A 144,179-nucleotide genomic window follows, 5' to 3' on the forward strand; every position below is an offset into this window, starting at 1 on the left:
AGAGATTTAAGTCAAGTCCTTAACCTTAAAGCAGTATATTGGGTCTAACCTTGACCCAATCCCAAACCCTAAATCTAACAACATCTTTCTAAAATCTGTACTCTTAATATCCTCATCCTCAGCCTTCTACTTATTTGTAATTTAGGGATTTGCCTCATAATTTCTTCTTCTCATTCTACTTGTTACTTTTGATTGGTACTTCCTCAAAAAGGAAAAATGTGAACTTTATACTACTGTCTTCAAATCTTTTTATTTATTTATTTATTTATTTATTTTGATTTTTAGAGCCACACCTGTGGCATATAGAGTTCCCAGGCAAGGGGTCCAATCAGAGCCCTCACCACAGCAACAGCAGCTCAGGATCCAAGCCAAGTCTGCAACCTACACCACAGCTCATGGCAACGCCGGATCCCTAACCCACTGAGTGAGGCCTGGGATCAAACCCACATCCTCAGGCATCCTAGTTGGGTTCGTTAACCACTGAGCCACAAAGGGAACTCCTGCTGTCTTCAAACCTTAAGTGCCTCTACATCCTTTGTGATAATTTCATTTTTGAAGATATAAGACACACTTTAAAAACAGTGTTTGGCAGCTTGTTTCCACTAACATTCAGTTACCCAGGTGCAACTCATTTTAGTTTAAAATATTTTCACAACACTTTAATTTTTTATGATGAAGTAAGAACTAGAGAAACAACCCCCAGCTGAAAGGGCAGCTACGTGAGCAGACTTGCTTGCCACATACCACCCTTCCTGTAATCATGTAGCAACTACAAGCCTTATGTCCTTGCTAACAGCCCTGCTATTGTGCTCCAGGCATTGCTTATCAGCTTCTTAGGCAGGAACTCTGCTCAGGGAAGGGGGAGGGCCGGGGCTGCTTGGCCAGGAAAACCTTAAGACCCAGAAGTCTGTATTGTATAAAAGTTACCCAGAACTGGAGTTCCCATGGTGGCGCAAAGGAAACGAATCTGACTAGGAACCATGAGGTTTCGGGTTCGATCCTTGGCCTTGCTCAGTGGGTTAAGAATCCAGCATTGCCGTGAGCTGTGGTGTAGGTGTCAGATGCAGCTCAGATCTGGCGTTGCTGTTGCTCTGGCATAGGCTGGCAGCTACAGCTCCGATTAGACCCCTAGCCTGGGAACCGCCATGTGCGAGTCTGCCCCTAAAAAGACAAAAAAAAAAAAAAAAAAAACAGAAAAGTTACCCAGAACAAAGACCTGGGGCTCAGACTCTGGAGGAGATTCCTCTGAGCCCACACTGTGCTGAATAAACCTGGCTATTCCGCATCTCCAAGCATCGCTTGTCTTTTTCCACTTGCACGGTTTCTGCAACAATGAGGTTACTATTTATGTGGCCTTATATCTTCAGTGTTTAAAAAAATGTTATCAAAGGCTTTGCAAGTGCTTTACCAAAGTAAAAGCATAATGATGAAAATAATAATATAATTATATAAAAATAATATAATAATATAAAGTTCAGAATGCAAAAACTGAACAGACCCTCCATTTTAGATAAAAAGCAAATGTGATAATTTCATAAAAAACAAGTGAAAAAATTATAAACAAATATGAGAATGGATATCTAAAAATTGTCAATTCTTGGAAGTTCTCGTCTTAGCTCAGTAGAAATGAATCTGACTAGTATCCATGAGGATACAGGTTCCATCTGTGGCCTCACTCAGTGGATTAAGTGCCGGAGTCCTGCTCCAGCTGCACCAGGGTTTCCCGAAGGATGGGCAGCGTTGGCGAAGGAGTAGACACAGGCCTGGCATTTATGCAGGACACAGGCTTAGCTTATATACAATTTTTGTTTCCTTATATCATGCATCATACATCCTTTGACATTTTTTAACTTTCCAATCCGTCGAATATTTCCCCATGATTTTACGTATTAGGGGGACATACACAATGTTCCTGTTTCTTGTACTTCCCTCTTGACTATTTAAAATCAGATGTATTCATGACTATGACCTAGTTATCATGGAGCAGAAAAGTGCAAACTTATCAACTACCTTACTATAGAATCTCTTTGTTAGGTCTTAACTACTTTCCATTAGCAAAGGTAAGCTATATTTATAAAGGTTATTTTGATTCTTATAGAACTAGAAACCATAGCATTGACACTCCTTAGGGTTGGGCCAATAGGCCTGACATATCAGTTCACAATTGGTTGGCCTTCCGAGGCAGCCCCCTATTTCCCTAACTTGTTTCCAGTTGCTAGGTACAAACCGGACCAACTTTCCTCGTCTCAATGCCCAGTAACAATTTGTAATTATCGACCATTCCCTGGCAAGGAAAATGAGATTCTCTTTGTAAATTGAATGGCGTATGCCCTGGCCTATTATTAAACTTCCATGAGTCATACAAATTGTACTCCAGGTCTGTAAGCATTCTATTAGGGACTTTTTTAGAAAAACAGGTGTGGGGGGTACTCAGAAATGGATGATGATCATAGAACAAGGGGACAGCAGGAATTTGTAGGTAAGTACTAGGCCCCAACGTGTACCCTCCCTGGGGTCTTTTTCCTGGGAAATTTTGACAGCAATTCCCCCAGCTCCCGCAGTTTTTATCAATAGCATAAGCAGGCAGAGAAGAAGCAGCAGGACCGTCGCTTTCCCAGACACACTGTGCAGTCTGGGGTCCTTAGTCTCCTGGACTTTGTCAGCAGGCAGACCTTCACAAACGGCTCCTGGCAGTTAAGGACCCAGTGTTGCTGTGAGCTGTGGTGTAGGTCACAGACAGAGCTCGGATCTGGAGTTGCTATGGCTGTGGTGTAGGCTGCCAGTTTTAGCTCCGATTTGACCCCTAGCCTGGGAACCTCCATATGACATGGGTGTGGCCCTAAAAAAAAAAAAAAAAAAGGCAATCCAGCTATTTTTTTCTCACTGTATCATCTTCTAAGAAATTTTGTTGTTTTGGTATGAAGTTAATACTTTCATTTCTATTTCTTTCTCTTTTTTTAATTTTTTTTTTCCTTGCACTCACAGCACATGGAAGTTCCCAGGCCTGGGATCAAATCCAAGCCACAGCAATGACAACACTGAATTGTTAACCATTAGGCCACCAGGGAATTCATTTCAGTTTGCAACAAAGGACTGTAGTCTATAATAACACATGAAATTATTCATTGCTTAAACAATTGTTCTTAAAATTTTGTAAAAATCAGCTGTACCAAATATAATAATTTTTTTTTGCTAAATTCAGAAAGAAGCCAAAACCACAGATATTTTATTCAAAGTCGTGTAATAGGGAAGAACAAATCTGACTTCATATTAGATCTGTTCCTTTTCCTTTAACTTTATTTTAACCTTTGTCATTTGTGCTTAATTATCTTGGTTCTGCACCTCCTGCAAAAGGATGCTGCTTATGGCCTGAAATATACAGGATAGCCAATTCTTAATGTTAAGACTTTTAAGAGTATTACATTTTTAGACGCAGAACAGAGAATAACATTTATATTTTTGGAGGTTTACAGTAACACTGTGACAGAGACCTGACAGCTACAAGAACAAAGAATTTCTGCGCCAAGAAGTTTGCAAAAACTAACCACTCTCCCCTTTCTTGTATAAAAGGAGACTGAATTTTTTTTTTTTTTTTTTTTTTTTTTCTTTTTAAGGCCTCGCCTGTGGCATATGGAACTTTTCAAGCTAGGGGTAGAATGAGAGTTTCAGCAGAGATCTATGCCACAGCCATAGCAACACTGGATTCAAGCTGCATCTGCAGCTTGCAGCAATGCCAGTCCTTAACCCACTGAGCCACAATGGGAACTCCAAAAAGATCCTGAAATCTGACTAGAGGGAGATGGTTCTTTCTTACATTTGAATCTGCCTTCTTCTCAGTCTGCTGGCTTTCCAAAAAAAGTTGTTGTTCCTTGCCCCAACAACAAGTCTCCCCATGTATTGGCCTGTTCTTTGGCTAGCAGAACAAACTCAGACTCGGTAACTGTTGCATTCCTTATGTACTAAAATAGGTTGTTCTCAGTGTTCTTAAAATTTTGTAAAAATCAGCTGCAATGTGATTGAAAGTAACCTCAGAGAGAAAACAAGAAACAAGCCACTGGCAAAATTCCATTGTGACTGTAACATCAGTGCCACTCAATGTGAAAGAGTAATTATGGTCCTGTGTGTATGCTAGCAAATACCCTGTCTAGAGTTGGATGAAGTCACTACTAATATGCAGAAATGAATCAGTTCTTGGCATATATATGGTAATATATGGTATATGAAGGAGAGGTGCTAAAGTACATTATGTTCTGCTCATACGAAAATCTAATGCTTCAGGAGAAAATTTTTTTTAGATAATCACTACTTTTAAGCCATAACACAGACTGCAAAGAGTATGCTGGATTCAGTTCTGATACTATTATCACCTAACTACACGTAACAATGAAGAGTGCATTTTAAAGCCAACACATGCATTGCTTTGTAAAGAATATGCCTCCTGATCTTATTTAAAGGAAATTGTAAAAAGAAAAAAGCGAATAAACCAAAAGTTGGTCACTAGTTTAACTCCCCAGTGTGTTATGTAAAGCCAATCAGGCTTTGACCTGCATCCCCTACCTTGTCAAAGTTGTCAAGCATCTTCATCTTGCCAAATCTAATGATTAATGCTTTCTTCACATCATTGTTGATGTCTTAGCAGTATTTGACTATTCCTTTCTCTTTGAAACGTTTTTCTCTCTATGCCACATTTTTTCTCTAAACCACATTTTCCCAAATTCTTCTTCACTGGCTGTTCCTTCACAGTCTCCTTTCTAGTATCTACCCCTTTCTCTGCTCATCTTCTAAATATTAGCACACTCTAGAGCTGCATCCATGATACTCTCATCTTCTTTGTCTATTTTCTTTCTCTATCTCAACCACTCCCGCAGCTTTATGACGACAAAATACTATATATTCCCAAATGTGTACCTTTAGCTCTGCTTCCCTTCCTAAACTCCAGATTCATTTATCCAATTGCCTTTTTGACTTCTCTACTTGGATGCTGAAAAAAAATAAATAAATAAAACACTCAAAATTAACATATGCTGAAGATAATTTATTTCTTCTCAGTTAATGGCACCACCATCCACTCTTGCTTCAGCCGAAAAACCCATGAGACAATCCAAATGGTGTTCCTGATTTGTCTCTTGTTCCACTACTAGTCGCCCTCCACACAGTGTCCAAGGCAATAATTTCCTAGCTATATCTTTAAATCTATGAAATTCAGTTCACATACGGAAGCATATATACAATATGTTATAAAATAAAGGTCTGTGTATCCACACACTGCTTTAGACATTGAACACTATATGCAAAAGAATTATCTAAGACCCTGCCTCACCCTGCACACAAAAATTAACTTAGAATGGACCAAAGATCTGAATGTATGAACTAATGTATAAAACTCTTTGAAGAAAATATAGGGATAAATCTTTGTGTCTGTGGATTTAGCAAGAAATTTTTTTTTTTTTTTTTTTTGGTCTTTTTGCCATTTCTTGGGCCGCTCCCGCAGCATATGGAGGTTCCCAGGCTAGGGGTCTAATTGCAGCTGCAGCCGCCGGCCTACACCAGAGCCACAGCAATGCGGGATCCAAGCCATGTCTGCAACCTACACTACAGCTCACGGCAACGCCGGATCCTTAACCCACTGAGCAAGGCCAGGGATCGAACCCGCAACCTCATTTTCTTAGTCGGATTCGTTAACCACTGCGCCACGACGGGAACCCCTAGCAAAAATTTTTAAAAGATGGCACAAAAAGTACAAGCAACCAAAGGAAAAAATATATATAAACTGAACTTCATCAAAATTTAAAACTTTTGTGTTTCATAGAAATGGAACACTTTCAGTACTTCATAAGGCTGCTTCCTGTTCACATCTCCTCCTTCCTGTTGAGATAACGACAATCCTTTTTCTTTTTTTAAACTATACTTTACTTCAGTTTTACTCTTGCTTTACTTCAATTTTATCGCATAGCTACATAAACAATATAGTTTAGTTTTATTGATCTTGAAATTATAAAAATGGAATCCAACCATATATATTCTTTTGTGACTAGCTTCTTTTTCTCAATATTATATTGGTGAACTCCATCCATCTTGACAGATATAGCTGTAGGTCTGTATAACATTTCATAACATAATATTCCATAATTAATACCATTAGACCACACGACTCAAGGGCTTTGGAATGTTGTCAGGGTTTTTCTTCCTTCTTTTGGTCATGCCTGTGGCACGTGGAAGCTCCCCAACCAGGGATCAAACCTGTGCCACAGCAACAAACTAAGCCACCACAGTGACAATGCCAAATTTTTATCCCACTGCGCCACGGGGAACTCTGGGATGTTCTCAGTTTTTACTAGTGCTGCAGTGAACATTCTGATACTCAATTCCTGCTACTTATGCGCAAGAGTTTTTTTAAGATAAATATCTACAAGACTGTGGATATTGGACTGTCTAGTAAACATGAAGCTGTGCACCCCAATTTTCTTTCCTTTTTTTTTTTTTTTTCTTTTGTCTTTTTAGGGCTGTACCTGTGGCATATGGAGGTTCCCAGACTAGGGGTCTAATTGGAGCTGTTGCCACTGGCCTACACTACAGCCACAGCAATGCCAGATCTGAGCCGTGTCTGCGACCTATACCACAGCTCATGGCAACGCCAGATCCCAATTTCCCAAAATAGTTATACCAATCTAACACCCCGACCACTGGAGGATGAGTTTGTATGGGTAGTGCTAAAGTTTGGGAAATGTCAATTTTTTTTCCTCCACTTTTACCAAGCTCGTGGCTTATATAGTTGTTTTATTGAGATTTTAACATGTACTTCCCTCTTTGATTAATGAGATTGAGCATTTTTCATATGTTTATTGACCATCTAGATTTCCAAAGAACTGCCTACTCAAATATTTTGCTAATTTTCTGATTGCATTCTTTGTCTTTTATCATATTGATTTGTAGGAGTACTTGTAATACTCTAGATAGTAGTTTTCTTTAGTTATTTGTTTTGCAGATATTTCCCCAAAGTTTGCGGCTCTAAATGGATCTGTTAAAAATGCCTATCAGGGAGTTCCTGCTGTCATGCAGTGGGTTAAGATCTGACATTGTCTCTGTGGTGGCATAGGTTCAATCCCTGGCCCGGCACAGTGGGTAAGGATCCAGTATTGCTGCAACTGTAGCATAGGTCATAGTTATGGCTTGGATTTGATCCTTGGCCCAGGAACTTCCAAATCCCTTGAGTGTAGACAAAAAAACAAAAGGCCTGTAAGATCTTGTCATGCCTTTGTTTAATGACCTCTAGTGGCTCCCAATTGCAATTACCTATGATAATATTTAGTTCATGATCTTAAAGACCCTGTATGATCTAGTCCCTGCCTACCTCTTTACCCTGATCTCTTTTCTCCCTAAGCTCCAGCAACACCAGCCTTCTTTTTGTTCCTTAATTATGTATATAAGATAAACTTGAGCTCCTTTCTTGCACAGCTTTGGACGAGTGCTAGTTCTTAGCAAAAGCTTGCTTGCACTCTGCCTCTGCAGGAAGTTAGAAAGACCCAGCTGCAAGGTGCATAACACTAGCTTTGACGAAATGCTTTCTTGCGCTTGGGCTGTGGGATGGAAATCCTGTGAAATCAGATTGTTATGATCATTATACAACTACAGATGTAATAAATTCATCTGAGTAATAAAAAAATGGAAAAAAAATGCCTTCTTGCAATTTTATAAGATGCGGGCGGGGGATAGCAAAATAATCTCAACTACAAAAGAGGAAAACAGACACTAACATGGGTAATGTCTATTGTTAAAGCTTGAATCAAACGGAAAATTATCAGCTTATGTAGTTTACCAAATGTCACTAATAAGGGGACTGTAGTAGCCCTTCAGATGAGGCACAGTCCCATCTACTACTGGCTGCAGGTCTTTTGGAGGCCATGCATGCTGAGTGGCTTGAAGCCTGCTTTCCTGGCAGGGAATATCCCACCTGAAAATATAGGGTATTTCTCTGCCTTTTATTAGAAGTTCTGAAATTGAGTTCCATACCCTTCATTAAGAGTTGAACTATGATTAAGGTCTGCTATGAGAATTCTCCACTCTATCTGACCCACTGAGTCAAAACAGTTCTTGTGACTTACACCAAATTCATCTAGTCTCAGGGAATTTGCATTTACTGTTCTTTTTTAAAATAACAGTTTTGAGATATTATTCATATATTGTATAATTCACCCATTTAAAGTATATAATATAAAAGATTTTAATATATTCAAAGTTGTGCAACCATTACCACAATCGACTTTAGAACATTTTCATCACCCCCAAAAGAAACCCTGTGCCCATAAGTAGTGCATTTGCTCTTTACACCTGAAGGGTAATCTCCAGGTTTCATAAGACTGACAACTTCTTGACAAGTCTCAAGTAAAATATTACCATCTCTAGGGAGACCACCTTACCACCCCCTTAATTATTCCCTCTCTGTGGATTACATGGTTTATTTTATTTTATTCATTTATTTTTTTGGCTGCACCTATGGCATGTAGAAACACCTGGGCCAGGGGTTGAATCCATGCCACAGCTGTAACCAGAGCCACAGTAGTGACAACACCAGATCCTTAACCTGCTGAGCCACCAGGGAGCTCCAATAGGATTTCTTGCTTACAGTAATTCTCTGCCCCCTCCTCTTCTCTTTTCACAGAAATTTAATTTTATTTGGGTATCAATTGGCTATATGCTATAGGGGCAGTCAGGTCCATGACCAGCCCCAAGAGATAAAGCATGACTGATTTCAGCCAAAGAAGTCTCCTTTATTTCCCTTGGCAATGATTGCTTTAGTCATGGTATGTGCTGTAATATTGAGGGTACTGCTGGGTGTCAGGCAAACATTTTGTGCTCTTAGAAAGGGAGAAGTGGAGTTCCCGTTGGGGCCCAGTGGGTTAAGAACCCGACTTAGTGTCTGTGAGGATGCAGGTTTGATCCCTGGCCTCACTCAGTGTGGTAAAGACCCCGAGTTTCTGCAAGCTGTGGCGTAGGTTGCAGATGTGGCTCAGATCCTGCATTGCTATGGCTGTGTTGTAGGCCAGCAGCTGCAGCTCCAATTTGATCCCTAGCCCAGGATCTTCAGTATGCTGCAGTTGAAGCCATAAAATATATGTGTGTATATATATATATACACATACATATACATATATTTAAATATATATATATGAAAATATATTTAATAAAAATATATGAAAAAATATATATGAAAGGCGTATGTGAGAAAAAAACAGGTCCATTTTCCCTGCCTCCAGACACCTTAGTGCAAGAATGCATTGCTTAGACCCACAAAGTCATCTTAAAAGCATGAGATGGAGTTCCCGTCGTGGCGCAGTGGTTAACGAATCCGACTAGGAACCATGAGGTCGCGGGTTCGGTCCCTGCCCTTGCTCAGTGGGTTAACGATCCGGCGTTGCCGTGAGCTGTGGTGTAGGTTGCAGACGCGGCTCGGATCCTGTCTTGCTGTGGCTGTGGTGTAGGCCAGCAGCTACAGCTCTAATTCGACCCCTAGCCTGAGAACCTCCATATGCCGCAGGAGCAGCCCAAAGAAATAGCAAAAAGACAAAAAAAAAAAAAAAAAAAAAAAGCATGAGATGATGGAGTTCCCGTCATGGTGCAGTGCTTATCGAATCTGAGGTTTCGGGTTCGGTCCCTGGCCTTGCTCAGTGGGTTAACGATCCGGCGTTGCCGTGAGCTGTGGTGTAGGTTGCAGACGCGGCTCGGATCCCGCGTTGCTGTGGCTCTGGCATAGGCTGGTGGCTACAGCTCCTATTGGACCCCTAGCCTGGGAACCTCCATATGCCACGGGGGCGGCCCAAGAAATGGCAAAAAGACAGGAAAAAAAAAAAAAAAAAGCATGGGATGAAAACTCGATAGAATCACAGAGATGCTGAGCTGAATTCACAATGTCATTGAGCCGCTGAGTACCCAGCCCTGGAATCATCCTACTCTGACTTTTCTTGTTAGTTAAAACCCTTAATGTTAAAGCCATTTTGAATTGGATTTTCAGAGGAATCTATCCTACCTAGTAATCTATTACATTACTCTCTTTTATTTTTCTCTTAGCATTAAGAGCTTCTGCAGTATTTTGTTTATTGTTGTCTCCATCAATTAGAATGTAAGTTCCTTGAGATCAGGGACCTTCTCTTGTTTGCCAATGTACCTGCACTGCCATCAGCATCCTAGGTAGTATATGTGGTATCTAGTCAATAACTAATAATTATCTAAAATGAATGAATGAATGAACAACACCTTGATTTCTCTCTTTACTTCCAGTCCTTCAGCAGATCTCTTGGTTCAGTCTTTAAAATATAACCTAGAGTTCCCATTGTGGCTCAGTGGTTTAAGAACCCAGCATAGAGTCCATGAGGATGCAGGTTCAATCGCAGCCGTGCTCAGTGAGTTAAGGATCTGGCACTGCCGCAAGCTGCAGTGTAGGTCGCAGATGCGGCTCAGATCTGGTGTTGCTGTGGCTGTGGCGTATGCCTCAATCAAAGGTCTGATTTGACCCCTAGCCCAGGAACTTCCACATGCTGCAAGTGAGGCTATAATTTATATATAAAATTTCCAACTCTGACTCCTCTGACTATCCCTGGAGCTATCATCAGTGCATGTCCTGGTCAGAAGTGCTGTCTCGCTCTCCTGTTCACCTGATAAACTCTTCACTCTCTCTATTTTCACTGACTCCATCTTTACCCAGGTACAAGAAGAGTGTTAGGCTGCCCATGGCCAGTCTAGTGGGGTAGGTGGGAGAGAGAGACTGATACGGAGCATTACTGTGTGAGAAATGGGGAATGCAGAGGTGGGTGTAGTGGTCTGGGCGGTGGAGACCTGGAGCCCTAGTCCAGTCACACAGGAATCTAGGCAAGAAGCAAGAAGGCCCTCCTCTGTGCTGAGGGAGCAGAGGTGGGGCTTGGGGTTAAGATCAGGAACATTTCCTTTGAGGCCAAGCAAACCCTTGCAACTGTTCTTTCCCCTCAAATAATATTTGAGAAAAAAATAATCTCTCAGTCCAAAGTGAGTATACATTGTCGTAACTGTCCTCTCATATACTTAGGTGGGGAGGACCAGCCAGCTCCATTTGGCAGGCAGAGAAACAGATTCAGCAAGTGTGGCCAAAACTCAGCCTCTGTCCACCAGTGCTGAATAGAAATGCAGAGACAAGAGGAGAAGAGAATACCTTTATTGCTTTGCCAGGCAAAGGATGGTCACAGCAGGCTAATGTCCTAAAGATTATGAAGAGAATGGGTGGTAGTTTTATAGTTTGAGAGTGAAAAATAGGGTCGCAGCTAAGGATCAGGGCAGATGCAAGCTTACATTGCTTTTCAAAGCTGATGATCCTTCTTTTTGGAATGAAGAAGGCTTCATTAACATCTTCCATTTGTTGAGGGTTTTAGTTCTGCAGAAGACCTCAAAGATATTGTTAATCATACTCCTCCAGAAGGAAACAGGACCATGCCCCAAAGAAGAAGGAAGACCACCAGGACCAGTCCTGGGGCCACTGAACACCAGCTTTGAAAGACAATGCAAGCTTGCCTCTACCCTAATCCTTATCTCCAGCCCATTTTCCACTCCCCTGACCATAAAAGGACCTCCTAGTCTCTCCCAAGGGGAGCACATTCTTTAAGGTATTAGGCTGCTGTGGCCCCCTTTGCTCAGCAAAGCAATAAAGCTATCTTTTTCTCTTTCACCCAAAACTCTGCCTCTGAGTTTGTATTTGGCACCAGCAGACAGAGGCTAAGTTTCAGCAACACTATCACTACCCTGGGAGCAACCCAGGATTGAAGGCTTCTGAGCCCCGGGTACTGAAATCCTGTAAATACACCTACTGTCTGCTGCTGCCACGGCCACCACCACTACCACTGCCACAACCATCACCACCTCCAGCAGCAACACCAGTACCACTGTTCTTGTTCCCTGATGGGACCTTCCACCTGTTCATAAAGGGGCTGAAGATGCTAGGTGGGGGCTCGGGAGAGGTATAACCTTTGGAGAAACCATCACTGGGCTCATCACTGTTCAAGCTATGCTATAATTCACTCCCTACAGCTTCTTCACACTATAGCCCTTATCCTTCTTTAAACCTTTGGTGGTTTCCATTTCATTTTGAATAACATTCAAATTCAGGCATTTGGCCATCAAGGTTTTACCTGGTCTGGCCTCTGACTTTTCCAATCTTATCTCCTACTATTCCCCCTCCATTTGGGCACTGACCTCCTTCAGTTCTTTAAATTTTAGTAAGCAGATTTTTTGCTTCAGAGTTCAACCCAAAAGTAATGCTGGGAGTTCTTACCATGGTACAGTGGGTTAAGAATCCAATTGCAGCAGCTGGAGTCACTGTACAAGCTCAGGTTTAACCTCTGGACTGGCACAGTGGGTTAAAGGATCTGGTGTTACTGCAGCTGTGGTGTGGCTCAGCTGCAGCTTGGATTAGATCCCTGGCCCAGGAATTTCCATATGCTGTGGGTGCAGCCATAAAATTTTTTAAAAAAGGTAAGTTCCCATTGTGGTTCAATGGTAATGAGCCAGACTATTATCCATGAGGATACAGGTTCAATCCCTGTCCTCGCACAGTGGGTTAAGGATCCGGCCTTTTCATGAGCTGTGGTGTAGGTCACAGACATAGCTTGGATCTGGCATTTCTGTGGCTGTGGCACAGGCCAGCAGTTGCAGGTCCAATTCGACCCCTAACATGGGAACTTCCATATGCTTTAGGTGCAGCGCTAAAAAGAAAAAGAAAAGAAACCGTTGGAGGCTGCAAATAAGAAAAGAGTTTAGGAGTTCCCATCGTGGCACAGCGGAAACAAATCCAACTAAGAACCATGAGTTTATGGGTTCGATCCCCGGCCTCACTCAGTGGGTTAAGGATTCAGCGTTGCCTTGAGCTGTGGTGTAGGTCGCATAGTTGGCTTGGATCTGGCGTGGCTGTGGCTCTGGTGTGGGCCGGCAGCAACAGCTCTGATTAGACGCCTAGCCTGGGAACCTCCATATGCCACAGGTGCAGCCCTAAAAAAAAGACAAAGACCGAAAAAAAAAAAAAAGAAAAGAGTTTATTTGGAGTCTTAAGAATTATAATTTGAGAGACACAGACTTCAGGTAACCCCAAAGGAGAGCTCCAAGGAAGAGAAAGTCAGGAGCTTATAGAGACAAAAAGCCACAAGGCTGTGAAAACATGCCTGGTAAGAATTGTGATTGACTCTGATGTGAGTCAGAAAATATTTGTCCTTAGGAATCACAGGTTATTTTAGGACAGGTGTCCAATAAGTAGATAGACTGTCATGAGTAATTTTAGGGTAAGGGTCTGATAAGTACCTTGAGTTTCTAGCAGGTATGCTGGATTACTTCATCAGGTCAAAGAGTCAGATTTCGTCCAAGCTGAGACATGCATAAGCCCCACTTCCTCAATGGCCTCCTGGCTCCATTTTAGAGAGTGCCCTTAGCAATACCAACTCCATTTTTATTTTCCTTTCACAAGTCTTTCTCTTCCCTCTGTTCCCAGATCTCTGCATGATTAGCTCATTTTTTACTTCTTTTTTTCCCCCTTTTAAAAAAATGTATGGTTGATTTACAGTGTTGTGCCAATTTCTGCTGTACAGTGAAGTGACCCGGTCATATATTTATATACATTCCCTTTCTTATCTTGTCTTCCATCATGTAGCTAGCTGCTTTTTATAATTTAAGCTGAAGTATAAAACAAGAAGGGAAACATTGGATTGAGGTTGACTCTAATGTCATGGCAGCCCATGTAGGCAAAAAAATCTAAGCCTATAAATGCCAAAAGGTTATGATATCACAACCCTAAAGATAATCAATCACGAATAGCCAAATAGGCTTTAAGCAATAGCCAATCAAATAATTTCCTTTTTCGCTTCTGTATTTTATATGTCTTTCCTCCCAAATCCTATCATCAGGGCTCTCCTAATGACTTCTGATTTTGCACTACCTGATTCTAATCAATTTTTGCTCAAATAAATTCTCAGAATGTCCAAAATGCTTCAATTTATCTTTTAATAAGTTTGAGCAAAAATATCACAGCCTCAGAGATGCCACCCTTTGACCACCCAAGCCAGAATAATCCCTCTCTCATTTCTCCCCATCTCTCCATATTCCTCTCTCTCTCTGATCCTATCCTGTTCTTTATAGTCCTTAGCTCCACATATTGTTGGTTTGTGTGCTGTTTTCTATCTCTCATCTGAAACTCTATATTCCAACATGCTTGTTTACTGATATATGCTGCCCGGTACACAGTAGATATTAGGTATTTCTTTGAACCAATGGAACTAATGGATTTTGAAAGTCTGTCTGATGGGAGTGCCAAGCATTTGATCCCATTGTAAACGGCCAGTAAATGTGAGTTAGGAATCATCTAGCTTTGTAAAAATAAAAATTAAAGGTGAAGCTCTTGGGTTGTGGGATGGAAATCCTGTGAAATTGGATAGTGATGATCATTATACAACTACAGATGTGATAAATTCATTGAGTAATCCAAAAAAAAAGTGACGTGAAGTAGAAAAAGGCTTAAGCTGTCACTGCAACAGCTCTTGGCATCCCGATGAAGGATAGCAATGGCCATCTTTCTATTATAAAATTATAATAATTTTTATTGGCTCTAGCAAACTATTATTCTTATTAATTTTAAAATGTTCATGATATTTAATTTACTTTATTTAAAAATCAGTGGTCTGTTTATGAATTGGGTATTTTCCATTCCATCCTTCTCTACTCTGGGCTCTAACAGGTGGGCATAAAATTTGCAGACTGTATAAACTGGGATCCCTTGCTCCCCAACTCCTGGCTGGGTTGAAGCCATGACAGCACCAGCAGGAGACCAAAAGGAGGTGGGGAGTGGGTTAGAGCATTTATTCTTCCAGCTCCCTCTTGGCTGCGTTGTCACAGGCTGAGTGTGGTCCCTTACTGATCCAAAGGCCATAGCTCCTTTTAGGTGGCCTCATCTGTGGCCATTCTTTCCACGTTTTGGTAACTGTTCCCTCCCTGTCCTTTCAGGACTAGGAGAGGTAAGGGCTTCCTGCCTTTACAAGTCCTAACCTATTAAACATCCTTACCCCTGTTTTCCCTTAACTGTGCCCAAACTTTGGAAACAGCTTATTAATATCTCCTTGTTTATCTTGTTTGAAATTTCCCAGCTATTTCCTGCCTTGAATCCTGAGTAATACATTGTATGCCTCAAACTCATGAGAATTTGAAAGATACTGATCTATAGCCTAAAAACAAATTAATTAAGTGTCAAGCTAATGGAAAATTTCAGCAATGCACAAGAATTCATAATCATGGGCATTATTGTTTACCATTTGGAATAAGATATAGATGAGATATAAAAAGGAATTAAATAAAAAGAGCACATGTTGGGAGTTTCCTCAAAGCTCAGCAGATTAAGGATTTGCCTTGTCAGTGCTATATGGCTCATCATTGCTGCTGTGGTAAAAGTTGAATCCCTGGCACAAGGACTTTCTTTCATATGCCATGGGCACAGCCAAAAAACACACTTTTTGTTTTCATATTGGCATGAATTAAGGACACACCTACTGGGAAATAACCTACAGATGGTAATATAATAAAGTAGTAGCTCATCTGCTTATCTTTATTGTTTTCCTTTAGCCCCCTTCAAAGTTATAACCCAAAGATAAGATTTAGAAAATGTATCAGACAAGATATTGGCTGTGTTCTAGTCCTGTCTTTGCTATTTTTCTGCTCAGAAATCTTGAGAAAGATGGCGGAGTAAGGAGACACTAAGCTCACCTCCTCTTATAAGCACACCAAAATTAAAACTATTTACAGAGCAGCTATCTATGAGAATGACCTGGAGACTAGGAGAAATGGTTTTCCACAACAAAAATATAACGAAGGACAGAGTGTCCGTTGTGGCTCAGCAGGATAAGAATCTGACTAATATCCATGAGGATGTGAGTTTGATCCCTGGCCTTGCTCAGTGAGTTAAGCATCTGGCATTGCTCTAAGCTGTGGTGTAGGATGCAGCTCGGATCTGGCTTTACTGTGGTGGTGGTGTAGGCTGGCACCTGCAGCTCTGATTTGACCCCTAGACTGGGAACTTCCATATGCCACAGACATGGCCCTAAAAAAAAAGGGGAAAAAAATGTATATATAAAGAAGGAACCACAGTGAGATGGGTAGGAAGAGTGGAGATGCTGGAGAGTCAAGACTCACACCTCACGATAAGCAACTCACAAATGGGAGGGTTATCACAGTTTCAGAGATTCTCCCCAAGGATTGAGGGGTCTGAGTCCCATGTCAGACTTCCCAGTGCAGGGGTCCTACACCAGGAAAATGAGCCCCCAGAACATCTTGCTTTGAAGGCCAGAGGGCTGTAGGAAGAGGCTACACTTTAAGGGGAGCTTTCAAAATCTCATAGGCTTCAAGACCCAGCACAGAGGCATTGATTTGAAAGGAACCGGGTCAGCCTCACTTGCTAACCGTGGAGAGCCTCCTGGAGAGTCAGGAGGCAACTGTGACTCCCACTGGAAACATAGACACTAGTAGAAGCCGTTTTTTGTAAGTTCCTCCTGCCATGAGGCCAATGGTGCTGAGAAGCACTATTTTAGAGTATTCTCTAGCTTATTAGGGCCAGGGGCTTATCTGCCCACCATTGGGCAGGCACCAGTTCTGGACACACACACACTCATACACCCAGGTCACAGCCCCTCTCACCAATAGGCCAAGGAAAATTCCGTAAGACTGTCAGCTGAGTTTTAAAGCAGAAACTTTACAAGCCAGAAAAGAGTGGCATGATACATTCAGAGTAATGAAAGGAAAAAACTTGCAACTAAAATACTTTACCTAACAAAGCTATCATTCAGATTTAAAGGAGATAAATAGTTTACGGACAAACAAAATCTAAGTTCTGTACCACTAAACTGGCTTTATGAGAAATGTTAAGGGACATCTCTAAGCAGAAAATACCACAGCTAGAAATATGAAAACTGTAAAAGGGAAAAATCTCATTGGCAAAGGCAAACATACAGTAAAGTTAATACATCAACCACTTATAAACTTAGTAGGAAGGGTAAAAAATAAAAGTAGCAAAAAGCATTTATACCCAATTATAGCTAAGGAATATAAAAAATGATGTAAAATACGATGTCAAAAAACATGAACATCAAGGTGGGAGGGTGAGTAAAAATTCAAGGTTAGAAGACATTCAAACTAAAGAGATTATCAATTTAAAATAATCACGTACATGAGCCTCATGTTAACAAAATAACTTATAATAGACATACACTTGGAAAAAAAAAAGAGAGAGAAAGAAAGGAATCCAAACATAACAGTAAAGATAGTCATCAAATCACAAGGGAAGAGGCCAAAAGAAGAAAGGCGGAAAAAAAGAACTATTTAAAAAAAGAACAACAGCAAAAAACAGTGAATAAAATGGCAATGAGTACACATCCATCAACAATTACTTTAAATGTAAATGGACCAAATGCTCCAATCTAAAGACATAGAGTGGCTGAATGTATACAAAGAACAAGACCCACATACATGCTGCCTTCAGGGGACTCATTTCAGATCTAACACACACAAACCGAAATTAAACTGATGGGAAAAATATTCCATGCAAATGGAAATGAAAAGAAGGCCCAAAAAACAAGATTTATATCGGAAAAAAAACTTTTAAAAAAGACTTAAACAAGAGACAAAGAAGGATATTACATAATGATAAAGGAATCATAGGAAGACATAATAATTGTAAATATATATGCACCCATACATAGGCATACATAAAGCAAATATTAACAAAGAAAGAAATTCACAGTAATACAATAGTAAAGGACTTCTTTCAATTTTATTGAGATATAGCACATATAAATTTAAGGTGTACAGCATGTTTTGACTTACATTCATGAAATGATTACCACAAAAAGTTCAGTGAACATCTGTCATCTCAGGAGATATAAAATCAAAGAAATTAAGAAATTTAAAAAAAATTGTTTTTCTTGTGATGAAAACCCTTAGAATTACTCTCTTAATGACTATCACATATAACATACAGCAGTGATAATTGTATTTGTCATGTTGTATATTATACCACTAGTACTTATTTATAAACTGGAAGTTTCTATCTTTTGACACCTTCATCCAATTCCCACCCCTGCCTCTGGTTAGCACAAATCTATCTCTTTTTCTATGAGTTTGTTTGTTTATAAAGTAAAATTGACCTAAAATACTGTTTAGTTCTTGTTACACAACATAGTGATTTGATACATTTATACATTTCAAAATGATTGCCATAATAAATATAGCTACCACTGGTCACCACACAAAGATATCACATACTTATTGACTATATTCCCCACAGTGTACATTTCATACCCATGACTCATTTATTTTGAATTTCTTAATCTCCCTCACCTATTTCTCTCTTCTCCTCCCAAGTCCTGCCCTCTGGAAATCACCTCTTTGTTCTCTATCTCTGTTTTGCTATGTTTGTTCATTTGTTTTATTATGTTTTTTCATTTGTTTTGTTATGTTTGTTCATTTGTTTTGTTTTTCTTTTAAAAAATTTTTATTATAGTTGACTTACAATGTTCTGTCAATTTCTGCTGTACAGCAATGTGACCCAGTTATACATATATATGTATATACACACACATTCTTTTTGTCATATTATCTTCTATTATGTTCTATCACAAGTGACTGGATATAGTTCCTTGTGCTACACTTCAGGTCTTCATTGATTTTCTATTCTAAATGTAAGTGTTTGTATCTACTAATGGTAAATTCCCAGTCCATTCCACTCCTGCCACCTCCCCTTGGCAACCACAAGTCTGCTCTCCATGTCTGTGAGTCTTTTTCTGCTTTGTAGATAGGTTAATCTGTGCCATATTTTAAATACCACATATAAGTGATATCATATGGTATTTGTTTCTTTCTGACTTACTTCATTTAGTATGAGAATCTCTAGTTCCATCCATGTTGCTGCAAATGGCATTATTTTGTTCTCTTTCGTGGCTGAGTAGTATTCCATTGTGTATATGTACCACATCTTCTTACTCCATTCATCTGTTGATGGACATTTGGGTTTTTTCCATGTTTTGGTTATTGTGAATAGTGTTGTAATGAACATAGGGCTGCATGTATCTTTTTGAATGAAAGTTTTGTCCATATATATACCCAGGGGTGGGACTGAGGGATAATATGGTGGTTATGTTTTTGTTTTTGTTTTTCAGGTGCCCAGTGGCATATGGAAGTTCGTGGGCCAGGGACTGAATCCAAGTTTGAGCTGTGATTTATGCCACAGCTGCAGCAGTGCCAGATCCTTACCCACTATGCCAGACGGGGGATCAAATCTGCAATGCCACAGAAACAAGCCATATGAACTCCCCTATTTTTTATTTTTTGCCAAATCTCCATACTATTTCCATAATGGCTACACCAATTTACATTCCTACCAACAAAGCACAAGGGTTCCCTTTTCTCAACCTCCTCACCAACACTTGTTATTTGTCTGTTTGATAATAACCATTCTGACAGGTATGAGGTGTTATCTCATTGTAGATTTGATTTGCATTTCCCTGATTAGTAATGTGGAGCATTTTTTCATGTGCCTGCTGGCCATCTGTGTGTCTTCTTTGGAAAAATATCTATTCAGGTCCTCTGCCCATTTTTTTTTTTTTTTTGGGTGTCTTTTTAGGGCCACACCCAAGGCATATGGAGGTTCCCAGGCCAGGGGTCAAATCGGAGCTGTAGTTGCTGGCCTTTGATCTGCTGGCCACACCAGATCTGAACCATGTCTGCAACCTACACCAGAGCCCACAGCAACACTGGATCCTTAACTCATTGGTAGAGGCCAGGGATCGAACCTGCAACCTCATGGTTCCTAGTCAGATTCGTTTCTGCTGCGCCATGACAGGAATTCCCCTCTGCCAATTTTTTAGTCAGGTTGGGTTATTATTTTTTGTTTTGTTTTGATGTTGAGTTATATATTTGTGTATTTTTTACATTAACCCTTTATCAGATATATCATTTGCAAATATCTTTACACTCAGTAGATGGCCTTTTCATTTTGTTAATAGTTTCCTTCACTGGGTAAAAGCTTTTTAATTTGATGTAGTCCCATTTATTTTTGCTTTGGTTTCCCTTGCCTGAGGAGGCATATTTCCTTCTCCCCCCAATTATTGCTTAGACCAATGTCAGGGAGCATATTGCCTATGTTTTCTTCTAGGGTTTTTATAGTTTCAGGTCTTATATTTAAGTCTTAACCCATCTGGAGTTATTTTGTATATGGTATGAGGAAATAGTCCAGTCTTATTCTTTTGTATGTAGCTCCTACATGCTTAAGAACCCAGCTCTATATTTTGATTGTTTGGCCTCAATTCCCAGCTTTACCACTGACAAGCCATGTGGATTTGGTCATGTTTCTTTCTTTTCTTTTCTTTTTTTTTTTTTTTTTATCTTTTCTAGGGCTGCTCCCATGGCATATGGAGGTTCCCAGGCTAAGGGTCTAATCCAAGCTGTAGCCACCGGCCTACGCCAAAGCCACAGCAACTCGGGATCTGAGCCGTGTCTGCAACCTACACCACAGCTCATGGCAACACCACCAGATCCTTAACCCACTGAGCAAGGCCAGGTATCGAACCCACAACCTCGTGGTTCCTAGTCAGATTCGTTAACCACTGAGCCACGACAGGAACTCCAATCTGGTCATGTTTCTTAATGTCTTTGGCCTCATCTGGAAAATGGGTGATAATGGTAACAATACCAACTAATCAGGATCACTTTGAGAATATATGAGTTAGAACTTGTAAAACACTGTATGCAAGGCATTATTCTAACAATTCAATAAACATTCACTATTGTCATTAATACAATTAAAAGAAAATTTTCCAGGGACAATTTACTGATCAAGTAGGCTTTTTTTTTTTTTTCTTCCTTTTCTCTTGGCCTAGATAGCAGCACATGAAAAGTTCCAGGGCCAGGGATTGAACCCACACCATAACAGCAACCTGAGCCACAGCAGTGACAATGCCAGATTTTTAACCTGCTGAGCCATAAGGGAACACCCACGGAGGCTTTTATTCAGCAGTTCATGAATGGGGCAGCATCTAATCTAGCAGATAGAAAGGAGCTCCCAAAAGCCATACAGAGCAAGAAATGTTTACAGACCAAAGCAAAGAGGAATAAGGAAGTTACACTGGGCATTTGCTGATTGGTTAAAGCAGGGTTACTTCCCTTATACAGAGCAAAGAGGAATCTTGGAGACAGGTCAATTAACCTGTACTAAGCAGGCAAGCATTGATGGGTTGGCCTATGTCTTCTTTTTCTGGAAGAGCAGAATATAAACTTAGTCAAGGAATTCCCACTGTGGCACAATTGGATCAGCAGTGTCTCTGGAGTGCTTGGACGCAGGTTTGATCTCCGGCCTGGCACCTTGGGTTAAGTATCTCTTGTTGCCACAGTTGGAGCATAGTCGGGACTGCAGCTCAGCTCTGATCCTTGGCCTGGGAACTCCATATGCCACAGGGCAACCAAAAAAAACCAAAAAAAACCAAAAAACAAAACACCTTCATCAAGCTCTGCTTTGCAGACCTGGGGCATGGGGCTTAGCGTAAATCACTCCATTTTGGGTGCAGTCTGGTCACTTTAACAACAGCCAACTAAAATGATTTATACTTAGTAATAGATGATGACATATATGTTACACTGAATTGAAAATTGATATTAGAAGAGTAATTGCTGTTTTGAATCGAAATTATCAGTAGTATGGCTTAAGAATGAAAAATCTAATTCATAGCCTAATCTTACATTTTGATATATGGCATGTAAAGATAATTTGAACTATTGTTTATTTATTTATTTATTTATCTTTTTAGGGCCATGCTCATGGCATATGGAGGTTCTCAGGCTAGGGGTTGAATTGGAGCTGTAGCCATTGACCTATGCCACAGCCACAGCAACACCAGATCCAAGCCCTGTCTGCAACCTACACCACAGCTCACGGCAATGCCAGATACTTGACCCATTGAGAGAGGCCAGGGATTGAACCTGCTTTCTCATAGATACTAGTGAGATTCATTTCCATTGAGCCACAATGGGAACTCCGATTTGAACAATTTATTGTGGTGTACTTGTGTACGTATATATTATTATTGACCCAAGATCCACTTGCATGAGAGATATACTTAATAATTATATATATACACTTTATATTTTTACATACACACTAGGAAAGAATAGTATGATTTAAAGAAAGTAATATTGTTTGTTATTCTTATATAACCTACCCAAGAGGAACAAACAATAATAAAGTTTTCTTTATGTGGCATCTAGGGAAGGAAATGAAGGTTTTGAACTAGAGGAAACTACAGTAAAGTGGACAGCACAAGCAAAGAGGTGAGAAAAGGAAAATGACATCTTGCCCTTTGCCTAGCCCTGTTCACAAACTCACTGACCATGCACCAGAAAAGACTTCCATTCCTAATAATCTTGCATTCCAAGATAAATCATGAATACCAGGAACCTTCTAAAAGCCTTGACTAACGGGAAATCCTATAAGCTTTGCCTCCCAAGATAAGCCACAAAAACAAGAACATCCTGTTTTCCTTACCAAAAGACAGGAACATCGTGTTCTTTCCAATTTGAATTGCCAGATGTGAAATATAAATATCTGCCATATCATCTGAGCTACAAATTCCTCTTATTCTATTTGATGAACCTGGTTCCCTTGCAATGATAGTAAAAATGCTTTCCTATATTCACATTTGTCTCTCAATTTTGAGTTTCTGAATAGTCAGTAGTTGAAACTGATATTCATGGGAAGTTTTGCCGTTAGATACACCCTGAGTCAGCTTCATGGGCTGGACACTTGTGTGGCTGCACAGGCCCCACCCCAGTTTACTGCTCTGCTACCACCATCTTGAAATTCTTTCAAAAAAAAATTTTTTTATTTTTAGGGCCACACCTGTGGCATACTCAAGTTACCAGGGTAGGGGTCAAATCGGAGCCACAGCCACAGCCACACCAGATCTGAGCCACATCTGTGACCTATACCATGGCTTGAGGCAATACCAGATCCTTAACCCACTGAGCAAGGCCAGGGACCAAACCCGCATCCTCATGGATACTAGTCAAGTTCTAAACCTGCTGAGCCACAATGGGAAGTCTCATCTTGAAATTCTTAATCACTTTTATATCGTTGGTTCTGGATGCACCAGAAAGCTCTCTTCTGAGTATCCAAACAAAGTAGAAAGAACATTGTCTTTGGAGTCTGACACAAGCTTTTATTTGGGAAAGCTCTCACCTTCATCCAAAAAACAGCACGATACTTCATTCTTATTTGATGACTATGTAAGTTATTTACTATGTTTGACATCTGGTAAGTAGGTCCATAAACTTCTAAGATAATTAGGTTCATAAATAATGTTTTTGAATTGTCTCACTTTACCTTCTTTGAAGTAGAGCTATATGAGAGTCTTATACAATCTACTTTTTTTTTTTTCAGCATGAGTCTAAACAGAAGCAGCAATTCATTTGTACAAGCATTTATTGTGAGAGTTGGGCCACTTATGTGTTTATTCCCTCACTTCCCATTCATTCCTGTTGTTACAATCAGGCTATATCCTCCACCACCATCTCAGTGACCTTTCCTTGTTGCTAAATCACTTTCAAGTGTTATCTTACTTGACCTCTCTGCAGCATGTGACAATTTTGATCATGTTTCTTTTCGGTAGCACCCTAGGTTTTTCCTCTTTCTCTTTGGCTGCCCCTTCTCAGTCAATTACCAGCCAATTGCTATTCCTCAGCTACCTCTCCAAGGACCTGCTGGAGAAATATGTACTTTATATACACCTTTTGGGTGAGCTCATCTATTCTTATAGCTTTTTTCTTTTTTTTTCTTTTTGCCTTTTCTAGGGCCGCTCCCACAGCATATGGAGGTTCCCAGGCTAGGGGTCTAATTGGAGCTGTAGCCGCCAGTCTACATCAGAGCCACAGCAACGCAGGATCTGAGCCTCGTCGGTGACCTACACCACAGCTCACAGCAACACCAGATCCTTAACCCACTGAGCAAGGCCAAGGATCAAACCCGCAAGCTCATGGTTCCTAGTTGGATTCATTAACCACTGAGCTGCAACGGGAACTCCTATTCCTATACCTTTAATTTCCATCTTTATGCTGGTGACTCCTACTATGAATATGCAACTGTTAGGTTGTCTGGGGCAGCAAGAAACAGAACACTCAAATCTAGTAATTTTACTAACAGCCAAGATTAACTGAATTATGTAACAGAAAGTAGTGTCAAAATAAATCTCTAGGCCCAAGATTGAGTTGCTCCTGCTCAGATATGCTAATCAGCAAACACAAACTTAGATATTTTCACATTCCTATCAATGCTTTATACTTCACCAGAAGCACAGTATATCCAACCAGCCTATCACCAACTGCCAAGAATTTGTAATGATTTCCTTATTCTCAGATATGCAAGTCAACGTAAGCCAAATTTATTTCCTTATTCCTTGATTGATCTGTTAATATTATATGGAAATTACTGACCTCCTAGTCAGTCATACCTTGTTTCCTCATTGCTGCTGCAGACACTTTGTAAAACACAGCCCTACCCAAACATCCCTTGGGAAGAGTGCTCCACTCCTTCAGAGGCACTCCACAGATTGTTTTCCCTTAAATAAAGGACATCAAACGCATTGCTAAATTGTTTATTTTTGTCATTTGACAGTAGGGAGGGGTGGTGTTCAAGCGTGGTTCAGTTAGGACTCTGGCTGTTCTCCTGTGATTTTCTTACTCTGTTTTGCTGTTTAACTTCATTCAACACTCTGAGACAACAGAGTGTTGCCTCATAAACATTGTAATACCTTTGAGGAAAATTCTTTCCCAGAAATCTTTTGAAAAATGTTTCCTGCTTCCTTTTGGCCCCAATAAGTCACATGCCCATTCTTTTTTTTTTTTTTTTTTTTGTCTTTGAGGGCTGCACCCGTGGCATATGGAGATTCCTGGGCTAGGGGTCTAATCGAAGCTGTTGCTGCCAGCCTACGCCAGAGCCACAGCATCTCAGGATCCAAGCCACGTCTACGACCTACACCACAGCTCATGTCAACACTGGATCCTTAACCCACTGAGTGAGGCCAGGGAACGAACCTGAAACTTCATGGTTCATAGCTGGATTCGTTTCCACTGAGCCACGACGGGAACTCCAACACATGCCCCTTCTTGAATCCATCTTTGTGGCTGAGGAAATACTGTGATTTCTTGATTAATCTAGGCCTGCTAACCTTTGAACCAATCACTACAGTAATCTGATTAGCATTCATCTAGACCAACTTTTGCAGGTGAGGTCAGTCCCCAAATCACATTAATGCTATAAAATAAGGGAGGAATGAGATGAGTATGTTATGGTAACCACAGACCTATCTGATTCAGTGGCAAGAGACTCCAGTTCTTGATATACTTATGCTAAGCATCTGAAAGCCTACTTTGTTTTGTTTTGATTGTTTGGTTTTTGTTTTTTAGGGCCATATGCGTAGTATATGGAAGTTCCCAGGCTAGGGGTCGAATCAGAGCTGCAGCTGCCGGCCACAGCAAAACAAAGCAGGATCTGAGCCGTGTCTGCAACCTGTGCTGCAGCTCATGGTAACTCTGGATCCTTAACCCACTGAGAAAGGCCAGGGATAGAACCTGAGCCCTCATGGATCCTAGTTGGGTTCACTACCACTGAGCCACAAAAGGAACTCCCTGAGAGGCTAGTCTTTAAATATTTCAGGTCCTAAAATCTGTAGCAAATCATTGTGAAAATACTTCTAAGAATTGTGATATTATTAGGGTTGTGTACATCTTGACCTTTAAAATCTGGCTACAAACAACTAGGGCAATGTGATCTTTTTATATAACTGACATTTTCTTAAAAGAACAAAAAGCAGCAGTAATATCTTCCTTTGACTAGAATCTAGAAGAATGCACGCATCCAAAGCTGAATACCTCATAAAAATGCAGTGACCTGCATTTTTCTAGTCTTGAAGAATCAAATAATCAATGGGAACACCTAGAGGGACAGCTGAGTAGCATTCAAGCTAGGGAGCACTCAGCAGATGGAAAAGACCATGAAGTCTTGCCCTCATCTGATCTGTCAAGGTCTTCCAAGGTCTAAATGACTCCCTAAACAGCAGAGGATTCTTCCTCAAAATTACTGAATTCATAAGTAAATACACAGAGTTCCTGTCGTGGCTCAGCGGTTAATGAACCTGACTAGCAACCGTGAGGATGCAGGTTCAATCCCTGGCCTTGCTCAGTGGATCAAGGATCTGGCGTTGCCGTGAGCTGTGGTGTAGGTCACAGACGTGGCTCGGATCCTGCGTTGCTGTGGCTGTGGCCTAGGCCAGCAGGCATAGCTCAGATTGGACCCTAGCCTGGGAATCTCCATATGCTGCAGGTGTGGCCCTGAAAAAAAAGACAAATAAATACACATACCATCATTGCTATTCAACCTCTACTTTTTTTTTTTTTTTTTTTTTTTTTGTCTTTTGTCTTTTTGTTGTTGTTGTTGTTGTTGCTATTTCTTGGGCCGCTCCCGCGGCATATGGAGGTCCCCAGGCTAGGGGTCGAATCGGAGCTGTAGCCACCGGCCTACGCCAGAGCCACAGCAACACGGGATCCGAGCTGCGTCTGCAACCTACACCACAGCTCACGGCAACGCCGGATCCTTAACCCACTGAGCAAGGGCAGGGACCGAACCCGAAACCTCACGGTACCTAGTAGGATTCATTAACCACTGCGCCACGATGGGAACTCCTCAACCTCTACTTTAAAAGCAAACCAGCATAACTTCCAGATCTATAGCTCTAAGTTTGTATTTTCCACAGCCACTTGAAAATTCTTATGTCCAGGAGTTCCTACTGTGGCCCAGTGGGTTAAGAACCTGACTAGTATCCATGAAGATGTGGGTTCAGTCTTTGGCCTCGCTCAGTGGGTTAAGGCTCCGGCATTGCCACAAGCTGCAGCACTGTTTGCAGATGTGGCTCAGATCTGGCATTGCTGTGGATGGGGAGAAGGCCAGCAGATACAGCTCCGATTCAACTCCTAGCCCGGGAACTTCCATATGCGGCAAGTGTGACCTTAAGTAAGAAAAAGATTAAATTCGTATGTCCAAAATGTAATCTTCTCCTCTCTTCAAAAAACGCCTCTAATCCTCATAGCTCATTAATTTAATGGCACCACTATATGCCACCAACTTCTCCAAACCCAAAGCCTACAAATTAGCCTTAACTCTTCTCTTTTCTCCACCCTCACTCCAAACCTTCTCGAAATCCTACTGGTTCTACCTCCATTACCTCTTGAATCTGTCCATCTTGTCTGCTGCTATTACTTTAGTTTAGGCTTTTATCAAAAGACTCCTATCTGGTCTCTAAGCCTCCACTTGTCACCTCAACAAATCATTTACCATCCAAGGGATCTTTTTAAAATTCATCCTTCTTATGCATGTTCTGTTATTGTCCTGACTCTGCACAAAGTGCTTCAGACAAATCCTAGGTTGTTTAACGTAACACAGACCATCATGTCCCATTTTAGCTTTCTAGATCAGAAACCAACCCACAACAGATACCCAAACCCTGCCAACTGCCTGTTTTTGAACAGTTTGCAAGACTTTTCAACCATATTTTTAAGTGGTTGAAAAAAATCAGAAGATGAATGATACTTCATGACACTGAAAAGTATATGAAATTGAAACTTCAGTATCCATAAATAAAGTTTTATTGGAACACAACCCCCACTCCCAATTTGCCTGTGTGGCTGCTTTTGAGGTAAAAGTTGAGTAGCTGTGGCCAAGCCAGTGTGACACTTAAACCAAGTTCCCCTGCCAAATTTATGATTAACCTCTCTTATTCAAAACTTTATTCCCTTTCTTGTCTCACCCCTGTTCCCCTCGGGACTGGGGAGTATCAAAGAAAAGTGGAGACTGAAACAAAGCAGGACCCTGCAGAGTCCATCTGGACATAATAAGCCCCTCCATGTCCCCTGCTTTTTGCTTGGCCTTCCAAGATTTTGAAAGAGCAGATTCAAATAGTTAATGACCAGCCACAGGATGTTAGTTCCTCCTGAAGGGATACAGATAATCTGATGCATATCTTCGAACTGTTCTGCAGAAACTAAGACTCCTTCCCGGTAGAGAATGTTGAATGCACACTGACCAGAAGCACATAGCCCCTTCTGGATAGAACCAGAAGGCTGGTGATTAAGATTCCCCAAACATCACTCTATTACCTCACCATCAACCAATCAGAAAAAAAAAAAATCCATGAGCTGATCATGCACCCTGCTACCCTCATCCCTAGGTTGCATATAAAAACTCGTCTGAAAGCCATGGGGAATTCCAATCTTTTGAGCAACAGCTGGCTGTTCTCCTTGCTTGGTGCCCTGTACTTTCCCTCACCACAACCCAGTGTCAGTAGATTGGCTTAGCCTCAGGTAGGGTAAGCAGACCCTAGTTCGGCTCAACAGGGATGTTCCACAAAACTTAAAATATTTACTCTATGGCTCTTTATAGAAAGCGTGCCATCTGCTGCTCTATACTCGCCTCTCATCACTCTCGCCACTGCAGCTATTCTGAACTCTTTGTGTAACAAATCTAACTCCAGGGAGTTCCCATCCTGGTGCAGTGGTTAACCAATCCGACTAGGAACCATGAGGTTACAGGTTCGGTCCCTGCCCTTGCTCAGTGGGTTGATGATCCGGCTTTGCCGTGAGCTGTGGTGTAGGTTGCAGACACGGCTCAGATCCTGCATTGCTGTGGCTCTGGCGTAGGCTGGCAGCTACAGCTCCGATTTGACCCCTAGCCTGGGAACCTCCATATGGGAGCAGCCCCAAAAATAGCAAAAAGACAAAAAAAAAAAAAAAAAATCTGACTCCATATTAGAGCTGTTCCTTTTTACTGTAAACTTTGTGCTTTGTTGTCTGTGCTTAGTCATGCTGGCTGTGCATCTTTTGTAGAAGGATGTTGCCTATAGCCCGAAATATACAGGACAGTCTATTCCCAAGGCTCTGACCTTTAAGAGTCCATTTGCATGGAGATAAAAAGTTGCACAATAGAGAATAACATTTGTTTTGTTGGCAGTTTACAGGAACATTGTGACCTGACCTATCTGACAGCAGCTAGAACAAAGGATCTAATCCCAAGAAGTTTGCAACAAATAACCACACCCCTCACCTTGCCTTTAAAAGGCTTTGCTGAAAGCCTTTGGGGAGTTCAAGTTTCTCTTGGGCTTGAGCCTCCTGTCTCCTCTCACTGCCCTGCAATAAACTTTCCTCCACTCCAAACTCAGACTTCAGTATTATTTGACCTCACTGTGCACTGGGCAGACTCCAGTAACATCACCACTCCCACTGTACCCATTGTGAATAATCTACAGTCCCTAACAGACTACCTTTCTTTTCTGTACCTTTTCTGTAACCTCCTCCCCCACCCTCATGTGAGTGTTCCCCAGAGAAGTAACTCCATTTTAGCACATTTTAGTTATTCTGATTGTTCTTTTACTTGTCTGGTTCAAGTGTTCACCATTGAACCCTCAGCACTGAGCATAACCCCTACCCTTTTTCAGCACACACCCTACCCTGGTGTGTGCTGACTGAATGAGCAGCATCCTGAAGAGATGAGAAAGATTGGGTTGCAACTTTCAATCAAAAGTTTACAAAGGGAAGAGAGACGAAAAAGCACCAAAAAGCAGCAAGTACTCTGCAGCTCAACCAAGGAGAGAGAACTCCACCTGGGAAAGAGGGCCTCTTCCTCACCCCGCCTTGGCCGTACTAGGCAGGCTTGAAGCAGCATCTCAATTCCCCAACCAGGAATTGAACCCAGGTAACAGCATGAGAACAACCAATCCTAATCACTGGACCACCTGAGAACTTCCAGAGGGCTCCTTCTTTGGAGTCCTTTCTGATTGGAACACAAACTCTTCTTCTACCCCCGCCAGGATGAAATTCTTACTGAGCATTTTGTACATATGTAGTGCCACTCATCTGTAAAAAAAATGCTAAAAAATTCCGACTTTACAGGATTAAATGAATGTGGTTAATTATGGAAAACACGTAGCTCAGTATGCGCTTTAGAGAAAGTGCTAGGTAAATGGCAGTCACTCTCAGATCCTCTAAACCTCTCTGACGGTCACGGAGTCTGTATCCCAGCGGTCACCGACATACCCCGCCAAAGGCACGGCCCAGCATCGGACGTAAAAGCAGTGACCTCGCGCGGCTCGGAGGATACTGGGCTAGGCTGCGCGCCCTCCTGGCCCACTCTGGAACCCACCAGAGTTGGGGACACCGTCAACAGAACAATAACCGCCACAGCGCTTACCGAAGGGTTAGGTTCCCCTCGATTTTATACGGCCTCCGCTAGGGCGCCGCGCGCAAGGCTCCGCCCCTTGGGCGCCGCGCGCAAGGCTCCGCCCCTTGGGCGCCGCGCGCAAGGCTCCGCCCCTTGGGCGCCGCGCGCAAGGCTCCGCCCCTTGGGCGCCGCGCGCAAGGCTCCGCCCCTTGGGCGCCGCGCGCAAGGCTCCGCCCCTTGGGCGCCGCGCGCAAGGCTCCGCCCCTTGGGCGCCGCGCGCAAGGCTCCGCCCCTTGGGCGCCGCGCGCAAGGCTCCGCCCCTTGGGCGCCGCGCGCAAGGCTCCGCCCCTTGGGCGCCGCGCGCAAGGCTCCGCCCCTTGGGCGCCGCGCGCAAGGCTCCGCCCCTTGGGCGCCGCGCGCAAGGCTCCGCCCCTTGGGCGCCGCGCGCAAGGCTCCGCCCCTTGGGCGCCGCGCGCAAGGCTCCGCCCCTTGGGCGCCGCGCGCAAGGCTCCGCCCCTTGGGCGCCGCGCGCAAGGCTCCGCCCCTTGGGCGCCGCGCGCAAGGCTCCGCCCCTTGGGCGCCGCGCGCAAGGCTCCGCCCCTTGGGCGCCGCGCGCAAGGCTCCGCCCCTTGGGCGCCGCGCGCAAGGCTCCGCCCCTTGGGCGCCGCGCGCAAGGCTCCGCCCCTTGGGCGCCGCGCGCAAGGCTCCGCCCCTTGGGCGGGGCTCGGCTTTGCCCCTGCAGCGCGAGCGCGCCCGCGCCGCGCTACCGGAAGAGGCGGGGCCGCCACGCATCACGCGGGGGGCGGGAGTTGACAGACTGTCTCTGGCTGGATTTCGGCGGCCCCGGAACCGTGGAAGAGGTTCCCGAGGGCCGCTACGATGCCCTCCCCGGAGCGGGTCAGTCAGCTCCTGGACCTGTGAGTTGGCCCCGGCCCGCCTCCCTTCGCCCCGCCGCGGCACCACCCGCCGCCCCGCGCGGCTCTCCTTCCCCGCCCCCTTCCCGCCTCTGACCGCTGAGAAGGCCCCGCAGGTGTTTCCACTCCTGGATCCCAGACTTGTGCTCTCCTCACTGAGGAAGGTCAGGCCAAAAGGGTTGCCTAGCGAGCTTGCCTGTCTGTCCTTTATAGGTGTCCGAACTCAGCTTTGACAGCTCCACACTCAGGGAGTTCCTGGCAGTGGCCTGTCTGATGGGAGCTGAAAGCCTTGATAAAACAAAACATTAGATGGGGTACTCAGAAGCCTTCAGCAAAGTTCCACCCAGTTACTATAATGGGGATAAATATTGATTCCCTTTTTGTAGCGCTCAAATTCTCGATTGCGCTTGCTGGGTTCAGTTCCTGGCTCTGCTGTTCACCAGCTGTGTAACCATGGAAAGTAATTTCATCTCTCTGTGCCCAAGTTCTTGACCTACAATATTAGTATACCTATCTCATGACATTGTAGTGAGGATTAAATTTAACATATTAAAAGTTTAGAAGGCTGCCTAGTATTAAAATTAAGAGAGCTTTCCTTGATATATTTTATTGGCGGAGAAACCAGAAGCACAGAGACATGTAGTTACCCAGTGATTTATGAGGTGAGCACGTTAAGGTTGTTTAACCTTTGCAATGGTCATTGCAGTGGGAGTTTACAGATGGCAGGGGATTGGTTAAAAGTGCTTATTTTATGCAGATATTTTAAGAAGACTATTTAAGTTGATTATCAGAGGCATTTATAAGAAATAACCTAAATTTCACTTACGTTCATGAAATAATCTAGGTTCAGTTTTGATTACATGGCCTAACTGGCTTGGTCAGTTTGGGGAATTTTCAAGCCTGGTCTCCATTTTATTTTATTTAATAAATCCCCGACTTCTGGTCATTGTCTTAGCAAGCTGATACTGTAAACCAATATAGTGTTACTCTCACTACCTCATTTGATGTAGTCATGGAGGTGAACGGTCAGGTAACTGCTGTTACTGATAGTTTCGTAATCACCCTAGGCAGTGGCAGTGGGATCACTGAGTTCTTTTAGCTGTCTTATCCTGATGGATTTCATTTGCTATGTGAGTGGCTGCTCAATTTAAAGACATTTAAAACTCTTGAGAGGGAGTTTCTATTATAGTTCAGCAGGTTAAGGACCCAACGTCGTCTCTATGAGGATGCTGGTTCGATGCCTGGATCTGGCATTGCCACAAGCTGTGGTGTAGGTTGCAGATATGGTTTGGATCTGCTGTTGCTGCGACTGGTGCCATAGCTGCAGCTGTGACTTGCCCCTGGTCTGGGAACTTCCATATGCCACAGATGAGGCCAAAAAAAAAACAACCTCTTTAAGAGGTTACTAGGGAGGTTAATATTGAAATGGAGCAGGACTTAGTTTTTCTGTGGAAAAACTTTAGTCAAAGAATAAGTTTAATCAGAGAAGTGAGCGAAGGGAAACAGTCAAATGAGGCCACGTAATAATAGTTTTGTCATTAAGCAAAGTCAAGGACCTTCTCAGGGGCTATAGATAATATTCTGTCATATCCTGTGAGCTGTCTTATAGTAATGAAACCTCTATCAGGTGGAAGAAGTTAAATACCTGGTGACCAGAATATAGCCATGCCATAAGCTGACACAGTTCCAAGAGCAGGCAGGCCTCAAGGAAATGGGAACAAACTGATCTGGAACTGAAGATTAACTGTACTAAAGATAATCAAGATGATGCTGGTCAGACCACCACATGACCAATTTCAAAATGACTGTCAGAGCTGACTATGCTGTTTCTGCGTAGAGCCCCATCTCTCCACTTATAAGAGCTGGTTGTCAGTGGGAGGAGTCAGCCTTTGGACAGGAGTCCATCCTCCCCCCATTGGTTGCTGGCATCTGAAATAAAGCAAACTTTCCTTTCCACTAATCTTGCCTTTTTATTGGCTTTATAGTGGCAAGCAGCTGAACCCCACTATTGGTAACAATGTGATGACTCTGAGAATAATAGCCAAGGATTGAAAAATTCCCCAGAGCAGAAATCCCAGGAGCCATGATATAGCTAAGTACATAATCAAACAAAGAAGCATTGCCTATTTGATTAAAGATTGGCATCTATCTTTAAGATCTTTTTGAGGGAGTTCCCGTCGTGGCGCAGTGGTTAACGAATCCGACTAGAGACCATGAGGTTGAGGGTTCGATCCCTGCCCTTGCTCAGTGGATTAACGATCCAGCATTGCTGTGAGCTGTGGTGTAGGTTGCAGACGCGGCTCAGATCCTGCGTTGCTGTGGCTCTGGTGTAGGCCAGTAGCTACAGCTCCGATTCGACCCCTAGCCTGGGAACCTCCATGTGCTGTGGGAGCGGCCCAAGAAATGGCAAAAAAAAAAAAAAAAGGTCTTTTTGATGCATTAATATAGAAACAGCATTTTTTTACCAGTACATGCACTTCCATCTTGGGTGGTTAGTGTGTTTAAAATATGCAATTGTCTGATGTAACTCTGGCTGAAGAATTTACAGATTTTTGCTGTAAATGTAGAGATTTTTGTAGAGGATGAAGTCTCTCCTAGTGAGGTCTAAGTGCAGTCTTTTGTTGGTCTTTTCCAATAAACCAAGTCTCTAGGTTCCAATATATGGGGCACGTTGTATTCTTTTGGAAGCAGATCACAGAAAGGTTTTTGAACCTGGTGGGAATAAGCCTTTCGATATTGTGTTAGTGCCTTACAGTACTAAACTATGTCCTGATTACTTAGGAGGGGACAAACATGAGGAGGTCTTATTTTATAGAAGTGGTATTATAGGTAAGCTTCCATCTAAGTAAGCTTTTATGGTGTGAGCAATCAGGTATTTAATAAGAAGCATTTCCATGGAAACAAAGACAAAGATTAATGGAACAAATTATAAATGCAGTTTTTGAGTCAAGAGAGCAGCCAGTTGAGAAAATTTTTGGACTTTAGCTTGAATTTTTAGATGGTGGAATGAGGATGGCAGTTTCAAACTGATCGGCTTTCCTGGTTTGCAGCTTGAATGTCTTTTGGTGATGTTATCAGGTGTTCTGCTGCACTCAGTTGTAGGTAGGAAGGTTAGTTGTAGGTAGGAAGGTGTAATTTTAACATGTACAGGATAATGACTTGTATACACAATAAATTTAGTGAACATCCATCATCTTACACAGATACAAAATTAAAGAAATAGAAGAGAAGTTTTTTTGGAGTTCTCTGGTGGCCTGTTGGTTAAGGATCCAGTCTTGTCACTGCTGTGGCTCGGGTTACTGCTGTGGCACTGATTCCATTTCCTAGCCCAAGAACATCCCCATGCTGTGGGCAAGGCCAAAAAAAAAAGAAAGAAAGAAAATAAGTTTTTTCCTTATGATGAGAACGCTTAGGAATTATTCTCTTAACAACTTTCATGTGTATTACATAGCAGTGTTGATTACATTTAACATGTTGTACATTATGTGCCTATTTCTTATTTATCTTATAGCTGGAAGTTTTTACCTTTTGACTGCTTCATCCAATTCCCCCTGCCTCTGGTTACCACAAGTCCAGTTTCAATAAGTCAGGATAAGTAATGATAAGTCTAGTTACTATATGTCACCACACAAAGATATTACGTAGTTATTGACTATGAAAATATATGTCCACCCAAAAACTCATGCACAAGTGTTTATAGCAGCATTATTCATAAGAGCCAAAAAAAAGTAGGAACAACCCTGGGAGTTCCTGTTGTGTCTCAATGGTAACGAACCTATCTAGTATCCATGAGGACGCGGGTTCAATCCCTGGCCTCACTCAGTGGGTTAAGGATCTGGCATTGCTGTGAGCTGTGGTGTAATCTGGCAGCTGCAGCTCCAATTCAACCCCTAGCCTGGGAACTTCTTTATGCCTCATGTGCAGCCCTAAAAAGACAAAAAAGACAAAAAAAAAGGAAAAGTAGAAACAACCTGAATGTTCATAAACTGATGCATGCATAAACAAAAGGTGGTATACCATGTAATGGAATATTATTTGGCAGTAAAAACAAATGAGGTGTTGATACATGTTGCAACATGGATGAACTTGAAAATGTTATGCTAAGTGAAGGAAGCCAGTAATAAAAGACCACGAAGTTTATGATTCCATTTACATGAAATGTGCAGAATATGGAGTTCCCGTTGTGGCGCAGTGGTTAACGAATCCGACTAGGAACCATGAGGTTGTGGGTTCGGTCCCTGCCCTTGCTCAGTGGGTTAACGATCCGGCATTGCCGTGAGCTGTGGTGTAGGTTGCAGACGTGGCTCGGATCCCGCGTTGCTGTGGCTCTGGCGTAGGCCGGTGGCTACAGCTCCGATTCGACCCCTAGCCAGGGAACCGCCATATGCCGCAGGAGCGGCCCAAGAAATAGCAACAACAACAACAACAAAAAGACAAAAGAAAAAAAAAAAAGAAAGAAATGTGCAGAATAGGCTAATCTAGAGAGACAGCAGCACCCTGTCTCTGTGTGTCCTCACATAGTGGAAGGGGCTAGGGCTTTCTCTGGAGCTTCGGTTAGTTCCCTAGGCTGTGGAAGATGAGGGGGATTGGCAGATAATGGGTACAAGATTTCTTTTTAGTGTATTATAATCTTCTAGGATTGGATAGTGATGATGGATGCACAAATCTGTGGATTCACTAAAAACCACTGTTATGTCAGATATATAGATATATATGTGTGTATGTATATATATATTTTTTTATTTTATTTATTTATTTATTTTGCTTTTTAAGGCTGCGCCCACAGCCTGTTGATGTTCCCAGGCTAGGTGTCAAATCAGAGCTATAGCTGTTGGCCTACACCACAGTCACAGCAATGTGGGATCCAAGCCGTGCCCTAGACCCGTGCTCATGGCAACACCGGATCCCACCAAACGAGGTCAGGGATCGAACCCGCATCCTCATGGATACTAGTCAGATTCGTATCTGCTGCGCCACAATGGGAACTCCAATATCAGTTATATTTTAATAAAGCAGTTACTCCCCAAATTATTTTTTTAGTTAAGCTTTTGACTTTTAGAATAAACAACATGAATTTCTATTGATGGTAGAGTGTCTCATTTCAATATCATAACAGAGTGAGGAGAATGAGAGCTGGGAGAGTATAAACTTGTTTCCCTTCCTATTCCTTGCAGTCCATTGAGTACGAATTACTTAAAATGTTTAAACACCTAAATAATACATAGTATTGGAAATTGGGAGCGATATCCATGAAGATGTGCCACCCAGATCACCCTTCAGGGAAGGACTTTCTGCCCACCTGTAGGGTGGAGGGTCAGCAGATAAATTCCATTACTCAGCTCCTTCAGAATCTACCTCTGCTACAGAGTCACCTAACTCTGTGACCTAGAGGTCAAATTCTTCTTAAGGGCAGCCCAAATCAGTGGCAAGGATGTAAAGTTCCAGCCAAAAATAGAATCCCTGGATTTTGAGTCTTTTTTTTTTTTTTTTTAATTCTTACCACCAAACCTGTGGCACATGAAAGTTACTGGGCTAGGGATCAAATCCGAGCTGCAGCTGCTGACTTATACCACAGCCATGGTAACACTGGATCCAAGCCACATCTGCGACCTATACTGCAGCTCATGTAAATACTGGATCCTTAACCCACTGAGTGAGGCCAGGGATTAAACTCTGCATCAGGACCTGTTTAAAAACTAGTATCTCATGCCTTTATTATGAATAGGTGTACAGTTTGAATTTTCTCTACGAATATGTTACAGAATCCTCAATATGAAAAAATATCATTAACTGAGCTTTAGAATTTGTGAATACTAATGGGGTCTGCTATGGTCTGAATTTTATTTGTTTTTTATTTTTTGTCATCTTTTTTGGGCCACACTTGGTGTCATATGGAGGTTCCCAGGCTAAGGGTCAAATCAGAGCTATAGCTGCCAGCCTATACCACAGCTACAGCAGTGCCAGATCTGAGCCATATCTGCTACCTACACCACAGCTCACAGCAACACCAGATCCTTAATCCACTGAGTGAGGCCAGGGATCAAACCCGAATCCTCATGGATACTAGTCAGGTTCGTTACCACTGCGCCACTACAGGAACTCCCTAAATGTTTTTGTACCTCCAAAATTCATATGTTGCAATCCTAACCCTAAAGGTAATGTTATTAGAAGCTGGGGTCTTTCGGAGGTATTGAAATCATAAGGGTGGAACCTCATGAATTGGATTAGTGCCTTTACAAAAGAAGCTTCAGAGAAATCCCTAGCCCCTTCCACCATGGAGAACACATAGAGAAGGTACCAGCTGTGGAACCAGGAAGGGAGCCCTTACCCAACCATCCTGGTACTTTGATCTTGGATTTCCAGCATTCAGAACTATAAAAGTTAGTTTTTTGTTGTTTATAAGCTACCCATTCTGTAGTTTGTTATTACAGTTCAACCAGATGAAGACAGGGTCCTTTAGCAAAGAAAGAAAACCCTTTACTATGAGAATATCTTTACAACACAAAGAACAGAAGACTCTCATGCAAAACTACTTGAGCAAAAAAAGCATTAACAGTCAAAATTTACAAAGTTTCTAAGGGAAAAAATAGCATGAAAAAGACAACAGAAAATAGTATTGACACTTTAGGAACTGCAGACATAGAACAGTTTGAAAGATTTTAAAACAAATATATTGGAAATATTCAAAAGCAAAGGAACAATTATCCCTAAGGGAAGAATACAGATAAATAATGTTTTTGTTTTTGTTTTTTTTAATTAGAAGCCCTAAGAAAGAAAAATGTGTCGTTGAAATAGCAACTTATATCTCCTTGCCTGGGAGTTCCCGTCGTGGCGCAGTGGTTAACGAATCCGACTAGGAACCATGAGGTTGCAGGTTCGGTCCCTGCCCTTGCTCAGTGGGTTAATGATCTGGCGTTGCTGTGAGCTGTGGTGTAGGTTGCAGACACGGCTCGGATCCCTCGTTGCTGTGGCTCTGGCGTAGGCTGGCAGCTACAGCTCCGATTAGACCCCTAGCCTGGGAACCTCCCATATGCCGCGGGAGCGGCCCAAGAAATGGCAAAAAGACAAAAAAATTAAAAAAATTCCTTGCCTGTTTCATAATGGATGATAAACTGGATTTTGACTACATCCTGTCCGTTTAAAATAAGACCTACTGGTCCCCTTCCCACACTCCATACTTTTTCAGTTAGCTGAGTCTGGTATTGTGGGGCCACTTTTGAGGTCATTTTTGCAGCTTGGCCTTATCCTGCTACTTAGAGTACTATTGGTTGCAGCTTCAATTAAATGCTTTAAGGGACAAATTTAACAGATTTAGCTTTAACCTCTGTTGGTCACATTAATTAAAGTAGCTGACAGAGTGGCATGCTTACATGAATATTTGAATGCACCAGGAATGTGTTGGGGTGGATTGTTGGAATACGGAATGACATGGACCTGTACATTCTTGCTGGGTATGCCAAAAATGCAAGGCCTTGATTACCTCTGCTGTTTCTCATTGTGTTTGTAGCAAACACCCTTGAGGAATGAAGTATTTTCTCCTTCCAAAAAGAGCAGGCTTACTTCAGTTTGCTATAAAAATGGTGAATCCCCCAAGTTCAGTTCTCCTCTCCTATAACACAACCCACTGCATGGGCAGTTCTCTGTCTGGGCCCATCTACATTATACTGTAGGACTTGAAGGGCATGGAAAACCAACAGAAACATGAAGCTCTGGCTCCTGCTCTTGTTATGAGTAATAAGGTCCTTTTTCTCTGACCCAGGAATTTCATGTCTTCTTCCAGCATTGATAAAATGGGAATAAAGCTAGCTTATAAACTAGTAAGTAGGGTAAACTCTGAGACTGCACAGTTCTTGACAATTGCAAAAATCAATTACAGGAGGATTTTTAAGTCAAAAAGTAAAAAGTAAATACATTTAGTGAATTTTTTTTGGAAGAAAGCATAAGAGATAGTCAAATGTCACATGAAAAGATGTTCACCATTGCTAATTCTTAGAGAAATGCAAATCAAAACTGCAATGAGCTATCACCTCACACAGATCAGAATAGCCATCATCAAAAAGTCTACAAATAATAAATGCAAGAAAGGATGTGGAGAAAAAGGAACCTTTCTGTATTGTTGATGGGAATGTGACTTGGTACAGCCACTATGGAGAACAGTATTGAGGTTCCTTAAAAAACTAAAAATAGAACTGTCACATGATCATGCAATATCACTCCTAGGTATGTATCCAAAAAATACAAAAACTCTAATTCAAAAAGATATATGCTTCCCAGTGTTTACAGCAGCACTGTTTACGATAGCCAAGACATAGAAGCAACCTAAATGTCATTCGACAGATGACTAGATAAAGTGTAGTATATTTATACAGTAGTGTATCACTCAACCATGAAAAGAATGAAATAGAAGAGAGCATAGGAGAATATCTTCACGAACATAGTACAGTGGAAGAGTTCATAAACATGACACAAAAAAAATACTTGCCATAAAGAAAACACTGATAGATCAGAATGCATTAGTACCCAACAGAGAATATTATTAAGAGAATGAAAAGGCAATGCACAAAATGGAAGAATATATTTGCAACATATATAACCAATAAAAGGCTCATGTCTGCAATAGAAGAGGAATTCCTGTACACAACTAAGTAAAAGAGTCAACCCAAAATAAAACTGAACATGATATTTGAAAAAAACTCCAAGAGACTGAATGTACAATAAAGGAATAAAAATGTGCTCAAATTAATTAATAATCAGAAATTGCAGTTTAAAACCCCCATGCATTGTTACTATGTGCTTACTAAACTGGCAAAAATTAAAAAGACTGGAGTTCCTGTCATGGCGCAGTGGTTAACGAATCTGACTAGGAACCATGGGTTGCGGGTTCAATCCCTGCCCTTGCTCAGTGGGTTAAGGATCTGGTGTCGCCATGAGCTGTGGTGTAGGTTGAAGATGCGGCTTAGATCCTGCGTTGCTGTGGCTCTGGTGTTGGCTGACGGCTGCAGCTCTGATTCAACCCCTAGCCATGGGAGCGGCCCTAGAAGAGGCAAATAGACAAAAAAAAAGAATTAAAAAGACTGACAATGCCAATGTTGGAAAAGACATGGATTCCAGGAGTTCTCATTGACTGATGGTAGGATTTTTACTTTGGAAAACTGGTATTAAGCTAAACATATACATGTCCTACGAGTCAATAGTTCCACTGAAGATATATACTCTACTGAAACACCAGCACATGTGTACTAAAAGAAACGTCCAAGAATACTCAACTCATATCAATACTCATAATAGTAAAAAAAAAAAATTATTAAGCACCACACTGTACATCAGCAGGAGAATAAAGTAATTGTTGGAACCATGGAATATTATGCAGCAGTGAAGATGAACCTGAACAAACTATAGCTATCTGCAACAATGCAGATGAATCTTGTAAACATTTTAGCAAAAGAAGCCAAAGAAAAATGGTGGAGCAATAATAAAGCCAGACCGAATAGATTCTAAAGTGAAAAACATCAGTATAGATAGAGACATTACTTAAGGGTAAAAGGAATATTCCACTAGAAGACAAAATGATCATGAATCTGCAGCTAAAGCCTAGTCATATAAAATGGAAAATTTTAGGAGTTCCATAGTGGCCTAGTGGTTAAGGATCCAGTGTTGTCACTGCCATGGCTTAGGGCACTGCTGTGGCATGGATTCAGTCCCTGACTTAGGAACTTCTGCATGCCATGAGCATGACCAAAAGAAAAAAGAAAAGAAACAAGTTTAGTCATGGTAGGAAACAATATACTACATTTTATAAGTATAGAAACAACACTATAGGGAGTTCCTATCATGGCACAGTGGTTAACGAATCTGACTAGGAACCATGAGGTTGCAGGTTCAATCCCTGGCCTTGTTCAGTGGGTTAAGGATCTGGCGTTGCTGTGAGCTGTGGTGTAGGTCACAGTCGCAGCTTGGATCCTGCGTTGCTGTGACTCTGGCATAGGCCGGCAGCTACAGCTCTGATTAGACCTCTAGCCTGGGAACCTCCATATGCTGCGGGAGCAGCCCTAGAAAAGGCAAAAAGACCAAAATATATATATATATATATATGTTTTTTATGCATATATAAAAGTATATAAAGGTATGAAAAGTACGGACAGATACTATTTTTAAAACTTCATGGTTGGGGAGTTCCCTTTGTGGCTCAGCAGTTAAAAAACCCGACTAGGATCCATGAGAACTTGGGCTCCATCTCTGGCCTTGCTGATTTGGTAAGGGTCCGGTGTTGCCTTGAGCTGTGATATTGGTTGCAGACGTGGCTTGCTTTGGTGTATGCCAGCAGCTGTGGCCCCCATTCGACCCCTAGCCTGGGAACGTTCATATGCCCTGAGTGCAGCCCTAAAAAGAAAAAAAAAAAAAAAAAATTCATGGTTGGAGTTCCTTTGCTGTGGCACAATGGGATGATGGCATTTCTGGAGCACTGGGATGCAGGTTTGATTCCCAGCACAGCAGAGTGGGTTAAGGATCCAGTGTTGCCACAGCTGCAGGGTAAATCACAATTGCAGCTTAGAGCTGATCCCTGGCCCAGGAACTTCCATATGCCACTAGGCAGCCAAAAAGGAAAAACAAAAACTTTATGGTAGTAGTTGTCTCTGCAAAGGGAGATAAAGAAGAGTAAACCTGAATAAGTGGACAAAGAGGTTTTAATTTTATCTGAATTGTTTTATATAATGAAAGATATCTGATACAATATAAAATTTTTAAATTCTAGATTTTCAGCACATGACATCCTGTTTTTTTCTGCATTTAAAAAAATTTCATTATAAAACAGTAATGCACATACACTAGCAAAAACTAATAGAAATGAAAAGAAAACTTGATTTTAAAATAGAGTATTACAAACTAAAAATTCTACAGGTTTAGCAGAAAAAAGACAGTAGAAAAATTGATCCCAATAAACAGTCATAAACACCTAATATATTTGTGTGCACATACATATGTCATACAAAGAGTGATTGGTTGATTGATCAGTTGATTTTTTTGGCTACATGTGGCATGCAGAAGTTCCCAGGCCAGGGATCAAACCTGAGCCACAGGCAGTGACAACGCAGGATCCTGAACCACTAGGCCACCAGGGAACACCAGAGAGAGATTTTGGATACATACGTATAATACAAAAAGAGAGAATATTACATCTCAGTGAATATATGTTCTCTGAATATTTATAGAGCATATACAAAATCAGTCATATATTTGGCCACAAAAAATGGCTCAAATTTTGGGGGGAGGGCCATGCCTGCAGCATGCAGAATTTCTGGACCAAGGATCAAACCTATGCCACAGCACTGACCACACTGGATCCTTAATTCACTAAGCCATCAGGGAACTCCATAAATTTAAGTAAGAACATAGCAAAATAGGCAAAGGATACACATAAACAATTTTGAGAAAAGAATATCCAGATAGGGAGTTCCCGTCGTGGCGCAGTGGTTAACGAATCCGACTAGGAACCATGAGGTTGCGGGTTCGGTCCCTGCCCTTGCTCAGTGGGTTAACGATCCGGCGTTGCCGTGAGCTGTGGTGTAGGTTGCAGACGCGGCTCGGATCCCGAGTTGCTGTGGCTCTGGCGTAGGCCAGTGGCTACAGCTCCGATTCGACCCCTAGCCTGGGAACCTCCATATGCCGTGGGAGTGGCCCAAAGAAATAGCAAAAAAAAAAAAAAAAAGAATATCCAGATAGCAAGTTTATGAAAAGGTGTTGAATTTGCTGATAATTAGAGAAAGTAATAATGAGATACCACTTTTCACCCATGAGATTTTCCAACATTTAAGAATAGGTAGATCTTTGGCAACCACAAATCAAAACCAAACATTACCTTCACAAAAACTAAAAAGAAAAGTACACAAGCATAAAATAAATGGAAATGATCCAACCAAAAAAAGAAAAAGGAGAAACAGAATCAACTGGAAAACAAGGTCTATCGATAATTACCTTAAATGTCAATGGACTGAATGCATCAATCAAAAGACAAGGAGTGGCAGACTGGATAGAAAAGCAAAAACCTACAATCTGCTGTCTACAAGAGACCCACCTTAGGGCAAAGGACACATATAGATTGAAAGTGAGGGGATGGGAAAAGATATTTTATGCCAGTGGACAAGACAGGAAAGCAGGTATTAGAATACTTATATCAGACAAAATAGATTTTAAAATGAATGCCATAAAGAAAGACGAAGAAGGACACTATTTAATGTTAAAAGAAGCCATTCAAGAAGAGGATATTAACAATAGTCAATATATATGCCCCTAATACAGGAGCACCCAAGTACCTACAACAAATACTAACAGGCATAAAAGGAGAAATTGATGGGAATACAGTAGTAGGAGACTTTAACACCCCACTCACATCAATGGATAGATCCTCTAGGCAGAAAATCAATAAGGCAACAGAGATCCTAAATGACACAATAGAGGAGTTACACTTAATCAACATTTTCAGGAGATTATATCCAAAAAAATCAGAATATACATTCTTCTCAAGTGCACAAGGAACATCTTCAAGGATTGCTGACATACTGGGGCATAAAGCTAACCTCAGAAAATTTAAGAGTATAGAAATTATTTCAAGTATCTTCTCTGGCCACAATAGCATGAAAGTAGAAATCAACCACAGGAAAAGAAATGAGAAGAAAACTAAATACATGGATACTAGACAATATGCTACTGAAAAAGCAATGACAATGAGGAAATCAAGAAGGAAATTAAAAAATACCTTGAGGAGTTCCCATCATGGCGCAGTGGTTAACGAATCTGACTAGGAACCATGAGGTTGCGGGTTTGATCCCTGGCCTTGCTCAGTGGGTTGAGGATACGGCATTGCCATGAGCTGTGGTGTACGTTGCAGACACAGTTCGGATCCCACGTTGTTGTGGCTCTGGTGTAGGCCGGTTGCTATGGCTCCAGTTAGACCCCTAGCCTGGGAATCTCCATATGCCGCAGGAGCAGCAGCCCTATAAAGAGGCAAAAAGACAAAAAAAAAAAAAAAAAAAAAAAAAACTTGAGATAAATGATAATAAAGACAACCATTCAAAATCTGTGGGATTCCACAAAAGCAGTGCTTAGAGGGAAATTCATAACAACACAGGTGTTCCTCAAAAAAGAAGAAAAATCTCACATCGACAACCCACCACCTAAATGGTTTAGAGAAAGAACAAATAAAACCTGAAGTTAGCAGAAGGAAGAAAATCATAAAGATCAGAGAGGAAATCAATGAAATAGAGATTAAAAAAACAATAGAAAAAATCAATAAAACTAAGAACTGGGTCTTTGAAAAGATAAGCAAAATTGACAAACCTCTGGCCAGACAGAAACCCAAATAAAATAAGAAATGAAAAAGGAGAAATCACAATGGATACTGCAGAAATACAAAAAAACCATAAGAGAATATCATGAATAATTATGTCCCAACAAATCTGACAACCTAGAAGAAATGGACAACTTTCTAGAGACTTACAGCCTGCCAAAACTGAATCAAGAAGAAATAGATCAGCTGAACAGACAAATCACTAGAAATGAAATTGAATATGTTATAAAAACACTCCCTACAAATAAAAGTCCAGGACTAGATTGCTTCACAGGTGAATGCTACCAAACATACAAAGAGGAACTTATACCCATCCTTCTTAAACTTTTCCAAAGTGTTGAAGAAGGAACACTCCCCAAAACATTCTGTGGTGCCACCATCACAAAACCAGACAAAGATACTACCAAAAAAGAAAACTATAGGCCAATATCTTTGATGAATATCGACACAAAAATTCTCAACAAAATTTTAACCAGCTGAGTTCAACAACACGTACAAAAGATCATACACCACGACCAAGTGGGATTCATCCCAGATACACAAGTCAATCAATGTCATACACTGCATTAACAAAAGAAAAGTTAAAAGCCACATGATCATCTCAATAGATGCAGAAAAAGCATTTGACAAGGTCCACCATTCATAATAAAAACTCTTATCAAAGTGGGTATAGAGGGAACATACCTTAACATAATAAAAGCCATTTACAACAAACCCACAGCAAATATAATAATGGAGAAAAGCTGAAAGACTTCCCGCTAAAATCTGGAACAAGGCAAGGATGCCCACTCTCACCACTTTTATTCAGCATAGCGTTGGAAGTCCTAGCCACAGCAATCAGACAAACAAAAGAAATAAAAGGTATCCAAATTGGAAGAGAAGAGGTAAAATTGTCACTCTATACAGATGACATGATGCTATATATAGAAAACCGTAAGGACTCAACCCAAAACTATTCAAACTGATGAACAAATTCAACAAATTATAGGATATAAGATTAACATTCAGAAACCAGTTGCATTTCTGTATTCTAGCAATAAAACGTTAGAAAAGGAATACAAAAATACAATGCCTTTTAAAATCACACCCCCCAAAAAATCATATATCTGGGAATAAAGCTGACTGAGGAGGTGAAAGACTTATATGCTGAGAACTATAAAACATTAATCAAGGAAATTTAAAAGGACTCAAAGAAATGGGAAGATATTCCATGCTCCTGGGTTGAAAAATTAATGTAGTAAAAATGGCCATGCTACCCAACGCAATCTACAGATTCAATGCAATCCCTATCAAATTACCCATGATATTTTTCACAGAACTAGAACAAACAATCCAAAAATTTATATGAAACCACGAAAGACCCAGAATTGCCAAAGCAGGAGGCTTAACTCTCCCAGGCTTCAGGCAGTATTACAAAGCCACAGTCATCAAGACAGTGCAGTACTGATACCAAAACAGACATACAGACCAATGGAACAGAATAAGAAACCCAGAAATAAACACAGACATATAGGGTCAATCAACCTTTGACAAAGAAAGCAAGAGTATAAAATGGGAAGAAGACAGTCTTTTTAGTAGGTGGTGCTGGGAAAACTGGACAGCTGCATGTAAATTAATGAAATTGGAACATACCCTCATATCATGCACAAAAATAAACTCAAAATGGTTTAAAGACTTAAACGTAAAATAGGACACCATCAAACTCCTAGAAGAGAACACAGACAAAACATTCTCTGACATCAGCCTTACAAATGTTTTCTCAGGTTAGTCTCCCAAGGCAACAGAAATAAAAAAAACAAATCAATGGGACCTAATCAAACTGACAGGGTTTTATACAGCAAAAGAAACCATAAAAAACACAAAAAGACAACTTACAGAATGGGAGAAAATAGTTTCAAATGATGCAACTGACAAGGACTTCATCTCTATACAAACAACTTAAATAATTCGACAGCAAAAAAGGCAATAACCCAATTAAAAAGTGGGCAAAAGATCTGAATTAGACATTTCTCCAGGGAAGATATAAAGATGGCCAACAGGCACATGAAAAAGTGCTCAATATCCCTGCTTATTACAGAAATGCAAATCAAAACTGCACACCAGTCAGAATGGCCATCTTTAATAAGTCCATACATAACAAATGCTGAAGGGGGTGTGGAGAAAAGGGAACCCTCCTGTACTGTTGGTGGGAATGTAAATAGGTACAACCACTATAGAAAACAGTATGGAGGTACCTTAGAAAACTATCTATAGAACTATCATATGACCCAGCAATTCCACTCTTAGGCTTGTATCTGGACAAAACTTTCCTTAAAAAAGACACATCACCTTCTGCAGCTCAATACCAAAAAGACAACCCCATCAAAAAATGGGCAGACGATCTAAACAGACAATTCTCCAAAGAAGACATACACATGGTCAAAAAACACATGAAAAGATGTTCAACATCACTCATTATTAGAGAAATACAAATCAAAACCACTATGAGGTACCACCTTAACACCAGCCAGAATGGCCATCATCAAAAAGCCTATAAACAGTAAGTGCTGGAGAGGGTGTGGAGAAAAAGGAACCCTATCACTGTTGGTGGGGTTGTAAATTGGTGCAACCACTGTGGAAAACAATATGGAGATTACTCAGAAAACTAAACACAGAACTACCATTTGATCCAGCAATCCCACTCCTGGGCATCTATCCAGAGAAAACCATGACTCAAAAGGACACATGCATTCCAGTGTTCATCGCAGCACTATTTTCAATAGCCAAGAAATGGAAACAACCTAAATGTCCATCGACAGAGGAATGGATCCAGAAGATGTGGTACATATACACAATGGAATATTACTCAGCCATTAAAAGGAATGAAATACTGGCATTTTTAGCAACATGGATGGACCTAGAAATTATCATGCTAAGTGAAGTCAGCCATGCAATGAGACACCAACATCAAATGTTTTCACCGACATGTAGAATCTGAAAAAAGGACAGAATGAACTTCTTTGCAGAACACATACTCACAGACTTTTGAAAAACTTATGGTCTCCAAAGGAGACAGTTTGGGGGGTGGGAGCATGTGCTGGGGCTGTGGGATGGAAATCCTATACAATTGGATTGTGATGATCATTGTACAACTATAAATGTAATAAATTCATTGAGTAATAAAAAATACTTTTAAAAAATTTAAAAGAAGACACATGCACCTGTATGTTCATTGCAGCACTGTTCACAATAGGCAAGACGTGGAAACAACCTAAATGTCCATTAACAGATGATTGGATTAAGAAGAGGTGGTACATATACACAATGGGATACTACTCAGCCATAAAAAAGAACAAAATAATGCCATTTGCAGCAATGTGGATGGAACTATAGACTCTCATACCGAGTAAAGCAAGTCAGAAAGAGAAAGACAGGAGTTCCCGTCGTGGCGCAGTGGTTAACGAATCCGACTAGGAACCATGAGGTTGCGGGTTCGGTCCCTGCCCTTGCTCAGTGGGTTAACGATCCGGCGTTGCCGTGAGCTGTGGTGTAGGTTGCAGACGTGGCTCGGATCCCGCGTTGCTGTGGCTCTGGCTTAGGCCGGTGGCTACAGCTCCGATTGGACCCCTAGCCTGGGAATCTCCATATGCCACGTGAGCGGCCCAAAGAAATAGCAAAATAAATAAATAAATAAAAAAAGAATGCCTTTAAAAAAAAAAAAAAAAAAAAAAAAAAGAAAGAGAAAGACAAATACCTTATGATATAATTTATATGTGGTATCTAATATACAACACAAATGAACCTCTCCATGGAAAAGAAAATCATGGACATGGAGAGCAGGTTTGTGGTTGCCAGTGGGGAGGGGGAGAGAGTGGGATGGACTGGGAATTTGGGGCTAATAGATGCAAACTCTTGCCTTTGGGATGGATTGGCAATGAGATCCTGCTGTGTAGCACTGGTAAGTATATCTAGTTACTTATGATGGAGCATGATAATATGAGAAAAAAGAATGTATACATGTATGTGTGACTGGTTCACCTTGCTGTACAGTAGAAAATTGACAGAACACTGTAAACCAGATGTAATCGAAAAACTTAAAAATTATTAAAAAAGAAAAAGAATAGGTAGATCTTGAAGTTCTCTTGTGGCACAGCAGGTAAGGATTTTGTGTTGTCTCTGTAGCAGCTGGAGTTGCTGCTCTGGTATGGGTTCAGTCCCTGGCCTGGGAACTTCCATATGTCATCGGCACAGCCAAAAAAAAATATGAAAAAGAGTAGGTAGATCTTAAAAACAGTGCTGAGTGAAAAATTAAATCTATAACACCATACATAAATTAGGAGTACACATAGGACAATTACGTTAAAAGTACACATACAACAAAAGGAAACAACTTAGACATTAGAATGGTTTCCTCGAGTGGTGGGGGATGGGCTCGGGAAATGGGTATGATGGAAATAAATGGAAAAAAAAAGTAAAATAGATAACAATTATTGCTTAAGAGATGTAGATGAAAAGGAACCCTCCAACACTGATGATGAAAATGTGAAGAAAACAATCTGACATTATGCTTTAACATATCCTAGAAACGGTAGAATGCTCATCAATAGGGGATGACTAAATAAGTCGTCCTGGAGTTCCCATTGTGGCTCAGTGATAACGAACCTGACTAGTATCCATGAGGACATAGGTTCAATCCCTGGCCCCGCTCAGTGGGCTGAGGATCTGGTGTTGCAATGAGCTGTGGTGTAGGTTGAAGAAACGGCTCAGGATTCCAAGTGGCTGTGGCCTAGGCCAGCAGCTACAGCTGATTCAACCAAGAGCCAGAGCACTTTCATATGCCATGGGTGTGGCCCTAAAAAGACAAAAAAAAAAAAAAAGTCCAGACTGTGAAATATTGTATGGCCATTAAAGGAAAATTACAACTATACTGATGCTTTGAAGAGTTTCCTAAGATATTGAATGAAAGAGGGTATACAATGATGCCATGCTTGAACACAGTGATCTCTCCCCACCTCCAACCCTAATCCTTGAAATGTATATATGAGTTCATAAATACAGGTGTGAGTAAATGTGTGTATGAGCACAGAGAAAAAATAATAAAGAATATACACTAGCACAAGGAACCAAACTAACAGAAGAGGGAAGGATAGCAGAGGGAAAAGCAGAAGCAGCCAAAAGAAGAAAAGAAATTAAGGTTGCACTAAAAAATTGAAGTGTGTGATATTTATTTATGAATGTTAAGTTGTATATATGTGGGTGAGTGTGTAGGCAGAAATGAAACAGATTTGTATTTATTTGTTTAAAGTATGGATTTCTCAGATGGTCGGAATTTCAGGCCACACATGAGATACACTGGTCATACAGGTCTTGGTTGTTGCATATACAATCCTGGCCGTAAGTTTGTTACCTCTGAGATTTGTACTGTTTGGGGAATCTTTGTGGTTACAGTTCTTTCTTGAGTGATTTTTAAACCTGTATAATTTAAGAGAAAATAGTGAAAGCAAGTTGTTGGATTAACAAAATGTGTCAAATAGTAGGCCCTAGTTTAGGAGTTCCTGTCATGTCACAGCAGAAACGAATCTGAATAGGAACCACAAGGTTGTAGGTTTGATCCCTGGCCTCACTCAGTGGGTTAAGAATCCTGCGGTGCCGTGAAATGTGGTGTAGGTTGCAGACGCAGCTCGGATCTGATGTGGCTGCGGCTGTGGCATAGGCCTGCAGCTACAGCTCTGATTCAACCCCTAGCCTAGGAACCTCCATATGCTGAGTGTGGCCCTAAAAAAAAAGGCAAAAAAAAAAAAGTAGGCCCTAGTTTAATATTTACTTAGCGGTACATGATTGAAATCTTGGTGCTAATTGTGTCTTAGGTATGGACTGACTTAGGAAAAATCCTTTTTTTTTTTTTTTTTTTTTTTTTTTTTTGTCATTTTAGTAAATAAGGTACACTGAGAGGAAAAAAACTGTAGAGGAAAAACAGCCTGTTCATAAGTGAGCACAGACTGGGCATGTTTTTTTTTATTGTTTTAAGTTTTATTGAAATATAGTTGATTTACAATGTTGTGATCATTTCTGCTATAAAACAAAGTGATTCAGTTATACATATACACATCCATTCTTTTTCAGATTCTTTTCCCACATAGATTATCACAGAATACCGGGTAGTTAGATAGACTAGGCTTTTGAATCTTACCAAAACTTAACTTGTAAATATTCATATAAAATGGATACCCTGGGAGTTTCCTGGTGGCCTATCAGTTGAGAATTCAGCATTGTCACTGCTGTGGCTCAGGTTCAGTGCCTGCCCCAGGAACTTCCACATGCCACAGCCATGGCCAAAAAAAATATTAATAATGTATACCCTGTTTATGAAAGAACTGAGTGCTAACAAATAGCGTTAAACAAATATTAGGAATCAGTACCTGTACAGTGTAATTTACTATATTATATTTGTATTTCAGATGCCTTTGGTGCTTCATGAAGAATATTTCCAGATTTATCACAGACATTAAGCCTTTGCCACCCAACATAAAAGATAGACTGATTAAAATAATGAGCGTGCAAGGGCAGATAACAGATTCAAATATAAGTGAGGTAAGAATGCATATAACTGTAAAGCAGGCATATTATATTTTACTGTTTAAATATGGTTTCAGATTTTTGAAACAATGTTTTATTGTAGGATTAATAAAAAATTTTAAATGTAATAGAGCATTGGGGTTCTTTTTTCCTCCAATAACCAAAATGTCTGGGTGTGATTGTTTCTGAAAAAAAAATCTTTTCCTACCACTCTGTCGGTTATTTCCCTTGTCTTCATGATACCAGCACCTATGGTCTCCGTGTTTTCAAGAAGTTTTAAACTTTTTGATTAAGCATACTGCAATAAAGCTGGAAAGAAATGAAAATTCCGGGTGAATAAACAAATGGCATAAAAAGAACCCTATGGAAAGAAATATATATGTTACATGGTGACTCTAGGACACAAACCACACCTATGTATAACAGTACTGTAGCAGTACACTTGGATATTTCTATTTTATTCTAGTATGTTTTATTTCATTAAAAAAAAAATGTTGATCAGGAGTTCCTGTCATGGCTCAGGGGTATCAAACCTGACTAGTGTCCATGAGGATGCAGGTTCGATCCCTGGCTTCACTCAGTGGGTTAAGGATCCGATGTTGCTGTGGCTATGGTGTAGGCCAGCAGCTGCAGCTCTGATTTGACCCCTAGCCCAATAACTTCCATATACCTCACATAATTACTATTTACTTCTGGTATTCATCTCAAGAAAATAATTTTTAAAGCACACAAGAATGCTCATCATAACATTATTTATAAAAAATAATTAACAGTTATGTATTGCACAAATATTATTTTAATGAGGAAAGTGAAGCACAAAAAGCAGTTCTCTTGTGGTTCAACAGTTTGAGGATCCGGTGTTGTCACTGCTATGGCTCAGGTTACAGGGATGCAGTTTCTATCCCCAGCCCAGGAACTTCCACATGCTGCTGGCGTGCCAAAAAAAAAAAAAAAGAAGAAGAAGAAGAAAGGAAGGAGGGAGGAAAAGAAGAAAGGGAAGAAAAAGGAAACCAAGAAAGCAGAGCTTGATCGCAATCACTATCTCAGGCAGTCTGCTTCCAGAATACATGTTCTTTTTTTTTTTTTCTTTTTTTTTTCTTTTTCTTAAGGCATTTTAGGGCCACACTGGAGGCATATGGAAGTTCACAGAGCTAGGAGTTGAATCAGAGCTGCAGCTGCCGGCCTATACCACAGCCACAGCCATGCCAGATCTGAGGTGCATCTGAGACCTACACCACAGCTCATGTCAACACCAGATCCTTAACCCCCTGATCAAGGCCATGGATCAAACGTGTGTCCTCATGCTAAGTTAGATTCATTTCTGCTGAGCCATGATGGGAACTCCCAGAGTACATATTCTTATACACTATACTACCTCTTAAAATCAGTCTGAATGTTCAACCTAAGTGTTTGCCAGTGTAGGATGCATTTAATAAGTTAGGGTGCATGCATAAAATGAAATTGTATGGAAAAAATTATTTTTATAAAAAGTACTCATTTATAAATATATGTGATCTGATCCCCTTTTTCTTCAAGTGGTTTTTTTAAAAACTCAAAAAACATCAAAACTAATGTTATGCTTGTCTCTGGGTGTTGGAATTTTGGGTAATTTTAGCTGTAGTAGTTAAAAGCATGGCTTTTGGAATTAGACCTGATTTCCAGTCCTAGCTCTGCTCCTTTTTTACCTGTGTGCTTTGTGTTGCTACTTAAGCCCTGGGTGCCTCAATTACTTCATTTATAAAATTGTAATGTCTGGTGTCTCAGGAGTGTGTGTGAGAGAGAGGAAGAGAGAATGCTAAATGACATAATGTATAAACACTTCCTGGTAAGTGCTCAATAAGTAGAAATAGTAATTTGTATCATCGTTATAATTTTTATATGTTGTCTGAATGTTTTAATAATAGTACTTTACTTTCATGGTCAGAAAAGTAAAGCCATTTCTATTTTGAAAAAAATAAAAAAGAAGAGGCGTTCCCGTCGTGGCGCAGTGGTTAATGAATCCGACTAGGAACCATGAAGTTGCAGGTTCAATCCCTGGCCTCGCTCAGTGGGTTAAGGATCTGGTGTTGCCGTGAGCTGTGGTGTAGGTCACAGACGCCGCTCGGATTCCATGTTGCTGTGGCTCTGGTGTAAGCCGGTGGCTACAGCTCCGATTAGACCCCTAGCCTGGGAACCTCCATATGCCATGGGAGCGGCCCTAGAAAAGGTAAAAAGACAAATAAATAAAGAAAGAAAAAAGAAAAAAAATACCCCCAGAATGAGTGCTCAAAATGATTTGAGGGAGTTCCTGTTGTGGCGCAGTGGTTAACGAATCCGACTAGGAACCATGAGGTTGCGGGTTCGGTCCCTGCCCTTGCTCAGTGGGTTAATGATCCGGCGTTGCCGTGAGCTGTGGTGTAGGTTGCAGACGCGGCTCGGATCCCGAGTTGCTGTGGCTCTGGCGTAGGCCGGTGGCTACAGCTCTGATTCGACCCCTAGCCTGGGAACCTCCATATGCCGCTGGAGCGGCCCAAAAATAGCAACAACAACAACAAAGACAAAAAGACCAAAAAAAAAAAAGATTTGAAATTCATCTTTATTTGTTGCCCTCAAGTAAATGGTCAGTAATACTAGGTTTGTACTAGCTCCAAAAATAAGAATGAAGGAGGTCAATGTTCTAGATAAGCATTTGGTATATAAGTGATGAAAGATCATCCCTGCTGAGCAAAGAGGCCCATAGCTTGAATCTCTAATAACAGTGAGGAGCTACTGGGAGAGGATAAGCACCCTCCACTACCTTGGTTCTGCTTCTGGGTCTAGAGGGTCCTTCCCCTGAACCAGGTGTTTCAGCAGTGCTCTGTCCTGGTGAGAACTTTGGGGGCTCTAGAAGCTATACCTCAGGTGGAAGTAGGCTTGGTTTTTTCCTGCTTTATGTATCTGTCTCCACACAGACATATTTCTGTATTCATTGCTGTATTTTTCACCTGCCATTTGTCTGTTATGACCTCCAAAACACTGAACATGGAATAAACCTTTACATTAATAGCAAAAATTAATTTTTCAAATTCATGTGTTCATTATAGATTTTACATCCTGAAGTCCAAACTCTAGATCTACGAAGCTGTGATATTTCAGATACTGCTCTCCTGCACCTATGTAACTGCAGAAAACTGAAGAAGTTAAATTTAAATTCCTCAAAAGAAAACAGAATTTCCATCACTTCAAAAGGTATATTTATTAACACTTAATGAATTGGTGGAGAACTACTCACCATGGGGCAAAATTTTGTGGATTTTTTTTTCAATTTTTTTAAAGTTCTATTGAAGTATAGTTGATTTATGGCATAATTTTGGAGCAGAGAAAGGGAAAATATGTTAAAGAGAGTATGAAGATGTCAAAGAAAAGGAAACTATATTTATCAATAAAAATATTCAAACAAAGCTAAAGAATCCAAATTAGAATTCTTGCTTAGAATCAGTTCTAAGGATTTCCTGTTGTGGCTGCTCAACGGGTTAATAATCCAACTAGTATCCATGAGTATGCAGGTTCCATCCCTGGCCTTGCTTAGTGGATTAAGGATCCTGCATTGCCACAAGCTGCAGCATAGGTTGCAGATGAGGCTCGGATTTGACCCCTAGCCCAGGAACTTCCATATGACACAGGTACAGCCTTAAAAAGAAGAAGAAGAAAAAAAAGAAAGGCTTAATTAATTGCAGATATTCTGAAGAATATACTACAGATTGCGTAGAGAATTCCTGAAACATGACAGAAGAGGTTTTTTAAAATTTTGTTATTATAGTTGATTTACAGTGTTGTGTCAATTTATGCTTTACAGCATTGTGTCCCAAAAGAGTTTTAAATAACCACAACATCACTGGAAAATAAGTATATCCCCACAGATGGGCTACTTTGAAAAAGGTTAACATACAGTTGGATGTATCAGTACTGGTGATTGCTGAAATGAAAAGCCGTCACATTTCTCATATATAAGCATATATAGTTCATTGACACAGAGTTATGTTTTCCCTCAGGAATAAAAGCTGTGGCTTCATCTTGTTCATATCTGCATGAAGCTTCTTTGAAAAGATGCTGCAATCTCACTGACGAAGGAGTTCTTGCTCTTGCTCTCAATTGCCGGCTGCTAAAGATCATTGATTTAGGAGGCTGCTTAGGGATTACTGATGTGTCCTTGCAGGCATTAGGAGAAAACTGCCCACTTTTGCAGTGTGTTGATTTTTCAGCCACTCAGGTAAATGCAATATAGACTTGAAATGTTGGATTGTATGTATTTGACCCATGACTCATCAAAATGTAATTAAGTCCTTTTGTTGTTGCTGAAATTATTAACTTCATTCTTTGGTAGTATTAAATAATTGCAGTATAATTTGGCATATCCCCCTTAATTATTTTAAGTAAAGGTGGAAACTAAGTGTGGCTAAAACACATGTTTGTTAAATGGGAGGCAATAAAATTATATCTAAATAATTAATACTTTTTAGAAAAATGTACTTATATCATCTCTATTCACATGCTATGTTCCTTTTTGCCTTTGCTTAGGTATCTGACAGCGGCGTGGTTGCACTTGTTAGGGGACCTTGTGCCAAGAAATTAGAGGTAATTTAAAAATATCTGTAAAGATGATGACTAAATGTTTACGTTATCCCCAGAAATTCTTTTTTTTTTTTTTTTTTTTTTTTTTTGTCTTTTTAGGGCCACACCCACAGGCATAAAAGTGTTCCCAGGCTAGGGGTTGAATCAGAACTGTAGCCACTGGCCTATGGCACAGCCACAGCCATTTGGGATTGGAGCCTTAACTTCAGCCTACACCACAGCTCACTGCAGTGCTGGATCCTGAACCCACTGAGTGAGGCCAGGGAATGAACCTGCATCCTCATGGATGCTAGTTGGGTTTGTTACCGATGTGCCACAACAGAACGCCCCAGAAATTCTTTTTTAAAGCTAGCAGATAACTAGTACCTATTTTCACTTAGGTATTTCCATGGAATTTTTTTCCCCTATACCTCTTTATTCCTAGAATGAAATAAAATTGGTAAAGATAGGAAATAAAGTATAACTTATAATAAAATCCTTTTTTTTTTTTTTTTTTGGTCTTTTCTAGGGCTGCTCCCGTGGCATATGGAGGTTCCCACATTAGGGGTCTAATCAGAGCTGTAGCCACCAGCCTATGCCAGAGCCACAGCACCTCAGGATCCGAGTTGTGTCCGAGACCTACACCACAGCTCACGGCAATGCTGGATCCTCAACCCACTGAGCAAGGCCAGGGATCAAACCTGCGGCCTTATGGTTCCTAGTCAGATTCATTAACCACTGTGCCACGATGGGAACTCCTAAAAATCCATTTTTTTTTAATGGCCGCATTCTTAGCATATGGAAGTTCCTGGGCCAGGGATTAAATCTGAGCCGCAGCTGCAACCTACGCCAGATCCTTTAACCCACACTGCCAGGCCAGGGATTAAACCTGCACCTCTGCAGTGGCCTTAGCCACTGCAGTCAGATTCTTAAGGCACTGTACCACAGCAGGAACTCCATAAAACCCACTTTACTTCCAATAAAAGTTCTTATTTTCCAGAAGTTTTAGCTTCTGATATATTTAAGGATGGTCTTATTATAGATGAAAAAGTGAAATTTTATAAATGTAAAACAACATTCTTAGAATTTTCAGGAGTTCCCATTGTGGCACAGCGGAACCTAATCTGACTAGGATCCAAGAGGAGGCAAGTTCCATCCCTGGCCTTGCTCAGTGGGTTAAGGATCTAGCATTGCTGTGAGCTGTGGTGTAGGCCAGCAACTACAGCTCTGATTCGACCCCTAGCCTGAGAACCTTCATGTGTCAGTTTCCTAAAAAACCTAAACCTGGAGTTCCCGTCGTGGCACAGTGGTTAAGGAATCCGACTAGGAACCATGAGGTTGCAGGTTCGATCCCTGCCATTGCTCAGTGGGTTAAGGATCCAGTGTTGCCGTGAGCTGTGGTGTAGGTTGCAGACGCGGCTCGGATCCCGCGTTGCTGTGGCTCTGGCGTAGGCTGGTGGCTATAGCTCCGATTCGACCCCTAGCCTGGGAAACTCCATATGCCGCAGGAGTGGTCCAAGAAATGGAAAAAAAAACAAACAAACAAAAAAAACTAAACCTTTTTTTAGATGCAGCCCTAAAAAAAAAAAAAAAAAGAACTTTCATACCTGATATTTTTGCCAGGACTACTTATTCTCTTGTCAATGTATTTTTCTCTTTTTTAAAAAAATATTATTGGAGTATAGCAGACTTACAGTGTTGTATTGGTATCAGGTATACAGCAGAGTGAATCAGTTATACATATATATATATATATCCATTCATTTTTCCCAATATATTTTTCTTGACATCACATTTATTCTCTCACCATCTTATTCTTCTGAATCCATAAAGGTATCCAGAATATGCCTCTGTGGGATAAAAATTATTTTGAGCTGAAGATGTTTGAGAATCAATAGACGCAAAAAAAAAAAAGGCTTTGTCTGATCCCCCCTTCCATTATCCCCATCTGCCTAGAATCAGACCTTTCTAAAAGAATTCAACTGCTTCAGATCTTCCTCAGCTTCCTCAATCATTAAGGAAGATTTCCCCAGAGTTCCCTTGTGGCACAGTGGATTAAGGATCCTGTGTTGTCACAGAAACCTCCACATGCAGCGGGATACGGCCAAAAATAAAAGGAAGATTTCCCCTATGTGAGGAGATCACACCAACCACTGGAGAATTCAGATGACAAATTTCATTAAACAAACATTGTCATAAGTTTATCATAGCTCCCATCTACTCTCCTTAAGGTCCATTTTGTCTGCCCTAAAAGTCATTTGTTTTTCTCTAAGTTTCCTTTCTCTCCCTCCCCTTCCCTAATTAAGATGGTATATAAACGCTAAACCTTGTTTTTAAATTCGAGCCATTTCTTTGAGCCTCTTTGTGAGCTTGTGAATAAACTCAGTTTTTTCAAACATAAGAGGATAGAGAAAAGGTTCTTCCTCCACAAAAACCACATTGTGCAGCCATTTTAAAAGATCTTAAATGAGTAATTCCTGTCTTGGCTCAGCAGTTAATGAACCCGACTAGGATCCATGAGGATGTGAGTTCCATCCCTGGCCTCACTCAGTGGGTTAAGGATCTGGTGTTGCCATGAGCCATAGGGTAGGTCATGGCTCTGGTCCTGAGTTGGTGTGGCTCTGGCGTAGGCTGGCGTCTACAGCTCCGATTGGACCCCTAGCCTGGGAACCTCCATATGCCCTAGGTGCGTTCCTAAAAGACAAAAAAATTTAAAAAATAAAAAAGATTTTAAATGAGCGGTCAGCTTTTATATTAAGTGACTCGTATGGCACAAATAACCTGTTTCTAGTATACATATTAAGAAGCCTTTTGTGGGAATTTCCTGGTGGTGCAGTGGCTTAAGGATCTGGAGTTGCCACTGCCATGGTACAGTTTCTATTCCTATCCTGGAAACGTCCACATGCCAAGGGCTTGGCCAAAATATGTAAATAAAAATAAATGTTGGAGTTCCCGTCGTGGCTCAGTGGTTAATGGATCCAACTAGGTTGGATCCCTGGCCTTGCTGTGAGCTGTGGTGTAAGTTGTACATGCGGCTTGGATCTGGCATTGCTGTGGCTCTGGCATAGGCCGACGGCTACAGCTCCTGTTGGACCCCTCGCCTGGGAACCTCCATGTGCTGCGGTGCAGCCCAAAAAAAGACAAAAAACAAAAAAATAAAAAGTAAAAAAAAACAAATAAATAATGTAAATAATTTTTTTAAATTTTTAAAAAGAAGCCTTTTGTCCCACGATTTTGGTTTCTTCCTTTCCCAGTTAATAGTGTTTTACTTTGTTTTTACTCTTAATTAATATAACTGTGCTTTTCTTTTCTTTCTTTCTTTTTTTTTTTTTTTTTCTGTCTTTTTGCCATTTCTTGGGCCGCTCCCATGACATATGGAGTTTCCCAGGCTAGGGGTCGAATCGGAGCTGTAGCCACCGGCCTACGCCAGACCCACAGCAACGTGGGATCCGAGCCGGATCACAGCAACGCTGAATCCTTAACCCACTGAGCAAGGGCAGGGATCGAACCCGCAACCTCATGATTCCTAGTCGGATTTGTTAACCACTGAGCCACGAAGGGAACTCCCATAACTGTGCTTTTCAACAGTAAGTCACATCAAATCCTTTTTGGAAGTAAGCAGGCTGCAAATGAATTATAAATGTTAGTAATCACTGTTGTAATAGATTGGTGGTGCCATTTTTTGCCAAAATATTTCTACTTGCTTTATTACCAAAAGAGTTTTTTGTCATATTTATATAGCTGCATCCTGCTTGTATGTGTGTGTATATATGTAAAATAGCATATATATTTTTAACAAATCTTTTAATTAAGAAATTACCTTTTTTAAAATAACAAAGTTCCAAATTCCAAATGTATCCTAACTGTAGGGACAATAAACTCTGCCATAATTTTTACTGTTTTAAATACTTACACTTAATATATTCTACCTTCCATACTCCTACCTTATATTCATTATTTAATTCCTACAACAACATTCTCCTATAATCACCGTTATTTTTAACAAAGCTCTCAAACAGTTAACCTAGTTTATCACTTCTTAATAAGACCATCAGGAAATTAGTTGTTATGCAGTGGTAGGAAATATTTACTTCAGTGCTATAAAGTTAGAAACACCAGGGAGTTCCTGTCGTGGCGCAGTGGTTAACGAATCCGACTAGGAACCATGAGGTTGCGGGTTCGGTCCCTGCCCTTGCTCAGTGGGTTAACGATCCGGCGTTGCCGTGATCGGTGGTGTAGGTTGCAGATGCGGCTCGGATCCCACGTTGCTGTGGGTCTGGCGTAGGCCGGTGGCTAGAGCTCCGATTCGACCCCTAGCCTGGGAACCTCCATATGCCACGGGAGCGGCCCAAAGAAATAGCAAAAAAGACAAAAAAAAAAAAAGTTAGAAACACCAGAGTTCCCGTTGTGGTGCAGTAGTTAACGAATCTGACTAGGAACCATGAGGTTGCGGTTTCAATCCCTGGCCTTGCTCAGTGGGTTAAGGATCTGGCGTTGCCGGAGCTGTGGTGGGTCTCAGACAAGGCTCAGATCCTTCAGTGCTGTGGCTCTGGCGTAGGCCTGTGGCTACAGCTCCGATTAGACCCCTACCCTGGGAACCTCCATATGCCACAGGAAGCGGCCCTAGGAAAGGAAAAAATAAAAGAAAGACATAAAATTAGAAACACCAACCTAAGCAGACCTGGTCATTGTCGTATCACTGATTGAATTTTTCATTTTTCCAAAGCCAGTTTCTGTAAGTGCCAAAGCCTTTTAATGGAAATCTTTCTAAAATTTGTTAGAACTTAATTCCTTCCTTAAACTATAATGAATATGTTTTAACCTTTGGCTTATAGCATCTTGGTGACTACAATTTCTGACTGAAATTGAAATACAAACATTTTCATTTTTTTTAACTGATTCTTCTCTTTTGGGTAATGTATGCCTTCCATTTATTAGATACCCTGTTTTAATCTGGTGCTTTTAATTTGTTCAACTCTGGGAATATTATTATTATTATGTCTTTTAAGGGCCGAATCCACTCAAGCTAAGGGTCGAATTGGAGCAGTAGCCACTGGTCTACACTACAGCAATGCCAGATCCAAGCTGCATCTGTGACTTACACTACAGCTCATGGCAAGGCCAGATCCTTAACCCACTGAGCTAGGCCAGGGACCAACCCTATATCCTCATGGATACTAGTCAGATTCATTTCTGCTGACCCACAATGGGAACCCCCAACTCCAGGAGATTAAATGATCAGTATTGCTAATTTATAATTTGAAAATAAATTTGATTAAAATTCTAAGGACCAGAGTTCCCATCGTGGCTCAGTGGTAACGAACCCGACTGATATCCAGGAGGACTCAGGTTGATCCCTGGCCTTGCTCAGTGGGTTAAGGAACCGGCATTGCCATGAGCTGTGGTGTAGGTTGCAGATGCAGCTTGGATCCTAAGTTTCTCTGGCTTGTGGCATAGGCCGGCAGCTACAGCTCTGATTTGGCTCCTAGCCTGGGAACTTCCATACACCACGAGTAGGACCCTAAAAAAAAAGTCTATGGACCTCTCCTAAAGACTGACACTTAATACAAACATTAGATGAATCTTCCAGAATTGGTTTAAAAAATTTTTTGCTATGGTCAAATATATGAAAAGTTTACTATTTCAACTATTTTTAGTGTACAATTCAGTGGAATTAAGTACATTCACATCATTGGGCAGCCGTCACCGTTTTCTATCTCCAGAAATTTTTCATTGTTAGAGCAGAAAATCAAAGAGGCAGGAGGCCAGAGTCCTGAGACTGCAAGCGAGTTTTACTGACCAACAGATTGGCCAGGAGAACTGAGAGAGGACTCAAACTCCCTGCCACTCACTTGTATAGGAAAAGGGTAGTTCTTGTGCTGAGTCAATAGTCAAGGGTTAGGGGGAGGCAGTCTCCTCAGGTTGCTCCTTAAGAATGTGGGTAATGGTTTTGGGTAGGGGGTAGAGGGAAGTTGTAACAGAACAGCCCATAACGGATGACTTTTAACTGGTCTCCAAGGCAGCTTATTCCTTGGGAATCAGCCTGCTAGACTGAAAGTCTGATTAGAGTTTTGGTGGTTCCTAGCAAGTCATGTCTGATTCCTTACCTAAGATTCATCATCCCAAATTGAAACTCTTTATGTTATGTTTTGGGGTTTTTTTTGTCTTTTAGGGCCGCACCAGCGGTACATGGAGGTTCCCAGACTAGGGGTTAAATTGGAGCTGCAGCCGCTGGCCTATGCCACAGCCACAGCAATGCAGGATCTGAGCCGCATCTACAACCTACACCACAGCTCACGGCAATGCCAGATCCTAACCCACTGACCGAGGCCAGGGATTGAACCTGCGTCCTCATGGATGCTAGTTGGGAAGACTAGCCATGACGGGAACTGAGCCATGACAGGAATGTCTCTACCCTTTAAGCAGTAATTCCCCATTATCCTCTCTTCCAGCCTCTGGCAAACTCTGTTCTATTTTCTGTCTTTATGAATTTGCCTGTTGTAATCACATTTTGTTTATCCACTCATCCACTATTCTAAAGATGCCTGTATATTTTTCCATCCATGTTTGGAAACTTTCTCTATGTATATGTGTGTATGCATATATATTTTTGTAAACAAGGTACAGTATTGTTTTATATGTTTGTAAATCGTATATAATAGTTTCATAATATATTCTTGTTTTACAGTTTGCTTTTTAATTCAAAATTATGTTTTTAAAACTTTTCAGGATTTATTAGGTATAATTTACATACAATAGGGAGTTCTTGTCATGGCTCAATGGGTTAAGAACCCAACTAGTATCCATGAGGATGCAGGTTCAGTCCTTGGCCTCAGTAGGTTAAGGATCCGGCATTGCCATGAACTGTGGTGTAGATCGCAGACATAGCTCAGATCCAGCATTGCTGTGGCTGTGGTATAGGCCAGCAGCTGCAGGTCTGATTCAACCCCTAGCCTGGAAACTTCCATATGCTGCAGGTGCATCCCTAAAAAAAAAAAAAAAAAGGAAAAATAATAATTTACATACAATAAAATTCACCTGTTTTAAGTGTACAGTTTGATGAATTTTGGCAATGTTATCTAGCCTTATAACCATTACCACAATTAAATATAGAATATTTCCATCACCCTGAAAAGCTTTCTCCCATCTCTTGGTAGTCAGTTGCCTGCTGTGGCCCTCCCCCCAAGCAACTCCTTTTTCTCAGTATAGTTTTGCCTTTTCTAGAATTTTATATGAATGGAATCATGCAGTATATTGTCTGTGGTTTGGCTTTTTAGTCTTTTCTTTGACTTCTTTCACTTGGCGTAATATTTTTGAGATTCACCCATGTTGTTGCATTTGTTAATATTTCATTTCTTTTTTTTCTGAGTAGTATTACATAGGACAGAAATGACACAGTTTGTTCATACATTCACCATTTGATGGACATTCAAGTTGTTCCAAGTTTGGATGATTACAAATACTGCTGTGGACATTTGCATACACGTCTCTAGGTAGACATATGTTTGCATTTTTTGACAGGAATGGTGGTGGTAAATACCTAGAATGGAATTGCTGAGTCACATGCTAAGTACATGTTTAGCTTTGTAATATCTACCATACTATTTTCTAAAGTGTCTGAACTAACATCGTGTTTAAGATTTATGTCTATTAATACAAGTAGATATTTTTCATTGCAATGGTTTTATCTGTTACACCATATTAATGAACCACCATTTATTTACCCAGTCTCCACTCTTTTACTGTTACAAATAATATTGCAGTGGGCATATTTAGAAATTGTTCCCTTACAGAGTTCCCGTCCTGGCTCAGTGGTTAATGAACCTGACTAGTATCCATGAGGACATGGGTTCAATCCCTGGCCTCACTCAGTAGGTTAAGGATCCAGCGTTGCTGTGAGCTGTGATGTCCCAAACGAGGCTCAGATCCCACAGTGCTATGGCTGTGGTGTAGGGCCAGTGGCTACAGCTCCAATTCGACGCCTAACCTGGGAACCTCCATATGCCGCAGGTGCAGCCCTAAAAAAAAGACAAAAGACCAAAAAAAAAAAAAAAGTTGTTCTCTTACATAAATATACAAGCGTTTCTCTATATAGTGAACATCTATGTTTGGAACTGCTGGGTTCTGGGGGATACTTATTGTCAGCTGTAATAGATGTTGCCAGGTTGCTTCATTAAATGGTTGGGCACTTACCTTTTAAAGCTGCTATACCTTCCAAATTAGTACAGACTTGCATTGGTCCTTTCTATAGAGTTTTTCTTACAAGTAGCTATTTGGATTGTTTGTTATCAGCATACGGTATTTCCCAAGCTTTGTCATACTGTTACTATTGTCCTATTTTTTCTTTTGATTATGCTGTCTTTGTTTTTAAATAGGAGATTCATATGGGACACTGTGTGAATCTGACCGATGAGGCTGTAGAAGCTGTCCTTACTTGCTGTCCTCAGATATGTATATTACTCTTCCATGGATGCCCCCTGATAACAGGTTCGTATGATAGGCTGCATGGGTTCAAGTCCCGGTTTCATCTTTTAATAACTGTGTGACCTTGCATAAATTACTTACCCATTCCATTATGCAGTTTCTCACCTGAAGTGGGTCTAATGACAGTACCTACTCATAAATTTGGTCACTGTGATTACCTGACAATACTGTGTCTGGTGCCTAGCCCAAGTACATGTTAGGCAGGATGATGATGATGACGGTGGTGATGGCAGGTGCTCAAATAAATGACAACTGTGATGAGGACGATGGTAGTGGTAGTGGTCATGATAGTAAACGTGATGCTTTATGTAGTCAGATTTCTAATATTACATCTGTCAAATATGCTAACTGACCTGTTAACTGTAGTCTCATCAAGCCATAGCCATTGAGATTCAGAATAATTTGGACTCCAAGGCTACAGTGGTAGCTCACTGAAGAACAAAGCAGTGACAGCCCTTGGGGCTTATGTAAGAGCCGTGATACCTCTTTCACTTGATCCCTGCAATGGGTCCCATACCAAAGTATAACCTGGGTCTTTTTGTAAATCAGTACTTATGCCCAGCTCTTCCAGCTCGTTTTCTTAATTACAGTCTAGTAGTTACTACGCTAGAAGCCTTTTGACCCCTTCTGTTTTTCCGATATTTGGACTGCCAATCTAGACCAAGCCTGTAAAGGGTTATATTTGGTTATCAGTGACATCTATAATGAAGACTAAATCTTATTTTAAGCAGACATTTCTCAGAGCGCTAAAGCCCAAAGAGACATCAGAAACTGTTAACAGTGGGTACCTCTAGGGAAGGGTATGGAGAGACTAGAGTAGGAAAACACCTTCATGATATACCCTTTTGTGCATCTTGAAGTTTTGTATCATATGAATGATTTTACCCATTAAAAATTGATCATCATAATTAAAAACCAATAATTTGGAACCAGAGAAGTTCATGGGACTGAGTACAGCGAATTGGTACATGTGCACACTATTCTGGGGGTTGTAAGAAGGCAGCCAGAGGCTCTCTGGTCATCAAACAAGGCAGAAAATTATATTCTAATAAGTAGGCTATTATTGTAAGGTGGAGGAAACCACAATATGTGAAATGTAGTAACAGCAACCTTTGCTAATTGATCTTTTCAGAATACCCATTAAAAGTGTGTGAATCCAGGGAGTTCCCGTAGTGGCTCAGCAGTTAATGAGCCCAGCTAGTATCCATGAGGATTCGGGTTCGATCCCTGACCTTGCTCAGTGATTTAAGGATCCATTGTTGCCGTGAGCTGTGGTCACAGACTCGGCTCCAATCCTGTGTTGCTGTGGCTGTGGCACAGGCTGGCAGCTGCAGCTCCGATTTCACCCTAGCCTGGGAGCCTCCATATGCCACCAGTGCGGCCCTAAAAAGACCAAAAAAAAAAAAAGTGTCAATCTACCCACTGAGCTATGTGTACATGTAATCAATACATTCAACAAGAAAGTGGTACTCAAAAAAGTGACTCCATTTTCCTCGCACTATTTTAATTATAAATCTGCTCTAAAGGGGCTGTTTTCCCCCAAAGCCAGATGAAAATCTCAGACATTTGCTATTGACTTTTCTTATCATTCTCAAATAGTTAAAAGTCTTATCATTCCATACCACCAAAACCCCCTCTCATTTCAGTAATTAAAATGTCTTGGACCCATGTAATATTCCAAACAAATTCAAATTAAAGCTTTTTGCTCCTCCAATCAGCTCAAGTTTGCCTTAGGTGGAGAGGCTGCTGTGGATAAGGGGTCATTGTTAGTTTCTCTGTTTTACCACCTCATGCTTCCCCTCTTCCTTTCCCAGCTGCACCCCATGGTTTCTGACCCCCCCCCGCCAAGGTCAGTGCAGGGTAGGACTGTGGTGAGCAAGGAGGGGAGGGGAGAGGATGAAAAGTCTTACTTGACTGCTTCTACTGAGGTGGAGTGTTCACACCCTGGGCTCTGTGGATGAGCTGATCCCAATCTGTACTCTCCCAAAATAGGGCACTTTCGACCTCCTTCAGAGGCCACTCTCTACCACACCCCTCATCATTGCGTATATCTCCTATCTGCAGTTCTTTTTTTGTTTTGTTTTTGTTTTTTGTTTTTTTTTTTTTAGGGTTGCACTTGCACATGTGGAAGTTCCCAGGCTAATGGTCACATCGGAGCTGCAGCTGCCAGTGTACATCACAGCCACAGCAATGCCATACCTGAGCCACATCTGCACCTACACTGCAGAATGTGGCAACGCTGGATCCTTAACCCACTGCGTGAAGCCAGGGATCGAACCTGCATCCTCCTCATGGATACTAGTCAGATTTGTTTCCACTGAGCCACAACGGGAACTCCATCACTTTAGTGTCTTTGAATGCATGAGGCAGCATGGATTCCAAAATCAGTTTTCAGCCAAGCATTTGAAAGTCATGTATCTCTTTGGTCTGGTATCTTATTTTGGAATGAGAAAGTAGCTGGTACTTCTAGTCCTAGAACCTTAGCAGAAATAGTTCCATTTTAATGTTCTGTTATATTTGTCTCAGGATAACTCAACCTTTGCTAATTTCACTTTATCTTCCTGGCTACAATTTGGAAATAGTTAAATTGTCATTTTCCCTTTATTTTTTTTAAATTTATTTTTTAACTGAAGCACAATTGATTTACAATGTTGTATCTCTACTTTTAATAGAAGTCAAGACAGACTGTACACAGTCAACCAGAAAAACTTAGACAAGCTGCTTAAAGCAATTATCAAAGACCCTATAGATAAAGAAATCCTTAGAAGAGAGACCATAAACTCTTATAGGTGCTTCTATTAATTAATATAGAAATGACTAGCAAATACCAGTTTTCAAGTCTGGAAAATATGTTGCAGTGAATAATCTGATTTTTAAGGAAGAAGACTTTTGAGATAAATTATTTAATTACTGAGCTCACTAGTAACAAAAACATGTTATCAGTTGGTGAATTCAAGGGAAATGCCTGCCTGTTATGATTATAGACACTAAAAACTTAGGTGTTCCTGTCGTGGTTCAGTGGTTAACGAATCCGACTAGGAACCATGAGGTTGCAGGTTCGATACCTGGCCTCGGTCAGTAGGTTAAGGATCTGGTGTTGCCACGAGCTGTGGTTGCAGACATGGCTCATATCCAGTGGCTCTGGCGTAGTCCAGTGGCTACAGCTCTGATTGGACCTCTAGCCTGGAAACCTCCATATGCCGCGAGTGCGGCCCTAGAAAAGACAGAAAAAAAGAAAAAAGAAAGCTTAATCCCACCAAATCTTTGCAAATCCACATGACTCAAAGTACTGAATTTACCAACAGCATGACACATAACTCCTCTCCTCAGTCTTCTAGGAGTTCCCTTACCTTACTATCTTACACACACGTGCACACGCACACGCACACACACACACACACACACACACACACACACACACACACACACTCTCTCTCTCTCTCTCTCTCTCTCTCTCTCTCTCTCTCTCTCTGTCTCTCTCTCTCTCTCTCTCTCTCTCTCTCTCTCATTCCCCCTTTGGAAGGTTTTGCCCTTTGAGGTTCCGTTGTGAGGGACTCCCCTTCTTTTTTTTTTTTTTATAGTTTCCTGTGCCATACAGTAGGTCCTTGTTGTTTACATATTTTATACATAATATTGTGTATATGTTAATGCCAAACTCCTAATTTGTCTTTCCCCCCACCACCTCTGTCCTCTTTGGTAACCATAAGTTTGTTTTCTTTTTTTTTTTTTTTATAATTTTTTTTTATTTTCCCACTGTACAGCAAGGGGGTCAGGTTATCCTTACATGTATACATTACAATTACATTTTTTCCCCCACCCTTTCTTCTATTGCAACATGAGTATCTAGACAAAGTTCTCAATGCTATTCAGCAGGATCTCCTTGTAAATCTATTCTAAGTTGTGTCTGATAAGCCCAAGCTCCCGATCCCTCCCACTCCCTCCCCCTCCCATCAGGCAGCCACAAGTCTCTTCTCCAAGTCCATGATTTTCTTTTCTGAGGAGATGTTCATTTGTGCTGGATATTAGATTCCAGTTATAAGTGATATCATCTGGTATTTGTCTTTGTCTTTCTGGCTCATTTCACTCAGTATGAGATTCTCTAATTCCATCCATGTTGCTGCAAATGGCATTATGTCATTCTTTTTTATGGCTGAGTAGTATTCCATTGTGTATATATACCACCTCTTCTGAATCCAATCATCTGTCGATGGACATTTGGGTTGTTTCCATGTCCTGACTATTGTGAATAGTGCTGCAATGAACATGCGGGTGCACATGTCTCTTTTAGGTAGAGTTTTGTCCAGATAGATGCCCAAGAGTGGGACTGCGGGGTCATATGGAAGTTCTATGTATAGATTTCGAAGGTATCTCCAAACTGTTCTCCATAGTGGCTGTACCAGTTTACATTCCCACCAACAGTACAGGAGGGTTCCCTTTTCTCCACAGCCCCTCCAGCACTTGTTATTTGTGGATTTATTAATGATGGCCATTCTGACTGGTGTGAGGTGATATCTCATGGTAGTTTTGATTTGCATTTCTCTTATAATCAGCGATGTTGAGCATTTTTTCATGTGTTTGTTGGCCATCTGTATATCTTCTTTGGAGAAATGTCTATTCAGGTCTTTTGCCCATTTTTCCATTGATTGATTGGCTTTCTTGCTGTTGGGTTGTATAAGTTGTTTATATATTCTAGAGATTAAGCCCTTGTCAGTTGCATCATTTGAAACTGTTTTCTCCCATTCTGTAAGTTGTCTTTTTGTTTTCTTTTGGGTTTCCTTTGCTGTGCAAAAGCTTGTCAGTTTGATGAGGTCCCATGGGTTTATTTTTGCTCTAGTTTCTATTGCTTTGGGAGACTGACCTGAGAAAATATTCATGATGTTGATGTCAGAGAGTGTTTTGCCTATGTTTTCTTCTAGGAGTTTGATGGTGTCCTGTCGTATATTTAAGTCTTTCAGCCATTTGGAGTTTATTTTTGTGCATGGTGTGAGGGTGTGTTCTAGTTTCATTGCTTTGCATGCAGCTGTCCAGGTTTCCCAGCAATGCTTGCTGAATAGACTTTCCTTTTCCCATTTTATGTTCTTGCCTCCCTTGTCAAAGATTAATTGACCATAGGTGTCAGGGTTTATTTCCGGGTTCTCTATTCTGTTCCATTGGTCTGTCTGTCTGTTTTGATACCAGTACCACACTGTTTTGATGACTGTGGCTTTGTAGTATTTCTTGAAGTCTGGGAGAGTTATGCCTCCTGCTTGGTTTTTGTTTCTCAGGATTGCTTTGGCGATTCTGGGTCTTTTGTGGTTCCATATAAATGTTTGGATTGTTTGTTCTAGTTCTGTGAAAAATGTCCTGGGTAATTTGATAGGGATTGCATTGAATCTGTAGATTGCTTTGGGTAGTATGGCCGTTTTTACAATATTGATTTTCCCAATCCAGGAACATGGAATATCTTTCCATTTCTTTACATCTTCTTTGATTTCTTTGATTAAAGTTTTATAGTTCTCGGCATATAGGTCCTTTACCTCCTTGGTCAGGTGTATTCTGAGGTATTTGATTTTGTGAGGTGCAATTTTAAAAGGTATCGTATTTTTGTATTCCTTTTCTAATATTTCATTGCTGGTATACAGAAATGCAACTGACTTCTGAATGTTAATCTTATATCCTGCTACTTTGCTGAATTTATTAATCAGTTCAAGGAGTTTTGGGGTTGAGTCCTTAGGGTTTTCTATGTATAGTATCATGTCATCTGCATACAGTGACAGTTTGATCTCTTCTCTTCCTATATGGATGCCTTTTATTTCTTTTGTTTGTCTAATTGCTGTGGCTAGACTCCCCTTCTCAAACCTATCAAAGAAAAGCACTGCCCAGGTAAAGCTTGTTGTGTGCTACTGCCACCTTGTGGTCTTATGTTTTTCACTTATCTGCTCCACAGTCCCTTGATCTCACTAACTACAGTTACATGCTGGTGTGGTGTTCTAGAGAACAAGGGCATAGCACAAAAAAAATATGTTTATATCTCCAAAATTTTGGAACATACAACATAGCACTATAATGAATATAAATTTCTCAGTGGCCCTGAGAAATACTATAGGTAAGAAACAACTTTTTTAATCCAAGTGCCAGGGAGTTAGAAATTTTCCTTTACCCTTCTAGGTTCTCCTGGCTGGTCTAAGAATTTAATTGACATGAGGCATATTAACAGGAGAAAATCAGACGAAGTTTAATAACATGTATTAATACATGAGGGAGATCTAGGAGAACTGAGTCACTCACCAAAATGGCTGAAACCCTCACCAGAAATAACACCTTCATCTAAAGACTGAAGAGAGGAGTTCCCTTCGTGGCTCAGCAGAAATGAATATGACTAGCCAGCGGCTACAGCTCTGATTTGACCCCTAGCCTGGGAACCTACATATGCCACAAGTGTGGCCCTAAAAAGACAAAAAAAGGAGTTCCCATAGCGGCTCGGGAAACTAATCTGACTACTGTCCATGAGGACGCAGCTTCAATCCCTGGCCTGGCTCAGTGGGTTAAGGATCCAAGGTTGCCATGAGCTGCAATGTAGGTTGCAGACTCGGCTCTGATCCTACGTTTCTATGGCTGTGGCGTAGGCCAGCAGTTATAGCTCTGATTCGATCCCTAGCCTTGCAACCTCCAAATGCTGCAGGTGCAGCCCTAAAAAAGAAAACAAACAAACAAAAAAAAACTATTAGAAGCACTCTGATTTTGTTTCTTCAGAAAAGATAAAACATTAAGTTGCTACTTAAAATATTGTAGGAGTTCCCACTGTGGCACAGCAGGATCAGCACGTCTCTGCAGCAGCAGGACACAAGTTCCATCCCTGGCCAGGCCCAGTGGGATAAAGGATCTGGTGTTGCAACTGTGGCTGGGATCTGATCCTCAACCAAGAAATTCCATGTGCTGAGGGGCAGCCAAAAATGAAAATAAATTAATTAAATAAAATACTGAAAATCATAGACATTTTGGAGATAAGAGAATTTTTTAACAAGTTATTTTAAATTCAATTATGTCTGCATTGATTTTAAGTCATTTCAACTCAGTAATTTCAATGGACAGGTTTATTAATCTACAATGGACATGCATTTCAGTTTCTAATCATTATCTAAACATGTTTCACAGTATTCACAAGCATGGAGTTCTAGATTTTAGAAGGGCAACAAAGCAATTAGACAGCACTAGAGTCTTTATGTTTACATTGAAAAGCAGGAAAACCCGACAGGAAATCTGCCACTTTTGATTGAATTGACTCCAATTTTAGTGATATCTGAGGATTTGTTTCAGCTTGATTATTTTACAAGCAAGTTCTTTTTTTTAACATATTTTTTTGTAATTAAAGTATAGTTGGGAGTTCCCATCATGGCTCAGTGGAAACCAATCTGATTAGTAACCATGAGGACAGAGGTTCTATCCCTGGCCTCACTCAGCGGGTTAAGGATCCAGTGAGCTGCGGCATAGGTCGAAGGTGCAGCTTGGATTTGCTGTTGCTGTGGCTGTGGTATACAGCTCCAACTCGACCCCTAGCCTGGGAACTTCCGTATGCCATGAGTGTGGCCCTCAAAAGACAAAAATAAAATAAAGTAAAATAAAATTTAAAAGTATAGTTGATTTACAGTGTTGTGTACAAGCAAGTTCTTTACTTAGATTCCTGTATAATATATCAAGATTTACCACAAAGAGCCAAGTGGTTTGTTTCAGAGTTACCCTGTCATTAAAGCTGATTCCTTGCTTTAAGGACAACTACTTTTTTTTCATATATTTAATTTCTTAAATTCTATATTATTCCATTTTCTCATTGTTATTTATTCATTCATTGCTATTCCAGCATGTTAGAACTTCTTTATGCCAGACACTGTAATGAAGCATTGGAACCTTGATCATCGTTTGCAAAAATGTGCCCTGCCTCCCATTTTTTCCACTGTGTATTCTATAAAAATGTCTAAATTACATTTTCCTTGATTATTTAAAAAAAATCAGTTTGTGGAGTTTCTGTTACGGCGCAGTGGAAACGAATCTCAGTAGGAACCATGAGGTTTCGGGTTTGATCCCTGGGCTCGCTCAGTGGGTTAAGGATCCAGTGTTGCCGTGAGCTGTGGTCGCAGACTCAGCTTGGATCCTGTGTGGCTGTGGCTGTGGCTCAGGCTGGCAGCTGCAGCTCCGATTTGACCCTAGACTGGGAACCTCCCTATGCCACAGGTGCGGCCCCCAAAAGACAAAAAGACCAAAAAAAAAAAAAAATTTTTGGTTTTTTAATTTATATTTCCCAAAGTTTTTGTTTCTTGGGGATCCAAAATATCCCAACATGAATCTCTTTCCGAAAGGGGTCTCCATCTATATGAGTCATGGATTTTTAGAGAAATGATAAGATTCCATACAAGTCATCTACACAACTCTTTTGTTTTAAAGATAATGGAACAGAGATAAAATTGAATTTAGGTGGCTTGCCCCAGATCTTAAAAACAGTTAACAGTAGAACTGTTGCGAGAACTCGGCCTCTGCTCACCAGTGCCACAGAGACAGAGATTTGGGCGAAGGAGAAAAAATAGCTTTATTACTTTGCCAGGCAAAGGAGGGTCACAGCAGGCTAACGCCTCAAAGACTCTGCCCCCCTTGGGAGAGATTGGGAGGTGGTTTTATAGTTTGGGGAGTGAAAAAATAGGCCTTCAGATAAGGTTCAGGGTAGAGGCAGACTTGCATTGTTTTCAAAGCTGGTGTTCAATGGTCTTCTTTCCGGAATAAAGAATGCTTTGTTAACATCTTCCATTTGTTGGGAGGTTTAGTTCTGCTGAAGAATTCAAAGCTATTGTTACCTATATTCCTTGAGGAGAGACCAGGACCCTGCCCCAAGGCAGCACTATTGTCTCTGGAGTGTTCCTTCCTGGTCTCGGCATCCCCTCCCTTCCCTGATTAGCAACAGTTTGAACCTACCCTTTGGAAGGTCATGGGGGCTGAAGTTTATTCCCTAAAACAAGAAATGGGGGACACGGAAAGGCTTGTGTACCCAAGAGCCCATGGGCCCCTGGTTGGTTTCAGAACTAGAAGTAAAAAACCTAAGTCACCTAATCCGAAATCTCAACCTCTTTCCCCATTAGAGCAAGTTCCTAAACCTTTGATGTCAAATGGCTTGACTCTTAGTTGGAAAGGGAAGGAAATAGGGAAGTGGCATCAAGCATCAGCAGTGTGATTGGTATAAATGACCTTTGGAGTTTTTTCAGTCCTGAGAGTCTGTGTTTTGACGAGTGACAGAATAAGCCACCCCGAGACATGCCCTTTTTGGCATAAGGACTATTTTAAGCTAATTATTTTTGAGAAACAGCAGAGCTGAAGAAGCTGTGAAAACAGAGTAGAAGTTACCCTTTTGTGAGGAAATTTTTTCGTTTGTGACATGTATCGTAAAGTGTCTCCCTCTCTGTACCAAAAAGAGAAGGATGACCAAATCAGAGTCTTTTCAGTGGAGAAGGCACCAACTTTATAGCAAATCTTACTGTTACCAAACTGATTTCAGTCAGCAAAGCCAATCTGCTGACATCGGGTTGTGGTAAAGTGAGGAGAATGGACAGCTCATGCTTGAAGACGGGATGGCTCCCTGGCAGGGGTTTTTAAAGGCATTTGGGACGAGGGTCACATCGTGCTGATCACACTCGTGGACATTTCTGATTGGTTGGTGGTGAAGTAACAGGGTGCTGTTTTGGGAATTTTAATTATCACTCTTCGGGTTCCAACCAGTCTGGGATCTACATGCAAGTAATCACCATCTTCCCCCGAATAGGGGGTCTTAGTTTCTGCAGAAAGACTCAAAGATAAGACTCAAAGATAAGCCTTGTTATCTATACCCCTTTGGGAGGAACGAGGAGTCCTGTGACTCTGTTTTTCAAGCTTTTATTCCTTTTCTTGCTCGACTGCTTTCCTCTGTTTCTGCATTTTCTACTTCTCTAATCATTAACTGTTTGGTCTGGTCTTTAGAAGTTGGGCCTAGGAGAAGAAAGCTTTTTCCACAGACAAGAAATAGAAGACATGAAGGGACTTCTCCCCAGGAGGGCCCAGTAGGGGTTTGCTTGGTTTCACTACCCTTGTTTACCATGCTTTTCCTGGTAACTCCCATAACCAGTCTCCTCAAGATGTTGATCTTTCTTTTGTCTTTAGCTGAAGAATATACTTAAGGTGGTGGCTGGGGCCATCTCAAGGAGTTTACTGATTTTTCCTGGTGTCTCCTTTGTATACAGGGGGTATGCTTATTGATAAACTTCTGTTTTTCTCTTGTTAATCTGTCTTTGGTTACAGTGGATCTTAGCCAAGAACTTAGAACGGTAAAGGGAAAATTCCTTTCCTCTTGTACATGTTCTACAAAGTATTCTGGTAAGCGATCCTGATTTAGAGACTCCACAGAGAGTTCCCTTTGTGGCTCAGCAGTTAACCAACCTGACTAGGATCCAGGAGGATGCAGGTTCGATCCCTGGACTCGCTCAGTGGGTTAGGGATCCAGCGTTGTCGTAAACTGTGGTATACGTCACAGATGAGGCTCGGATCTGGCATTGCTGTGGTGTAGGCCGGCCGCTGTAGCTCTGATTTGACCCATATCGGGGGAACTTCCATGTGCCCCGGGTGCGGCCCTAAAAAGAAAAAAAAAAGCGAGAGAGACTCCAGTTTCTTCTACAGCATAACAAACTCATTGAATATTCAAATATTCAAATCGAATATTTCTTTAGTTGAAACTCAATGCCCAAAGTTCACCGTATCTTCATGAGAAAAAAAGCTGGCTTGAGATTTTTGAGTGATATAATACTGCCATCTAGCATCAGACATTTTAAATTACATAAAAATTTAAAATGCTCATGACTGGAGGGAAAAGTGTCTTCCTGTTTATGTGCAATAATAAATTCCTATAGAACAGTGACAAAAATAGAGTCAGGAAATAAATATTTATATGCAATATTTAATAATATCATCATAACTAGTAAAAAATCTAAAAATATTCCTAGAGACACCAGCTAAACTGAAATCAGGAGGTATGAAGTTTCTCATTTTGTTCTTTTTCAAAACTATATTGGTTCTTCTGGGTCCCTTGAATTCCCACGTAAGTATTAGGATCATTTTGTCAATTTCTTTTTTTTCTTCTTTGGCTGCACTCACTACATACAGAAGTTACTAGACCAGGGGTCGAACCTGCTCCACTATTGCAGTAACAATCCTTAACCCACTGAGCCACGAGACAACTCCCATTTTGTCAATTTCTTTAAAGAAGTTAGTTGGGCTTTTACTAGGGATTGCATTGAATCTATAGATCAGTTTAGGAGTACTGCCAATCTTTTTTTTTTTTTTTTTTTGCCATTTCTTGGGCTGCTCCCGCAGCATATGGAGGTTCCCAGGCTAGGGGTCAAATCGGAGCTGTAGCCACCGGCCTACGCCAGAGCCACAGCAACTCGGGATCCGAGCCGCGTCTGCAACCTACACCACAGCTCACGGCAATGCCAGATCCTTAACCTACTGAGCGAGGCCAGGGATGAACCGCACAACCTCGTGGTTCCTAGTTGGATTCATTAAACACTGAGCCACGACGGGAACTCCAAGGGTGTACTGCCAATCTTAATAGTAAGCCTTCTGATCTATGAACATGGATCTTTTATTAGATCTTTAATTCTTTCAGCAAGGGTTTGTAGTTTTCAGAGTATAAGTTTTTCTTTTAATAAATTTATTTCTAAATATTTTATTCTTTTTAATGATAATGTAAATGAAGTTATTTTCTCAATTTTATTTTTGGATTGTTCAATGTATAGAAATATGTTGGGTTTTATGTATTGCTCTTGTGCCCTGCAATCTTGCTGAACTCATTTATTAGTTCTAATTTTTAGTGGATTCCTTAGGAAATTCTATATACCATAACTACAAAAAGGAGTTGTACTTTTTCCTTCCCAACACAAATGCCTTTCTTTTTCTTCCCTAATTTCCATGGCTGGAACCTCCAGTGCAGTGTTGTGTAGAAGCAGCAAGAGCAGAAATCCTTGTGTTTTGTTCATTCCTGATCTTAGGGGAAAATATCTAGTCTCTCACCATTAAGGATGATGTTCACCATGGCTTTTTCATAGATGCCCTTTATTAGGTTGAGGAAGTTCCCTTTTGTTTCTAGTTTGTTGAATGTTTTTATCATGAATGTTGGATTTTGTCAATTGCTTTTCTGTGTCTGTTGAAATGATCATGTTGTTTTTGTTCTGCATTCACTTAGTATGGTATATGCCATAGGCAGAATAATGCCCCCACCCAGATGTCCATGTTCTCGGAGTTCCTGCTGTGGTGCAATAGCATTGGTAGTGTCTCTGCAGTGCTAGGACATAGGTTCAATCCCCAGCCTAGCACAGGAGGTTAAAAGGATTCAGCATTGCCGCAGCTGTGGCGCAGGTAACGATTACGGCTTGGGTCTGATCCCTGCCCCAGGAACATTATATGCTGTGAGGCAGCCAAAAAAAACAAAACTAAGATGTCCATGTTCTCATGCTCAGAACCTTAAAATAGGGAGAGTATCCCGGATTATTCAGGTGGGCACAATGTAATCATAAGAGTCCTTAAAAGTAGAAGGAGACAGAAAAAGGAGACCTGTACAAGTGGAAGTTCGAGAAAGACTTTGTCCAATGTTGCACACTTTGAACATAGAGGAATGCAAGGAATGTGGTAGCCTTTAGAAGCTAGGAGTTTCCCTTGTGGCTCATCAGAAGCAAACCCGACTAGTATCCATGAGGATGTGCATTCAATCCCTGGCCCTGCTCAGTGTGTTAAGGATCCTATTGTACAGCACAGAGAACTCATTTCAGTGTCCTATGACGAATCATAATGGAAAAGAATTTTTTTTAACATACATTTAGTTATTTGTTTATTTATTTGATGTCTTTTTAGGTCCACACCTGCAGCATATGGAAGTTTCCAGGTTTGGGCTGAATCAGAGCCATAGCTTCCAGCCTATAGCACAGCCACGGCAACTCCAGATCCTTAACCCACTGAGCAAGGCCAGGGATCGAAACGGCATCCTCATGAATACCAAGTCAGGTTTGTAACCTGCTGAACCACAAGGGGAACTCTCAAAAAGAATTTTTTTTTAAATATTGTATCTGAATCACTTTGCTATTCAGCAGAAATTCATACAACATTGTAAATCAATAATACTTTAATAAAAAATAAAATTATAATAAATTCATGTAATACTTATCTATTAAAAATTGTGTTTTAGGAGTTCCCGTTGTGCCTCAGCAGTAACAAACCCGACTAGTATGCATGAGGATGTGGATTCGATCCCTGGCCTGGCTCAGTGGATTAAGGATCCAGAATTGCCACAGGCTGTGGTTTAGGTCGAAGACACAGCTCAGATCTGGTGTTGCTATGGCTGTGTTATAGGCCTGCAGCTACAGCTCCAATTCAACCCCTAGCCTGGGAACTTCCTGGAAACCCTGCCACAGGTGTGGCTCTAAAAAGAAAAAAAATCATGTTTTAGGAAAGTATTCTAGGACATGGAAAAAATGTCCAACTTGGAGTTCCCACCATGGTACAGCAGGATCAGTGGCATCTTGGGAGTGCTGGGACACAGGTTCAATCCCAAGCCCAGCACAGTGGATTATGCATCTGGCATTGCCACAGCTGTGGTTTAGGTCACAACTGCAGCTCAGATCTGATTCCTGGCCCCGAAACTCCATATTCCGAGGGGCAGCCAAAAAAGAAAAAAAAAGAAGAAAAATGTCCAACTACAGGTCAGGTTGTTCTGTTCTGGTAACTTACTCTCCCCTAACCTTTTTGGGCGTGTTACAGCTTCCCAGGGTATTTCTTTAATCCTGTTTCTTTAATCATTCTTTGTAAATAGTAACTTTATTAAACTCTGTTTAAACACCTTACTTTAGTGTGTCATCTGCTTCCTGCCAGGACCTGAGAAAGCTTAACCCTATTACTTTCTGGTTGCTGAAATTAAGATGAAATTACAGGTGAAACAATAAATGATTGATTTTTTAAAATATTACTATGATATGTGCCCTGCAGCTAATAATAGTAATGATTCCCATTAACTAAATATATTTTTAGTTTATGCTATTCTTTATATATATATATATGTCTCATTTCATCCTTTAAGTAACCCTATGAGATAGTTATCATCATGCTCAGTTTATACATGAGGAGACATTAAATACCTTTGATTACTGTGAATTAACATATTGGCATTGTTTTCTTTTGTAGATCATTCACGAGTAGTCTTGGAGCAATTAGTTGGACCAAACAAACTAAAGCAAGTAACATGGACTGTGTATTGAAGCTTATCAGAACTATGATCTTCACACTACTTTTCCGGGAAACAATGGTCTTAGACATTGGCTTTCCAATAATATGATTTATGCTTCGAAGTTATGCAAGCTCTTAAACGTGTTAATAGTGCTGTTATTTCTATGTTTGTTGCATCGGCAATTGTTCCTGAAGTGGTAATCCTAGCATGCCCTCAGATATATTTGGGGAGGATACTGTGTTTGTTTGTTAAATAACGAAGTTGTAAATTACTTGTTTTCCCTGGAGATTGCCTTCTCCTACCTAGATATCTGAGCTGCTACAAGAGAAATTTACCAGTAGGGTAAACATTAGGAGAAATCGAAGTAAAGTTATTTCTAAAAGCATAATTACCTTCCTAGCTATGTTCTGACTGCTACCTTCCCAAGTATTTAAATACTCACTGGCCAAAAGCAAAGCTGAACGTCAGGCCTGTAAATTCTTCACAGAATTTACTATTTCAGTGAAACAAAAAAATAATAAGTTTAATGTCATAATCCAGGACATCATATATCTTAGCCATTCAGCATATGATTGTTATTGGGGCCCTTAGCTGGCCACTTTTTGCACTGATTTTTACGGCTACTTGTCCCAGGTATGTGCTATTCATCTACAAACATTCTTCCTTAAAAACTGCATTCAAGAATATATAAGAATGGGGAATTCCCTGGTAACTCAGCAGGTTAAGGATCCAGCATTGTCACTGCTGTGGCACTAGTTTGCTCCCTGGCCTCGGAACTTATGCATGCCAGGGCCAAAAATTAAAAAAAAAAATCTTTGGGAGTTCCCATTGTAGCGCATCAGAAACAAATCTGACTAATATCCATGAGGATGCGGGTTCCATCCCTGGCCTCGCTCAGTGGGTTGCCGTGAGCTGTGATGTAGGTTGTAGACATGGTTCAGATCTGGCGTTGCTACGGCTGTGGCATAGGCTGGCAGCTGTAGCTCCGATTCCACCCCAAGCCTGGGAATGTCCATATGCCACAAATGCAGCCCTAAAAAGCAAAAAAAATTAAAAAATAAAAATAATAATAAAATATATCAAAATGAGTAAACATGAAATGTCATCACAGAGGTTGTATCCTAAAGCTCTTTTTGTTTCACAAAGTGAAATAAACAGCACAGGACTTAGTTTTCAAATGAAATGTATTATTCTATCACAAAATTTTCTGAAGTACGTTTTGCTTAAACTACACTCAAATTCATTATAGTCCCTGTGCCATAAGCTTCTCAGTGGGACTTTCTTAAAGATTTCCTGATTAACTTATATAGTAACAGGGAAAGTACAGTACGGTAGATTTCTTATACATGTTTAGAGGGAAGGGTTTACACATTCAACTCTACTTCTTGCCCTTACTATTAACTGCTTTATAAATGTGATATATTTATAGCCATATAAACATATATTGCCACTGTATGTGTATGTGAAATGGTAAGGCTATAAAAATTTTTTAAAGACAAATTCAATAAGATTTAATCTTGAACACCTAACCAAATCAATACTTTTTTCCTTTTTTGGAGAAACTAATTTTCAAGATCTGGGCAATCTTGAAGTGGGTTAAGGATCTGGCATTGTCACTGCAGCAGCTCAGGTGACTGCCACAGGCAGGTTTGATCCCTAGGCCGGGAACTTCCATATGTTGCAGGCATGGCCAACAAATAAAGAACAAATACACAAAAAGATTTGTAGTGTCAGATTTTTATGTCTGTAAAGGATTTATCGTCCTAAAGCAGTTTGCAGCTTGATCTTTTTTTATATTGCTAGTTATATTAGGTATTTCTTACCACCCTGCTTAAAATTCCAGTCCCTTTTCCTTCCTATCCCTGTCACCCTTCCTACCACTCTGAACTGTTTTTCCCCTTTCCGTCTGTCACCATCTGACATCTTTTTTTTTATTATCTGTCTCCCCACTCTAAAATATAAGCTTCATGAATACAGTAATTGTTTCAAACTGTAAAATTATATGCAGATTTTCCACTGCAGGTGAGGAGGTGGGGGGGGGTTAGCGCCCCTAACCCCCTTGTTTTACAGAGGTCAGCTATACATGCAAAAGGCTGATTTTTTTGTTTGGGCCATACCTATGGCATGCAGAAGTTCCCAAGCCAGGGACTGAACCCATAACCCATGCCATAGAAGTGACAGTCAATGCCAGATCCTTAACTACTAGGCCACCAGAGAACTGCAGCTTTTTCTTCTTCTTCTTCTTTTTTTTTTTGGTCTTTTTAGGGCCACATGTGCAGCATATGGAGGTTCCCAGGATAGGGGTCCAGTCAGAGCTGTAGCTGCAGGCCACAGCCACAGCCACAGCAATACGGGATCCAAGCCGCATCTGTGAACTACACCACAGCTCATGGCAACGCTGGATCCTTAATCTACTGAGCAAGGCCAGGTATCCAGTCTGCGTCCTCACGAATGCTAGTCAGATTCATTTCCACTGAGCCATGACAGGAACTTCAACTGCAGTATTTTATACTTCAATTGTAACATGTATTGTGGTCATGTTTAGTTTTAAATAGGAGAACAGGAAATGTACTACATGTAATCAGTACAAAATTACGGGACCCAGGAGTTTCCATTGTGTCTCAGTGGCTAATGATCCAGACTAGCATCCATGAGGACTCGGGTTTGATCCCTGGCCTCACTCAGTGGGTTAAGGATCCAGCATTGCCATGAGCTGTGGTGTAGGTCGAAGACATGGCTTGGATCTGGCATTGCTGTGGCTGTGGCTGTGGTGTAGGCGGGCAGCTACAGCTCCGATTTGACCCCTAGCCTAGGAACCTCCATAGGCTGTGGGTGCAGCCCTAAAAAAAAAAATTACAAGACCCCAAAGTAAAAACCAGGTCTCCCTCCCACCCTCATCTACCATCTAGTACCCTCTCAGAAGGCAAACACTGTTGCCAGTTTCTTATCTTTCCAAAGATACCTGTTTACTGCAAGTAAATATATATCTTTTAAACATACATTCATATGTAGATATATATACATACACCTTTTTTACATAGTGATATATACTCTACACATCCTTCTTTATATTGTTTCTCATTTATGACCTGATGTTCTTATTGATATAGAAGATCCTGACAACCTGGGGCATGTAGTGGTGACGTAACCAATTTCTAGTTGACCTGAATAAACTATAAAGAGACATCATAAGGTATCACAGTACTGAGTATGTAGGAAATTCTAAAATCTTTACTTTTACCTACGTTTCTTTTTCTTTTTTTTTTGTCTTTTTGCCTTTTCTTGAGCTGTTCCTGCGGCATATGGAGGTTCCCAGCCTAGGGGTCTAATCAGAGCTGTGGCTGCTGGCCTATGCCAGAGCCACAGCAACGCAGGATCTGAGCCGCGTCTGCAACCCACCCACAGCTCACGGCAACGCCAGATCCTTAACCCACTGAGCAAGGGCAGGGATAAAACCCGAAACCTCATGGTTCCTAGTCGGATTCCTTAACCACTGAGCCACAACGGGAACTCCAACCTACATTTCTTAATTGAGGCCTTATTATGCACTAATCCTACATTAGGCACTTTATGCTTTCCTTTATTACAATAACCCTTGGAGGTGCAGTTTATTAAATTTTATTACTGTTTCATAGGTGAAGAAATTAAAGCTCTGAGAGCTTAACTAGCCCCAAAGCCCATGTACTCTGTACCATACTAACTGCATCTCTGATCTTTACAGATAATTTTTTTAATATAGTATTCTTCTGTTTTTGGTTTTTTGTTTTTTTTTTTTTTTTTGTCTTTTTGCTATTTCTTGGGCCGCTCCCACAGCATATGGAGGTTCCCAGGCTAGGGGTCCAATCGGAGCTGTAGCCACTGGCCTACGCCAGAGCCACAGCAACGAGGGATCTGAGCCATGTCTGCAACCTACACCACAGCTCACGGCAACGGCGGATCATTAACCCACTGAGCAAGGGCAGGGACCGAACCCGCAACCTCATGGTTCCTAGTCGGGTTCGTTAACCACTGCACCACGACGGGAACTCCTCTTCTGTATTTTGTGTTTTGTTTAATTCAAAGATACACTGTAGCTGTCCTCAACTATAGAAATAGACTCTGCTAAAATATCTAATTCCTCTCTGCTGCTTAAATTACATGTGGTTACCTATTGAGTACTGCCTTCAATAACTATATTCCTGTAGCAGAAAAACTAGAAAAAAAATGACAGAGATTTCTCTATTTGGCTTAATGCAGAACAAGTTATATGACAAAGGCTGACAAAACGTAAACCTTCAAATTTTGGCACTGAGACCTGCCAGATTTAACACAAATTGTCTGTTTTGAACTGGAGAGTCTTTTTAGGGTTAAACTCAAACATGGCTCTGTCCATATGGAAGTACTTCAATAACTCAAGGCTGAAAATCCCACACTGTGCTTGTTGTCAGTCCATTGTTTTCCTGCCTAGTAGGCTCTGGAAGTGAGTATTCTGCCACTTTGAGCAGCTGATGCTGAATGCTGTGTCCACTGAACTGGGGTCGTCCAGGATCACCAATCAGTACTCGAGTTCTGTGGGCCTGACAGCAATTCTTCAGCCACTGATGAAGACTGTCTGCAAGGTCTTCATCATAAAACATATCTCCAAGCAAAACAAGGTCCCACTTATCTTGTGCCAAATCCAAAATGTTTTTGGTTAAAACAGGAAAAGGATTCAGTCGGTTCAATTCACAATTTAGTGTAATAGCCATTCCTGCAACTTGAAAAAAACAACATAGTGAATTAGTAGATGCTAGGCTGTTTTCATTCCCTACTGATTAATTTAAATAATTTAGAACATCTACTAACAAGGTTTTTTTCCACTTTCTGGTGAAAGTTGTTTTTATTGTATTTTTTTGATAAAGAAGCCTAGGAGTTCCCATCGTGGCTCAGCAAAAACGAATCCAACTAGTATCCATGAGGATTCAGGTTTGATCCCTGGCCTCACTCAGTGGGTTAAGGATCTGGAGTTGCCATGAGCTGTGGTGTAGGTCACAGACGTGGCTTGGATCCCGTGTTGCTGTGGCAGTGGTGTAGGCAGGCAGCTATAGCTGCGATTGGACCCCTAGCCTGAGAACCTCCATATGCTGCTGGTGTGGCACTGAAAAGACAAAAAAAAAAAAAAAATTAAAAATTAAAAAAAAAGAATCCCAAAGTGTATGCCAATATAATCAATTTCCTGCACTTCTCAAATATATGAATATCCTGAAAACAAAACAAATAATTCCAAATACCCAAAATGTTGAGGTTTTCAGGAACATTTGCTGATCTCAATAACAAAGAGGTTTGGTCTGTTAGAGTTATAAGGAGGCAGGGAAAAAAGCCTTGGGCTTGAGCAGGATGACACGTTAGAACTGAAACCCCTATATAAAATCAAGCTCCTCAAAGAGCCTCAGTGAAAGGGAAGAAAGAAGAAAATCAGAAAAAATTAAAACTTACCTGTCTTAACTTGGGTTCAAATGGAATAAAATCTCCATCCAAGACACAGGCCTATCTTCATTTGGGTTTTGGTCAGATAAAAACTACCTACATACTGCCAATCTAGACTGACCCAACCATAAACAGACTGTACCTTAATGGCATAAAAAAATGTAATAATGAAATAATAAATCGTCTTTTCACTATGGGGGAAAAAAAAAAGTACCTACATATTTCAGAAAATGCCTAGCCCAGAAATTAACAATAAGGGCTCCCAGGTTGGTAACACTTCAGGGGATAACTGACAGTCACAAATACAAGTCCTCCTGTGCCTGGGATAAACCATAATGGGAAAGAATAGGAAAAAGAATTTTGTATATAGCTGAACCCCTTTGCTCTACAGCAGAAATTAGCACAACACTGTAAATCACTTCAATTAAAAAATAAGTTTAAAAAAAAAGGTCAGCTCAGGCCCCATGGGATTCCCACAGAAAATGTCCCTTCCACTGAGTATCTTCACATTATCAGGTTACAAAATACACATGGTGGGAGTTCCCATCATGGTGCTGCGGAAACAATCCAACTAGGAACCATGAGATTGTGGGTTCGATGCCTGGCCTCGCTCAGTGGATTAAGGATCGGGCGTTGCTGTGGTTGTGGTGTAGGCCAGCAGCTGTGGCTCTAATTTTACCCATGGCCTGGGAACCTCCATATGCCGTGGGTACAGCCCTATAAAACAAAACAAAACAAAAAAATATATATACATGTAAAGTGGCTATGATGTTGAGGCATCTGTAGCTATTTATCTTGGAATTTTAAAAAAGATGAGCTTTGAGTTCCTTTCATGGCTCAGCAGTTAATGAACCTGATTAGGATCCATGAGGATGCAGGTTCAATCCCTGGCCTTGCTCAGTGGGTTAAAGATCTGGCATTGCCGTAGATCGCAGACTCGGCTCAGATTCTGCATTGCTATGGCTGTGGTGTAGACTGGAAGCTATAGCTCTGATTCAACCCTTAGCCTGGGAACCTGTATGTGCCACAGGTGCGGCCCTAAAATAGCAAAAATAATAATAAAAATTTTAAAAAGACGAGCTTGAAATATTTTTAAATATGAAATCCTTACTAGGGTCTATGTCGTTGGCCAAGATCCTCAAAGCTCCACTCATCTTAGCAGCAATAGCTGTAGCCCCACATCCACTCCCAATATCTAACACAGATCTTCCTCTGACAATGTCAGGATTATCCAAAAGATACCTAAATTAGACAGAAAGGGGGAAAACATTATCTAAGAGAGATGAAAGAACGTCAGAAAGAGATGTCCCCAAATTTTTCTTTGGATTGACTGGATGAAAAAATAGTGGAATTCAGCAGAAGAATGTGGTCCAACATGGGCAAGTTTGGCCTGACTCGAGTGAGACAAAATGTCAATCTTAAGAGCTGCAAAGGTGGCAGAGAGAGGACCTAGTCATTTTGTTGTTATTGTTCTTTTTAGGGCCACACCTGCAGCATATAGAGATTCCCAGGCTAAGGGTGGAATCAGAGCTGTAGCCCCTGGCCTACGGCACAGCCACAGCAATACCAGATCTGAGCCGCATCTGCAACCTACACCACAGCTACACCAACGCCGGATCCTTATCCCACTGAGCAAGGCCAGGGATCAAACCCACATCCTCATGGATACTAGTTGGATTCGTTTCCCCTGCGCCACAACGGGAACTCCTCATTACCAAGTCTTGACAGCTCACCTAGGACTTCTCTTGGGGAGAGAACAATATTTGGGAAACAGCTTCAGAAGCTTGGAATGGAAGGTAAAACTATGCAACAAAGGCAATCCGAAACTTCCGAAGCTGCTCTAAGTTAGGACCACCAGAAGAATTTGGGGGTTCTGGTCTTTCTGTGAGGACAGGAAGAATGTGGAGTTGGAAAGGACTGAGAAGAGAAAGGAGGTAAGAAGCCATAAAGGTTCTAGCTTCTTCTAGGGCCGTACCTAGACAAGGCCTGGCCTCCAGGCCAGTAGATTGCCCAGTAAGGATCGCTGTGGGGCCACAAGTCTGCTCTCTCCCACCAGAACTTGCATCTGGGAGTCAAAAGCCGCAACTGGATTTCAGGGGTGAGGCTGCCACTTCTGGTGACTTCAGTGTGCTCCTCCAGGAAGGCTTTCATCTCGGGGTCCAGGAAGCTTCCAGTTCCTCTCCAGGGGCAGTGGCCCCAGGGAAACAAGGGAAGACCAGTGCTTCTCACAGCTTTCCCAAGGACACCACAGCGGTTAAAGGGAAACAATGCAAATGCTCTCCAGCCTGGGCACAAAGCCATCAGTCCTGTCCCAAAGCACAGGTTTGTCAGTGTTGTTCTTGATAAGAGTTGCTCCTCGTGGGGAAAGAACAAGGGTCTGACGGCCAAACTGATCTCGACTAGAATATCTGGACCTCTAAATAAATAATACTGAAAATCCCAAGGCTCACTGACACTTCCAAATGCTATTACACAGTAAGAAAATAGTAGTAGCTCTGTATCAGATGATGCACAAATACAAGTTCATTTTAGGTGAAAGTGCTCATATATTAATTTTGGAAAATCCAATCTTTTATTTTTATTTATTTATTTTTCTTTTTATGACCGCCCCTGAGGCATACAGAAGTTGTGAGGTTAGGGACTGAATCAGAGCTGCAGCTGTGGGCCTACACCATAGTTCATGGCAACACCAGATCCTTAACTCTGTGAACGACGCTGACCCTGAATCCTCATGGATACTAGTCAGGCTCTTAACCTGTTGGGCCACAAGGGGAACTCCAAGGAAAAGCCAGTCTTTTAAAAGATGCCTTTTCACAACAGAATCCTCTTAATAATTTAGAATAACAAATATACAAGCATTTGCTTTTGAGAGAATCCTCAGGAACATGCCTGTTACACACAATAAGATATACCTTTAAAGTTCTTTCATACATTTAATAAATCACTTCCATTTAAGCAGGGACTTTGCCTGGCAACTTTGAACAAAATAAACAAAAGTCCCTCTCTTCAGAAAGCTTAGATGCCAGTGGTGGAATAGAGCAATTAACAGGGCAAACATAGTTCTTGCCTTTATGAAGTCTAGCCAAAAGTTGTACAGATTGTCAAATTTTAACTGTGGGTAGAGATAAATTATACTGACTGCACAATAAAGATAGTCCTAGCATAAAACATCAATGTAATAAAGATTCAAGGGTTTTTCCTAAAAAAAAAAATATTAAAAAAAAAAAAAAAAACAACTATAGAGGAGTTCGCTTCGTGGCTCAATGGTTAATGAACCCGACTAGGATCCATGAGCATGCAGGCTTGCTCCCTGGCCTCACTCAGTGGGTTAAGGATCCAGCGTTGCCCTGAGCTGTGGTGTAGGTCACAGGTGAGGCTCGGGTCCTGAGTTGCTGTGGCTGTGGTATAGGCTGGCAACTGAAGCTCCAATTTGACCCCTAGCCTGGGAACTTCCACATGCCTTAGGTGTGGCTCTAAAAAGCAAAAAAAAAAAAAAAAAAAAAAAAAACCTTTAGATTTAATTGTAATAAAAGAATATCAGCTCCCAAACCTCTTTCTGTAAATACCTCTGATGAGTCATCTTTACCAAAACTGGACTTAATATAAAAAGACACCTTGATAAGAATAAGCAGGAATGAAAGAGCAGTTTAAACAGAAATTATACACCCAGTTGTTTGAGACCTCTGATCTAATCTGCGTAAATATTTTAAAGTCTTATATCCACCCAAGTATTTAGAGTAGGGGCCCCAAGCTTAAATGCCTACCAGGGCTGGGCTGGTGATAGATGTATGATCCAGGCTGTTGTTAGATAACAGAGGGGCTGTGGCAAACTGTAAACTGTTTCAAAACAGTCCAAAAGGGCCGCAAACTGCTGCCAGCCAGGGACTCCTGGGCTGATCTCCCAATCGCTCAAGATAATCCAGATATTTACACATAAACTCTCACTTAAACTGGCACATAAACTGGCAACTAATTAAAATATCAAGACACAGGCGGGCCACAATGCCTCTCAGACCAGTTTGTGAACTCAGGATGGACCTCCAGTGGGTATTAATAAAATTAGCCCACGTTTATGCTTTTGGAATCCCAGGGTCTAGGCTGACCTCATTGGACTAATCCTGTGAGGACCGACCGGGTCAGCCCTTGAATCCCAAAAGTCCAAGGTTTAAAAAGAAATCAAATAGGAGATTGTGGACACCATTTCATCCAGACCGATGTCGCTCCCTCCCAAGCCAGCACCAATGAAACAGCACCCCTTATGAATATGTGATTATGTGCTGGACACTTGGTACGTGGAATGATTGCTAAGGAAAGAAGACGGGTTAAAAAGACGGGTCCAAAAGTATTAGCACGTGATTTCCCTCCAAGGAGAGAGTCAACCTTAAAGGGGCAGGCACAGTTCTCCTCTCCTTACCCGGCTGTGCTAACACCGCCTCAGGAAGCTAAGCACTGGGCACGTCTGTCACTCTCCTCTGCCCGTCTTTTTGCACCTTCTTTATGACTGCAAGCGGGGTCCAGCTTCCTCAGCCAAGCCGGCGCCCAGCCCAGCCCAGCCCAGCCCAGGCTCCGCCCTCCTTCCCGGCAGCGCCTTTTCTCCTTTCGCCTGCCCTTCTTAAAGGGACAGGAAGTTCGAAACCACCGGGCTTTCAGACCTCCCTTGGGAAATAGGGGAGCTACAAATACTGATTTCTTGAAGATCCACTTTGAAGCCCTGGAGCATCTGCTTCATGCCAGTCACACTCCTAAACACTGGGCATAGAATGGTGAGCAAAATAGACCTTTAATAAACCTTTAATAATGACGCTTACTTTTGGAGTTCCCGTCGTGGCTCAGTGGTTAACCAATCCAACTAGGAACCATGAGATTGAGGGTTCGATCCCTGGCCTTGCTCAGTGGGTTAAGGATCTGGTGTTGCCGTGAGCTGTAGTGTGGGTGGCAGATGCGGCTCAGATCCTGCGTTGCTGTGGCTGTGGCTTAGGCCAGTGGCTGCAGCTCTGATTAGACCCCTAGCCTGGGAACCTCCATATGCCGCGGGAGCGCCTCAAGAAAACGCAAAAAGACAATAATAATAATAATAATGACGCTTATGCTCAACTGTGATTAAATCATAATGTCCTCCCTGTTATAATTTCATGCATGCACAATCTTTTTAATTTTCTTAATTACAGTTTATTTCGATAGTACTCTCTGATTCTCTTGCTGTTAATAATTCTTTATTTTTTATTTTTTTGCTTTTTAGGGCTGCACCCTTGGCATTTGGAGGTTCCCAGGCTAGGAGTCCAGTGAGAGCTACAGCTCCGGCCTACACCAGAGTCACAGCAACACAGGATCTGAGCAGCTTCTAGGACCTACATCACAGCTCACCGAAGCGCCAGATCCTTAACCCACTGAGCGAGGCCAGGGATCAAACCATGGTTCCTAGTGGGATTTGTTTCCACTGCACCACGATGGGAACTCCCTGTTAATAATTCTTAACAGACATTAAAGATTAGTTTGCCTAAGAAATGTTGTTTTTTGAGTTTCCATTGTGGCTCAGCAGGTTAAGAACCAGAGTAGTATCCATGAGGATGGAGGTTCCATGGCTGGCTCAGTAGGTTAAGGATCCTGCGTTGTTACAAGCTGCAGTGTAGGTAGCATACATCGCTGAGGTGGGGTGTTACAGTGTGGGGCACAGGGATGCAGCTGCAGCTTCAATTTACTCCTGGCTGGGAACTTCCATATGCTGCAGGTATGGCTGTTAAAAAAAAGAGAGAAGTGTTGTTTTTAACTAGCTTCTGTATTCTATCCCACTGATAGTTTTTAAATTGATCTGCTTCTTTCCATCTCTCTTGCTATTGCCTTAGTTTCACTTTATGATTGCTTGCCTGAATTCCCATAACTGGTCTCTGCAATCCTGCTTTCCTCTAGCCCATTCTCTGTAGTGCAGCTTAAATTGTTGTCTCTGAAACTTTCATTCCATAGTCCAGAAAAAGGCTTTACATTCTTAAAATAATCCCAAAGAAACAGACTATAAGCCCATCACAGCCACAGCAGTGAGGGATCCAAGCTGTGTCTTCGACCTACACCAAAGCTGATGGCAACACCTGATCCCATACCCACTGAGTGAGGCCAGGGATCACACCTGCATCCTCATGGATACTAGTCACATTTGTTTCTGCTCCACAATGGGAACTCCTGAAATGTTTTCTTTCTTTCTTTCTTTTTTTAATTTTTTGCTTCTTAGGTGCAGCATGTGGAAATTCCCAGGCTAGGGGTTGAATTGGAGCTACAGCTGCCAACCTACACCATAGCCACAGCAATGCCAGATCCAAGCCATGTCTGTGAACTACACCACAGCTCATGGCAATGCCAGATCCCTGACCCACTGAGCAAGACCAGGGATCGAACCCACATCCTCATGGATACTAGTCCAATTTGTTTCCGCTGCGCCACAATGGAAACTCCCGAAATGTCTTTTTTTTTTTTTTTGTCATTTCTTGGGCCCTTCCCGCGGCGCATGGAGGTTCCCAGGCTAGGGGTCAAATCCGAGCTGTAGCCGCCGGCCTATACCAGAGCCACAGCAACTCGGGATCCAAGCCGAGTCTTCGACCTACACCACAGCTCACGGCAACACCGGATCCTTAACCTACTGAGCATAGGCCAGGGATCGAACCCTCAACCTCATGGTTCCTAGTCGGATTCGTTAACCACTGAGCCATGACGGGAACTCCCGAAATGTCTTCTTTTTAAGTGAAAGAAAGAACAGTTTCGCTTTTATCAAAATTGACCCAAATGCAACTGAGGAGACCCATCAGCAATTGAGTTATCATCCGACCTTGTGATTTTTGCCTTTTAACTACCCGCCTACGTTTTTGCACACGAGCCAGTTCTCTAATAACTGGACACTCTTAAAAGTGCAAGTTTAAAAAATTATCCCCATTCTCAAATTCATCTTCAAGGATTTTTTTGGACAAATTATGTAATTATACTTAACTATATGACCTTGGGCACATTATTAAACTTTCTTGATGAAAGAGATCAGGACATCCCACTCTGACGCAAAAGTTGTTTTGAACAAAAGGGGATTTGAGTTTCTGAAATCCCTTATCTGCCTAAATCAGTCTCCCAAAAGAACTCAACTATCATAAACCTTCTCCCCAGGGACAACTCTAAACTTTTTGTTTGATTGCTTTAGTTTTTTTTAGCTATAGGCATGTGGAATTTCCCAGGCCAGGGATCAAACCTGTGTCCCTGCAGCAACTCAAGCTGCTGCAGTGTAAATGCCACCTTGCCACAAGGGAATTCCAGAACAACTCTAATCTTGGACCTGAGAAGTGGAAGTCACACACAAACAGCCATTGTCCCAAGACTGACATATCACCTATCTATTCTCCTAAAGGATCATTTATCTTTCTAAAAAGTCATTCCCATAAGTGCTCTTTCTCTCCTTGCCCATTCCTTCTATGATGGAATGAAATGCATGTTTTTGTTTTTTGGGGGTTTTTTTGTTTGTCTTTTTAGGGCTGCACCCACGGCATATGGAGGTTCCCAGGCTAGGGGTCTAATCGGAGCTGTAGCCACCAGCCTACACCAGAGCTACAGCAATGCCAGATCCGAGTCTTGTCGGTGCCTACACCACAGCTCACGGCAATGCCGGATCCTTAACCCACTGAGCAAGGCCAGGGATGGAACCTGAAACCTCATGGTTCCTAGTCAGATTTGTTTCTGCGGCACCGTGATGGGAACCCCTGAAATGTATGTGTTTTTAAGGCAGGATGAGAAAAATTAAGTATAGCTTAACACATGCCCTGCCCTACAGGGCCCTCATTAACGTGTAATGTGTAGCTGCATTATACATTAACCAGATCTCCACACAAAGGCAGGAATGTCTGCACAGCCATAAAGATCATTTCCCCCTTCTGATGCCAGCAATGTAGCTCCTTAGAAGATAACATTCTTTTCCTAATCCTGTAAGGGGTCATGGTGACCTGCTGTTCCCTTCATCCGTGTAGGCCTGGACTGTGTACCTCTGGTGAACTTTATGCAAAATGTCAATGTGTCACTTTGATGAATGATCCTTTGTCTCAAAAATGTATATAACTGTGCTTTTGACTTCTAATGAGAACAGTCCTCAGAGTTGTCTGAAAGACGGTCTCCAGGGTTATAATCCTCAGATTGGCTCTGGGGGGGGGGGGGATCTTTTTTTTTTTTTTTTGGTTGGGGCTGTGTATTCAGCACGTGGAACTTCCACGCCACAACAGTAACCCCAGCTGCTGCAGTGACAATAACAGATCCTTAGCCTATTGATCCACAAGGGAACTCCTCCGTTTCTTCTTTAGATTGACTATTGATTAATTTTTCATCAACACCTACAAAGTAAGTTAGGTATAAGCACAAAATTTTAACTCCCTATGAGTTTATTCATCAGTGAATTCTCGTGTGTATGGGTTGTGTGTGTAAACTCTTGTTTTCTTCTGTTCATCTGTCCTTTGTCAGTTTACCTTGCAGATCCCAGACACCGAACATAAGAGAAAAAGGAGGAATTCCCTGGCGGTGCAGAGGGTTAAGGATCTGGCACTGTCACTGCATCGGCCTGGGTGGCTGCTGTGGCACAGATTAGATCCCTTGGCCCTGGAACTTTTGCAGCAAAAAAAAGAAGAGGAGTTCTTGCTGTGGCACAGTGAGTTAATGATCTGGTTTGTCTGTGGCGTAGGTCACAGCTCCAGCTGGGATTCGATCCCTGGCCCAGGAACTCGGGAACTTCCATATGCCACAGGGGCTGTCCAGAAAAGGAAAAAAAAAAAAGAGAGAGAGGGTAAAGGAAAGATTTTTTTCCGCTACACTAAGTCTCAGTCTTCTCGTCTATAAATCAGATGTGATGATGACGATAATACTATATTGGGAGGATTTAATGAGATAAAAGTAAAGTGCTTAGTATAGTTCCTGGCATATCATAAATGCTGTGATTATTATTATTAGAACTGTGGAGTTAGTATTGGTAAGACACAAGACTGGAGGCTGGAGATCAGGTTTTCAGCAAAGAGTGAGGGGATCAGAGTTGAATTTTAGAAAACAGTTTTTCAGAGTTAGGGGGGTTTGTTGTGGTTTTTTGTTTTTTGGTTTTTTTTACCTTGCCTGTAGCATGGTGGGAGTTCCTAGGCCAGGGATCAAACCTGTGCCACAGCAGCAACCTGGGCCGCTGCAGTGACAATACTGGATCCTGTGCCACAAGAGAATTCCTAGAAATCAGTTTTAAGCTGCAGGTATTAGAGGTCGGAGTAAAGACAAGGAGACCGCCAGTTGAAAAATGTGATAGTACTCAGGCAAGTGCTAATGAGGGCATGGAAAGAACTGGACACATCTGAACGTGCCATTAGCTGGACTTGGACACTAAGTGAATATATTTGCTTAACCATAACGATACATAATCTAAGGGCAAGATGTCATTTTTTTTTTCTTTGCCAACTTGACCTGGGCTGTTAGTCACCATGCTGTCTTGATCTCATTTCTTCCTTTTTTTTTTTTTATTTTGCTTTATAGGGCCACAGGTGCAGCATATGAAAGTTCCCAGGGTAGTTTCATATTGGAGCTACAGCTGCAGCTACGCCACAGCCACAGCAATGCAGGATCTGAGCCGTGTCTGTGACCTACACACAGCTCACGGCAACACCGGATCCCCAGCCCACTGAGCGAGGCCAAGGATCGAGCCTACATCCTTATGGATACTAGTCGGGTTTGTTACCACTGAGCTGCAACGGGAACTCCAATCTCGTTTCTTCCTTACTTGAAAGCCTCTCTGGCTCCGCAGGCCTTCATCAGAGCTAGATTCCTGATCACAGCTTCCTAAGCTCCTAGTAACCGGGCCCTACTTGCCTAGTTTCAAAACCCTCCTCTCTCCCCTCCAGTTTCCAGCTTCAGGCCCTTGTCCTCTTGCTTCGTGCCTTGCTTAAGACAAGCAAGCTGCCACCACCACACATACACCCCCTCCTCAATGTCGCTAACCACCTCCTCATCCTCCAGACTCCAGCTCAGGGTTAAGGCCCCCTCAGCAGCCTCCCCCAGTGTACACACTGAACTTGACATTACTTTAGCTTACTAGGCATACCCAGCAAGAATACCATGCAGAACCGTCATTGCCTGGCTCCTTTACTGGACTTAGAGGCTAACCATCTCCTTCCTCCTTTATTTTCTGCCCCAGTTAAGACACTCAACAAATTCTGCTAAAAGAAAAAGCAGGAGTTCCCACTGTGGTGCAGTGGAAATTAATCCAACTAGTAACCATGAGGTTGTGGGTTCCATCCCTGGCCTCGCTCAGTGGGTTAAGGTCCAAGTAATTGCTGTGTGTTATTCATGGCAGCTGGTCCTCAAGCAGCCAGGGAGGAAAAGAGACTTCTGTTCTTCAGTTTCAAGATGCAAACTCCAGATAAACTGCAGTCAAGCCAGTATGATTTGCCTCTGCCATCCTAGAATGCGTTTCTCCCCAGACTTCATTCAAATGAAGTTTGAGGATTTTCTAGATCTCCCTCTTCTCTCCCCGAAACTGCCCCTTGCAAGCAGTCCATAGTCTGTGAATTTGTAGGCTCCTTCTTCTCAATTCCTCATCTGTTGCATTTGCTGCTCCTTCAGTTGGTCACTCACTAGGTAAGCTCTTAAACACCAGTTGCACCTGAAAATCCCGATATCCGGCCCTTTAAGACTAGTTTGCTGTAAAAAGGATTGAGCCCGGCTGAGAGACCACCTCAGCCAATTAAAGCGATAACAGGCCACCTAGTGGTAATTTAACACAGGCCTGGTGTGTCTGAGCTAAAATAGGAAGAAAATGGGGGTGGAGGGAGGAAGGTCAGGAGTTTCCTTGTACTGCAGTGTGTTAAGGATTCGGTGTTATCACTGCAGTAGCTTGGGTTATTGCTGTGGCGAGGGTTCAATCTCTGGCCCTGGAACTTCCACATGCCCCAGCCTTGGCTAAAACAAACAAACAAAACAAAAAACAAAAAACTCTCACCCACAATTTAACTACAAGGTGGCATGCTCATTTAGTTGGAAGATGTAGCTGAAATACTTATCATGGATAAGAGTTAAGGCCTAAATTTTTTTTTCTTTTTCTTTTTTTTTGTATTTTTGCCTTTTCCAGGGCCGCTTCCCATGGCATATGGAGGTTCCCAGGCTAGGGGTCTAATCGGAACTCTGGCCTACGCCAGAGCCACAGCAATTCGGGATCCGAGCCACGTCTGCGACCTATACCACAGCTCATGACAACGCCGGGTCCTTAACCCACTTAGCAAGGCCAGGGATCGAACCTGCAACCTCATGTTTCCTAGTCGGATTCGTTAACCACTACGGAAACTCCAAGGCCTAAAGTTTAAGGAAGATTTGGTGTCACCCATTGACACATTCCATATGTTTCTCTCACACACACACGCATAAGTACCCACCAGCAAATCTGGGCTCTACCTTCAAAATATACCCAGTATCTGATAGCTCCTGACCACCTAGTATGAGCCACCTCTAGCCTGGTCTCCTAACTAACTCCTTGATTCCCTCCCTGGCTCCCCATGTTTTTTTGGCAACAAAGCCAAGATGATCCTTATATTTCTTTTTTTGTTGTTGTTGTTATTTTATTTTATTTATTGTTATTTACCCCATACAATTTTTTTTCTACTGTATAGCATGGTGACCCAGTTACACATACATGTATACATTCTTTTTTCTCACATTATGATGCTCCATCATAAGTGACTAGACATAGTTCTCAGTGCTACACAGCAGGATCTCATTGCTAATCCATTCCAAAGGCAATAGTCTGCATCTATTAACCCCAAGGTCCCAGTCCATTCCACTCCCTCCCCCTCCCCCTTCTCCTAGGCAACAAGTCTCTTCTCCAAGTCCATGATTTTCTTTTCTGTGCCATATATTAGATTCCAGATATAAGTGATATTATACGGAATTTGTCTTTCTGACTTACTTCACTCCATATGAGCATCTCTAGTTCCATCCATGTTGCTGCAAATGGCATTATTTTGTTCTTTTTTATGGCTGAGTAGTATTCCATTGTGTGTATATACACCACATCTTCTTAATCCAATCATCTGTTGATGGACATTTAGGTTGTTTCCATGTCTTGGCTATTGTGAATAGTGCTGCAATGAACATGAGGGTGTATGTGTCTCTTTTAAGGAAAGTCTTGTCCGGATATATGCCCAAGAGTGGGTTTGCTGGATCATATGGTAGTTCTATATATAGTTTTCTAAGGTACCTCCATAGTGGTTGTACCAGCTTACATTCCCACCAACAGCGCGGGAGGATTCCCTTTTCTCCACCCCCCCTCCAGCATTTGTTATTTGTGGAATTTTTTTTTTTTTTTTTTTTTTGTGGACTTATTAATGATGGCCATGCTGACTGGTGTGAGGTGGTATCTCATGGTAGTTTTGATAAGGTGATCCTTTTTTTTTTTTTTTTTTTTTATCTTTTTTTGCCATTTCTTGGGCCACACCTGCAGCATATGGAGGTTCCCAGGCTAGGGGTTGAATCGGAGCTGCAGCCGCCAGCCTACACCAGAGCCACAGCAACGCAGGATCCGAGCCGCGTCTGCAGCCTACACCACAGCTCACGGCAACGCCGGATCGTTAACCCACTGAGCAAGGCCAGGAATCGAACCCGCAACCTCATGGTTCCTAGTCGGATTCGTTAACTACTGAGCTACGACAGGAACTCCGATAAGGTGATCCTCTTAAAAGGAACTCCAGTCCTGTCACTGCTCCACTGGAAACCCTCCAACATCACCGAGCCACCCTTTCCAGCCCCTTCTCTGACTTCCACTCCTACTGCTGACCCTTTTCGGAGGATACTTTCCAAACACACTAGACAGACCGTCTTGATGTTTTGCAAACACGTTGCACTGTTTCCTGCCTTGGGTCTGTACACTTGCTACATCTTCAGCCTGGGGTGGTCTTCCCTTAGATGTGTGCATGGCAAGCCCCTCATCTCCCTTATTTTGTATAATGCTTGTGAGGCAGTAGATAGATGGGCTCCAGGATAGATAATTGGAACTAGCGTCTTGTTTATACTTCCTGAAGCGGGGGATAGGCACTACTAGCCTCTTGTTTGCACTTCTTGAGGCAGGAGATAGGTGGGATCCAGGGTAAACATTTAGAACCAGGCGCCTATCTATACTTCAAGATAGAAATAACAGGTACGGGGCAAATAATTGGTACTTGTCTTTTGTGAACTTGTTAAACAGTGGTAATGACAGGATCAGAAGAGGGGCTAAGCCCTGCTTGGACAAAAGACCAAGAGGTCACATACTTCCCATCCTCGGGGTCAGGGAGATCCCCAACTACACATGCTCAGAAAGATCCCTGTAGACCAGAAAGGGAGGGGGGTGCCAGATCATAATAAGTCTAGATAACCTTCCCATCATGCTTTGCTTTGCAATCCATCCTGGCCAAAAGATGCACATGCAGGTCGAGGAGGGCCCTGGATCCGGTCAGCTGTGAAAAATAAGATAATTGGCCAGAAGAAAACAAAGACCTGGAAGAACTGTATAAGTAATTTAAATCAACTCTTTTGCACACTTCTTATTGAGGGGGACACCTCTACCCTCGCTCCTTTGGGAGCCGGTTACTGCTTTGCCTGCCTTAAATAAATAAACTATTTCTCTGTGTGCTCTCCCACATCTTGTACTGTGTCTCTAACAATAAAGTTTTTAACTCTTTTTATAGTGTTTACCTCTTTGAAACATTCTTGCTTTCAACAGGGGGCAGAAATCAGGGCAGTTCTGCTTTTAGTCTCTAGCTAGTCTAGTGGCTAGGATTCCTGGTTTTCATCCAGGCTGCTTAGGTTCAATTCCTGAGCAGAGAATTAAGATCTCACTTCAAGTCATCACTCACTGCTGTCTCTCCGAGATTACCTTTTCTGCATCAACTGGGATGACCACATGGTTCTTTCCCTTCGCTCTGTTAATGTGATGTATTACATTGATCGTTTCTTGTATTTGAATCATCCTTGCCCTACAGAGATAAATCCCACTTAGTCGTGGTGTATAATCCTTTTAATATGCTGCTGAATTTGGTTTTCTAATATTTTGTTTAGGATTTTTACCGCCTGTGGCCTTTAAGTATTTGCTCAAATGCTGCCATCTCCATGAGGTCTGACCACCCTATTTTATTTTATTTTTATTTTTTGTCTTTTGCCATTTGTTGGGCCACTCCTGCGGCATATGGAGGTTCCCAGGCTAGGGGTCCAATTGGAGCTGTAGCCACCGGCCTACGACAGAGCCACAGCAATGCGGGATCCGAGCCGCGTCTGCGACCTACACCACAGCTCACGGCAACGCCGGATCGTTAACCCACTGAGCAAGGCCAGGGATCGAACCCGCAACCTCATGGTTCCTAGTCGGATTCGTTAACCACTGCGCCACGACGGGAACTCCTGACCACCCTATTTTAAGTTGCAAACAAGGAGTTCTACCTGGCACAGCAGGTCAAGGATCTGGCGGTGGTCATTGCAGTGACTTGGGTCACTGCTGCAGAGCAGGTTCCATCCCTAGGCCGGAACTTCCAAATGCCACAGGAACAGCAAAATAAAAAAGATAAAATAAAATTTAAAAATTGCAAACCTTTTCCCAGCTTTGTTTTTCTTCATAGACATTGATCACTTATTTTGCTTACTGAACTCTCATGAGGACAGAGATTTATTTCCTTTTTCCTTTTTTTCTAATTTAGGCTAATTCACATAACTGAAGTCTCCAATGAACAGTCTGATGAGAGTTTTGGTAAAAGTTTTGGTAAAAGTATCACATGTAGCCCACAGCTATCAAGACTTAGAATATTCCCACTCCCCCAGAAATTCCCCTCCCACCTTTTCTCACACCTCCACTCACCTTCAGGCAAACCCTTTGTTGATGTCTGTCTCCATAGATTAGCTTTACTTGTTCCAGGGTTTCATATGAATGCAACTACACAGTACACAGTTGGTACTGTTTGTCTCTGACTTTTTTGCTCAGCAAGTTTTTGAGATTCAGTCATGATATTTCCTGTATGGGTCCTTCACTCCTTTTTCTTGTTCAGTAGCATTCCACTGTGATTATTGATATCTGTGTGGTTTCCGGTTTGAGGCCATTATTATTATTATTATTATTGCTGCTTTTTAGGACCACACCAGCGGCATATGGAGGTTCCAGGCTAGGGGACTAATCGAAGCTGTAGCCGCTGGCCTACACCACAGCCATAGCAATACAGGATCTGAGCCGTTTCTGCAAACTACACCACAGCTTATGACAATGCCGGATCCTTAACCCACTGAACAAGGCCAGGGGTGGAACCCACAACCTCGTGATTACTCGTCGGATTCATTTCCGAGGAGCCATGATGGGAACTCCTTGAGGCCATTATTAATAAAGCTATAAAGCTGCTATGAACATTCTTGCAGAACTCTTCTTGTGGGCATGTTTTTATTTCTCTAGGGTAAATATCTAGGAATGGAATTGCTCAACTATAGGGTAGGTGTATATTTAACTTTATAAAAAACTATTGAACAGTTTTCCAAACTGGTTATAACATTTTAAGATTCCCGCCATGTGAGTAAGAGCTACACATTGTGGGCTATGGTGTGAGTCATTTCAGCTTTAGCCATTCTGCTGAGTGTGGCATGGTATCTCATTGTGGTTTTCAATTTGCATTTCCCTATGACTTATTTCTACATGCTTTTTTTTTTTTTTTTTAAGGGCTGCACCTGCAGCATTTGTTAGTTCCCAGGCCAGGGGTCAAATCAGAGCTGCAGCTGCCAGCCTATGCCCCAGCACAGCTACAGCAACACCAGATCAGAGCCACATCTGTATCTGCGGCCTACACCATAGCTTTCGGGAATGCCAGATCCTTAACCCACTGACTGAGGCTGGGGATTAAACCCGCATCCTCATGGATACTAGTTGGGTTCATAACCCACTGAGCCACAATGGGAACTCCCTCTACATGCTTATTGAAGGCTGGGATTTTGTCCATTTTGTTCCGAAAGGAATATTCTCTTTCCGTCATAGGAGTTCAGTTGAGAGAGTAAAGTGAGGATTTATTTAAGTGAGAAATACACCTCTTAAGGAGAGGCGGGAAGAGAGGCGAGCAGCTGCCCTGTGCTTCTCTGGCATGCTGGTTATAAGGGGCATCCAACTGAATAGGTGCATTAATCACTGGGAAGGAGGGGCTTGGGGGTCGTATTCCCTGATTTTCATTTCAGCTTCACCTTCCCAAAAGGAGGAGGGGTTTTTGTCCTTATTTAGCTTTGATCAGAAGTGTCATGGCATCAGTGCATAATAGGTACTTATCTGCATAGCTAGTTTTGTTATAATTTTATTATAATGAGGGTATAATGGCAACAGGTTACATTCAGGAAGCCAGAGATTCACGTCCTTTTCCACATTTCTTTATCTGCCTCCAGGGCACTTATCACCCCTAAATGTGTGGTTTCCTGTCAGTCTGGAGGTTCCTGCTTTTCTTTGTCTGCTGCTGTTTGCATGATGCGGTTTCCTGCCACCTGGCCCGATGCCCCATTTCTCTGCTCTTACCTAACTATCTACCTGCCATAACAATTGTATTTATTGCTTTATTTCCTGCACATTAGTGCAAGGGTGGAGCCCATATTAGGAGATCAATGAATATTTGTTGACTGAATTAATTAATGATTTACTCTAAGACATAAACAAATTAGAGTGAATTCAAGGTTGTTATTCCTTAATAACAATATACCCAGAAAACTGTCTCTCTGACTTGGATTTTGAAATCTTTCTTGAGTGAGAGAGAATGTATCTCACAGCTCATTTTCCCCATTATGAGCTAGCATCACCACCATAATTGTCATGGTAATTAGAACTTATGTCTACTAAAATAATAGTCTAAAAGTTGAGTTCTGTTTTATTTGGAGACAAAACTGAGGACTTAAGCCTGGGAAGCAGCATCTCAAGTAACCCTGAGAAAACTGCTCCGAGGAGCTGAGGGGGGAGCTAGGATATAGAGGAGTTTTGCAGCAAAAGGCAGATGGCGGGTGGGGAGCATTACTGCTCACGAAAGAAAACTAGGTATCAAAGGGATTTAGCACTTTTTGATGGGAGGACACAAGGGGTTTTGCTCACTGAAATCACTCCTTTGATATGCACCTCAGCTATCAGGGCCAGTTTCCTGGGTTTCCTCAGGGCACAAAACCAAAAGTGGAAAGACGCTCACTCTCAGCAGTTACAGCTCAGTTGAATGAGGAAGGACATTGTTTTCTATTGTGATTGGTCCATAGAAACTTACATTTTTGTCCTGTAGTGTAGCAACCTCACTCAAGCTCGCTGTTGGTAGCTGATGCGCTAGGAAGCTGCAAGAACACGCCCCTCTGCAGAAAGCTCAAGTTTTGTTTAAGGTTAGAGTCAGCATTCGGGGGAAATCTGGACAGCTGACGTTTTGGTTATGGGTCTAGGGGGAGTGATTTGGGGTACATTCAAACTGCGACCCCCATTATGGTTTTTTTTTAACACCAGTTTCCTCATTAATGAGTTTTTCAAAATATTTAACATGTTTATTTTGCAATATCTGTATGGAAGTAATGATGTTGCCCTTTTGAGAAAATTATCCTTTAATTAAATAATCAGTTGATCAATTAAAGAATTAGTTAACCATGTGTTGAGGAAAAGTGACTCTGGCTCTGATCGTCAGCATCAGAAAGTGAGACACATGAACACAGGGAGATCTCGACAAGGCTCTTTACATCTGCAGAAGGGTACGCCAAAGAGAGAAGGCCCCTCCCATTCATCCCTAACGCAGGTGGTATACCTGTCCCCTTCCCCTTGGTCAGGTCAGGGCGCACGTTCTTCTCAGTTGGCTGATTTGAAACAAATCTGTACCGGCAGAAGCGGAAAAGAGAGGGGTGGAGGAGGGTGTCTGAGATGAAGCAGGAACCAAATGGAGTAACCAAGGCTTCCTTTGGTAGAAAAGACGGATGTTAATTCTTACACATATAAGCTTAGAGTTAAGTTCTAACTTTGGGAATCTGGCCCGCCTAGGTGCACCATTAACAGAGAGAAGATCTTGGAGTTCCATCTGTGGCGCAGTGTGTTAAAAATCCAACAACAGGGGCTCAGGTCACTGGGGAATGCACCCAGACAGGTGCACTGGGTTAAAGGATCCAGTTGTGATGTAGGTCGAAGCTGTGTCAGGGGTTCAATCCCTAGAATGGGAACATCCATGTGCCACAAGCGTGGCTATAAAAAATAAATAATTAAAAACAGAGAGAGGATCTTTAGTAACTGGGATCTGGCTTAGTACAGCCAGAATTAGTTGTTTCCCCCCCGCCACAGCTACCCAATGATCAAGTTTACCAGCTTGCAGATAGATAATTTAGGTAATATCTGGTCAGAAACCTGGTCTTCCATAATTCTTATGTCTTTTAAAAGCAAAAAGTGGGAGATCCCATCATGGCTCAGTGGCTAACGAGCCTGACCAGTATCCATGAGGACTCGGTTCGATCCATGGCCTCGCTCAGTGGGTTAAGGATCTGGCGTTGCCCTGAGCTGGGGTGTGGGTCACAGACACGGCTAGGATCCTGTGTTGCTGTGTCACAGGCCAGCAGCTACAGCTCTGATTTGAACCCTAGCCTGGGAACCTCCATATGCCATGGGTGCGGCCCTAAAAAAATAAATAAATAAAAATAGACAAACAAAAAAACAAACCACAAAGTGTCTAGGACAGATTAGTTCTAGAATATCTTTTCTATGCTTTAAAATATATTTTACTGGAGTTCCTGGTGTGGTGCAATGGGATCAGCGGTATCTTGGGAGTGCTGGGACACAGGTTCAATCTCTGGCCTGATGCAGTGGGTTAAGGATCCAGCATTAGGCTGCAACTGTGTCCTGGATCCAGTCCCTGACCCCAGAACTCCATATGCCACAGGGAGGCCAAAAAAAGGAAAAAATTATTTATTTATATATTTGGCTGCACCCACAGCATGTGGAAGTTCCTTGTCCAAGGGTCCAACCTGAACTACAGCAGTGACCTGAGCCACAGCAGTGACAATGCCAGATCCTTAATTGCTAGGCCACCAGGGAACTCCTCAAATATATTTTAAATGTGGCTTGTGACGAGCTATTCTTAGGAATAAACAAAATGCTATCTTTTTCCAACAATTTCATGTGGAGACAATGTACAAATGGACAATGACCAGTCTGTGTGACAGCAGACTCTGACCCACAACCTTTGCAGCAAGCAGCCCCAGAGGCCAACCTACAACCCCTGCAGCAATGAGTCCAAAGTGATCAGACAAGGTCAATGACTGCCAGCGTGCCTAATACTTGCCCCGCTTCCAAATCAGGATCAGCCAGAGAAAGCCAAATATGCTCCTCGGACCAATCTCACAGATGCCCTGCTCTAGTCGGCCCACCTCCTGTGTCCCATGCCACCAAACTCTGCCATAGCTCACCCTGAGACTTCTCAGCCCCCTGGGTCTCTGCCAGATGTAATTGGCTCTCTTGCCAGAGCAAACTCTGAACACATAGCCTCTGCTTTCATCTGGGTGCTCTCCACTTATTTCCACAACATAGTGCATTCACTTCCCTATAGAATCATAAAACTTCTATGAAGGACTTACTATTGGCCCAAAGGAAACACTCAGAAACCCATAGATTTATTTGTCCTTTCCGGAGATCAGAAAGGAGCTAGAAATGCCTCACCTATATTACTGATATGAAATCATACAGAAACGTTTTGGGACAGCAAACAAGAGAGTTGAACTCTAAGGCCAGTTTATTTTTGTTATGAATAAAGATGGTATTACAAAAGAAATCTGACAAGTGAACTTGATTTTTTCGGTACATAAATAAAGGTCCCTTTGAGGCAGGAGATAGATGGGCTCCAGTATAGACATTTACAACCTGTTTATACTTCAAGATAGAAATAACAACAGGGAAAGCTAAATAACGGGCGGGGCTTTGTCTTCTGTGGACACTTTAAACAACAGTCATGGCAGGGGCAGAGAAAGGCTAAGCCCAGCTTGGACAAAGATCAAGAGGTTACATATGTCCCACCCTCAGGATCAGGGAGATCCCACTCCACAGGGGCAGAAAGACCCCTCAGGGTCAGAAAGAGAGGCGGTGCCAGGCCGTAATAAGTCCTGATAACCCTTTGCTCCGTAAGTTCCATAAACATTTGCTCTAGAAACCAACTTGGGGAAAAAGATGTGCACGCCTCTTGGGGAAGGCCCTGTGACTGGTCAGGTGTGAGAAATAAAACAAGATAACTGGCCAAAGGCAAACAAAGATTCAGAACTGCCCCATATAAGTGATTTAAGTCACCTCTCTGGCTGGCTTCCCATTCAGGGGAATGCCCACCCACACTCCTTTGGGTATTACTGTTTCTACCTTATATAAATAGATTACTTCTCTGTGTGCTCTCCCACATGTTGTAGTGTGTCTCTAATGATAACAATTTTTTTTTTTTTTTTTTTGTCTTTTTAGGGCCAAACGCACAGCACATGGATGTTCCCAGGCTAGGGATCGAATCGGAGCAGTAACAGCCAGCCTATGACACAGACACAGCAATGCCACATTCAAGCCACATCTGTGACCTATTCCACAGCTCACAGCGATGGTGGATCTTTAACCCACTGAGTGAGGCCAGGGATTGAACCCACATCCTCATGGATACTAGTCAAGTTCATTATCGCTGAGTTACAATGGGAACTTCTCTTATGATAAAATTTGTGCCACTTTTCAGTCTTTGCCTCCTTGAAACAGTATTGCTTTCAACAGGGGGCAAGAATCAGGGCAATTCTACTTTTAGCCTCTAGTTAGTTCAGTGGCCAGGATTCCTGGTTTTCAACCAGGCTGCCCAGGTTCAATTCCTGAGCAGGTAATTAAGGTCTTGCTTTAAGCGATCACTCACTGCTGTCTCTCCTAATTTACCTTATTCCTAGTTTCCCAATCTTAAAGCTGAAGGGGACTTGTCCCTTGTCAAACAAAGTTCTCCGTTCATAGAAGCCAAAATTGAGATCTGGGAAGATGATGTGGTTTGCCTGAGAGCAGCGGGGACCTCAAGTGTAGCCTGATTGTCTCTGGCCAGGAATCCCTTCTCCTAGTGATAGGGAAGGAGTAGCGTAGTTACACAGGTAGTTGTAGAAGTCCCAGGAGGGGACCATAGATGGAGGAGGAAACTTTGGGGGGACCACCGTAAGTTAATAATCACTCAAGAAAGCCATCAGAACATCTTAGAACAAAGCCAGCTTGCTTGGAGTTCCCATCGTGACTCAGTGGTTAACAAATCTGACTAGGAACCATGAGGATGTGGGTTTGATCCCTGGCCTTGCTCAGTGGGTTAAGGATCTGGCGTTGCCGTGAGCTGTGGTGTAGGTCGAAGACATGGCTTGGATCTGGCGTTGCTGTGGCTCTGGTGTAGGCCGGTGGCCACAGCTCCAATTAAACCCCTAGGCTGGGAACCTCCATGTGCCACAGGAGCAGCCCTAAAAAAAAAAAAAAGGCAAAAAGACAAAAAAAAAAAAAAAAAAAAAAAAAGCCAGCTTACTTAACTATAAAACCATAAAATAAAAGCATGAAATATATCCCCGGTCATTACATGAAAGATAAAATGAGGTCTGCATTCAGGTTCAGCAAGATAATGATCCTTAGAGTCAAGGACAGGAATTTAAGGGAGAGATGACACTTCCAAAGTAGGAGACCCGCATCATACAGAAACCTGAGATGATTCAATGTATTTTAGCATATGTTACCACCCTTCTGCTGATGTGAAAAAACACAATGACAGTCCTAGTTTGACCTCATAGGGTCAAATACCCTCTTATCCAGTAGGAGGAGCTAATGATGTAAGCCTTCTCCTTGAAGAATTAGGAAGAAGGCAATCTTTTTCTCACTGCCCACTTTCCTTGGATTATAGAAATGTAGCCTACCTAATCCTCAGGACAGAGCTTCTTTGACTGCTCACTTTGTAGCCCTCACAAGTGTCCTAACTTAAAAAAATCTATTTCAAGTTCCCATCGTGGCACAGTGGAAACAAATCCGACTAGTATCCATGAGGATGTAGGTTCGATCCCTGGCCTTGCTCCGTGGGTTGGGGATCTGGCGTTGCTATGGCTGTGGCGTAGGTCATTAGCTGTAGCTCCAATGTGACCCCTACCCCGGGAACTTCTATATGCCTCAGGGTGTGGCCCTAAAAAGAAAAAAAAAAAATCTATTTCTTGCTTATTAGTTTGTCTCTCACAGAATTCCTTCTGTGCCGAGACACAAAGAACCTGAACCTCAATAAGTCCAGATACCAGGTGATTCTAATTAAAAAACTGTGGGTTCAAGTCCTATTCTGGATTCTGACTAGGTTCAAGTAGAGGTGTTTTTGGTTTCACCAGCAGACTCAAAAAAGCATACACCCTAAGAAGAAACTATTTGCAAGTAGTTTCCAGACGCATCCCCCAACCTTTCTTTAAGTTATGTATTATTGCCCCTAAACTCCAAACCTCAAATCTTGCTCACTCTTATTTCGGCTTTCTTTCCACAGCATCATTTCACTTCCATCAATTTCCAATTTTCTCATCAGCAAAAACTTTTTCAAATGAAATATTACCCAGAACCCAAGAAAGCACAAGCGCTTATCTCCATCGGTGCCTGGCTGCCTCCCCTGCGGAGGAAGCTGAACTTTAAGAAAACTTTGAGGAGTTCCTGTTGTGGTGCAGCAGAAACAAAATCTGATTGTATCCATGAGGTTGCAGGTTCGATCCCTGGCCTTGCTCAATGGGTTAAGGATCTGGTGTTGCTGTGAGCTGTGGTGTAGATTGGAGCTTTGATTTGACCCCTAGCCTGGGAACTTCCATATGCTGTGAGTGCAGCCCTAAAAAGCAAAAAGCAAAAAAAAAAAAAAAGAAAAAGAAAAGAAAAGAAAAGAAAACCTTGGGAATCTGAATGAAAATGATTGTCTCTCCATGTGCTCCAGGGCAGCAGTGCTTCTCAATCTTAACACGCAGACCAGTCACCTAGGAATTCTGTTAAAGGTCAGATTCTGGCTCAGGTCTTAGCGGTGCCAGCGAGTCTGCATTACTAAGGAGTTCCCAGAGAAGGCAGTGCTGGGTACCACCTGAGGAGACTTAAAATTACACATGCACATTCCTCACTATAAATGTCTGTGCACATACTCAGAACGGAATCTGGGAGCTGTCGTTTTAAAAGCTCCACGTGCCAGTTCTCCTTACCAACGGTGTTCTAGAACAATGGATTCCAAACTGCCCTGATGATAAGAACCACCTAAGACACTGGATTCAGTTCCCACTCTCAGGCCTTTGCCTGGAGGTGCTGATTTATTAGGTTTGGGGTGGAATCTCTTTCCCAAGGAACACAAATGACCAGCAGTCCAAAAATTTGGCAGACAATAGTCCTCAAGCACAATCTGAAAACCACTCTATTCTGCTGTCCAACTTTCAGATACCGTCATTCTTTCATCCATTCGACCTTGTTATGACCCTCTCAGATCAGGTGGACACTGACTGGGTCCTGTCCTTGCCCAGTGCTGCTCCCACCCATTGAAGGAGACCAGGTTTGGCAAAGCACAGCAGACATGTTATTTGTTGATCAAGGAATGGGCTCAGGAGAGCTCGAGGTTTCTGAAGACTCCTTTTTGAGGGAGAGAAGCAGGTATCTTAAGGGGTAAGGGATGGGGGCACCCGGAGAATTCAGGGAAAGGGGCAGGGAGTATGCACAGTCCTTTGGGCTCCCTTGCCCAGGGACAACTGTGCCTAGTTACATGCAAGTCCCACCTCTGGGTGGAAGTCCTAGCATGGTGATGGGCAGAGGCAACCTTTGGACCCCTTGGGTCTCCTCTTCACAGGTACTGCCCTCCTGGTCAGGCTGGAACCAGTTCTGGGCAGTTGACTGCTCCCATCTTGGGCCTTTCTGGCTCCAGCTGGTTCTGCAGTTTTGCTTGTTGTTATCTGCCTTAGTTTCTTTTAAGCAAGCACAGCTGTGGGCATAGATCAACAGATTGTGGTCGGGAAAAAAGAGCAAGTAGGTTCTTTGTGTGTCTCCTCCCACTGTTAACTTCTGAATTATCTCTTCCAGGTCTTAATAAACTGCCATTTTTTCCCCATCACCACTTTTTGTTTGTTTGGTTTTTTGGCCGCACTTGCGGCATATAGAAATTCCAAGAATCGAATCCGAGCCCATCTGTGGCCTGTGCCACAGCTGCACCAACACTGGATCCTTAACCTATTGCACCACAGCAGGAACTCCCATCTTCACCTTAATCAGACTTTCAGATGGTGATTTTGGAAGGACTCTAAGCATCCTCCAGGCATTTTAAAAAGCTTAATTACTGTTTATGTAGGAAAAAATGAACCACAGAATCTAAGCCTGAGCCTTTATTTGAGAATAGCTGCCATGAGAAATCTCAAGAGGAGCAGTCAATTTAGGGAGAAAGAATAGAATGTTTTGTGGATTTCGGCTGTCTATCAAAGTCCGGATTGTCTTGGGAATAGAGAATAATTGTTCTTGAGGACTGGCAGCTTTATCTTCTGCAATCTGGATTTTACCTACTGCACTGGAAAAGAACAGATAGTACTAAAGTCCTGTGCAGGGAAGGGTGGGCAGAAGAGCTGTCAGGAAAAACACTTGCCAGGCCCTCAGTGGAAGTTTTCTTGTCTTTCAGAGCCTTGCAGTCCCTCATCTTGGTCGACAGGGACACCGACTCTCATATCTACTTTGACCACATCTTGGTTAATTCAGTCCACTAGATCTACGTTTCTCCTGCAGATTGTTATCTCATACTTTGGGAAGAACAGGCTTCCAGGCTTCCCATGATTTTTGCCTTTGTAACTCCAGTCATTTAAGTGAAGTTCAAATGAGAACACACACACAGAGAAGAAAAGAGCAAATGACTATGAAGACAAGTATTAATGGAGATTTTTCAGTGGGATGGAAAGCCTGTGAAATCAGATTGTTATGATCATTATACAACTACAGATGTGATAAATTCATTTGAGTAATAAAAAAATAAATTAATTAATTAAAAGTATTAATGGAGATTTTTCAGAAGGCTTGAATGGTGCTTCTCGGTCCTGTTAATACTGGCTGTTACGGGCAGTTCCAGTTGTGGCGCAGTGGAAACGAATCCCATTATCATCCCTGAGGATGCGGGTTCGATCTCTGGCCTCACTCAGTGGCCGGGGATCTGGTGTTGCCTTGGGCTGTGGTGTAGGTTGCAGATCCTGTGTTGCTGTGGCTATGGCGTAGACCGGCAGCTGTGGCTCTGTTTAGACATCTAGAACTTCCCTATGCCAAGGGAGCATCCCTAAAAAGCAAAAAACAAAAATCCCAAAAAACTGGCTGTTATGGACTGCATGTTTATATCCCTCCCAATTCACAGGTTGAAATCGTAATCCCCAACATGATGGAATTTGGAGAAGGGGCCTTTGGGAGGTAATTATGTCATAAGAGCAGAGCATTCATGATGGGATTAGTGTGCCTGTAAGAAGAGACATGAGAGAGCTTGTTCTCTTTCTGATCATCACCATGTGAAAACACAGCAAGAAGGCGGCTGTGTAAACAGAGAGCCCTCACGAGAGCCCAACATGCTGGCACCTGAGTCCACAGAAATAAGATTCTACATTAACAGCTTTGTGCAACGCTTTCTTTGTTCATCCTTCCCATTTTCCCAAAGTGACAAAAATTAAGGGAAGAAACGTTAAGAATTTCACATTAACGGAGTTCCCGTCATGGCGCAGTGGTTAACGAATCCGACTAGGAACCATGAGGTTGCGGGTTCGGTCCCTGCCCTTGCTCAGTGGGTTAACGATCCGGTGTTGCCGTGAGCTGTGGTGTAGGTTGCAGACGCGGCTCGGATCCTGCGTTGCTGTGGCTCTGGCGTGGGCCAGTGGCTACAGCTCCGATTGGACCCCTAGCCTGGGAACCTCCATATGCCGCGGGAGCGGCCCAAAGAAATAGCAAAAAGACAAAAAAAAAAAAAAAAAGAATTTCACATTAACAATAAGAGCTTTAAATAGGAGAGAAAAGATAGCCAAGCAAAGGAAGAGAAAGAAACAAAGAAGACAGTGGCGTCACTGACACCAGGTGTGCCTGGATCCGGATTCCCGGAGGGGTCTCCGGTAGAAGCTGTTCACAGCTGGCCACCTGCTGTGTCATCTGGGGCTCTTGGGAAAATGGTCCCCTTTGTGTTCTGTTTCTGATAAATTTCTTCCCAGCGTTGCTCGAGACAGTCTCCCATTGGTATGGTTTTCAAGAAGCCAAGGCTCTGGGATGAAATTCATGCAAGGTTTACCTATTTTATAAACTGGGATATTCTGCATCCGCCCCCTATAATCTTTTGCCATGTTGGACCATACAAGAGCAGAGTCAGGATGAGGATGAGCTCTGTAGACACATGGAGTATTCAGCAAGCAGCTCATGTAGGGATTATCTATGAGTTCCTGCTGGAGTAACTCTAAAGGCTGGGAGAGTCTTTGGCTGTAGTAACTGAAATTCCTCTGGTGGTTTCACAAATTATTATTTATTTGTCCAATTTTCTCTGAAGACTGTGGGCACAAAGCTTATGTGTAACAGCACCTTAGTGAGTTACTTTTTCTTTCTTTTTTTTTTTTTTTTTTGTCTTTTTGCCTTTTCTAGGGCCACTCCCTTGGCATATGGCGGTTCCCAGGCTAGGGGTCTAATCAGAGCTATAACTGCCAGCCTACACCACAGCCACAGCAATGCGAGATCCAAGCTGCGTCTGCAAACTACACCACAGCTCATGGCAACCCTGGATCCTTAACCCATTGAGCGAGGCCGGGGATTGAACCTACAACCTCATGGTTCCTAGTTGGATTTGTTTCCACTGTGCCATGATGGGAACTCCATTAGCGAGTTTCTTAACTACTCTTTCAGTGCATTGGTTTCCTCTAGCACCAGGCAGATTAGGTGGGTTTTTCCCCAAGTGGGAAACAAAAAACTAAAAAAAAAAATTTTACTGTCAGAGCAGTTGTTTTACAAAAAGAGAAGTCTTCTACCCAACCAGAAAACAGAGACAGAGTAGTAAGAACAAATTTAGAATCCGGTGAGGGAAAAAACTGAATTAAATCCATCTGTAGAGGTTTAAAAGAACATAAAGGTTTTGGCTCATATCAAAGTTCCTTTTTTATAGTGTGCCCAGGAGTATGGTTTGGACGGATGAATGATATTCTAGAGATATCTTCTGAAATCTTATGGAAGATTCCCACAAAGGCTTATTAAAGACTGTGATATGGGAGTTCCTGTCATGGCTCAGCAGCTAACAAACCCGACTAGTATCCATGAGGACATGGGTTCAATCCCTGGCCTTTCTCAGCGGGTTAAGGATCCGGGGTTGCCGTGAGCTGTGATGTAGGTCACAGATGCAGCTCAGTTCCTGCATTGTTGTTGCTATGGTGTGGGCCAGCAGTTGTAGCTCCAGTTTGACCTGTAGCCTGGGAACCTCGATTTGCTGTGGGTTCAGCTCTGAAAAGACAAAAAGGACCAAAAAAAAAAGATTGTGATATAGGAGTTCCCTCTGTGGTGCAACAGAATCGGCTACGACTCTGGAACGCTGGGATGTTGGTTGGATCTCTGGCCACGCACAATGGGTTAAGGATCCGGCATTGCTACAGCTGCAGCGTAGGTTGCAACTGCAGCTCAGATCTGATCCTTGGCCCAGAAACTCCATAAGGCACAGGGCGCCCCAACCCCACGACCACCAAAAAGACTGTGATACAATAAAATATATGTATTTGGTCTTGTCCCTCATGCAGGTTTTACCTTCACCCTGTCTGACAAAGTTGGGGTTAACAATGAGGGCAGAGGTATTGTCTAGTAATAGAAATAGCACTTCCCTACATGACTCAGGGTGTGCTGAGGGGAGGTATTTGTTAGACTTGTATTGGTGCCTGCAACCTAAACCAATGCAATGGCCCAACCTAATGCCCTTCCAAAGGTGGAAAAGTTTAGGTGTAAGTGGAGAGAAGGAGGAATGGTAGCTGAGAGTAAAGGAATGAATAAATGAATTATGATATAAAGGGAAATCCAATATTATGTTAATACCTCAGAGCAAGAAATGACATCATCTCTTTGCTGGATTTATCAGATGCCTGAAAGTGTGAAGCCATGTATTGCTGAGACCACTCCAGCATTTAGAACCTGACCAGATGGGATAGACATCTGCAGACTTGGGTGGCCTCATGCCAGAGACATTTTCATACAATAAGGATGCTGCACTGGACTAATGACTAATGACTGAATGGGCTCAAGTCATGTGCCAGCATCTTTTACCTATTAGGACACTTAGGGCTGTGACATTTAAAATATGCATTTAAATATATATATTCAGGATTTCCCTTCGTGGCTCAGTGGTTAATGAGCCCGACTAGGATCCATGAGGATGAGAGTTCAATCCCTGGCCTTGCTCAGTGGGGTAAGGATCCAGCGTTGCTGTGAGCTTTGGTGTAGGTTGTAGACGTGGCTCGGATCCCTCATTGCTGTGGCTGGGGCATAGGTGGGCAGCTGGAGCTCTGATTCAACTTAGCTTGAGACCTTCCACATGCCATGGGTGTAGCCCTAAAAAGAAAAAAAAATTTAATTAAAAAAAAATATATTTATATATTTATATCTCCATATTTATTAAGATATAGTTACACTTATAAATATATACACACATATATATTTATATATAATAAAATAAAATTTAATTTAAATATATATATTTATATATTTATATCTACATATTTAGTAAAATATATTTACACTTATATTTAAATATAAAAATATGTATATATTTGTCTACAAACTGCTTCAACTCTGATTAGACCCCTACCCTGGGGACCTCCATATGCCACTAGTGTGGCCCTAAAAAGACAAAAAATAAAAAATAAAAATATAAAGTGAGTTTCTTCATGGACAAGAAGGACAGATTATGGTTGCCAAGGGAGGGGAGGGGTGAGGGAGGGATGGAGTGGGAGGCTGGAGTTAGCAGATATAAACTACCACACACGGAAGCGATAAACAGCAAGGTCCTACTGTATAGCACAGAGAGCTGTATTCAGTGTCCTATGATTAAACCACAATAGAAAAGAATACTTTAAAAAAGAGTGTATAGGATTTCCCACTGTGGTGCAACAGGATTGGCAGCATCTTGGAAGCTGCCTGGACACAGTGGGTTAAGGATCTGGCATTGCTGCAGCGGTGGCTTAGGTCACAACTAAGGCTTGGAACTGATCCCTGGCCTGGGAACTCCATATGCAGCAGGGTGCCCCCCCCAAAGTGTATGTATATGTATAACTGAATCACCTTGCTCTACGACAGAAGAACAGGGTTAATCAACCATGTTCTTCCATATAAAAAATTTAAAAAAATAAAGTGAGTCTCTTTGGACAGTACATAGTTAGATCATGACCTTTTTTTAAAATCTTTTCTGCTAATCTCTGCCTTTTAATTGGGGTTTTAATTCCTTTATGTGAAGTGACTACTGATAAGAAAGGACTTAACTTCTGCCATTTTCCTACTTGTTTTCTATATGTCTCATGTCTTCTTTGATCTTTTATTCTCCCATTACTGACTTTCTTTGTGTTAAATAGATCTTTTCTGGTGTACTATTTTAATTCCCTTGTTTGTTCTGGTATTTACTTTTGAGTTATTTTCTTATTTTCTTGTTTTGTCTTTTCGTGGCTGCTCCGTGGCCTATGAAGTTCAGGGAAGCGACAAAAGATAAATTGAGCTAAAGAAAGTTCCTATTGTGTCCAGGGCATAAAGTAGCCCCTAAAAGTCGATGAAAATAAGATGCCTCTGATCCCGTTGCGCTACAGTGGGAACTCCCCCCCAAAAAAAGAAGGAAAGAAAGAAAAAAACAAACTAGAATCGTGTGCTGTTAGTATGGAAGTGAAAGTTTAATGCCATCCATGCTACGCTCAGTTTTCTCTATATCATCTGAAGCTCGCCAGAGTCCTATCTGCTTCTGAGAGGGGGGATAGGCAGCATTTTGCAGAGTTAGTTTCTCATCCTCAGCCTACAGCCATCCTCAGGAGCTAAAAGAACATCAGGGGAAAACATCACAATATCTCAAGGATACTAAGTGCTGCCTATATTTGCAGTTGCAAAAATTTTTCTGCATATAAAAATGTAGTCCAGGAAAGCTTAGTTTATTTTCCCTTCCTGCACTCAGCCTATTTCTACCTAATTATTTTTCTGTAAGTCAGAAGTACAGGAAGGAAATTCAGGCAAAAGTAAAACAGTACGTATCATGTGTGACTGTATGGCAGGCTTTCTTCACACTCTCTCAGTCACTTCTCCTAACGACCTTGTGAAGTAGGTAGCTCTTCTCAGTTTTAATACAATCTAGGGAAACTGAGGCCAAGCAGCATAAGTAACGTGCCTGCATCCAACCGGGTCTAGCAGCGTAGCAGAACCTGGATTCTGATCCAGGTCCATCCGGCCCAAGACTTTATCTATATTATGCTCCTTGTACACTCTTCTCTCTCCATTTCCTTTTGCAATAATCGTCTCCAGTTGTACCAAATTTGCTGTCTATTGCCAACCCACTTGGGCAGCTTCTGGCTTCAACAAATAATGCCTTGAACATCTGTAGCAGGCTTGTCGGGGGTGGGGTGGGGTGGGGTGGGGGATAGGGGGGACTGCTGACCCCACCCATTAAAACAGCATCCAGGAGTGACTGCCCCCACTTCTACTCCCACCTGACCCTCCTGCAAGACTCAGAGGGGAAACCTGGAGTTTGTGTTGTGGCTCAGTGGGTTAAGAACACAACAAGTATCCATGAGGATGAAGGTTCAATCCCTGGCCCCGGACAGTGGGTTAAGGATCCAGCGTTGCCATTAGCTGTGGTGTAGGTTGCGGATGCAGCTTGGATCTGGCATTGCTGTGGCTGTGGTGTAGGCTGGCAGCTGCAGCTGTGATTCAAACCTCTAGCCTGGAATTTCCATATGCCACGAGTGCAGCCCTATAAAAAAAGACAAAAAATTTTAAAAAAGCACAAGATGATAAGAGGTTAACTGCATCATAGAGTTGTGGTGAGGATTAAATGAGTCAATGCATATAAGCTTCTTAAAGCAGAGCCTGGAACATAGAAAACATGCAATAAATATTTGTAATAATAATAATTATTATTTAAGCTACCAATAAGTATAGCCCTGCTATAATTTGTGTAATTTTAGCACAGGGAGTCATTATTTCGGGAGTGGGAATAGGCATATCTTTAAAGAGAAACATTGTAATAGGTGATGTTCAATTCCCAGGCCCAAACAAAAGATTTCTTAAGCCATGCTATCACTTAGGACTCTCATGTTTGCGGTTTATAAATTTAAAACCATTGTATTATAATAATAATAGACAATAACCAAAAAATGATTTAAAATATAACGGTTATTTATCTTGAAAGTTGCCACCTGAATAAAAAAAAAAGTAGGGAGTTCCCGTCGTGGCGCAGCGGTTAATGAATCCGACTAGGAACCATGAGGTTGCGGGTTCGGTCCCTGCCCTTGCTCAGTGGGTTAACGATCCGGCGTTGCCGTGAGCTGTGGTGTAGGTTGCAGACGCGGCTCGGATCCTGCGTTGCTGTGGCTCTGGCGTAGGCTGGCGGCTACAGCTCCGATTAGACCCCTAGCCTGGGAACCTCCATATGCCACGGGAGTGGCCCCAAAAAATAGCAAAAAGACAAAAAAAAAAAAAAGGAGATTTTTTTGATTGAAGTATAGTTGACTTACAAAGTTGTGTTAATTTCTACTGTACCACCAAAGTGATTCAGTTATACATAGATATATTATTTTTTATTTGTTATATTTTTGCTTCTTATAGCCACACCTGTGGCATGTGGAAGTTCCCAGGCTAAGGGTCAAATTGGAGCTGCAGCTGCCGGCCTATGTCCCAGCCACAGCAACATGGGATCCCAGCCCCATCTGAGACCTACCCCATAGCTCACAGCAGTGCCGGCTCTTTAACTCACTGATCGAGGCCAGGGATTGAACCTGCATCCTCATGGATACTTGTCAGGTTCATAACCTGCAAAGCCACAGCAGGAACTCCTATACAATCTTTTTTATATGCTTTCCCATTATGGTTTATCTCAGGATATTGAATATAGTTCTCTGTGCTATACAGTGGGATCTTGTTATTTATCCATGGGTAGGTTTTTAAATGGATGAAAAGGAGTATGGAAATTTCCAACAAGGTGAAAAGAAACACCTGGGTACTTAAAGCGTTTTAGAGGTTAACACTGTAAGTTTTTTAGAAGTCTTATTTCATTCAGGGCTTATATGGCTTTTTTTTTTCCCCAGCCACTATTATCAGTGGCTTTACACATGTACGTGGAATTAAAAGAGACAGGAATTCCTGTCGTGGTTCAGTGGTTAATGAATCCAACTAGGAACCATGAGGTTGCGGGTTCGATCCCTGGCCTTGCTCAGTGGGTTAAGGATCTGGCATTGCTGTGAGCTGTGGTGTACGTCGTAAACGCAGCTCGGATCCCGAGTTGCTGTGGCTGTGGTGTAGGCCAGTGGCTACAACTCCAATTAGACCCCTAGCCTGGGAACCTCCATATGCCACAGGTGTGGCCCTGGAAAAGACAAAAAGACAAAAAAAAAAAAAAAAAAAAAAAAAGAGAGAGAGAGAGAGACAGAAGAGGATGAAACACATTTTTCCTAAAACAATGTGTATTCATATGGAAGAAAAAAACTGTTGGGATGAATTCTCTGCTTTAAGGAAAAAGAGAAAGATAGAGTATTAAATAAATAAATAAATAAATAAAATATTATAACAGTCCTTGGCTTTCATACCTTTCAACTACTGCACATTTTATTTCATTTCTTTTCTTTCCTTTTTTTGGGGGTGGGGAGCTGTACTATGCCTGCAGCATGAATAAGGTCCCAGGCCAGGAATCGAACCTATAACACAAGAGTGATTTAAGCTGCTAAGTTACAACAGTGGATCCTTAATCTTCTGTGCCACAAGAGAACTGCAATCACTGCACTTATAAACTTGCATTTTTATATGATAAACAACAGTACTCAGCAGATGTTGGAGTTGGGTCCTTGTTCAGAGGTTCCTGCCAGTCAACAGTATGGGATGTCATCTTTGTTTGGCACTGCTTGCCATGTGACTTAATACCTCTGTTTTCCCTTATTTTAATTAAAAAAATTAAAGAACATTAAAAAATAAAGACATGTAGACCACATTCATAGAATACAATTGAAACAGAGATGCTTCTCGAGGGAACACATCCTAAGTCTCAGTCAAGTGTCCACTGATCTGTGAAGGGAAAGAAGAAAAATAAAGAACATGTGCCAACTGTTGGAAATATATATTTGGGAATTCCTGCTGTGGTGCCGTGGGTTAAAAAATTTGACTGCAGTGGCTCGTGCTGCTGCAGAGGTGTGGGTTCCATCCCCAGCCTGGCACAGTGGGTTAAGGATCTGTGGCCTAGGTCACAGCTGTGGCTCAGATTCAGTTGCTGGCCTAGGAACTTCCATATGCCATGCGTATGGCCATTTAAAAAAAGAAAAGAAGAAGGAAATATATATTTGAAGATGCGGGAGTTCCTGTTACAGCTCAGCAGTAACAAACCTGACTAGTATGATGTGGGTTTGATCCCTGGCCCCGCTCAATGGATTAAGGATCCGGCATTGCTATGGCTGTGATATAGACCGGCAGCTGCAGCTCAATTAGACCTCCAGCCTGGGAACTTCCATATACCGTGGTTGTGGCCCTAAAAAAAAAAAATTGATTATCCATTTTAGTTCTCTAGCAGTGAAAACATAAATGCACATAGAGTACCTAAATCCAACTTTTTTAGTTTTGATTTTCTGAAATGATTTAAGTAGGTACAAGATTAGAGAGGCTAGTACAGAGCAAGGAAGCACCTGTGCCAGGTGGTTCCCCATGATGGTCACCAGGGGGCACCATCAGCTCATTTATAACTGCCTGGTTTGAGACGCTGTGAGGGAGGACAAAACAAGCTGTTATTTTAAATGCATCATTCAATTGGGAATTTTACAACTTAATATTTGTAATGTACAACTTACAACGTACAATTTTACAACTTAGTATTTGAGAGCGTACCAGAGATTCACGATGTAATTAGGTTTTTGCTGTGTCACTGACATCCCTGTATAAATGCTTTTAACTGCAGTCTTGAGGGAACAGATTCTCTCCTCCATTCTCTCAAGATCTTGTAGAATTATTCCAGTACCAACACGGCCCCAGGAGCTTTATCTGCTGGAGCGGATTATCTATCTCTTTGAACTCCGAAACGCCAAATCTAAGTAAGAACCTGAACTTAGATTTATTTATTTATTTATTTATTTGTTTGTTTGTTTGTTTGTTTATTTATTTATCTATCGTCTTTTTGTCTTTTCTAGGCCCGCACCCGTGGCATATGGAGGATCCCAGGCTAGGGGTCTAATCGGAGCTGTAGCCGCTGGCCTACGCCAGAGCCACAGCAACGCAGGATCCGAGCCGCGTCTGCAACCTACACCACAGCTCACGGTAACGCCGGATCCTTAACCCACTGACTGAGGCCAGGGATCGAACCCCCAACCTCCTGGTTCCTAGTTGGATTCGTTAACCACTGAGCCATGACAGGAACTCCCCAGACCTTAGATTTTTATAAGGCTTTAAATTAGATAAACTGTCACCCTTACATTTATCTGTGGAAGTGCTATTTGTGTCAAGAGTCAGATTTGGGACTAAACCAAACCCTCAGTCAAGAGAGTAGCAGCCAAGCAACCCCACCTGGTTCCCATAGCTCTGCTCCAGGGAGGATGGGTGATGCTGCTACATGATGGCTGTAGGGCCCCTTCTGTTGCAGTCTAGTGTGCTTTTCCCTTTCAGCTGTTTCCTCTTGCTGCCAATCTGCTTACCTTAAGGCCCAAGTTACTCAAAACCATTTAAAAGACACTTGGGCTGCCTGAGAAGTTTTGGCTGGTAACCTTTGCTGGCTGTGAAAGAGGGTCTTCCTGGAAAGCAGAAACCGGGTGGGGACCTCACGTTTGGGTCTGGTCCTTCTTGCCTCAGTCCAAAAACCAACTTTGGGAGGCACAGAGATGGAGCTTTACTTACACTGCCACATTCCCACGAGACTGCTGGGCAAAGAACAATAAATCACAATGTGCTAAATCATAATGAACAAATAGGGCCAAGGAGCACTGATAGAGCCACATGGTTTCATGGAAAGGGCTCTTGTTATCAGGCTGTTTCTACAGATGGTAGCCTAATCTATTGATTGTAGGTTTTGTTTGTTGAGTGCATTATTATGGGTGCATTATTTCCAAGAAGTGGGGAATGAAGCATTTCCTGTGACATCCAATACAACACAATACAATATGAATTGCCTTATTTTGTCGTCCCGTACCACGCTGCATATCCCGGGGATGTTCCTCCACTCCAGTGGAGAGTAAGGAAGATCACAAGCAGCAAGGTGTTAAGATAGGCTAGGCCAGGGCACTCCCGCCGTGGCTCAGTGCTTAACAAGCCCAACTAGTATTCATGTGGACTCAGGTTTGATCCCTGGCCTTGCTCAGTGGGTTAAGGATCCAGCATTGCCATGCACTATGGTGTAGGTCACAGATGCGGCTCAGATCCCAAGTTGCCGTGGCTGTGGCTGTGGTGTAGGCCGGCAGCTACAGCTCTGATTCGACCCCTAGCCTGGGAACCTCCATATGCTCTGAGTGTGGCCCCAAAAAGACACCCCAAAAATAGGATAGGCCATGCCAGGTAATCAACAAACTCTGAATTCTCATTGGCTCAGAGTATAAACATTTATTTCTCCCTCATGCTAGTGTTCCTTGTCATAGAGTTTACGAGGACAGCCATCCTCTGGGCAGCAACATAAGGGATGGACCTTCTCCTATTGTGTGTGTCTGTCATTTTGGACTCACTGCCGCCAGACTGAAAAATTGTGAGGAAGTTTTATGTAAGGAGGTGCTAGGAGATGTAGTCAGCCTCTGAGCTCGAAAGGAAAAGGAAGAGTTCCTGCTGTGGCTCAGTGGGTTAAGAATCCAGTGTAGTCTCTGAGAGGATGTGGGTTCGATCCCGGCTTCATTCAGTGGGTTAAGGATCCAAATTGCCACAAGCTGCAGCATAGCTCACAGATGTGGCTCAGATCTGGTGTTGCTGTGGCTGTGGCATAGGCCTGCAGCTGCAACTCTGATTTAACACCTAGCCCAGGAACTTCCAAGTGCTGCAGGTGTGGCCATAAAAAGAAAATAAATAAATAGGAGTTCCCATTATAGCTCAGCGTTAACGAATCTGACTAGCATCCATGAGGATGTGGGTTCACTACCTGGCCTCGCTCAGTGGGTTAAGTATCCAGCATTGCCATGAGCTGTGGTGTAGGTCGTAGACATGGCTTAGACTTGGTGGTGCTGTGGCTGTGAGTTGGCCGGCAGCTGCAGCTCTGATTCAGTCCCTAGTCTGAGAACCTCTATATGCCACAGGTGTGGCCTTAAAAAGCCAAAACAAAAACAATCTTAAAAAAAAGAAAATAAAGAAATAAAATTAAAAAAAAAGAAAATGAGATGGTTTGGTGAACACATAGGATCGGATCAACTCTGCCATGATCATCAATCATTATTTCTTTTTTCTTTCTTTCTTTCTTTTTTTTTTTTTTTTTGTCCTTTTACGTCCGCACCTGCGGCATCTGGAGGTTCCCAGGCTAGGATCTGACATTGCCCTGAGCTGTGGTGTAGGCTGCAGATGTGGCTTGGATCCTGAGTTGCTGTGGCTGTGGTATAGGCCATAGGCTACAGCTCCAGTTCAACCATATGCTGCAGGTGCAGACCTAAAAAGACAAAAATAAATAAATAAATAAATAAATAAATAAATAATAAAGTTTCCAAATTCCTGACGGATATTACTCTTGGGGATTTAGAGATGAGCTACCAGAATTCCCCAAAATTCCAGAAACTACAAATTCCTCTTCAAATACTCCAGCTTTCTTCTTACTCTTTATTTTTTATTTTTTCCATTATGGCTGATTTACAGTATTCTGTCAATTTTCTACTGTACAGCAAGGTGACCCAGTCACACATACACGTATATATTCTTTTTTCTCACATTATGATGCTCCATCATAAGTGATCAGACATAGTTCCCAGGGCTATACAGCAGGATCTCATTGCTTATCCATTCCAAAGGCAACAGTTTGCATCTACTAACCCCAAATTCCCAGGCCATCCCACTCCCTCCCCCTCCTCTTGGAAAGCATAAGTCTCTTTCTCTGTGTCCCTGATTTTCTTTTCTGTGGAAAGATTCATTTGTGCCCAATATTAGATTCCAGATGTAAGTGAAATCATATGGTATTTGTCTTTCTCTTTCTGATTTACCTCACGTAGTATGAGAATCTCTAGTTCCATCCATATTGCTGCAAATGGCATTATTTTGTCCTTTTAATGGCTGAGTAGTATTCCATTGTGTATATATACCACATCTTCTTAATCCAATCATCTGTTGATGGACATTTAGGTTGTTTCCATGTCTTGACTATTGTGAATTGTGTTGCACTGAACATATGGGTGCATGTGTCTTTTTCAAGGAAAGTTTTGTCCAGATATATGCCCAAGAGTGGGATTGCTGGGTCATAATGATAGTTCTATACCTAGTTTTCTAAGGTACTTCCGTACTATTCTCCATAGTGGTTGTACCAGCTTACATTCCCACCGACAGCACAGGAGGGTTCCCTTTTCTCCACATCCTCTCCAGCATTTGTTACTTGTGGATTTATTAATGATGGCCATTCTGACTGGTATGAGGTGTTACCTCATGGTAGTTTTGATTTGCATTTCTCTAATAATCAGTGGTGGTGAGCATTTTTTCATGTGCTTGTTGGCCATCTGTATATCTTCTTTGGAAAAATGTCTATTCAGGTCCTTTACCCATTTTTCCATTTGGTTGTTGGCTTTTTTGCTGTTGAGTTGTATAAGTTGTTTGAATATTTTAGAGATGAAGCCCTTGTCAGTTGCATCATTTGAAACTATTTTCCCCAATTCTGTCATTTGCCTTTTTGTGTTTTTTTGTGGTTTCCTTTGCTGTGCAAAAGCTTGTCGGTTTGATTAATTCCCATTGGTTTATTTTTGCTTTTATTTTTGTTGCCTTGGGAGACTGAGAAAACATTCGTAAGGTTGATGTCAGAATGTTTTCCTTATGTTCTCTTCCAGGAGTTTGATGGTGTCTTGTCTTACATTTAAGTCTTTAGGGAGTTCTGGTCATGGTACAGCGGAAATTAATCCAACTAGGAACCATGAGGTTGCAGGTTTGAGCCCTAGCCTCGCTCAGTGGGTTAAGGATCTGGCATTGCCATGAGCTGTGGTGTAGGTCACAGATGCAGCTCAGATCTGGAATGCTGTGGCTGTGATGTAGGCCAGCAGCTACAGCTCCAATTAGACCCCTAGCCTAGGAACTGCCATATGCCACAGGTGTGGCCCTAAAAAGACAAAAGACGAAAAAACAAAAAACATTTAAGTCTTTAAGCCATTTTGAATTTATTTTTGTGCATGGCGTGGGGCTGTGTTCCAGTTTCATTGATTTACATGCAGCTGTCCAGTTTTCCCAGCATCACTTGCTGAAAAGACTGTCTTTTTCCCATTTTATATTCTTGCCTCCTTTGTCAAAGAATAATTGACCCTGGGTGTCTGGGTTTATTTCTGGGCTCTCTATTCTGTAGCATTGGTCTAGTATGTCTTTTTTGGTACCAGTACCACACTGTCTTAACGACTGTGGCTTTGTAATATTGCCTGAAGTCTGGGAGAGTTATGCCTCCTGCTTGGTTTTTGTTTCTCAGGATTGCTTTGGCAATTCTGGGTCTTTTGTGGCACCATATAAATTTTTGGATTGTTTGTTTTAGTTCTGTGAAAAATTACTCTTTATTCATGATTACTGATGTCAGAAAAGATTTTATTTAATAATAAATAAATATTAAGTCAAGCCTATGGCAAATATCCAAAAACTGGAAAGTGTAAGTGAACTAGTAGGTAGTACTTTTTTTTTTTTAAAGCGCTTTTTGGAGTTCACCTTGTGGCTCAGCAGTTTAAGACCCCACTAGTATCCATGAGGATGTGGGTTCTATCCCCGGCTCTGCTCAGTGGGTTAAGGATCTGGAGTTGCTGTGGCTGTGGTATAGGCTGGTTGCTGAGGCTCCCATTCCACCCCTTGTCTGGGAACTTCCCTATGATGCATGCGTATCCCTGAAAAGAAAAAAAAAAAATAAAAGCACTTTCGTTGTCATTGCTTTTAACTTATTTTTTGTCCATGCCTGCAACATGTGGAAGTTTCCAGGCCACAATGCAACCTGAGCCACAGTAGTGACAACACCAGAAACAACCTACTGTACCTCCAGGAAACTCCAGTAGATAATACTTAAATTATGTGACATTCTTATCTCCCAGCAAGGGGAACAGCACTACCATAATCACATGTGGAAATTGCCAACCTAAGCATTTGTTTTGCTTCCCAATGGTGTTATGTTTTATAATGCCACTCATAGGATTTGTGTGAGGTATACTAATGCCTATAAATGTATTGATGTTTATTTTATTTGCAAGAATGTTTCACTCTTAGGAGGAGATGGCATGAATACACCTGTAACATGACAATAGCTATAAGCAACATTGGCTAATTAGATGGTGACTGCTGCTTTCTGAGTATTGACTTCAAACTTCAGGCCCATGAGTCAGAAAAACATGACTGAGAAAAGCTCAGCAGAATTCTTCACAGACACAGTACTTTCAAGGCAAGTGCAACTCACGCCTGCACTAGGACTAGCACCTGGAGCCTTTGGCTTGTTCGTTTGCACTGACTGCCAGTCTCCTGCCTGCTGTGGCCGTCTTTTGATGAGTTCTTTGCCTTTTACCCTCTTCCCTTTGCCAACTAACTCTCATGCACTTGGTGAACCCTGCTGAGCTCTGAATGCTGCTTCCCTCTAGTTGTTCTTTCTCAGGCTTCCCCCACGCTTCCCTGCCTTACCTCTGTCTAAACAGCCTGGTAACTCCCCACCTCCCACCCCTCCCAACTCCCAGACCTAAGCACTGCCAGCTCTCATTGCCACCAATGCCCTAATGCCACACAGATGTCGATAACACACCTTAGGTATGTAGGCCTTTATGGAAATACATATATAAACAATATCTTAGAAAAGGGAACACCCCCACACACACACTGTTAGGAATGTAAACTGGTGCAGCCATTATGGAAAACAATATGGAGGTTCCTTAAAAAACTAAAAATAGAGTTGCCATATGATCCAAGATCCCATTACCAGGCATTCACCTATTAAAAACTCTAATTTGAAAAGATACATGCACCACAATGTTCATTGCAGCACTATTTACAACAGCCAAGACATGGAAGCAATCTAAATGTTTCTAGACAAAGGAATGGTTAAAGAACATACGGTACATATATGCACACAATGAAATACTACTCAGCCATCAAGAAGAATGAAATAAATACAGCAACATGGATGGACCTCAAGATTATTATACTAGATGAAGTTAGACAGAGAAAAACAAATATCATATGATACCACTTATATATAGAATCTAAAATATGATACAAATGAACTTATTTACAAAACAGACACAGACTCACAGACATTAAAAACAAATTTAAGGTTACCAAAGGGAAAAGGAGTCTGGGAAGGATAAATTAGGAGTTTGAGATTAGCAGATACAAACTGCTACATATGAAATAGATAAAGAACAAAGTCCTGCTCTATAGCACAGGGAACTATATTCAATATCTTACAATAAACTATAATGGAAAAGAAGAACACTATCTTAAATCTACATATTGAGATAAAATACTTCATATATAATCTCAATCTCATGATATCTCTGAGACACAAAGATGAAGGTAGAAACTATTTTCTCCATCTTAAGATGAGAAAAACTGACACATCTGGAAAGTGCAATAAATTTAAATGGATCAAGATTTAATAGGGCTAGACTGGGATCAATATTTCTTTTTGATTCTTCAATAGATATTGCAATGCCTACTAGTGCCAGGCACCTAATACAACTTTTATTTCAGTGCCTCATACTTCCTAGGAGGGAATGGGCTTATATTAGTGAAAAATAACCTTCTACCATAATGTTTCAACCAGATATTCATAACAAGAGGTTGTGAAAGTAGAGTCTGTGTTGGCTGATTTTTTTTCTTTCTTTCTTCCTTTCTTTTTTTTTTTTTTTTTTTTGCTTTTTAGGGCCTCACCTGTGACATATGGAGGTTCCCAGGCTAGGGGTCTAATCGAAGCTACAGCTACAGGCCTACACACAGCCACGGCAACACCAGATCCAAGCCACGTCTGCCATCTACCCCACAGCTCATGGCAATGCCGGATCCTGAACCCACTGATCGAGGCCAGGGATTGAACCCGCAACCTCAAGATTCCTAGTCGGATTCATTTCCAATGCGCCATGACGGCAACTCCAGCTGAATGTTCCTTAGAAAGTGTTAATCATGGAGTTACCGTTGTGGCTCAGTGGAAACGAATCTGACTAGCATCCATGAGGACACAGGTTCAATCCCTGGCCTCGCTCAGTGGGTTAACGATCTGGCATTGCCATGCGCCATGGTGTAGGTCGCAGATGCAGCTTGGATCTGGTGTTGCTCTGGCTGTGGTGTAGGCTGGCGTTAAAGCTCCTATTTGGCCCCTAGCCTGGGAACCTCCATATGCCACGGGTGCGGCCCTAAAAAGACAAAAAAGCAAGCAAGCAAGCAAGCAAGCAAGCATTAATCATGTCTGAGCACTTTCATTAGTTGTGTCTTAGTAATTGATGCTAAGAGCTAATTTGTCCACCTTCACAGCCCAGAGAGGAGCTCTGGGGCACGGTCAGAGACAGGGACTTGGAGCACTCTCCAGTTTATAAAGTGCCTTCATTTATCTATCCTCTAAAACAATCCTCAGGTTTCTGAAGAAATAAGGCCAGGGTTATCTTCATCACACAGATGAAACCAAGACAGAGTCGTCAAATGACATCTAAGGACAAATCGGCTTTTTCACTCTTGAGAAATGTAAGCAATATTCAAGGAATCCGGCTGAAGGTCAGGAATGTGCCAAGAAAGTGATTGTGATAAAATATTCCTAAATTTAATTTTACACAATTGATATAGTTTTATTTGTTTGTTTGTTTTGGGCAAGATATAGATTTATTAAGATAGGACGATTGTGAGAGATGCAGGTGGGCAGGAAAGGGGGCTTTGCCTGCTTTTTTTTTTTAATATTTTATTTGAACTTTTTTCTTTCTTTTTTTTTTTTAATCTTTTTAGGGCTGCACCCTCGGCATATGGAGGTTCCCAGGCTAGGAGTCTAATCGGAGCTGTTGCTGCTGGCCAGGTCCAAGCCACATCTGCAACCTACACCACAGCTCATGGCAACGCTGGATTCTTAACCCACTGAGCAAGGCCAGCGGTCGAACCCAAAACCTCATGGATGCTAGTTAGATTCGTTTCCACTGAGCCACTATGGGAACTCCCAGTTTTGATTTGTTTTTAAATGTTATTTCTTTTTACAGCCGCATCTGTGGCATATGGAAGTTCCCGGGCCAGGGGCAAATTGGAGCTGCAGCTGCCAGCCTACACCACAGCCACAGCAACAGCAAATCCAAGCCGTGTCTGCAACCTATGCCGCAGTTTGCGACAACACCGGATCCTTAACCCACTGAGGGAGGCCAGGGATCAAACCCTCATCCTCAGGGACACTATGTCAGGTTCTTTTTTTTTTTTTTTTTTTTTTTTTTTTTGTCTTTTTGTCTTTTGTCTTTTGTTGTTGTTGTTGCTATTTCTTGGGCCGCTCCCGTGGCATATGGAGGTTCCCAGGCTAGGGGTTGAATCGGAGCTGTAGCCACCGGCCTACGCCAGAGCCACAGCAACGCAGGATCCGAGCCGAGTCTGCAACCTACACCACAGCTCACGGCAACGCCAGATCGTTAACCCACTGAGCAAGGGCAGGGACCGAACCCGCAACCTCATGGTTCCTAGTCGGATTTGTTAACCACTGCGCCACGATGGGAACTCCCTATGTCAGGTTCTTAACCCACTGAGCCACAATGGGAACTCCAGAGATAAAGTAAATTTTGCAGTTTGGAGAAACACACCCTAGTTTTTGACAATGCATAAAGGTCCCGACCGACTGCATTGTCACTTTAACATTGCAGCAGTTTCTACTGTGTTCTTACTGTGTTTATACCACAGTGAAGCTTTGCAATAGCCCAGATTCAGCTGCGCAGTTAGCCCAGTGACCATCTTCACTGAATATTCACGCACTCCAAGCATGTAGCCTGCTCAGCTCCTGTGGTTTGCAAACAGCAAAGCAACTGGGGTGATACTGAACTTGCCACTAGGGGATGAATCAGTGTAGTGACAGTTTGGGACACTGAATTTAGTCAGCTTGAGTTCAAAAATCTGGCTTTGTTATTTACCAGTGGTGCAACTTGAAGAATTTAGTTACTTGCTCTATGATTCCATCTCCTAATCTGTAAATAGATAAATAATGGCACCAGCTTCAAAGGTTGTTTTGAAGATGAAGGGTGGCAGAATATGCTACCCCAAAATAGGCTACTTTGGCCTAGGGATTATTATTATTTTGGGGCCATACCTGAGGCATCTGGAAGTTCCTGGCCCAGGGACTGAACCCAGGCCACAGCAGTGATGGAAGCTGCTGCAGTGACAGTGCTAGACCCTTAACCTGCTGCACCAGAAGAGAACTCCAAGACCTAAGGATTATGTTGAGCTAAAGCCACCCAATAGGTACAAGAAGAAAAGGGGTCTCTGACCAGCCCCTTTTCTTCCTGAAGGCAGATAATAAACCGCCCCATGGAAGACATCCTCCCTCTACCAGAAGGAAACAACTTTATCATCAAGGGTGGGAGGTTGAAAGCATGAGACTTCTGTACAAATAGACCTGCTTAAATCTTATCTTTCTTTAGCCTCCTCACTTATCTTAGTTACTTTTCCACAATTGCCTGTCTTTGTTCAATCTAATATAGGAGCATTTTGGTTTTGCCACTGCTTTGGGTCTTTATTTTCTTATGTGGGCTCTCATGTCACATAAAACTTACACTAATTTGTATGCTTTTCTCAAGTTAATCTGCCTTATGTCAATTTAATTCTCATGCCTAAGAGGATAGAGGTAAAATTTTGCCTCCCCTATAAGACTGAATAAGAAAGTGTATCTGAAACACAATAATATGGAAGAAAGTTTTCCTATTATTATGTACTAAGTATATGCATATATGCAAATTTAAATGTAAAAAAAATGATCCGGTAGGGCACACACAAAACTGGAAACACTGGTTGTTCTAGGGAAAGGGAGTAAGGAAGGGGTGTTAATGATGGGTGGCTTTTACCATTTACTCTGTATTTTTCCAAATTTTACTTATTTATGTTTTTAATATTTTGGCCAACCCACAGCATGCTGAAGTTCTCAGGCCAGGGATTGAACCCAAGACACAGCAGTAACCAGGGCCACAACAGAGACAATGCTAGATCCTTAACTCTCTGAGCCACCAGGAAACTCCTGCATTTTTCTGTATTTTAATGTTTACAAAGAGAATTTGTTTATCAATGAATTATTTGTGGAAAAAAAATTTTTGTGTGTGTCTTTTTAGGGCCACACCCGTGGCATATGGAGGTTCCCAGGCTAGGGGTCCAAATGAAACTGTAGCCACTGGCCCACGCCACAGCCACAGCAACACAGGAACTCAGCACACAGCAACACAGCCACAGAACATAGCAACTCTTCTGCGACCTACACCACGGCTCCGGGCAATGCCAGATCCTTAACCCACTGAGCGAGATCAAGGATGGAACCCGAGTCCTCATGTATGCTAGTTGGGTCCCTTAACCACTGAGCCACGAAGGCAACTCCTTTTTTTTTTTTCTCTTTTTGCCTTTTCTAGGGCCGCTCCCATGGCATATGGAGGTTCCCAGGCTAGGGGTGTAATTGGAGCTGTTGCTGCTGGCCTGCGCCAGAGCCACAGCAACTCAGGATCCGAGCTGTGTCTGAGACCTACACCACAGCTCACGGCAACGCAGGATTCTTTACCCACTGAGCAAGGGCAGGGATCGAACCCGCAACCTCAAGGTTCCTAGTCAGATTTGTTAACCACTGTGCCACGACGGGAACTCCGAAGGCAACTTCTATTTGTGGAACTTTAAAAGTGACATATAGATATGAACAGTCAGTCCTGTTAGAAAACATCATATCATACTAAAAATATCTGTCATTTCTTTACATAATACAGGTTTTGTGTTTTCTAAAATAACCTGAAACTGTCTAGAAAAAAAATATGTCATATTGATTTTACCATAGGAGAGGACTGCTTGAGGAAATAACTAGAGCAGTGTCATGGAAAACCAAGTAATGTGCTCCAACCACATCATCTTAGAATTCTCTTGTGGTATAATTATAACAGAAGTCAGTACTTAACAATGCCATCCAAGTTCATTACCACTTTGCCCTACAGAGGGGTCATTGCCTTCTGTCTGCAGCAGTCATAGCATGTCTATTTGAGTTTCCACATAATAAACTTGCATTCATGTGACCAAGAAAAGTTCCAGAAATGTGATGCTGTCATTTGAGTCACAGCCATGTGTTGTTACATAGGACACATTTTATTGTAGGTAATAAAAAAAAGTCATGACAAAAAGAAACTTTTTCTTGTCTTTTTTTTTCAATAGGGCCGCACCCACAGCATATGGAGGTTCCCAGGTTAGGGTCTAATCAGAGCTATTGCTGCCGGTTTATACCAGAGCCACAGTAATGCCAGATCTGAGCCGAGTCTGCGACCTACACCACAGCTCACAGCAACGCCAGATCCTTAACCCACTGAGCAAGGCCAGGGATCAAACCCGCAACCTCATGATTCCTAGTCGGATTCGTTTCTGCTATGCCACCGCAGGAACTCCAGAAACCTTTAAATGTAGAGTCAATGTTCAGCCCTAATCAAGGGTTGTTGATGACTTTTGTGATTCATGTTTGGGAATATTACTAAGAAGAAAAATTATACTGAACAGTTTTAGCCTTCATTTCAAGGGTGTAAACTTCGGGAAGAGGAAATGGGGTAGAGGTGCCTCTGTTGTTCCTATTCTCATAGAGAGAGCCTAATTTTACCCACAGAGGCCTCTGCTGACTCTGCTCGTCCTTTTTCAGGTATATTTAGAAACCACAAGTATCATAAAGGCTGAGGCTTGAGGTTCCCCAGCTACCAAAAACCTAACGTAGAGAGACCTCTTCAGTTTAGTAAACCATTCACACTATCCCAGAGGAAATAAAGCCTTTTCCAAGGGGAGACTGGGAGATGGGGAAAAGAGCTGGGGGAGAAGTTAAGCAGAGGGAAGGATATAGGAGAGGGCCATCAACCCGTCTTCAGGTAGATGCTCCTGCCGTTTACACGATATGACCACCAGATGGCGCACAGGAAAGGATCAAATTCAGGCCCTTAATGGGTGGCTGGTGTGTGTTATTAAAGCCACCGGCCTGCCAGGCTCACCCTTCGGCATGCACAAGTTTCCCGGCCGGGGATCCACCTTGCACCACAGAAGTGACAGCAGCTGGATCCTTGGTCCCGCCGTGCCACCAAGGGACTCTGGATTTGGGTTTCTTTTTTCTTTTGTATTTTTTAGGGCTGCACCCCGCGGCATATGGAGGTTCGCAGGCTAGAGGTCAAACGAGCCGTGTCTACAACCTACACCACACTTCACGGCAATGCCGGGATCCTTAACCCACTGAGCAAGGCCAGGGATTGAACCTGCATCTTCATGGTTCCTAGTCAGATTCCTTTTCACTGTGCCACAATGGGAACTCCCAGATTTGGGTTTCTGTTAGATGATTTGGGGAAAGGTAAAGTGAAGATTGTTCTGGATTGGGTGCTGTCAGAAAATGGGACTAACTTGTTGACCGAGTATCTTTTTTTTTTTTTTGCTTTTTAGGGCTGTACCCGCGGCGTATAGAAGTTCCCAGGCTGGGGTCAAACGAGCCGCGTCTGCAGCCTACACCACAGCTCAGGGCAACGCCAGATCCTTAACCCACTGAGAGAGGGCAGGAATCGAACCTGCAACCTCATGGTTCCTAGTCGGATTCATTTCTGCTGCTCCACGACGTTAAGTCCAAACAATATTCAGTTTATAAAAAACTTTTTTTTTTTTTTTTTTTGGCCTCTTCTAGGGCCTCTCCCGCGGCATATGGAGGTTCCCAAGCTAGGGGTCTAATCAGAGCTGTAGCCACTGGCCTACACTACAGCCACAGCAACGCCAGATCCGAGCTGCATCTGCAACCTACACCACAGCTCACAGCAACGCCAGATCCTTAACCCCTTAGCAAGGCCAGGGATCGAACCAGAAACCTCATGGTTCCTAGTCGGATTCGTTAACCACTGAGCCACAACGGGAACTCCTATAAAAAACTTCTATGAGAAGATGCTCATAAAGAAAGCTGATAGGTTGTCTTCCATTTCTGGTTTGTCCAAAATATATATATTCTAGACTTCATAAAGAGAGACTTGTATTCAAAAGGATTATTGCAAGGGTAGAGCAGGGCAGGGGGAACAATTGCAATGAGAGAAATCTGTGATCATAGGTCTGCAATCATCTAAGAGTTAGACAAAAAGATTTTCCTCTGTTCCAGAGAGGAGTAAACAAGGCTGGGAAGAGCCAGACTTGGGATGCTGGATGAAAGAGTGGCCTGAGCGGAAGGCAGATTAGAGAATGTTTGACCCTGAGGCCAGCCTATTCTCAGAAGCTGGGAGTGGGCCAAAGTTCAAGGGCCTGGAGGAAGGAGAGAAGCTTAATCAAAGCTTGGTTAACAGCATTTGTTGCATGGATCAGTGAGGACAAGCATTTCAGCTAATCATTTATGAAGCAAAGAAAAGGAATTTTGAAGGTCTGCGCCTGGCCTTGTCAATAGGGAAACAAGGGGCATCTGGGAGTCTTACCTAAGTCAGAGGGGAATGCTCGGGTCTTTGCATTAAGCAAAGTCTCTTGGGGGATTTCTTTTTTTAATTTTTAAAAATTTTAATTAATTAATTAGAAGTATAGTTGATTTACAATGTTATGTTAGTTTCAGGTGCACAGCAAAATGATTCATATATATATAATATATATTTGTATATACACACATTTTTTTTCTTTTTTAATAGCCACACCCGCTGTATATGGAAGTTCCCAGGCCAGAGATTGAATCCAAACTACAGCTGCACTGGGAGCCACTGCAGTCGGATTCTTAATCCACTGCACCATAGCTGGAACTCCATATATCTTTTTTTTTTTTCAAGTTCTTTTCCTTTATGGATTAATTACAAAATATTGAGTAGTAGTTACTTGTTGGTTATCTATTTTCTATATAATAATGTGTTAATGTTAATGTGGGAGGATTTTTTTTTCCTCACTTGCCCACACCCAAGGCATATGGAAATCCCGGGCCAGGGACTGAATCCAGCCAGAGCTCTAACCTACACCACAGGCGGGATCCTAAACCCATTGTGCCAGATCCGGATCATTAATCCACTGTGCCACAGGGGGAACTTTACATGAGGGGGTTTCTTAATCCTTGCCACCCTTTTCCAGGATCACAGGACTCAGGTAAAATTCATCATTTTCAGGTTGCATGTTCATGCATCCTGTTTCTCCACTTGCTGTGTTTCGGATAAAGGATGAAATGTGGGCTTGAATGTGACCTGAGAGATCCTGGATCCTTCCATAGAGGCTCAGGTCTGTGAGACAGAGGGGCTGGGGAAGAGCTGGCAAAAGCGCTGGGCAAACTTGGCTGTTGAGACCATATTCATTGTATAACTTTTGCGGCTCTTGCATTTGTTCTGAACTACAAGTGCATCATTGTAAAACTTAAAGTGAGACAACATCAGTTCTGGTTGTGGCTCAGAGGGTTAAGAACCCAACTAGTATACATGAGGATACGGGTTTGATCCTTGGCCTAACTCAGCGGCTTAAGGATCTGGAGTTGCTGCAAGCTGTGATGTAGGTCACAGATGTGGCTTGTATCCCTGGCAGCAGTGGCTGTGGCATAGCTGCAGTTCTTATTGACTCCTAGCCTGGGAACTTCCATATGCCTGAGGGTGTGGCCCTAAAAAGACGAAAAAGAGGCAACATCAGCACTTGTGAAACCACACTTTAGCTGAACCCAAGTAGAGGGCTCAGCCCTATTTGCTGGTGCCTTGGGGCATCTCAGCTTGAAATGCTGCTTGGGCCCCCACCCCCTGCAGAACATACACCGCCCTCCCCACCCTGAATGTTTTCCTGGACAGCTTACTTCACTTCCCTTGTAAGGATTCCAGCCTTTCGCTGGCTTGTCAGGGCTTCCGGGCCACTTTGCACCCCGGACATCTCCCATTCATTCTTTCCTCTCCTTTCATAGCCTTTCGTTCTGCAGTGACACAGGCTTGAGGGCTGCTCATATATTCCGCCCTGGTGCAGGGCAATCTTGTAACTCAGGCAATTTGCCCTGTGTCCTGGAGGCCAACCTGGATCTGGGGTAGACCTTGAGAGGGTCCCCATGCCATGGAGGAACGTCTTTATTCACCCTCCTGCCAGGTTCTGATCAGGCAAGCTTTGATTTACTTTCCCTTTCAAGAACCAAGGGGATAAAGCTGTCAAGAACAAGCTGATGATTCGAAGTAATTCTGCAGATTTATGAAAATGTGCAAAATGCAAGCGGTGCGTGACAAGCAGCAGCCGGACGCACGCAGCCGCGACGTGGGTGCCGTGGGTCTGGCCGCGCCCCTCCCGCCGGTTCCTCTTTCCAGGAGAGACTCCCCTCCTCCCTCTGCCCTTCTAGAAAACAAAACTAAACCCTGCCAGTCTGAGAGAGAGGATGTGAATCAGAGCATCCTGTAAGTGGAAGGAACTTTCCTGACCTGTCTGATCCAACTCCCTCCTTGGGGAAAATACTTGTCTCTTCACACTGGGAAAGCTGGCTCGGGCCCTTTTTCTCTACCTCTAGGAAGGTCCTAATTGTCTATCTTCCCAGGAGTGGGCCTCCTTCCTTCCCCTGGAGGCTGTGTCGTCCAACAGAGAAGCATATTTTGTGGCTCCTCAAAGGAGAGGTGACCAAGAATTTAGACAGAAAAAGAAAAACAAGAAAAAGCAGTTAAAAAAAGAAAAAAATATCCTTGCATCCAGAGCACTAGAAGCTGAGGATTGCAGACAGAGGGTGTAGAAATAACACTCTTAAAGGGGGGCATTGATGAAATAGAGGGGTGGGGGTGGGCGAGTGTTTAGCCAGAGGAAGTTGTGAACCAATTTCTCAGAGAATTCCTGCACAGGTGGCTTTGCTACATCTTTGGCAAGTAGCCCCTCTTCCCTTCCCTACGCTCAGTCCCTATACTCACAGTGGTGCTGACTTAACCCCAGTCGCAGCTTGGCTGGCCCAGCCTAAACCAATCAGCACCTCCTCATCCCCCAGACCACCCTGACTGGTTCAGAAATGGGCACAAGACCCCAGATTGTTCAGCTGTGGAATCCCAAGATTTGTACTCAGTGCTTGGAATAATCTCTCTCTTCCTCTCTTTCAACTTGAACACGAGAGGTGGGAGCTACTGCTTCAACCAATGACTCAGAGCCTGAGAACAAAACCAGCACACAGAGGAGAGAAGAGTCAGGCAAGAAACAGAAATCTGGAGTTCCTGTTGTGACTTAGTGGTAACGAACCCAACTCATATCCATGAGGAGGGTTCGATTCCTGGCTTAGGATCTGGTGTTGCTGCGAGCTATGGTGTAGGTCGAAGATGTAGCTAGGATCTAGCGTAGTTGTGACGTAGGCTGGCAGCTGCAGCTCCCATTGGATCCCTAGCCTGGGAACGTCCATGTGCCGGGGGTACAGCCCTAAAAAAGAAACAGAGAAATTTGTCTTTTCTTCACATTGTTTGAGCCTTGAGTCAGGTCTTGCCTGAAAACAGTCCTCGATTCCATACACTGGTAGATTCCCATTCGTCTGGATCCAACCTGAATTAATTTCTATCCTGGGTACTCAGTCCTACCTGACAATATGTTTAACACATAATAGGTTTTTGGAAGGAACTATGAATTGAGCATGTGCTCATCTTTAATGTAAGGTGCAGGTGTCCGCTCATACTCAGTCCTCTCTGGTTCCTTTCTTCACATGAATTCAGAGCCTCGTGTGTTTAAATTTGAAATAAGTGAATGATAGGTGTTGGTTTTGCTTGAAGATGAGCAGGGCTAAAAGTGGGGGGAAATGGGAGTTCCCATTGTGGTGCAGCAGAAACGAATCCAACTAGGAACCATGAGGTTGTGGGTTCGATCCCTGGCCTTGCTCAGTGGGTTAAGGATCCATCATTGCTGTGAGCTGTGGTATAGGTCGCAGATGTGGCTTGGATCTGGCATTGCTGTGGCTCTGGCGTAGGCTGGCATAACAGCTCTGATTAGACCCTTAGCCTGGGAACCTCCATATGCCGCAGGTGCGGCCCTAAAAAGACAAAAGACAAAGGCAAAAAAAAAAAAAAAAAAGAGAGAAAGAAAGAAAAAAGAAAAAAAAGTGGGGGAAAACGGAAGAAGGAAGTAAAATAGAAACATTAGACTAAAAAAGCAGAGGAAGATGTCCTAACCCTAACCTACTCAGAAGAGAGCCAAAGTTGGAATTCCCTGGTGGCTCAGAGGGTTAAAGATCCATTGTTGTCACTGCTGTGACTTGAGTCACTGCTGTGGCGTTGGTTTGATTCCTGGCCTGGGAACTTCGGCATGCCATAGGTGTGGCCAGAAACAAACAAAAACAAAAACAGAAGAGAGGCAAAGTGAAATCCCTCCCAAAGAGACTGAGGCTATTGCTCTGTCTTAACTGAAGAGACAGGAATAGTTACAGAGAAAAAAAACCATTCTAAAGCTCACACCTTGAAAATCATCTAGACTTTCTAAGGCACTGCAAATTGTATAAACTGAATCCTGTTAGAAACATTTTGGAGTTCCCGTCGTGGCTCAGTGGTTAATGAATCTGACTAGGAACCATGAGGTTGCGGGTTTGATCCCTGGCCTCGCTCAGTGGGTTAAGGATCCAGTGTTGCCCTGAGCTGTGGTATAGGTCGAGGATTCGGCTTGGATCCTGCGTTGCTGTGGTGTAGGCCGGCAGCAACAGCTCCAATTAGACTCCTAGCCTGGGAACCTCCATATGCTGTGAGTGGGGCCCTAGAAAAGACCAAAAAAAAAAAAAGGAAACATTTTTTCTAGCATTTGGGAGAAAATTTTATCTTTTGACCCATGTGTTAAATACCTATTACTAGCTAACTATTGCAAAACGTAGGGCTTAACACAATCATTTATTTTACATGAGGGTTTTTTGTTTGTTTGTTTGTTTGTTTTTCTTTTTAGGGCCACAGCTGTGGCATATGGAAGTTCCCAGACTAGGGGTCAAATCGGAGCTGTAGCTGCTGGACTACACCATAGCCACAGCAATATGGGATCCAAGCTGTGTTTGCAACCTACACTACAGCTCATAGCAACACTGGATCCTTAACCCACTGAGCAGGGCCAGGGGATCAAACCCATGTCCCCATGAATACTAGTCAGGTTTGTTACTGCTGAGCCTCAAATGAGAACTCCTTTATTTTTTAAATTTTTTATTAAAATATAGTTGATTTACAATGTTCTGTCAATCTCTGCTGTACAGCAAAGTGACCTAGCCATACGTACACATACAATCTTTTTTTTTAGTACCATCTTCTATCATGTTCTAACCCAAGAGACTGGACACAGTTCCCTGTGCTGTACAGTAGGGTCATTACTTATCCTTTCTAAATGTAATTGTTTGCATCTACCAACTCCAAACTCCCTGTCAGTGCCCCTTCTCCCCCCTCCCCACCACTGGCAAACACAAGTCTGCTCTCCTTGTCCATGATCTTCTGTTCTATAGATGGGATCATCTGTGCCACATTTTAGACTCCACATATAAGTGATATCTTATGGTGTTTGTCTTTCTCTTTCTGACTTACTTCACTTAATATGAGAATCTCTAGTTGCATCCATGTTGCTGCAGGTGGCATTATTTTGTACTTTTTTATGGCTGAGTAGTGTTTCATTGTGTACATGGACATTTGGGTTGTTTCCGTGTCTTGCCTATTGTGAAAGGTGCTGCAGTGAACATAAGGGTGCATATATCTTTTTCAATGAAAGTTTTTCCTGCATAATATGCCCAGGATATATGCTGAATGGTATGGAAACTTTATATTTAGTTTTCTGAGGAATCTCCATACTGTTTTCCATAGTGGTTGTACCAATTTACATTTCCACCAACAATGAAGAAGGCTTCCCTTTTCTCCACATCCTCTCTAGCATTTATTGTTTGATGACTAATGATAGCCATTCTAACTGGTGTGAGGTGGTACCTCATTGCAGTTTTGATTTTCATTTCTCTAATAATTAGTGATGTTGAGCATTTTTTCATGTGCCTGCTGGCCATCTGTGTGTCTTTTGAGAAGTGTCTATTTAGGTCTTCTCCCCTTTTTTTGGTTAGGTTGTTTATTTTTTTGTTGTTGAGTTGTATGAGTTGTTTGTACATTTTGGAGATTAAGCCTTTGTCAGTTGCATCATTTGCAAAGATTTTCTCCCATTCTGGGGCTGTCTTTTTGTTTGTTTGTTTGTTTTTAAATGGTTTCTTTTGCTGTGTAAAACCTTTTGAGTTTAATTAGGTCCCATTTGTTTATTTGTGTCTTTATTGTCATTTTTCTAGGAGGTGGATCAAACAAGACATTGCTGTGATTTATGTCAAAGAGAATTCTGCCTATGTTTTGTTCTAGGAGTTTTATAGTATCTGGCCTTACATTTAGATCTTCAATCCATTTTGAGTTTACTTTTGTGTATGGTGTTAAGAGAATGTTCTAATTTCATTCTTTCACATGTAGCTATTCAGTTATTCCAGCACCTTTACTTATTGAAGAGACTATCTTTCCTCAACTGTATGTTCTTGTCTCCTTTGTCATAGATTAGTTGAGCATAGTTGCTTGGGTTTATTTCTGGGCTTTCTTTTTTTTTTTTTTTAGGGCTGCACCTGTGGCATATGGAGGTTACCAGGCTAAGGGTTGAATCAGAGCTGTAGCTGCTGGCCTATACCACAGACACAGCAACACCAGATCCAAGCCATGTTCGTGACCTACACCACATCTCATGGCAAGACTGGATGTTTAACCCACTGAGCGAGGCCAGGGATTGAACCTGCATCCTCACGGATCTTAGTCAAATTTGTTTACACTGTGCCACTACAGGAACTCCTATTTCTGGGCTTTCTGTCCTGTTATGTTGATCTATATTTTTGTTTTTGTGCCAGTACCATACTGTTTTGATAACTGTAGCTTTGGAAGCTACAGTCAGGGAGCTGATTGCTCCAGTTATGTTTTTTCTTTTCAATATTGCTTTGGCTATTTGGGGTCTTTTGTGTTTCCATACAAATTTTAAAATATTTTGTTCAGTTCTGTAAAGAATATCATTGGTAATTTGATAGCGATTGCATTGAATCTGTAGATTGCCCTAGGTAGTATAGTCATTTTGATAATATTTACTCTTCCAGTCCAAGAGCATGGGTATATCTTTCCATCTATTTCTGTCATCTTTGATTTCTTTCATCAGCATCTTTTTTTTTTTTTTTTTGTCTTTTTGCTATTTCTTGGGCCGCTCTCGCGGCATATGGAGGTTCCCAGGCTAGGGGTCAAATCGGAGCTGTAGCCACCGGCCTACGCCAGAGCCACAGCAACGCGGGATCCGAGCCGCGTCTGCAACCTACACCACAGCTCACGGCAACGCCGGATCGTTAACCCACTGAGCAAGGGCAGGGACCGAACCCGCAACCTCATGGTTCCTAGTCGGATTCGTTAACCACTGCGCCACGACGGGAACTCCTCTTTCATCAGCATCTTATAGTTTTCAGAGTACAGGTCTTTTGTCTCTTTAGGTAGGTTTATTCCTAGGTATTTTATTCTTTTTGATGGGATGGTAAATGGGATGGTTTCCCTAGTTTCTCTTTGTGCTCTTTCCTTATTAGTATATAGAATGCAATCAATTAGTGTGTATTAATTTTGTATCCTGCAACTTTATCAAATTCACCAATGAGCTCTAACAGTTTTCTGCTTGTGTCTTTAGGATTTTCTAGGTATGGTATCATGTCATCTGCAAATAGTGATAGCTTTACTCTTCTTTTCCAGTTTGGATTCCTTTTATTTCTTTTTCTCTCTGATTGCCATGGATGGCTAGGACTTCCAAAACCATGTTGAATAGCATTAGTGAAAATGGACATCCTTGTCTTATTCCCGATCTTTAGCAGAAATGCTTTCAGTTTCTCATCATTGAGAATTATGTTAGCTGTGGTTTTGTCATATACAGTTTTTATTATTTTGAGGTAGTTATCCTCTATGCCCACACTCTGGGGTTTTTATCAGGAATGGGTGTTGAACTTTGTCAAAAGCTTTTTTTCATCTATTGAGATAATCATATGGTTTTTATTTTCCAGTTTTTTGATGTGTGGATATTGATTTGTGGATATCGAAGAATCTTTGCATCCCTGAGATAAATCCTACTTGGTCATGGTGTATGATCTTTTTAGTGTATATTTGGATGTGGTTTGCTAATTTTTGTTGAAGATTTTTGCATCTATGTTCATCAGTGATATTGTGTGGCCAACTTTAGAACAAACGACCTGCTCCAAACCATGATCTTCTTAGGAATTTATCGCATGGAAGTAATACCAAAGAAGTTATAAAAACAGAGAAGTTCATCACAACTTTTATAGAAAAAAAAAAAAAAACCTCCAAAACAGTGGAAACAATCTACACAGCTATCAATATCTAAATAATTAAATAAATTGCCACACACTAACAAACAGTAATAAAAAGCCATAATAGTTGAGATGGTGAAACAAAATGAACAAGCATTGCTATAAAAGGAGAAAAAGGGAAAGTAAAAAGCACATGCACCATGATGAAAATTATGTAAAAACCTGCACACGGTGGACAAAATCTGGAAGGAAATGAAGATAATTGTATTGAGATGGTAAGCTTCTACATGCCTTCCATTTTCTTCTTTATTGTTATGGCTTCTTGAAAAATGAAAATAAGAAAAGAGGAGAATTAAAACTTTAATTGTTGGGAGTTCCCACTGTGGTGGCACAGTGGGTTAAAAATCTGAATGCAGCAGCTCTGGTCACTGCAGAGGCTCAGGTCTGTTCCTTGGCCCAGGAAATTCCACATGCCCCTGATGCAACCATTAAAAACAAAACAAACAACAAAAAAACTTTGCCAGTGCTCAGTACGTGACAGGTACATGTACTAAAGAAGTGAAGGGAAGACAAGGAACATACAGTTCTCTCTGGAATTCACTCAGCTCCAGACACACTGCCAGGTCAGAGGAGCAGCAGATAGTCTTATTTATAATTAACTTCCTCCTTTGACCTCTCATCTTTGGAATGCTGATTGTCATGCAAGTGGTAATTATTATTTTAGTCTTGCTATATTCCTAGGGTTGTTCATGATATGAGAGAGACTGAGACTGAAAACACCTTAAAGAGCTACTGTGACACGTAAACATAAGTAGGTATTTTCATCTTTTTCATAATGACTTCATCTTATCCAGGGTTTCTAAGATTGTCAGTGGCTATTTGGCTTGGGACTTTATCCTAGAATGCTCTAGTGAGAACTAGGTTCCCTCTAGTCCTGTAGCCTCTGTTTGCCTGAGGACTCTATGCTTCATACGTGAAGAAAGGGGCTGTGGAGTCTGGAATAGTCTGTGCTAATCAAACTGCAAGTGAAATTTCCAGGAGTGGCTCTGAATTTAACCTGGTGCTGGAGTCCAGGGACCAGTCCTCCTCTCATAGCAGTAGATGACCTCCAGCCTTTTCCAGCCAAATTCAACCTTTGAACGGGCATTGCTTTCTAATATTGCCTTAACTTACCAGTCATTACTATGTCTCTTTTAGAAGGACTTTTAAAAGCGTTATTGGGGAAGTGAAAGTACAATAAGGAGTTCCCACTGTGGCGCAGCAGAAGCGAATCCAACTAGGAACCATGAGGTTGCGGGTTCGATCCCTGGCCTCGCTCAGTGGGTTGAGGATCTGGCGTTGCTGTGAGCTGTGGTGTAGGTCGCAGAAGCGGCTTGGATCTGGCATTGCTGTGGCTGTGGTGTAGGCTGGTGGCAACAGCTCCAATTAGATCTCTAGCCTGGGAGCCTCCATATGCCGAGGGTGCGGCCCTAAAGGAGACAAAAGACAAAAGACAAGGAAAAAAAAAAAAAAAAAGAAAGTACAATAAAAGGTCAGTGTTTTAATAGAGTCTGATTAGTAATTCCAAAAAAAATTTTGAAAAAGAACTATCTGATTAGCTGGCATTATCACTGGTTGTGTTTAAATTGTTAATGATAGGAGAAAACCTGGAGGAAGGAAGGGTTTAGATTACTTTGATTTAGTGCGATTGCCTTTTGGCAAGTTAAAAAGAAGAAAACTTATCTACTGTTTGATAAATATAATTCCTGGTGTTCTTAGGATTAACATTTCAGTATTATTTTCCCCCCTGAAATTGGTGTTTTACTTAACAAATCCTTACCTACCAGTCATGATGTGGTATTATCCTGTACTTTACAGATATTAACTAACTTAATTTCCAAAAACCTGTCATGTAGGTACTATTATCACCATTCTTGTTTTACTGATGGGGAGACTGACGCCTAAAAAGGTTAGGAAACTTGTGCAGGATCACCAGCAATAAGCAGCCCAATCAAGGGTCAAACTCACATAGCCAGGCTGTGTAGTGCAGTAGTACAGGGATTCCACTAGAACTCCATGTTAACAAATATAGCTACAGGAGTTCCCGTCATGGCTCAGCAATCTCTGGCCTCACTCAGTGAGTGAGTTAAGCATCCATATGCCTGAGGTGCAGCCCTAAAGAGACAAACAAACAAACACAAAAATCAAATATAGCTACAAAGGGTCTAATAAAACATTTCCATATCCATATGGAAGTTTCCAGATCCGAGCCATGTCTCAGACCTATACCACGCCTTACAGCAACTTTGGATCCTTAACCCACTGAGTGAGGCCTTGGATTGAACCTGCATCTTCATTGATGCTAGTCAGATTCGTTACCACTGAGCCATGATGAGGACTCCTATAGCTATAGGAATTGTTAATGTGGAATTCTAGTGGAATCCTCTACCTTATGGTAGAGACCACGTGAGGAGGCCATGTAGCCAGGGAGGAAAAGGCCCAGCTGAGCCTGGCCCCCAGTCAATCTGCCAGCTGATTGCAGATACAGAAATGACCACTGCCAAGATCAATGGAAAAATCATTCACCTGAGCCTAGCTAAAGAGTTGCTTTATTTTAATTTTATGTATCTATTTTGCTGTGGCAAGCAGCAGTTTGATATGGGATCTCAGTTCCCAGACCAGTGATTGAACCTGGGCCACAGTGGTGAAAGTGCCAAATCCTAACCAGTAGACCACCAGGGTACTCCCTTAAACAGTTATTTTAAATCGGTAAGTTTTGGGATAGTTTTTTCTACAGCAATAGATAACTGGAACACTAGGTGCCTTTGTCTTTTATTAATGCACTCATTCCAAGCGCATTAAATTGAATCTCTACTGTGTGCCAGTTCTAAGTTCTAGAAACTAGATATAGTGGTGAAAATTAATAATTAAACAAGTAAGGAATTCCCATTGTGACACAACAGGATTGGGATCGGTGGCACCTCTGCAGCACCAGGAGGCAGGTTTGATCCTCAGCAGGCACAGTGGGGTGAAAGGATCTGATGTTGCCACAGCTATGGTGTAGGTCACAACTGCAGCCTGGATTTGATCCCTGGCCCGGGAACTCCATATGCCATGGGGCAGCCAAACAAATCAACAAATAAACACCTTCTAAGGAAATTGCTTTTGAGTAGAGATGTGAATGATTATAAGGAGCCAATTATACAAAGGTTAGAAGGAAGCAAGTTTGAGAGATGAGGAGATGCAGTCAAGGAGGAAAGGCAGGAACTGGATCATGTTTTGGGCCCTGGAGTTTGGATTTATTCTATGGGTAATGGGAAACCACTGGAGACTTACAAAACGGAGCGATATTCTCTAAGGTAGACTCTGAAAAAGATGGCTCTGGCAGCTGTGTGGAGTAAAAACTGCAGGGGCACCAGGTAGGATCGGGGAAATTAGTTAGGCAACTCTTGCAATAGTTTAGGTAGCAGATGAGATTGGCTCAGACTAGGGAAACAGTTCTCAAAACGCTGTCCTATCTTTTTAGTGGTTCTCAAAATGTTAAACATAGAGTTGAGGAGGACCTAGCAATTCTACTCCTTGTGGGGGCTGCAGCTCCCACTAGTGGCCACAGAAGGCATTCTGTGGGAAGGCCCTGGGGGAGGGAACCAAGGGGGCATCAAGCATCACCCAGCAGGAGGCCGGCCTGGTTGCTCACCAGAGCACAGGCCCACTCCAGCTCAGGGCTGGAGAAGCCAGGTGCTGGGCTTGGGGGAGAAGCAGATGGAAGTGCTAGGGTAAGTTCCCACAGTTAGGAAGAATTTTAATAGTTTAACAGAGTGTAACAATAGGGTAAAGCCAGCTGAAAGTTAGCAATGGGGTTAAGAAGGAGAGTGTTACAATATTCCTCCTTCCATTCTGGATTCAGAGAAATTATTTTCAAAACTTGACAGTTTGGGTTTCAATTTTGCACTGTTTCTTGGCCTGCAAATATCGACTTGCTCTGTATCTAGTCCTTGGATAGAATCAACAAACCAACCTATCAAATATAGAAGTGTGATTTAGAAGGTATACTCATTTTAATATAATTTCAACTCAACAAAACAATATATGGAAATACTTAAACTCAAAATTCAAATTCATGCAAGTTCAATCATAAACTTTTTTTGTGTGTGTTACTACTATTATCTAAACTAGGTGACTATCCGTAAGACTTTTTTTTTTTTTGTCTTTTTTTCTTTTACAGCCACACCTGTGGCATATGGAAGTTCCCAGGCTAGGGGTTGAATTGAAGCTGCAGCTGCAGGTCTACACCACAGCCACAGCAACACCAGATCCAAGCCACATCTTCGAAATATGCTGCAGCTTGTGGCCTTAACCCACTGAGCCAGGCCAGGGATCGAACCCACGTCCTCATGTACAATATGTTGAGTTCTTAACCTGCTGAGCTGCATCGGGAACTCCAGTAAGACTTTTAATGTTACTGACTGTACATTATTTTATATTAAGATGTTCATTTTTTAATGTTTGAAAATGGCATTACTATTGTGCTTTTAAAAAAAGAGTCCATCTCTTAAGTATATATACTACAGTATTCTCTGGTGAGATGAGATGAGATGATATTTAACAGTTGATTTCCAATAAT

At 42.0% G+C, this 144,179-nt stretch overlaps 2 protein-coding genes and 1 long non-coding RNA gene across 7 annotated transcripts; 2 read left to right on the top strand and 1 right to left on the bottom strand.

The window, feature by feature from the left end:
* AMN1 (antagonist of mitotic exit network 1 homolog) lies at positions 31,018-80,398 on the top strand. Of its 5 annotated transcripts, XM_021092085.1 has the most exons (8): positions 31,096-31,209; positions 31,825-31,868; positions 50,989-51,121; positions 54,169-54,313; positions 55,117-55,334; positions 55,643-55,699; positions 64,051-64,162; positions 78,380-80,396. In XM_021092085.1, exons 2-8 carry the CDS (start codon positions 31,864-31,866, stop codon positions 78,451-78,453), a joined length of 744 nt encoding a protein of 247 aa, XP_020947744.1. In that variant the 5' UTR covers positions 31,096-31,209; positions 31,825-31,863; the 3' UTR covers positions 78,454-80,396. The 5 variants fall into 5 exon arrangements, with proteins under 5 accessions (XP_020947747.1, XP_020947745.1, XP_020947743.1 ...); XM_021092088.1 differs by lacking the exon at positions 31,825-31,868 and having other exon boundaries at positions 31,018-31,189; XM_021092086.1 differs by lacking the exon at positions 31,825-31,868 and having other exon boundaries at positions 31,059-31,370; positions 78,380-80,398.
* ETFBKMT (electron transfer flavoprotein beta subunit lysine methyltransferase) lies at positions 80,583-88,435 on the bottom strand. The gene is made up of 4 exons (XM_021092089.1): positions 88,282-88,435; positions 85,843-86,173; positions 84,979-85,109; positions 80,583-83,157 (listed from the first exon to the last, which is right to left on the bottom strand). Exons 2-4 carry the CDS (start codon positions 86,166-86,168, stop codon positions 82,814-82,816), a joined length of 801 nt encoding a protein of 266 aa, XP_020947748.1. The 5' UTR covers positions 86,169-86,173; positions 88,282-88,435; the 3' UTR covers positions 80,583-82,813.
* LOC110260715 lies at positions 88,502-108,968 on the top strand. Its single transcript, XR_002344057.1, has 3 exons — positions 88,502-88,630; positions 92,343-92,526; positions 108,506-108,968. It is a non-coding gene; the product is annotated as an uncharacterized LOC110260715 (long non-coding RNA).

Source organism: Sus scrofa, chromosome 5, assembly GCF_000003025.6.
Source record: "Sus scrofa isolate TJ Tabasco breed Duroc chromosome 5, Sscrofa11.1, whole genome shotgun sequence".
In the NCBI taxonomy this organism is placed as follows: domain Eukaryota; kingdom Metazoa; phylum Chordata; class Mammalia; order Artiodactyla; family Suidae; genus Sus; species Sus scrofa.

Coding starts and splice junctions, on each gene's coding strand:
- AMN1 (XM_021092084.1), top strand. CDS start 31,172: ATGCCCTCCCCGGAGCGGGTCAGTCAGCTCCTGGACCT. Junction 55,335..55,642: donor TTGATTTTTCAGCCACTCAG/GTAAATGCAATA, acceptor GCCTTTGCTTAG/GTATCTGACAGCGGCGTGGT. Junction 55,700..64,050: donor CTTGTGCCAAGAAATTAGAG/GTAATTTAAAAA, acceptor GTTTTTAAATAG/GAGATTCATATGGGACACTG.
- ETFBKMT (XM_021092089.1), bottom strand. CDS start 86,168: ATGGCTTTGTGCCCAGGCTGGAGAGCATTTGCATTGTTTCCCTTTAAC. Junction 85,110..85,842: donor GGAGGCCAGGCCTTGTCTAG/GTACGGCCCTAG, acceptor TGTCTAATTTAG/GTATCTTTTGGATAATCCTG. Junction 83,158..84,978: donor GGCCAACGACATAGACCCTA/GTAAGGATTTCA, acceptor GTTTTTTTCAAG/TTGCAGGAATGGCTATTACA.